At 44.5% G+C, this 144179-nt stretch overlaps 2 protein-coding genes across 11 annotated transcripts; one reads left to right on the forward strand and one right to left on the reverse strand.

Annotated features, from left to right (window-relative positions):
* Positions 1-44892: 44892 nt before the first annotated feature.
* Positions 44893-111619, reverse strand: amph (amphiphysin). 10 transcript variants are annotated; one of them, XM_061733063.1, is made up of 21 exons: positions 111510-111619; positions 103999-104079; positions 103795-103849; positions 103559-103653; positions 99713-99808; positions 99536-99643; positions 99368-99453; positions 96262-96337; positions 96050-96132; positions 80117-80255; positions 70087-70197; positions 69709-69792; positions 69100-69126; positions 68521-68544; positions 54659-56320; positions 51862-51903; positions 50841-51134; positions 48735-48779; positions 46051-46239; positions 45857-45958; positions 44893-45771 (listed from the first exon to the last, which is right to left on the reverse strand). In XM_061733063.1, exons 1-21 carry the CDS (start codon positions 111576-111578, stop codon positions 45667-45669), a joined length of 3573 nt encoding a protein of 1190 aa, XP_061589047.1. In that variant the 5' UTR covers positions 111579-111619; the 3' UTR covers positions 44893-45666. The 10 variants fall into 10 exon arrangements, with proteins under 10 accessions (XP_061589047.1, XP_061589045.1, XP_061589049.1 ...); XM_061733061.1 differs by having other exon boundaries at positions 54659-56317; positions 70087-70206; XM_061733065.1 differs by having other exon boundaries at positions 56075-56320; positions 70087-70206.
* Positions 111620-129462: 17843 nt separating this feature from the next.
* inhbab (inhibin subunit beta Ab) lies at positions 129463-139458 on the forward strand. The gene is made up of 2 exons (XM_061731366.1): positions 129463-130364; positions 138313-139458. Exons 1-2 carry the CDS (start codon positions 129941-129943, stop codon positions 139101-139103), a joined length of 1215 nt encoding a protein of 404 aa, XP_061587350.1. The 5' UTR covers positions 129463-129940; the 3' UTR covers positions 139104-139458.
* Positions 139459-144179: the final 4721 nt, after the last annotated feature.

Here is a 144179-nt window from a genome sequence, read left to right on the forward strand (position 1 = left end):
TCATCTGATTGGTCCATATTTGATAGTTCCCCAAAAGTCACCGAATTTTGCATGCAAGGCAGGCCTGGCGATAAATTTGATGTTTCATGGTGTGCATTAATGGGCGTGGCCTAACGGCTCAACAGCGCCCCCTAGAATACTTTTCTCTGCCATAACTTTTGAAAGGTTTGACATAAAGAGTCGTGGGTGGTGTCATGGGACTCTGTATAGAGTCCTTGACCATAATTGGTGAAAATTAACCCCGCCCCTTCTTCTGATTGGTTGTCCCGATTTTCTGCTATAACTTTGGAATGGTTTGACATAGAGAGTCGTGGGTGGTGTCATCAGACTCTGTATGGAGTCATTGACCTTCATTGGCCTGATTTAGCCCCGCCCCTTCTTCTGATTGGTTGTTCCTTTTTTCTGCTATAACTTTTGAATGGTTTGACATAGGAAGTCGTGGGTGGTGTCATTTCTGATATGCTTATGGGGGCGGTGGCCGTGAGTGCGAGGGCCCGTTCATCGCTGCTTGCAGCTTTAATTTTATTATTATTATTATTTTTCTGACGAAAGGAGGGCCTTTTTGCCCCCCTAAACGTGCCCAAAAAGTCACCAAACTTTGCACCCAAGCCAGGCCTGGCGAAAAATTTGATATTTAATGGTTTGCATTAATGGGCGTGGCAAAATGGCTCAACAGCGCCCCCTTGAAAACTTTGTGCCTCAAGCCCCACGATACGGTTTGACGTACATGCACGAAAATCGGTACACACCTGTATCATGACGTAACTTAAAGAAAAGTCTCTGGGCGTCATGTCGAGAAACCGAACAGGAAGTCGGCGATTTTGAATTAATCGTGTCATTTTGGCGAAATTTATGCCTTCCTTCGGCAGTTAATACGGCCCGAACCGTAACGTGCCCCCAAGTGTGTTATACATCAAAATGTGCGTCGCCATCCTCCGACACCACGCATTACTTTTCTCTTTCAAAAGCGTTACCCTGGCGACGCTAGATGCCAAAAAGCGTGCCCACCCTTCATCTGATTGGTTCAGACAGAAAAAACTTTGCGCCTCAAGCCCCATAATACGGTTTGACGTACATGAACGAAAATCGGTACACACCTGTATCATGTCGCAACTTAAGGAAAAGTCTCTTGGCGCTGTGGCCGAAACCGAACAGGAAGTCGGCCATTTTGAACATTCTGAATTAATCGCGTAATTTTGGAGCAATATATGCCATTCCTTCGAGAATTAATACGGCCCGAACCGTATCGTGAACCCAGATGTGTTATACATCAAGATGTGCGTCTCCATCCTGCGACTACACGCATTACTTTTCTCTTTCAAAAGTGTTACCATGGCGACGCTAGACGCCAACAAGCGCACCCCCCCTTCATCTGATTGGTCCATATTTGATAGTTCCCCAAAAAGCACCAAATCTGGCATGCAAGCCAGGCCTGGCGATAAATTTAATATGTCATGGTTTGCATTAATGGGAGTGGCAAAATGGCTCAACAGCGCCCCCCGGAAAACTTTGTGCCTCAAGCCCCAAAATACGGTTTGATGTACATGCACGAAAATCGCTACACACCTGTATCATGGCACAACTTAAAGAAAAGTCTCTTGGAGCCATGGCCGAAACCCAACAGGAAGTCGGCCATTTTGAAATCTGATTGGTCCATATTTGATAGTTCTCCAAAAGTCACCAAATTTTACATGCAAGACAGACTTGGCGATAGATTTGATATTTCATGGTTTGCATTAATGGGCGTGGCCTAACGGCTCAACAGCGCCCCCTAGAATACTTTTCTCTGCCATAACTTTTGAATGGTTTGACATAGGAAGTTGTGGGTGGTGTCATGGGACTCTGTATGGAGTCCTTGAGCTTTGTTGGCCTTAATTTGCCCCGCCCCTTCTTCTGATTGGTTGTCCCGATTTTCTGCTATAACTTTTGAATGGTTTGACATAGAGAGTCGTGGGTGGTGTCATCAGATTCGTTATGGAGTCCTTGAGCTTCGTTGGCCTTAATTAGCCCCGCCCCTTCTTCTGATTGGTTGTTCTTTTTTTCTGCTATAACTTTTGAATGGTTTGACATAGGAAGTCGTGGGTGGTGTCATTTCTGATATGCTTATGGGGGGCGGTGGCCGTGAGTGCGAGGGCCCGTTCATCGCTGCTTGCAGCTTTAATTATTATTATTATTATTATTTTCCTGACAAAGTGAAGGCCTTTTTGCCCCCCTTAACATGCCCAAAAAGTCACCAAATTTTGCACCCTAGTCAGGCCTGGCGAAAAATTTGATATTTAAAGGTTTGCATTAATGGGCGTGGCAAAATGGCTCAACAGCGCCCCCTTGAAAACTTTGTGCCTCAAGCCCCACGATACGGTTTGACGTACATGCACGAAAATCGGTACACACCTGTATCATGGGACAACTTAAACAAAAGTCTCTTGGGGTCATGCCCGAAACCGAACAGGATGTCGGCCATTTTGAATTAGTCGTGTCATTTTGGTGAAATTTATGCCATTCCTTCGAAAGTTAATTCAGCCCGAACCGTAACGTGCCCCCAAGTGTGTTATACATCAAAATGTGCGTCTCCATCCTGCGACAACACGCATTACTTTTCTCTTTCAAAAGCGTTACCGTGGCAGCGCTAGACGCCAAAAAGCGCGCCCACCCTTCATCTGATTGGTTCGACAGAAAAAACTTTGTGCCTCAAGCCCCATAATACGGTTTGACGTACATGAACGAAAATCGGTACACACCTGTATCATGTCGCAACTAAAAGAAAAGTCTCTTGGCGCCATGGCCGAAACCGAACAGGAAGTCGGCCATTTTGAACATTCTGAATTAATTGCGTAATTTTGGAGCAATATATGCCATTCCTTCAAGAGTTAATTCAGCCCGAACCGTATCGTGAACCCAGATGTGTTATACATCAAAATGTGCGTCTCCATCCTGCGACTACACGCATTACTTTTCTCTTTCGAAAGTGTTACCGTGGCGACGCTAGACGCCAACAAGCGCACCCCCCCTTCATCTGATTGGTCCATATTTGATAGTTCCCCAAAAGGCACCAAATTTGGCATGCAAGCCATGCCTGGCGATAAATTTGATATTTCATGGTTTGCATTAATGAGCGTGGCAAAATGGCTCAACAGCGCCCCCCGGAAAATTTTGTGCCTCAAGCCCCACAATACGGTTTGACGTACATGCACGAAAATCGGTACACACCTGTATCATGGCACAACTTAAAGAAAAGTCTCTTGGAGCCATGGCCGAAACCGAACAGGATGTCGGCTATTTTGAATAAATTGTGTCATTTTGGCGAAATTTATGCCATTCCTTCGAGAATTAATTCAGCCCGAACCGTAACGTGAACACAGATGTGTTATACATCAAAATATGTGTCTCCATCCTGCGACTACACGCATTACTTTTCTCTTTCGAAAGTGTTACCGTGGCGACGCTAGACGCCAACAAGCGCACCCCCCTTCATCTGATTGGTCCATATTTGATAGTTCCCCAAAAGTCACCAAATTTTGCATGCAACACAGACTTGGCGATAAATTTGATATTTCATGGTTTGCATTAATGGGCGTGGCCTAACGGCTCAACAGCGCCCCCTAGAATACTTTTCTCTGCCATAACTTTTGAATGGTTTGACATAGGAAGTCGTGGGTGGTGTCATGGGACTCTGTAATGAGTCCTTAAGCTTCGTTGGCCTTAATTAGCCCCGCCCCTTCTTCTGATTGGTTGTCCCGATTTTCTGCCATAACATTTGAATGGTTTGACATACAGAGTCGTGGGTGGTGTCATCAGACTCTGTAATGAGTCCTTGACCTTCATTGGCCTGAATTAGCCCCGCCCCTTCTTCTGATTGGTTGTTCCTTTTTTCTGCTATAACTTTTGAATGGTTTGACATAGAGAGTCGTGGGTGGTGTCATTTCTGATATGCTTATGGGGGGCGGTGGCCGTGAGTGCGAGGGCCCGTTCATCGCTGCTTGCAGCTTTAATATTATTATTATTATTTTCCTGACAAAGTGAAGGCCTTTTTGCCCCCCTTAACATGCCCAAAAAGTCACCAAATTTTGCACCCTAGTCAGGCCTGGCGAAAAATTTGATATTTAAAGGTTTGCATTAATGGGCGTGGCAAAATGGCTCAACAGCGCCCCCTTGAAAACTTTGTGCCTCAAGCCCCACGATACTGTTAGACGTACATGGACGAAAATCGGTACACACCTGTATCATGGGACAACTTAAACAAAAGTCTCTTGGGGTCATGCCCGAAACCGAACAGGATGTCGGCCATTTTGAATTAGTCGTGTCATTTTGGCGAAATTTATGCCATTCCTTCGAAAGTTAATTCAGCCCGAACCGTAACGTTCCCCCAAGTGTGTTATACATCAAAATGTGCGTCTCCATCATCCGATCCCACGCATTACTTTTCTCTTTCGAAAGCGTTACCGTGGCGACGCTAGACGCCAAAAAGCGTGCCCACCCTTCATCTGATTGGTTCAGACAGAAAAAACTTTGCGCCTCAAGCCCCATAATACGCTTTGACGTACATGAACGAAAATCGGTACACACCTGTATCATGTCGCAACTAAAAGAAAAGTCTCTTGGCGCCATGGCCGAAACCGAACAGGAAGTCGGCCATTTTGAACATTCTGCATTAATCGCGTAATTTTGGAGCAATATATGCCATTCCTTCGAGAGTTAATTCAGCCCGAACCGTATCGTGAACCCAGATGTGTTATACATCAAAATGTGCGTCTCCATCCTGCGACTACACGCATTACTTTTCTCCTTCCAAAGTGTTACCGTGGCGAGGCTAGACGCCAACAAGCGCACCCCCCCCTTCATGTGATTGGTCCATATTTGATAGTTCCCCAAAAGGCACCAAATTTTGCATGCAAGCCAGGCCTGGCGAAAAATTTGGTATTTAATGGTTTGCATTAATTGGCGTGGCAAAATGGCTCAACAGCGCCCCCTTGAAAAATATGTGCCTCAAGCCCCGCAATACTGTTAGACGTACATGCACGGAAATCGGTACACACCTGTATCATGGCGCAACTTAAACAAAAGTCTCTTGGGGTCATGGCCGAAACCGAACAGGAAGTCGGCCATTTTGAACATTCTGCATTAATCGCGTAATTTTGGAGCAATATATGCCATTCCTTCGAGAGTTAATTCAGCCCGAACCGTATCGTGAACCCAGATGTGTTATACATCAAAATGTGCGTCTCCATCCTGCGACTACACGCATTACTTTTCTCCTTCCAAAGTGTTACCGTGGCGACGCTAGACGCCAACAAGCGCACCCCCCCTTCATGTGATTGGTCCATATTTGATAGTTCCCCAAAAGGCACCAAATTTTGCATGCAAGCCAGGCCTGGCGAAAAATTTGGTATTTAATGGTTTGCATTAATTGGCGTGGCAAAATGGCTCAACAGCGCCCCCTTGAAAACTATGTGCCTCAAGCCCCGCAATACTGTTAGACGTACATGCACGGAAATCGGTACACACCTGTATCATGGCGCAACTTAAACAAAAGTCTCTTGGGGTCATGCCCGAAACCGAACAGGATGTCGGCCATTTTGAATTAATCGTGTGATTTTGGCGAAATTTATGCCATTCATTCGGCAGTTAATTCAGCCCGAACTGTAACGTGTCCCCAAGTGTGTTATACATCAAAATGTGCATCTCCATCCTGCGACTACGCGCATTACTTTTCTCTTTCAAAAGTGTTACCGTGGCGACGCTAGACGCCAAAAGGCGCGCCCCCCCTTCATCTGATTGGTCCATATTTGATAGTTCTCCAAAAGTCACCAAATTTTGCATGCAAGCCAGGCCTGGTGATAAATTTGATATTTCATGCCTTGCATTAATGGGCGTGGCCTAACGGCTCAACAGCGCCCCCTAGAATACTTTTCTCTGCCATAACTTTTGAATGGTTTGACATAGAGAGTCGTGGGTGGTGTCATCAGATTCTTTATGGAGCCCTTGACCTTCATTGGCCTGAATTAGCCCCGCCCCTTCTTCTGATTGGTTGTCCCTTATTTCTGCTATAACTTTTGAATTGTTTGACATAGGAAGTCGTGGGTAGTGTCATGGGACTCTGTAATGAGTCCTTAAGCTTCGTTAGCCTTAATTAGCCCCGCCCCTTCTTCTGATTGGTTGTCCCGATTTTCTGCTATAACTTTGGAATGTTTTGACATAGAGAGTCGTGGGTGGTGTCATCAGATTCTGTATGGAGTCCTTGACTTTCATTGGCCTGAATTAGCCCCGCCCCTTCTTCTGATTGATTGTCCCTTTTTTCTGCTATAGATTTTCAATGGTTTGACATAGGAAGTCGTGGGTGGTGTCATTTCTGATATGCTTATGGGGGGGCGGTGGCCGTGAGTGCGAGGGCCCGTTCATTGCTGCTTGCAGCTTTAATTATTATTATTATTCTTATTATTTTTCTGACGAAAGGAGGCCCTATTGTATCTGTAGGAATTATTTGTATTTTTTTTATTAGGGCCCGAGCACTTGCAGTGCGAAGGCCCTATTGTATTTGCAGGAATTTTTATTATTATTAGGGCCCGAGCACTTGCAGTGCGAAGGCCCTATTGTATTTGCAGGATTTTTTATTAGGGCCCGAGCACTTGCAGTGCGAAGGCCCTATTGTATTTGCAGGAATTTTTATTATTAGGGCCCGAGCACCTTCAGTGCGAAGGCCTTATTGTATTTGCAGGAATTTTTATTATTAGGGCCCGAGCACCTTCAGTGCGAAGGCCCTATTGTATCTGTAGGAATTTTTATTATTATTATTATTTTCCTGACAAAGTGAAGGCCTTTTTGCCCCCCTTAACATGCCCAAAAAGTCACCAAATTTTGCACCCTAGTCAGGCCTGGCGAAAAATTTGATATTTAAAGGTTTGCATTAATGGGCGTGGCAAAATGGCTCAACAGCGCCCCCTTGAAAACTTTGTGCCTCAAGCCCCACGATACGGTTTGACGTACATGCACGAAAATCGGTACACACCTGTATCATGGGACAACTTAAAGAAAAGTCTCTTGGGGTCATGCCCGAAACCGAACAGGATGTCGGCCATTTTGAATTAGTCGTGTCATTTTGGCGAAATTTATGCCATTCCTTCGAAAGTTAATTCAGCCCGAACCGTAACGTGCCCCCAAGTGTGTTATACATCAAAATGTGCGTCTCCATCCTGCGACAACACGCATTACTTTTCTCTTTCAAAAGCGTTACCGTGGCGACGCTAGACGCCAAAAAGCGCGCCCAACCTTCATCTGATTGGTTCGACAGAAAAAACTTTGTGCCTCAAGCCCCATAATACGGTTTGACGTACATGAACGAAAATCGGTACACACCTGTATCATGTTACAACTAAAAGAAAAGTCTCTTGGCGCCATAGCCGAAACCGAACAGGAAGTCGGCCATTTTGAACATTCTGAATTAATTGCGTAATTTTGGAGCAATATATGCCATTCATTCGAGAGTTAATTCAGCCCGAACCGTATCGTGCCCCCAGGTGTGTTATACATCAAAATGTGCGTCTACATCCTGCGACTACACGCATTACTTTTCTCTTTCAAAAGTGTTACCGTGGCGACGCTAGACGCCAACAAGCGCACCCCCCCTTCATCTGATTGGTCCATATTTGATAGCTCCCCAAAAGGCACCAAATTTGGCATGCAAGCCAGACCTGGCGATAAATTTGATACTTCATGGTTTGCATTAATGGGCGTGGCAAAATGGCTCAACAGCGCCCCCTAGAAAACTTTGTGCCTCAAGCCCCACAATACGGTTTGACGTACATGCACGAAAATCGCTACACACCTGTATCATGGCACAACTTAAAGAAAAGTCTCTTGGAGCCATGGCTGAAACCGAACAGGATGTCGGCCATTTTGAATACATTGTGTCATTTTGGCGAAATTTATGCCATTCCTTCGGCAGTTAATTCAGCCCGAACCGTAACGTGCCCCCAGGTGTGTTATACATCAAAATGTGCGTCTACATCCTGCGACACCACGCATTACTTTTCTCTTTCAAAAGTGTTACCGTGGCGACGCTAGACGCCAAAAGGCGCGCCCCCCCTTCATGTGATTGGTCCATATTTGATAGTTCTACAAAAGTCACCAAATTTTGCATGCAAGCCAGACTTGGCGATACATTTGATATTTCATGGTTTGCATTAATGGGCGTGGCCTAACGGCTCAACAGCGCCCCCTGCCATAACTTTTGAATGGTTTGACATAGAGAGTCCTGGGTGGTGTCATAAGATTCTGTATGGAGTCCTTGACCTTCATTGGCATGAATTAGCCCCGCCCCTTCTTGTCATTGGTTGTCCCTTTTTTCTGCTATAACATTTTAATTGTTTGACATAGGAAGTCGTGGGTGGTGTCATCAGATTCTTTATGGAGCCCTTGACCTTCATTGGCTTAAATTAGCCCCGCCCCTTCTTCTGATTGGCTGTCCCTTTTTTCTGCTATAACTTTTGAATGGTTTGACATAGGAAGTCGTGGGTGGTGTCATGGGACTCTGTAATTAGTCCTTAAGCTTCGTTGGCCTTAATTAGCCCCGCCCCTTCTTCTGATTGGTTGTCCCGATTTTCTGCTATAACTTTGGAATGGTTTGACATAGAGAGTCGTGGGTGGTGTCATCAGATTCTGTATGGAATCCTTGACCTTCATTGGCTTGAATTAGCCCCGCCCCTTCTTCTGATTGGTTGTCCCTTTTTTCTGCTATAACTTTTCAATGGTTTGACATAGGAAGTCGTGGGTGGTGTCATTTCTGATACTTATGGGGGGCGGTGGCCGTGAGTGCGAGGGCCCGTTCATCGCTGCTTGCAGCTTTAATTAGGGCCCGAGCACTTGCAGTGCGAAGGCCCTATTGTATTTGCAGGAATTTTTATTATTATTTTTTTTTTTCTTCTGACAAAGTGATGGCCTTTTTGCCCCCCTAAACATGCCCAAAAAGTCACCAAATTTTGCACCCAAGTCAGGCCTGGCGAAAAATTTTATATTTAATGGTTTGCATTAATGGGCGTGGCAAAATGGCTCAACAGCGCCCCCTTGAAAACTTTGTGCCTCAAGCCCCACGATACGGTTTGACGTACATGCACGAAAATCGGTACACACCTGTATCATGGGACAACTTAAAGAAAAGTCTCTTGGCGTCATGCCCGAAACCGAACAGGAAGTCGGCCATTTTGAATTAATCGTGTCACTTTGGCGCAATTTATGCCATTCCTTCGGCAGTTAATTCAGCCCGAACCGTAACGTGCACCCAGGTCTATTATACATCAAAATGTGCGTCTCCCTCCTGCGACCACACGCATTACTTTTCTCTTTCAAAAGCGTTACCGTGGCGACGCTAGACGCCAAAAAGCGCGCCCACCCTTCATCTGGTTGGTTCAGACAGAAAAAACTTTGCGCCTCAAGCCCCATAATACTGTTTGACGTACATGAACGAAAATCGGTACCCTCCTGTATCATGTCGCAACTAAAAGAAAAGTCTCTTGGCGCCATGGCCGAAACCGAACAGGAAGTCGGCCATTTTGAACATTCTGAATTAATTGCGTAATTTTGGAGCAATATATGCCATTCCTTCGAGAGTTAATTCAGCCCGAACCGTATTGTGAACCCAGATGTGTTATACAACAAAATGTGCGTCTCCATCCTGCGACTACACGCATTACTTTTCTCTTTCAAAAGTGTTACCGTGGCGACGCTAGACGCCAACAAGCGCACCCCCCCTTCATCTGATTGGTCCATATTTGATAGTTCCCCAAAAGGCACCAAATTTGGCATGCAAGCCAGGCCTGGCGATAAATTTGATATTTCATGGTTTGCATTAATGGGCGTGGCAAAATGGCTCAACAGCGCCCCCTAGAATACTTTTATCTGCCATAACTTTTGAATGGTTTGACATAGGAAGTTGTGGGTGGTGTCATGGGACTCTGTAATGAGTCCTTAAGCTTCGTTGGCCTTAATTAGCCCCGCCCCTTCTTCTGATTGGTTGTCCCGATTTTCTGCTATAACATTGGAATGGTTTGACATAGAGAGTCCTGGGTGGTGTCATCAGATTCTTTATGGAGTCCTTGACCTTCATTGGCCAGAATTAGCCCCGCCTCTTCTTCTGATTGGTTGTCCCTTTTTTCTGCTATAACTTTTGAATGGTTTGACATAGGAAGTCGTGGGTGGTGTCATCAGATTCTTTATGGAGTCCTTGACCTTCGTTGGCATTAATTAGCCCCGCCCCTTCTTCTGATTGGTTGTCCCGATTTTCTGCTATAACTTTGGAATGGTTTGACATAGAGAGTCGTGGGTGGTGTCATCAGATTCTTTATGGAGTCCTTGACCTTCGTTGGCCTGAATTAGCCCCGCCCCTTCTTCTGATTGGTTGTCCCTTTTATCTGCTATAACTTTCGAATGGTTTGACATAGAGAGTCGTGGGTGGTGTCATCAGATTCTTTATGGAGTCCTTGACCTTTGTTGGCCTGAATTAGCCCCGCCCCTTCTTCTGATTGGTTTCCCTTTTTTCTGCTATAACTTCGGAATGGTTTGACATAGGAAGTCGTGGGTGGTGTGGGTGGCATTTCTGATATGCTTATGGGGGGCGGTGGCTGTGAGTGCGAGGGCCCGTTCATCGCTGCTTGCAGCTTTAATTATTATTATTATTATTTTCCTGACAAAGTGAAGGCCTTTTTGCCCCCCTTAACATGCCCAAAAAGTCACCAAATTTTGCACCCTAGTCAGGCCTGGCGAAAAATTTGATATTTAAAGGTTTGCATTAATGGGCGTGGCAAAATGGCTCAACAGCGCCCCCTTGAAAACTTTGTGCCTCAAGCCCCACGATACGGTTTGACGTACATTCACGAAAATCGGTACACACCTGTATCATGGGACAACTTAAACAAAAGTCTCTTGGGATCATGCCCGAAACCGAACAGGATGTCGCCTATTTTGAATTAGTCGTGTCATTTTGGCGAAATTTATGCCATTCCTTCGAAAGTTAATTCAGCCCGAACCGTAACGTGCCCCCAAGTGTGTTATACATCAAAATGTGCGTCTCCATCCTGCGACAACACGCATTACTTTTCTCTTTGAAAAGCGTTACCGTGGCGGCGCTAGACGCCAAAAAGCGCGCCCACCCTTCATCTGGTTGGTTCGACAGAAAAAACTTTGTGCCTCAAGCCCCATAATACGGTTTGACGTACATGAACGAAAATCGGTACACACCTGTATCATGTCGCAACTAAAAGAAAAGTCTCTTGGCGCCATGGCCGAAACCGAACAGGAAGTCGGCCATTTTGAACATTCTGAATTAATTGCGTAATTTTGGAGCAATATATGCCATTCCTTCGAGAGTTAATTCAGCCCGAACCGTATCGTGAACCCAGGTGTGTTATACATCAAAATGTGCGTCTCCATCCTGCGACTACACGCATTACTTTTCTCTTTCGAAAGTGTTACCGTGGCGACGCTAGACGCCAACAAGCGCACCCCCCCTTCATCTGATTGGTCCATATTTGATAGTTCCCCAAAAGGCACCAAATTTGGCATGCAAGCCATGCCTGGCGATAAATTTGATATTTCATGGTTTGCATTAATGGGCGTGGCAAAATGGCTCAACAGCGCCCCCCGGAAAATTTTGTGCCTCAAGCCCCACAATACGGTTTGACGTACATGCACGAAAATCGGTACACACCTGTATCATGGCACAACTTAAAGAAAAGTCTCTTGGAGCCATGGCCGAAACCGAACAGGATGCCGGCCATTTTGAATAAATTGTGTCATTTTGGCGAAATTTATGCCTTTCCTTCGGCAGTTAATTCAGCCCGAACCGTAACGTGCACCCAGGTGTGTTATACATCAAAATGTGCGTCTACATCCTGCAACACCACGCATTACTTTTCTCTTTCAAAAGTGTTACCGTGGCGACGCTAGACGCCAAAAGGCGCGCCCCCCCTTCATGTGATTGGTCCATATTTGATAGCTCTCCAAAAGTCACCAAATTTTGCATGCAAGCCAGACTTGGCGATAAATTTGATATTTCATGGGTTGCATTAATGGGCGTGGCCTAACGGCTCAACAGCGCCCCCTAGAATACTTTTATCTGCCATAACTTTTGAATGGTTTGACATAGGAAGTTGTGGGTGGTGTCATGGGACTCTGTAATGAATCCTTAAGCTTCGTTGGCCTTAATTAGCCCCGCCCCTTCTTCTGATTGGTTGTCCCTTTTTTCTGCTATAACTTTTTAATGGTTTGACTCCCGCTTCCTGATTCAAACGTCTGCCGGCCCCGCCCCCCGACCAATCAGGGGCGAGTAGGGTGATGACGGCCCCGCCCCCCGACCAATCAGTGGCGAGTAGGGTGATGACGGCCCCGCCCCCCGACCGATCAGCTGTTGTAATGTGGTGACGTCAGAAATAGTCCCGTGCTCAGCCCGGTTAGAACCTCGGTGGAATGGTTACAGAAAGAGTAATAAATGAAATTGTAGTGTTTTACTAATATTTATACCTTACAAATATTTAAAAATTAGGAAAAAAAGTTCCACACATTTTATTGTTATGTTTGTCTCTCCTAAGCCAGTAAGTCAAAGCGAAAGGAATGGCTGAGACATAGCTCACCCAGAGCATATCGGTCTTTGGTGCCAGAGGTCGTGAGTTCGAGCCTGGCTAGATGCCGAAAATTTGGTCAGCAATTTTTTATTTTTTTTTACATCAAAATGTGCGTCTCTGTCCTGCGACGACGCATATTACTTTTCTCTTTCAAAAGTGTTACCGTGGCGACGCTAGACGCGAAAAAGCGCGCATTCCCTTCATCTGATCGGTCCATATTTGATAGTTCTCCAAAAGTCACCAAATTTTGCATGCAGGCCAGGCCTGGTGATAAATTTGATATTTCATGGTTTGCATTAATGGGCGTTGCCTAACGGCTCAACAGCGCCCCCTAGAATACTTTTCTCTGCCATAACTTTTGAAAGGTTTGACATAAAGAGTCGTGGGTGGTGTCATGGGACTCAGTATTGAGTCCTTGACCATAATTGGTGAAAATTAGCCCCGCCCCTTCTTCTGATTGGTCGTCCCGATTTTCTGCTATAACTTTTGAATGGTTTGACATAGAGAGTCGTGGGTGGTGTCATCAGATTCTGTATGGAGTCCTTGACCTTCATTGGCCTGAATTAGCCCCGCCCCTTCTTCTGATTGGTTGTCCCTTTTTTCTGCTATATCTTTTGAATGGTTTGACATAGGAAGTCGTGGTTGGTGTCATTTCTGATATGCTTATGGGGGCGGTGGCAGTGAGTGCGAGGGCCCGTTCATCGCTGCTTGCAGCTTTAATTATTATTATTATTATTATTTTCCTGACAAAGTGAAGGCCTTTTTGCCCCCCTTAACATACCCAAAAAGTCACCAAATTTTGCACCCTAGTCAGGCCTGGCGAAAAATTTGATATTTAAAGGTTTGCATTAATGGGCGTGGCAAAATGGCTCAACAGCGCCCCCTTGAAAACTTTGTGCCTCAAGCCCCACGATACGGTTTGACATACATGCACGAAAATCGGTACACACCTGTATCATGGGACAACTTAAACAAAAGTCTCTTGGGGTCATGCCCGAAACCGAACAGGATGTCGGCCATTTTGAATTAGTCGTGTCATTTTGGCGAAATGTATGCCATTCCTTCGAAAGTTAATTCAGCCCGAACCGTAACGTTCCCCCAAGTGTGTTATACATCAAAATGTGCGTCTCCATCCTCCGACCCCACGCATTACTTTTCTCTTTCGAAAGCGTTACCGTGGCGACGCTAGACGCCAAAAAGCGTGCCCACCCTTCATCTGATTGGTTCAGACAGAAAAAACTTTGCGCCTCAAGCCCCATAATACGCTTTGACGTACATGAACGAAAATCGGTACACACCTGTATCATGTCGCAACTAAAAGAAAAGTCTCTTGGCGCCATGGCCGAAACCGAACAGGAAGTCGGCCATTTTGAACATTCTGCATTAATCGCGTAATTTTGGAGCAATATATGCCATTCCTTCGAGAGTTAATTCAGCCCGAACCGTATCGTGAATCCAGATGTGTTATACATCAAAATGTGCGTCTCCATCCTGCGACTACACGCATTACTTTTCTCTTTCCAAAGTGTTACCGTTGCGACGCTAGACGCCAACAAGCGCACCCCCCCTTCATGTGATTGGTCCATATTTGATAGTTCCCCAAAAGGCACCAAATTTTGCACCCAAGCCAGGCCTGGCGAAAAATTTGGTATTTAATGGTTTGCATTAATGGGCGTTGCCTAACGGCTCAACAGCGCCCCCTAGAATACTTTTCTCTGCCATAACTTTTGAATGGTTTGACATAAAGAGTCGTGGGTGGTGTCATGGGACTCGGTATTGAGTCCTTGACCTTCATTGGCCTTAATTAGCCCCGCCCCTTCTTCTGATTGGTTGTCCCGATTTTCTGCCATAACTTTTGAATGGTTTGACATAGAGAGTCGTGGGTGGTGTCATTTCTGATATGCTTATGGGGGGCGGTGGACGTGAGTGCGAGGGCCCGTTCATCGCTGCTTGCAGCTTTAATTATTATTTTTTTTCTTCTGACAAAGTGATGGCCTTTTTGCCCCCCTTAACATGCCCAAAAAGTCACCAAATTTTGCACCCAAGTCAGGCCTGGCGAAAAATTTGATATTTAATGGTTTGCATTAATGGGCGTGGCAGAATGGCTCAACAGCGACCCCTTGAAAACTTTGTGCCTCAAGCCCCACGATACGGTTTGACGTACATGCACGAAAATCGGTACACACCTGTATCATGGGACAACTTAAAGAAAAGTCTCTTGGCGTCATGCCCGAAACCGAACAGGAAGTCGGCCATTTTGAATTAATCGTGTCACTTTGGCGCAATTTATGCCATTCCTTCGGCAGTTAATTCAGCCCGAACCGTAACGTGCACCGAGGTGTGTTATACATCAAAATGTTCGTCTCCATCCTCCGACACCACGCATTACTTTTCTCTTTCAAAAGCCTTACCGTGGCGACGCTAGACGCCAAAAAGCGCGCCCACCCTTCATGTGATTGGTCCATATTTGATAGTTCTCCAAAAGTCACCAAATTTTGCATGCAAGCCAGACTTGGCGATAAATTTGATATTTCATGGTTTGCATTAATGGGCGTGGCCTAACGGCTCAACAGCGCCCCCTAGAATACTTTTATCTGCCATAACTTTTGAATGGTTTGACATAGGAAGTTGTGGGTGGTGTCATGGGATTCTGTAATGAGTCCTTAAGCTTCGTTGGCCTTAATTAGCCCCGCCCCTTCTTCTGATTGGTTGTCCCGATTTTCTGCTATAACTTTGGAATGGTTTAACATAGAGAGTCGTGGGTGGTGTCATCAGATTCTGTATGGAGTCCTTGACCTTCATTGGCCTGAATTAGCCCCGCCCCTTCTTGTCATTGGTTGTCCCTTTTTTCTGCTATAACATTTTAATTGTTTGACATAGGAAGTCATGGGTGGTGTCATGGGATTCTGTAATGAGTTCTTAAGCTTCGTTGGCCTTAATTAGCCCCGCCCCTTCTTCTGATTGGTTGTCCCGATTTTCTGCTATAACTTTGGAATGGTTTGACATAGAGAGTCGTGGGTGGTGTCATCAGATTCTGTATGGAGTCCTTGACCTTCATTGGCCTGAATTAGCCCCGCCCCTTCTTCTGATTGGTTGTCCCTTTTTTCTGCTATAACTTTTGAATGGTTTGACATAGGAAGTCGTGGCTGGTGTCTTTTCTGATATGCTTATGGGGGGCGGTGGCCTGAGTGCGAGGGCCCGTTCATCGCTGCTTGCAGCTTTAATTATTATTATTTTCCTGACCAAAGGAAGGCCTTTTTGCCCCCTTAAACGTGCCCAAAAAGTCACTAAATTTTGCATGCAAGTCAGGCCTGGCGAAAAATTTGATATTTCATGGTTTGCATTAATGGGCGTGGCAAAATGGCTCAACAGCGCCCCCCGGAAAACTTTGTGCCTCAAGCCCCACAATACGGTTTGACGTACATGCACGAAAATCGCTACACACCTGTATCATGGCGCAACTTAAAGAAAAGTCTCTTGGAGCCATGGCCGAAACCGAACAGGATGTTGGCCATTTTGAATAAATTGTGTCATTTTGGCGAAATTTATGCCATTCATTCGGCAGTTAATTCAGCCCGAACCGTAACGTGCACCCAGGTGTGTTATACATCAAAATGTGCGTCTCCATCCTGCAACTACACGCATTACTTTTCTCTTTCAAAAGTGTTACCGTGGCGACGCTAGACGCCAAAAGGCGCGCCCCCCCTTCATGTGATTGGTCCATATTTGATAGTTCTCCAAAAGTCACCAAATTTTGCATGCAAGACAGACTTGGCGATAAATTTGATATTTCATGGTTTGCATTAATGGGCGTGGCCTAACGGCTCAACAGCGCCCCCTAGAATACTTTTATCTGCCATAACTTTTGAATGGTTTGACATAGGAAGATGTGGGTGGTGTCATGGGACTCTGTAATGAGTCCTTAAGCTTCGTTGGCCTTAATTAGCCCCGCCCCTTCTTCTGATTGGTTGTCCCGATTTTCTGCTATAACATTGGAATGGTTTGACATAGAGAGTCGTGGGTGGTGTCATCAGATTCTTTATGGAGTCCTTGACCTTCATTGGCCAGAATTAGCCCCGCCTCTTCTTCTGATTGGTTGTCCCTTTTTTCGGCTATCACTTTTGAATGGTTTGACATAGGAAGTCGTGGGTGGTGTCATGGGACTTTGTACTGAGTTCTTAAGCTTCGTTAGCCTTAATTAGCCCCGCCCCTTCTTCTGATTGGTTGTCCCGATTTTCTGCTATAACTTTGGAATGGTTTGATATAGGGAGTCGTGGGTGGGGTCATCAGATTCTTTATGGAGTCCTTGACCTTCATTGGCCTGAATTAGCCCCGCCCCTTCTTCTGATTGGTTGTCCCTTTTTTCGGCTATCACTTTTGAATGGTTTGACATAGGAAGTCGTGGGTGGTGTCATGGGACTCTGTAATGAGTTCTTAAGCTTCGTTAGCCTTAATTAGCCCCGCCCCTTCTTCTGATTGGTTGTCCCGATTTTCTGCTATAACTTTGGAATGGTTTGACATAGAGAGTCGTGGGTGGTGTCATCTGTTTCTGTATGGAGTCCTTGACCTTCCTTGGCCTGAATTAGCCCCGCCCCTTCTTCTGATTGGTTGTCCCTTTTTTCTGCTATAACTTTTGAATGGTTTGACATAGGAAGTCGTGGGTGGTGTCTTTTCTGATATGCTTATGGGGGGCGGTGGCTGTGAGTGCGAGGGCCCGTTCATCGCTGCTTGCAGCTTTAATTATTTTTTTTTTTTTCTTCTGACAAAGTGATGGCCTTTTTGCCCCCCTTAACATGCCCAAAAAGTCACCAAATTTTGCACCCTAGTCAGGCCTGGCGAAAAATTTGATATTTAATGGTTTGCATTAATGGGCGTGGTAAAATGGCTCAACAGCGCCCCCCAGAAAACTTTGTGCCTCAAGCCCCACAATACGGTTTGACGTACATGCACGAAAATCGCTACACACCTGTATCATGGCACAACTTAAAGAAAAGTCTCTTGGAGTCATGGCCGAAACCGAACAGGATGTCGGCCATTTTGAATAAATTGTTTCATTTTGGCGAAATTTATGCCATTCCTTCGGCAGTTAATTCAGCCCGAACCGTAATGTGCACCCAGGTGTGTTATACATCAAAATGTGCGTCTCCGTCCTGCGACTACACGCATTACTTTTCTCTTTCAAAAGTGTTACTGTGGCGACGCTAGACGCCAACAAGCGCACCCCCCCTTCATCTGATTGGTCCATATTTGATAGTTCCCCAAAAGGCACCAAATTTGGCATGCAAGCCAGGCCTGGCGAAAAATTTGATATTTCATGGTTTGCATTAATGGGCGTGGCAAAATGGCTCAACAGCGCCCCCCTGAAAACTTTGTGCCTCAAGCCCCACAATACGGTTTGACATACATGCATGAAAATCGCTACACACCGGTATCATGGCACAACTTAAAGAAAAGTCTCTTGGAGCCATGGCCGAAACCGAACAGGATGTCGGCCATTTTGAATAAATTGTGTCATTTTGGCGAAATTTATGCCATTCCTTCGGCAGTTAATTCAGCCCGAACCGTAATGTGCACCCAGGTGTGTTATACATCAAAATGTGCGTCTCCGTCCTGTGACAACACGCATTACTTTTCTCTTTCAAATGTGTTACCGTTGCGACGCTAGAAGCCAAAAGGCGGGCCCCCCCTTCATGTGATTGGTCCATATTTGATAGTTCTCCAAAAGTCACCAAATTTTGCATGCAAGCCAGACTTGGCGATAAATTTGATATTTCATGGTTTGCATTAATGGGCGTGGCCTAACGGTCAACAGCGCCCCCTAGAATACTTTTCTCTGCCATAACTTTTGAATGGTTTGACATAGAGAGTTGTGGGTGGTGTCATGGGACTCTGTAATGAGTCCTTAAGCTTCGTTGGCCTTAATTAGCCCCGCCCCTTCTTCGGATTGGTTGTCCCTTTTTTCTGCTATAACTTTTGAATGGTTTGACATAGGAAGTCATGGGTGGTATCATGGGACTCTGTAATGAGTTCTTAAGCTTCGTTGGCCTTAATTAGCCCCGCCCCTTCTTCTGATTGGTTGTCCCGATTTTCTGCTATAACTTTGGAATGGTTTGACATAGAGAGTCCTGGGTGGTGTCATAAGATTCTGTATGGAGTCCTTGACCTTCATTGGCCTGAATTAGCCCCGCCCCTTCTTGTCATTGGTTGTCCCTTTTTTCTGCTATAACATTTTAATTGTTTGACATAGGAAGTCGTGGGTGGTGTCATGGGACTCTGTAATGAGTCCTCAAGCTTCGTTGGCCTTAATTAGCCCCGCCCCTTCTTCTGATTGGTTGTCCATTTTTTCTGCTATAACTTTTGAATGGTTTGACATAGGAAGTCGTGGGTGGTGTCATGGGACTCTGTAATGAGTCCTTAAGCTTCGTTAGCCTTAATTAGCCCCGCCCCTTCTTCTGATTGGTTGTCCCGATTTTCTGCTATAACTTTGGAATGGTTTGACATAGAGAGTCGTGGGTGGTGTCATCAGATTCTGTATGGAGTCCTTGACCTTCATTGGCCTGAATTAGCCCCGCCCCTTCTTCTGATTGGTTGTCCCTTTTTTCTGCTATAACTTTTCAATGGTTTGACATAGGACGTCGTGGGTGGTGTCATTTCTGATACTTATGGGGGGCGGTGGCCGTGAGTGCGAGGGCCCGTTCATTGCTGCTTGCAGCTTTAATTAGGGCCCGAGCACCTTCAGTGCGAAGGCCCTATTGTATCTGTAGGAATTTTTCTTTCTTTCTTTCTTTCTTTCTTTCTTTCTTTCTTTCTTTCTTTCTTTCTTTCTTTCTTTCTTTCTTTCTTTCTTTCTTTCTTTCTTTCTTTCTTTCTTTCTTTCTTTCTTTCTTTCTTTCTTTCTTTCTTTCTTCTGACGAAAGGAGGGCCTTTTTGCCCCCCTAAACGTGCCCAAAAAGTCACCAAATTTTGCATGCAAGTCAGGCCTGGCGAAAAATTTGATATTTAATGGTTTACATTAAAGGGCGTGGCGAAATGGCTCAATAGCGCCCCCCGGAAAACTTTGTGCCTCAAGCCCCACAATACGGTTTGAGGTACATGCACGAAAATCAGTACACACCTGTATCAGTACACAACCTAAAGAAAAGTCTCTTGGAGCCATGGCCGAAACCAAACAGGATGTCGGCCATTTTGAATTAATCGTGTCACTTTGGCGCAATTTATGCCATTCCTTCGGCAGTTAATACGGCCCGAACTGTAACATGCCCCCAAGTGTGTTATACATCAAAATGTGCGTCTCCATCCTGCGACTACACGCATTACTTTTCTCTTTCAAAAGCGTTACCGTGGCGACCCTAGACGCCAAAAAGCGCGCCCACCCTTCATCTGATTGGTTCAGACAGAAAAAACTTTGCGCCTCAAGCCCCATAATACGGTTTGACGTACTTGAACGAAAATCGGTACACACCTGTATCATGTCGCAACTAAAAGAAAAGTCTCTTGGCGCCATGGCCGAAACCGAACAGGAAGTCGGCCATTTTGAACATTCTGAATTAATCGCGTAATTTTGGAGCAATATGAGCCATTCCTTCGAGAATTAATACGGCCCGAACCGTAACGTGCACCCAGGTGTGTTATACATCAAAATGTGCGTCTCTATCCTGCGACTACACGCATTACTTTTCTCTTTCAAAAGTGTTACCGTGGCGGCGCTAGACGCCAACAAGCGCACCCCCCCCTTCATCTGATTGGTCCATATTTGATAGTTCCCCAAAAGGCACCAAATTTGGCATGCAAGCCAGGCCTGGCGATAAATTTGATATTTCATGGTTTGCATTAATGGGCGTGGCAAAATGGCTCAACAGCGCCCCCCGGAAAACTTTGTGCCTCAAGCCCCACAATACGGTTTGACGTACATGCACGAAAATCGGTACACACCCGTATCATGGCACAACTTAAAGAAAAGTCTCTTGGCGCCATGGCCGAAACTGAACAGGAAGTCGGCCATTTTGAATTAATTGTGTAATTTTGGCGCAATTTATGCCATTCCTTCGGCAGTTAATACGGCCTGAACCGTAATGTGCACCCAGGTGTGTTATACATCAAAAAGTGCGTCTTCATCTTGCGACTACGCGCATTACTTTTCTCTTTCAAAAGTGTTACCGTGGCGACGCTAGACGCCAAAAGGCGCGCCCCCCCTTCATCTGATTGGTCCATATTTGATAGTCACCAAATTTTGCATGCAAGCCAGGCCTGGCGATACATTTGATATTTCATGGTTTGCATGAATGGGCGTGGCCTAACGGCTCAACAGCGCCCCCTAGAATACTATTCTCTGCTATAACTTTTGAATGGTTTGACATAAAGAGTCGTGGGTGGTGTCATGGGACTCGGTATTGAGTCCTTTACCATAATTGGTGAAAATTAGCCCCGCCCCTTCTTCTGATTGGTTGTCCCTATTTCCCGCTATAACTTTTGAATGTTTTGACATAGAGAGTAGTGGGTGGTGTCATCTGACTCTGTATTGAGTCCTTGAGCTTCATTGGCCTGAATTAGCCCCGCCCCTTCTTTTGATAGGTTGTCCGATTTTCTGCTATAACTTTTGAATGGTTTGACATAGAGAGTCGTGGGTGGTGTCATCAGACTCTGTATGGACTCCTTGACCTTCATTGGCCTGAATTAGCCCCGCCCCTTCTTCTGATTGGTTGTCCCTTTTTTCTGCTATAACTTTTGAATGGTTTGACAAAGGAAGTCGTGGGTGGTGTCATTTCTGATATGCTTATGGGGGACGGTGGACGTGAGTGCGAGGGCCCGTTCATCGCTGCTTGCAGCTTTAATTATTATTATTATTATTTTTCTGACGAAAGGAGGGCCTTTTTGCCCCCCTAAACGTGCCCAAAAAGTCACCAAATTTTGCATGCAAGTCAGGCCTGGCGAAAAATTTTATATTTAATGGTTTGCATTAATGGGCGTGGCAAAATGGCTCAACAGCGCCCCCTTGAAAACTTTGTGCCTCAAGCCCCACGATACGGTTTGACGTACATGCACGAAAATCGGTACACACCTGTATCATGGCCCAACTTAAAGAAAAGTCTCTGGGCGTCATGTCGAGAAACCGAACAGGAAGTCGGCCATTTTGAATTAATCGTGTCATTTTGGCGAAATTTATGCCTTCCTTCGGCAGTTAATACGGCCCGAACCGTAACGTGCACCCAGGTGTGTTATACATCAAAATGTGCGTCTCCATCCTGCGACAACACGCATTACTTTTCTCTTTCAAAAGCGCTACCGTGGCGACGCTAGACGCCAAAAAGCGCGCCCCCCCTTCATCTGATTGGTCCATATTTGATAGTCACCAAATTTTGCATGCAAGCCAGGCCTGGCGATACATTTGATATTTCATGGTTTGCATGAATGGGCGTGGCCTAACGGCTCAACAGCGCCCCCTAGAATACTATTCTCTGCTATAACTTTTGAATGGTTTGACATAAAGAGTCGTGGGTGGTGTCATGGGACTCGGTATTGAGTCCTTTACCATAATTGGTGAAAATTAGCCCCGCCCCTTCTTCTGATTGGTTGTCCCTATTTCCCGCTATAACTTTTGAATGTTTTGACATAGAGAGTAGTGGGTGGTGTCATCTGACTCTGTATTGAGTCCTTGAGCTTCATTGGCCTGAATTAGCCCCGCCCCTTCTTTTGATAGGTTGTCCGATTTTCTGCTATAACTTTTGAATGGTTTGACATAGAGAGTCGTGGGTGGTGTCATCAGACTCTGTATGGACTCCTTGACCTTCATTGGCCTGAATTAGCCCCGCCCCTTCTTCTGATTGGTTGTCCCTTTTTTCTGCTATAACTTTTGAATGGTTTGACAAAGGAAGTCGTGGGTGGTGTCATTTCTGATATGCTTATGGGGGACGGTGGACGTGAGTGCGAGGGCCCGTTCATCGCTGCTTGCAGCTTTAATTATTATTATTATTATTTTTCTGACGAAAGGAGGGCCTTTTTGCCCCCCTAAACGTGCCCAAAAAGTCACCAAATTTTGCATGCAAGTCAGGCCTGGCGAAAAATTTTATATTTAATGGTTTGCATTAATGGGCGTGGCAAAATGGCTCAACAGCGCCCCCTTGAAAACTTTGTGCCTCAAGCCCCACGATACGGTTTGACGTACATGCACGAAAATCGGTACACACCTGTATCATGGCCCAACTTAAAGAAAAGTCTCTGGGCGTCATGTCGAGAAACCGAACAGGAAGTCGGCCATTTTGAATTAATCGTGTCATTTTGGCGAAATTTATGCCTTCCTTCGGCAGTTAATACGGCCCGAACCGTAACGTGCACCCAGGTGTGTTATACATCAAAATGTGCGTCTCCATCCTGCGACAACACGCATTACTTTTCTCTTTCAAAAGCGCTACCGTGGCGACGCTAGACGCCAAAAAGCGCGCCCCCCCTTCATCTGGTTGGTTCAGACAGAAAAAACTTTGTTCCTCAAGCCCCAGAATACGGTGTGACGTACATGAACGAAAATTGGTACACATCTGTATCATGTCGCTACTTAAAGAAAAGTCTCTTGGCGCCATGGCCGAAACCCAACAGGAAGTCGGCCATTTTGAACATTCTGAATTAATCGCCTAATTTTGGAGCAATATATGCCATTCATTTGAGAATTAATACGGCCCGAACCGTATCGTGAACCCAGATGTGTTATACATCAAAATGTGCGTCTCCATCCTGCGACTACACGCATTACTTTTCTCTTTCAAAAGTGTTACTGTGGCGACGCTAGACGCCAACAAGCGCACCCACCCTTCATCTGATTGGTCCATATTTGATAGTTCCCCAAAAGGCACCAAATTTGGCATGCAAGCCAGGCCTGGTGATAAATTTGATATTTCATGATTTGCATTAATGGGCGTGGCCTAACGGCTCAACAGCGCCCCCTAGAATACTTTTATCTGCCATAACTTTGGAATGGTTTGACATAGGGAGTCGTGGGTGGGGTCATCAGATTCTGTATGGAGTCCTTGACCTTCATTGGCCTGAATTAGCCCCGCCCCTTCTTCTGATTGGTTGTCCCTTTTTTCTGCTATAAACTTTGAATGGTTTGACATAGGAAGTCGTAGGTGGTGTCAAGGGACTCTGCAATGAGTCCTTGAGCTTCTTTGGCCTGAATTAGCCCCGCCCCTTCTTCTGATTGGTTGTCCCTTTTTTATAATAAAATCGCCACGAGCCGCCAGTCGCTCTCGCGCTGACTCCCGCTTCCTAATTCAAACGTCTGCCGGCCCCGCACCCCGACCAATCGGTGGCGAGTAGGGTGATGACGGCCCCGCCTCCCGACCAATCAGTGGCGCGGAGGGTGATGACGGCCCCGCCCCCCGACCAATCAGTGGCGAGTAGGGTGATGACGGCCCCGCCCCCCGACCAATCAGCTCCCTGTAATGTGGTGACGTCAGAAATATTCCCAGCTCAGCCCGGTTACAACCTTGGCAGAATGGTTACAGAAAAAGTAATAATTAAAATAGTAGGGTTTTACTAATATTTATAGCTTACAAATACTTAAAAAAATTAGAAAAAACAGTTCCAGACTTACATTACTAAATATCGATATGTTGGTCTCTCCTAAGTCAGTAGGTCAAATAGAAATGACAAGCTGAGTCTTAGCTCAGCTGGAGCGTTCCCGTCTTTGGAGTCAGAGATCAGAGTTCGATTCCCGCAGTATCCAGACTTTTTTGTCAGCAATTTTTTTTTTTCTACATCAATATGTGCGTCCCTGTCCTGCAACGACGCACATTACTTTTCTCATTTAAAAGCGTTACCGTGGCAATGCTAGACACCAAAAAGTGCGCCCACCCTTCATCTGATTGGTTCAGACGGAAAAAACTTTGAGCCTCAAGCCCCATAATACGGTTTGACGTACATGAACGAAAATCGGTACACACCTGTATCATGTCGCAACTTAAAGAAAAGTCTCTTGGCGCCATGGCCGAAATTGAACAGGAAGTCGGCCATTTTGAATTAATTGTGTAATTTTGGCGCAATTAATGCCATTCCTTCGGCAATTAATACGGCCCGAACCGTAACGTGCACCCAGGTGACATACCTCAAAATGTGCGTCTCCATCTTGCGACTACGCGCATTACTTTTCTCTTTCAAAAGTGTTACCGTGGCGATGCTAGACGCCAAATAGCGTACCCCCTTAATCTGATTGGTCCATATTTGATAGTTCTCCTGGCGATAAATTTGATATTTCATGGTTTGCATTAATGGGCGTGGCAAAATGGCTCAACAGCGCCCCCCGGAAAAATTTTCTCTGCCATAACTTTTGAATGGTTTGACATAAAGAGTCATGGGGGGTGTCATGGGACTCGGTATTGAGTCCTTGACCATAATTGGTGAAAATTAGCCCCGCCCCTTCTTTTGATTGGTTGTCCCTATTTCCTGCTATAACTTTGGAATGGTTTGACATAGAGAGTCCTGGGTGGTGTCATAAGATTCTGTATGGAGTCCTTGACCTTCATTGGCCTGAATTAGCCCCGCCCCTTCTTGTCATTGGTTGTCCCTTTTTTCTGCTATAACATTTTAATTGTTTGACATAGGAAGTCGTGGGTGGTGTCATGGGACTCTGTAATGAGTCCTCAAGCTTCGTTGGCCTTAATTAGCCCCGCCCCTTCTTCTGATTGGTTGTCCATTTTTTCTGCTATAACTTTTGAATGGTTTGACATAGGAAGTCGTGGGTGGTGTCATGGGACTCTGTAATGAGTCCTTAAGCTTCGTTAGCCTTAATTAGCCCCGCCCCTTCTTCTGATTGGTTGTCCCGATTTTCTGCTATAACTTTGGAATGGTTTGACATAGAGAGTCGTGGGTGGTGTCATCAGATTCTGTATGGAGTCCTTGACCTTCATTGGCCTGAATTAGCCCCGCCCCTTCTTCTGATTGGTTGTCCCTTTTTTCTGCTATAACTTTTGAATGGTTTGACATAGGAAGTCGTGGGTGGTGTCATTTCTGATATGCTTATGGGGGGCGGCGGCCGTGAGTGCGAGGGCCCGTTCATCGCTGCTTGCAGCTTTAATTAGGGCCCGAGCACCTTCAGTGCGAAGGCCCTATTGTATCTGTAGGAATTTTTCTTTCTTTCTTTCTTTCTTTCTTTCTTTCTTTCTTCTGACGAAAGGAGGGCCTTTTTGCCCCCCTAAACGTGCCCAAAAAGTCACCAAATTTTGCATGCAAGTCAGGCCTGGCGAAAAATTTGATATTTAATGGTTTACATTAAAGGGCGTGGCGAAATGGCTCAATAGCGCCCCCCGGAAAACTTTGTGCCTCAAGCCCCACAATACGGTTTGAGGTACATGCACGAAAATCAGTACACACCTGTATCAGTACACAACCTAAAGAAAAGTCTCTTGGAGCCATGGCCGAAACCAAACAGGATGTCGGCCATTTTGAATTAATCGTGTCACTTTGGCGCAATTTATGCCATTCCTTCGGCAGTTAATACGGCCCGAACTGTAACATGCCCCCAAGTGTGTTATACATCAAAATGTGCGTCTCCATCCTGCGACTACACGCATTACTTTTCTCTTTCAAAAGCGTTACCGTGGCGACGCTAGACGCCAAAAAGCGCGCCCACCCTTCATCTGATTGGTTCAGACAGAAAAAACTTTGCGCCTCAAGCCCCATAATACGGTTTGACGTACTTGAACGAAAATCGGTACACACCTGTATCATGTCGCAACTAAAAGAAAAGTCTCTTGGCGCCATGGCCGAAACCGAACAGGAAGTCGGCCATTTGTAACATTCTGAATTAATCGCGTAATTTTGGAGCAATATGAGCCATTCCTTCGAGAATTAATACGGCCCGAACCGTAACGTGCACCCAGGTGTGTTATACATCAAAATGTGCGTCTCTATCCTGCGACTACACGCATTACTTTTCTCTTTCAAAAGTGTTACCGTGGCGGCGCTAGACGCCAACAAGCGCACCCCCCCCTTCATCTGATTGGTCCATATTTGATAGTTCCCCAAAAGGCACCAAATTTGGCATGCAAGCCAGGCCTGGCGATAAATTTGATATTTCATGGTTTGCATTAATGGGCGTGGCAAAATGGCTCAACAGCGCCCCCCGGAAAACTTTGTGCCTCAAGCCCCACAATACGGTTTGATGTACATGCACGAAAATCGGTACACACCCGAATCATGGCACAACTTAAAGAAAAGTCTCTTGGCGCCATGGCCGAAACCGAACAGGAAGTCGGCCATTTTGAATTAATTGTGTAATTTTGGCGCAATTTATGCCATTCCTTCGGCAGTTAATACGGCCTGAACCGTAATGTGCACCCAGGTGTGTTATACATCAAAAAGTGCGTCTTCATCTTGCGACTACGCGCATTACTTTTCTCTTTCAAAAGTGTTACCGTGGCGACGCTAGACGCCAAAAGGCGCGCCCCCCCTTCATCTGATTGGTCCATATTTGATAGTCACCAAATTTTGCATGCAAGCCAGGCCTGGCGATACATTTGATATTTCATGGTTTGCATGAATGGGCGTGGCCTAACGGCTCAACAGCGCCCCCTAGAATACTATTCTCTGCTATAACTTTTGAATGGTTTGACATAAAGAGTCGTGGGTGGTGTCATGGGACTCGGTATTGAGTCCTTTACCATAATTGGTGAAAATTAGCCCCGCCCCTTCTTCTGATTGGTTGTCCCTATTTCCCGCTATAACTTTTGAATGTTTTGAGATAGAGAGTAGTGGGTGGTGTCATCTGACTCTGTATTGAGTCCTTGAGCTTCATTGGCCTGAATTAGCCCCGCCCCTTCTTCTGATAGGTTGTCCGATTTTCTGCTATAACTTTTGAATGGTTTGACATAGGAAGTTGTGGGTGGTGTCATGGGACTCAGTAATGAGTCCTTAAGCTTCGTTGGCCTTAATTAGCCCCGCCCCTTCTTCTGATTGGTTGTCCCTTTTTTCTGCTATAACTTTTTAATGGTTTGACTCCCGCTTCCTGATTCAAACGTCTGCCGGCCCCGCCCCCCGACCAATCAGTGGCGAGTAGGGTGATGACGGCCCCGCCCCCCGACCAATCAGTGGCGAGTAGGGTGATGACGGCCCCGCCCCCCGACCAATCAGCTGTTGTAATGTGGTGACGTTAGAAATAGTCCCGTGCTCAGCCAGGTTAGAACCTCGGTAGAATGGTTACAGAAAAAGTAATAATAAAACAGTAGTGTTTTACTAATATTTATACCTTACAAATGTTTAAAAAATTAGGAAAAAAAAGTTCCAGACATTATATGCTATCTTGGTCTGTCCTAAGCCAGTAAGTCAAAGTGAGGTATCAGCTGAGATATAGCTCAACCAGATCATTGCGGTCTTTGGTGCCGGTGGTTGGGAGTTCGAGACTGGCAGAATGCTGAAATCTTTGTAAGCAATTTTTTTTTTTTTTACATCAAGATGTGCGTCTCTTTCCTGCGACGACGCACATTACTTTTCTCTTTCAAAAGTGTTACCGTGGCGACGCTAGACGTGATACATCAAAATGTGCGTCTCCATCCTCCGACACCACGCATTACTTTTCTCTTTCAAAAGCGTTACCGTGGCGGCGCTAGACGCCAAAAAGCGCGCCCACCCTTCATCTGATTGGTTCAGACCGAAAAAACTTTGCGCCTCAAGCCCCATAATACGCTTTGACGTACATGATCGAAAATCGGTACACACCTGTATCATGTCGCAACTTAAAGAAAAGTCTCTTGGCGCCATGGCCGAAACCGAACAGGAAGTCGGCCATTTTGAACATTCTGAATTAATTGCGTAATTTTGGAGCAATATATGCCATTCCTTCGAGAGTTAATTCAGCCCGAACCGTATCGTGAACCCAGATATGTTATACATCAAAATGTGTGTCTCCATCCTGCAACTACACGCATTACTTTTCTCTTTCGAAAGTGTTACCGTGGCGACGCTAGACGCCCACAAGCGCACCCCCCCTTCATCTGATTGGTCCATATTTGATAGTTCCCCAAAAGGCACCAAATTTGGCATGCAAGCCAGGCCTGGCGGTAAATTTGATATTTTATGGTTTACATTAATGGGCGTGGCAAAATGGCTCAACAGCGCCCCCCGGAAAATTTTGTGCCTCAAGCCCCACAATACGGTTTCACGTACATGCACGAAAATCGGTACACACCTGTATCATGGCACAACTTAAAGAAAAGTCTCTTGGAGCCATGGCCGAAACCGAACAGGATGTCGGCTATTTTGAATAAATTGTGTCATTTTGGCGAAATTTATGCCATTCCTTCGAGAATTAATTCAGCCCGAACCGTAACGTGAACACAGATGTGTTATACATCAAAATATGTGTCTCCATCCTGCGACTACACGCATTACTTTTCTCTTTCGAAAGTGTTACCGTGGCGACGCTAGACGCCAACAAGCGCACCCCCCTTCATCTGATTGGTCCATATTTGATAGTTCCCCAAAAGTCACCAAATTTTGCATGCAACACAGACTTGGCGATAAATTTGATATTTCATGGTTTGCATTAATGGGCGTGGCCTAACGGCTCAACAGCGCCCCCTAGAATACTTTTGTCTGCCATAACTTTTGAATGGTTTGACATAGGAAGTCGTGGGTGGTGTCATGGGACTCTGTAATGAGTCCTTAAGCTTCGTTGGCCTTAATTAGCCCCGCCCCTTCTTCTGATTGGTTGTCCCGATTTTCTGCTATAACTTTGGAATGGTTTGACATAGAGAGTCGTGGGTGGTGTCATCAGATTATTTATGGACTCCTTGACCTTCATTGGCCTGAATTAGCCCCGCCCCTTCTTCTGATTGGTTGTCCCTTTATTCTGTTATAACTTTTTAATGGTTTGACATAGGAAGTCGCGGGTGGTGTCATGGGACTCTGTAATGAGTCCTTAAGCTTCGTTGGCCTTAATTAGCCCCGCCCCTTCTTCTGATTGGTTGTCCCGATTTTCTGCTATAACTTTGGAATGGTTTGACATAGAGAGTCCCTCTTCCTGATTCAAACGTCTGCTGGCCCCGCCCCCCGACCAATCAGTGGCGAGTAGGGTGATGACGGCCCCGCCCCCGACAAATCAGTGGCGAGTAGGGTGATGACGGCCCCGCCCCCGACCAATCAGTGGCGAGTAGGGTGATGACGGCCCTGCCCCCCAACCAATCAGTGGCGAGTAGGGTGATGACGGCCCCGCTCCCCGACCAATCAGTGGCGAGTAGGGTGATGACGACCCGCTCCCCGACCAATCAGCTCCCTGTAATATGGTGACATCAGAAATAGACCCGTGCTCAGCCCGGTTAGAACCTCGGTAGAATGGTTACAGAAAAAGTAATAAAAATAGTAGTGTTTTACTAATATTTATACCTTACAAATATTTAAAAAATTAGGAAAAAAAATTTCCAGACATTTTATCGCTATGTTGGTCTCTCTTAAGGCAGTAAGTCGAAGTGAAAGGGATAGCTGAGACATAGCTCAGCCACAGCATTGTGGTCTTTGGTGCCAGAAGTTGAGAGTTCGAGCCTGGCTGTACCTATGATGACATTTTTTGTCAGCAATTTTTGTGTTTTTTTTACATCAAAATGTGCGTCTCTGTCCTGCGACGACGCACATTACTTTTCTCTTTCAAAAGTGTTACCGTGGCGACGCTAGACGCGAAAAAGCGCGCGTCCCCTTCATCTGATTGGTACATATTTGATAGTTCTCCAAAAGTCACCAAATTTTGCATGCAAGCCAGGCCTGGTGATAAATTTGATATTTCATGGTTTGCATTAACGGCTCAACAGCGCCCCCTAGAATACTTTTCTCTGCCATAACTTTTGAATGGTTTGACATAAAGAGTCGTGGGTGGTGTCATGGGACTCGGTATTGAGTCCTTGACCGTAATTGGCCTGAATTAGCCCCGCCCCTTCTTCTGATTGGTTGTCCCGATTTTCTGCCATAACTTTTGAATGGTTTGACATAGAGAGTCGTGGGTGGTGTCATCAGACTCTGTATGGAGTCCTTGACCTTCATTGGCCTGAATTAGCCCCGCCCCTTCTTCTGATTGGTTGTTCCTTTTTTCTGCTATAACTTTTGAATGGTTTGACATAGAGAGTCGTGGGTGGTGTAATTTCTGATATGCTTATGGGGTCGGTGGACGTGAGTGCGAGGGCCCGTTCATCGCTGCTTGCAGCTTTAATTATTATTATTATTATTCTCGCCGTAAATAAATTGCCTTTTTGGAGGCCTTAAAATGCTCGAAAACTCACCAAATTTTGCACACGCTTCCAGAGTCGCGTAAAATTACGTATTTTATGGGCGACAGGCATGGGTCCACAAGAATGGGCTCTATAGCGCCACCTATTTTATGTTTTTTGACGAGCCCCACAATATGGTTTGACTTACAGCAATGACCTTTATGTGTCTATTATATTAGACAAAGCCCTACAAAAAAGTCTCTTGGACCCATGCTCTAAGTTACACAGGAAGTCCGGCATTTTGAACAGAAAATGTAATTTTTCATGAATTTTGGTCATTTCCAGGCCTCGTACTTTAACGAACTCCTCCTAGAGATTTTAACGGATTGGCTCACAACTTGGTTTGTACAATCTAGACACATGGCCGACGCTAAATTGCGAAGCTTTTAAGTTTTAAGCAGAGGGCGTGACCGTAGTCATCCGGCAAAGTTTGAGGTCATTTTTAAGCCTCGCCATCAAACATCAATTGGCTGTAATTCAGCAATACATGATTTGATGTGGTTGAAAACGTATGTGCATGATTGTAGGCTGAGCCTGAAGACATCTGTGGTGGAATATTCAGGATCGGTTGTAGCGCCACCTGTTGGCACCAGGAATTGTCATGTCTTGTAGTATGCATCTGTGCTCCAAGCGAGATGAGTGTATTGATCTCAAAGCTGGTCACTTTAATAGGTAAGACATTGACGATGACTGACAGAGAAAACTGTACGTTTTTATCAAAGGGCGTCGCCGTTAGAGGTAGTCATTTTTCGGTGTCTCGCCATGAACATAAAAGTTGTTTTAACTTTCAAATATTTGGTCCAAATTGACCCAAAATCCGTACATTTAATCAGGCTTCTATTCTGAACAAGTGGATATGACAATCTTGCATGAACTCACTCACTTTTTTCAAAATATGAACTAATCTCCAAATAAATTATAATTTTGTCATGCAATGTCCAATCAACTTCCAACTTTGCAAATATGTTATTTATTGTGATATAAAAACAATGTCGATTTGAGCAGTTTAGATCAAACAGGCGATTTTTAATGATTTTTTCTGGTTTGAATTGAAAGCTGAGTTTTCATCCGTCTGAGAGTGCAGCTCTCACACTGGAGAGGGAGGCGGGGCTGAGTTTTCCCTGCAGCGCCGGCTCTGACTTTTTTTCTAAGTTAGAGAGTCGGGCCAGGCCAATCAGAGGCCACTTAGGCCAGCAGCTTGTGAGTAGGGCAAGATGATTGGTTTGTTCCGATTAACACCCGCCCCAACAGCCCGTATCAACCAAACAGACAGCGTGGAGGAAGGTGTGTGCGTGCGTCTGTGTGTGTGTGTGTGTTTAGCATGTGTTTAGCAGAGAGGAGACGCGCTACACATGAAGCCGAGCTCGTTCCAAAGATAAAGTAAGTTAACTTGAAATTAAAATAAGGATTTAGATTTTAAAATGACTGATTTACAAGACACTTCATTATAATTATTATTTACTGATTTTGAATTTTGGTTTTGGGGGGGGTGCGGGGGGGCATCCCCCCTGAAATAAAAACGGTCCAAATCATCCCCCCTGTAAAACTGCCATCCCCTCTTTCCATCCCTTATGTCATTTCATCAATGAATGTGGTTTTACTGCTATTTCAACAGTCCGGTCCGGGTCCAGACCCCATCCTCAGCGGACCCAGGCACTTCTATTTTAACCAGCGCAGCGTTACTTTATGGCATTTGTTTAGCAGACCTTACAGACCAATTGCATACGAGTTAAGCCATCCCACGTGATTCTGCTCAGCCAATCAGATCTGTGTAAACAGCGTGACTGGGTCAATGACGTGACGCCTATATTTTCTGAAAAAAACTTTTTTTTTTCGATTCAAAAAAGGTTTAAATGGATATAAAAATATCATATATATGACCTTCCTGTCCCACATATGGACTCACTTGAATTTTACAAAATATACTAGTTACTTGGGATTTTGTTGTTGTTTTAAGCGTCAAAATGTCATGTGGTGCGACCGTCCGACCATGACTCTTGTTTTGAAAACTTTTTTTGAGATCACTAATGTATTTAAATCAATCTTCTGCTCAATCTGGCATGGCATCTGGCGCGACCATTAAAAAAACAACCATTTTTGTAAAATACTGAAAACTTGTACAAAAAAAAGATGTCAAGATGTTAAGGAAATTAATTTATTTTAATATGAATCATGGTTGTACCACATTACCCTTTTTAAGGCTAGTGCCAATTCATCTTGACAAAAAACTCAATTAGAAATTTTTATATTAATTTATGTGTACACAATATTCTTAATGTTTGAACTGCTGCAATAGATTTTTTTTTATTTATTATGATGTATTATGATGTTCTGGACCTCCGCTTAAGTACATTTTCTCTGACTGGACCTAAAGTTTTAGTTGAATACCCCTGATTTAGAGTCATCACCAGAAAAATAACACCAGAAAAATAACGTATTTGACAATTTTCACCTGTTTCAAGTAAATTTTAACTTGAAATAAGTAAAAAAAAATCTGCCAGTGGGACAAGATTTATCTTCTCATTATTAGCAAAAAAACTTTTGTGGGATAATACCAGATTCAAGTGACAAAGAAAAAATACACGTTAAAGGAACAATAATTGATCAACTTTTTTGATCAGATAGGCTGTAATATCATCATGGCCAGCAGAAGAAGTTTTAAGGTTCTTAATATCAAGTACCTCCAAAGGCTTTATTGGTTCAAAATGATTTAAAGAGGGATAACCTTGATTTATAGAGCTTGTTTTTCCTTATAGCGAATTTCCTAAGTTCTATATGGTTTGTTAAGGTTTTCAGAGCTTCTTTTATCTTTATAAATAAGATAAAGGTTGTGTTTAGAATTGCACTGTGTGGCACGAAGCTTTCATCCATCCAGTGTGCTGTTAAACTTAAAAGTAAAAACGTTTTACTACCTCCTCGAAACACTGACTTTGCAAGTATTGCAAGTTGCAGTCGCATGTGCTGGCTGAGGTAATGTGACAAAATTCCATATCGCAGATCCTTTAGCTCGCTCCATTTTGAAAAGTGTAGACTTCCGCACGGCGTGCTGACATTACGTGACTAGCGTGTGACAACACTCACAGAGCACACATAGAATTAGAATTGAACAGATCTGCTCCTATGGATCGGCCCATTGTTACCGATACCCGATCTAGAGTTGTTTTCAATATCGATCCCGAAACAAAAATACAAATATCGGATCGGTGCATCCCTAATAGTGATGTTTATTTTTCCATATGAAATTAAAATGTATTCTATTCATTTATTTTATAATCTTTGGTGGGATTACAAGAGAGTATGCTGGATAGATTAACCTGGATAATGATTCAATTTTGGTTAACAATTTTGTACCAAACAACGTTAAGCCCCTTTGCAGCCAGTTATTTAATTATTTTTTTTTTACATTTATCGTCTTTTGAATATTTTCTGTTTGGGGGGACCTGGAGGGAGGGTGGTGGCTAGGAGTGCGAGGGCCCGATCAACGCTGCTTGCAGCTTTAATCTTTTATTGCTCTTGTGTGAATTTTTCCCGTCTCCCTCTCACACTCCTTTTGATGTTCTTTCCTTCTTGTGCTGAAGCTTCTTCCCGTTTCTCCAATGTATGTTTTATTACATGATTGACAGGGGATTTCGTATATTACGTTGCACTTTTTGTTCTAATCAATTTTGTCCTTTGGGTGCACTAACAGTTGTCTGAGTTGTGTGTGTGGTTTGACCGGTGTATTGATGTTGTATTTTCACTTGGTTCTCTGTATTTTTTCCGTGACTCCTCTGATGAACGGCAGAGTCACTGTCCCTCTGTTCTCAGTCTTGTTGGTGGGTTTGTTCTTTTTTTTTGGTTCTGTTTCTTTCCTCCTCACTTGTTCTGCTCCTTTGTTTATGGCCCATTGTGGGTATTGACATGCTTTTAGTGCTTGTTTGATGTGTTTTTCCTCCATTGCTCTGTCCTCCGGGGGTCCGTTTCACAAAGCAGGTTCAACAAACTCTGAGTCTAATCCTGAACTCTTTGTTGATCTACTCTGAGATTGGAAACTCTGAGTTTTCAGTTCCAGAACAGCGGATTTTAGGTAATTTACTCAACTCTAAGTAGTTTCACCTGGAGTTACGCGCGTGCGCCACAACTATCAAAAGCCAGTATCTATAGAGCCCTGATACAAAGATTCACCATGGCAACCGGCGACAACAACGGCAAAAGATCCACATACTTCACACCATGTCCTTTTTCACCCGAATGGAATTAGAGATTTTAATGCGCGCATACGGTGAATTTGAACAAGTTTTTCGAAAAAAGAGTAACACCGCAGCACAGAATATAATATAAAATTAATTTAACAGATCTCTACATCATTCACCTGCAATCCTGTGGAACCCCTTGATGGCTTGGACAGGTTAATGTAGGCTTGCCACCCGTCCCTTGAAATACGTAATTGTTCCGTAATTGGGAATTAAAAGTTGCGTTCCGTATTGAACCAATACAGACACATATTATGCCAGGGTTCTCCAACCCTGGTCCTGGAGAGCACCTATCCAGCATGTTTCAGAGCTTTCCCTGCTTCAGCACACCATGATACAAGGAGCTATGTCAGCAACAGAACTGTCCGGACCTTGATGACAAGTTAATGGCGACCGCGTGGCCCGGCACTCCCCGCCTCACGGTTTTAACAGCAAACTAGACACTGCACATTCAACACTTTATAAATGCACTTGACAAGGACACGTAGTTCGGGAGGGGGGGGGGGGGGGGGGGGGGGGGGGGGGGTCGGTGTCAATCGATACTTGGCCCTCCCTCCTCCCTGTTTTTATGGCATTAATCACATGCACTCAACACAAGGGGCGGGAGGGGGTCCCACATCACCCGCGTTCCCTCACCGGCCTGGGCCTCGGACAGGTGGGTCGGGTTACCCGGGCCTGGCGGGGCCCGCCGTGCAGCCTGGGGTGCCTTCTGGCGGTGCTGGACCCCCCCGGGGAGGGGGAAACGGTGCGTGATTGTATGTCTGTGTCGGTGAGAATGCGGTATGGAAGGGTCCTGCCATGGAGGATTTGAGCCTCCATTGGCAGGACATCAAAAACTTAATAATTTATCAATATTATATTATACAAAGATGGTTATTATTATTATTATTATTAGTATTAGTATTATTAGTATTATTATGTATAGTATATTATATTATTATTAGTATAGGTATCGGATAGGTGAATGGATGAATGAATGGGATGCCTGGGTCTGGGGCCCTCCGTTGTCGGGCCTGCGCGGGTGTCGCCTTGTTGGGGGGTTCCCTCTCTCCGGGCCCGTCTCCGGTCCCCCCCGCTGCCTCTACGGCGGGGCGCCCCTCTGGTCTTGGAGGGCCACTTTCGTGGGGGACGGGTGCGCCTGCCCGCGTCGGCGGCCGGGGCGGCTCTGTCTCTCCGGGCAGGCTGGCCCCCTGCCGGGTGGGGGTCGTTGGCCTGAAGGGTGAGGGCCTCCCGGCCCGGACCGGGTGGCCGGGGATTGCCTGGGTCGCGGTCCGCCGCCGCGGGATCCCTGGCTGCTTCTTTCCGCGCCGTGGGGGCCCCGCCCGCGGGCCCCCTCGGTCGCCGCCGGGTGGGGGGGGGGCCTCGCAGGCGGTGGGTTGCCTCCCTCCTACTTCTCCCCTCTGTGGGGTTGCCGGTGGCCTGGGTTCCGGGCTCTTCCTTGTCGGCCTCTGGTCTCGCGGGTGGCGGGGTTGCTCCCCCCCCTCCCCCACTATAGATACACTTCAGGTGGAGCTTTGTTTGGTTTATTACACACACACATACACACACACACACACACACACACACACACACACACACACACATACACACATATAGTCATTTAGTCACATGCACACACACACACACACACACACACACACGCATGATCATATACATACACACACACACACACATAGACATACACACTGGCTTGTTCACCTGCATGCTGGCTCTCTAGTTTTTGGGTTTAGGTAGCGGTAGCGATAGCTTAGCTCAGACTGCGATCAGATCTCAAGATTTAGGTCGATTGCTGTTCATGTTTTGGTTGGCTCCGTGCCGGTTTCGTGCTTTGTTTGTGGTTTTTTGTTGCAGATTTCCAGTGCTTGACGTGTGTCTCCGTGTGTTCCTGCTTCCTGGATTGGCAGTGGATGTCGTCACCCCCCCCCCCCCCCAAAAAAAAAACAAAAAAAAAAACACTGGGTTTGTATGTTTATGTATGTGTACGCATATGTGTGCGTATATATATGTATATATTACATATAGTAATAATGCACATATATACACTTTTGGTTTCTACCGTCATGGTATCAATCAATAATATGTGTGCAGACAAGGTAAAAAAAAAAAAAAAAAAAAAAAAAAAAAAAGTTAATGGCGACCATTGATTAGAATCAGGTGTGTTCATGCAGGGAGACACCTAAAACATGCTGGATAGGTGCTCTCCAGGACCGGAGTTAGAGACCCCTGTATTATGCTCTTATTTATTCATATAATAATATACAGGTGGAGGTCGGAAAATTTGAATATATTGCAAAACGTAGTAGTAAATTCAACTTAAGGTGAAACAAATATTATTTCCCACTACAAGCAAAGTGAGATATTTCAAGCCTTTATTTGTTAAAATTTTGATGATTAGCCTATGGTTCACAGTTTATGAAAACCCCAAATAAAAAATCTCAAAAAATTAGAATATTGTAGTGACCCTCTCTGCCTGTCACCGGAATGCACGGGATGTCATGAATGGTGCGTGCCGGTGGTGGGCAGAGGGGGTGGGGGGGTTCAGAAACCCGGGTTTTCTTCTTCTGTTGTTCTTTTTAAGGTGTTGTTTTAAGTTCTACCGGAGACGTTAGACGTTAGAGAGTCAGTCTGCCGTTGGGTTTGTCAGAGAACCTAGTTGGTTTTTCCTGCTCGGTAATAAACTGGCAAGAAACTACGAGCCGTCTCCGCCTGGTCTGTCACTCATTACAATATATTATGAAATCATTAAACAATTCAATCATCAAAATTATAACAAATAAAGGATTAACATATATTGCTTTGCCTGTAATGAGACTATGTAGGCTACTGTAATATACATGTATTACGCGGTCTGATAACCATCTCCCGATGAATATTTAATTCTCTGCGCATTAATTCTGCACCTTCATCGATTGTGTCTTCATCAAAAAGACATGCCATGTTCGTGACAATGGACTTCTAATATATATATACGGACTCTGTTTTTAATGACAGACGGCAGAACTTCGCCAAAACTCACCTGCTGACTGAATGAATGAGGAAATCAAATGTGCGTGTGTCTCTGAAAGAGGGCGGAGACGCAGAGAAACTCCAGGTTCATTCATATAAACCTGGTCCCGACCAGGTTAGATTCAGAGAGTCTGTTACTACGGTAACTGACCGAGAGCTTAAGTTACCTCTCTTTGTGAAACAGGCTAGAGTTACTCTTCTTTCTCTGGTTTGAGTTACCTCCCTTTGTGAAACGGAAAACTCAGAATTTCCCTCATTTCAGGGTTAACAGACTCAGAGTTTTCACTAAACCTGCTTTGTGAAACGGACCCCGGGTCCGTGATTATTGACTTTACACGCGTTCGTGTAAAGTTCTGATGACTGACATCTTGTGAGCTGTGGGGTGTTCTGATGTCCATAACAAATATTGATCGGTGTGGGTGGGTTTCCTGTAGATTTTTATTTTGATATCTCCGCTGTCTGTGTGTTGTATTTTTTTGTCCAGGAATGCGATGGTGTTGTCTGTCTCTTCTTCATGGGTGAATTGTATGCCAAAATAAAACAACCAAAATAATCTTGTAAAAATTAAAACCAATGCACATTTGGTACCAATAAGAGACCGAAAAATTAGATGCGGACTACTAAATATACGATCGTTAAGCTCCAAGTCTCTGTTAGTAAATGATATAATTACAGAGAGTAGGAATGATGTTTTCTGCTTAACAGAAACATGGTTACAGGAGGAAGAGTATGTTAGTTTGAATGAATCAACTCCGCCCGGCTACTTTAATCATCACATTCCTAGAAACACGGGCCGAGGCGGAGGAGTCGCAGCAATTTATAACTCCAGTTTCCAAATAAAAATTGAATCTAAGTCCAATTATAAAACATTTGAAAGCCTCACGCTTAGTCTGAAATTTCCGAGCTGGAAATCAGAGAAGCCAGTTGTGTTAGTGGTAGTGTATAGGCCCCCTGCTGGCGCTTATCTAGAGTTTTTGTCTGAATTTTCAGATTTCCTTTCTGGATTATTGATCAGTACAGATAAATTCATCATAGTGGGTGATTTTAATATTGATATGGATGTTGAAAGCGATAATCTTAAATTAGCTTTCAATTCTCTTCTAGAATCAATGGGTATCTCACAAAAAGTGGACGGGCCGACGCATTGTTTTGATCATACTCTCGATCTCGTTCTCACCTCCGGTGTTGAAACTGATGATCTGTTGGTGTCACCTGTAAACTCCCTTTTATCCGACCATTATTTAATAACGTTTGAATTTAATGTTGTTGATGTTGAAGTGCAGGGCAGGAGGTATTATTTTAGCAGATGTTTGTCTGATGAAGCTATTGCTAAATTTAAGGAGGCCATTGCTCATCTTGCGACAGTGGAAAATAGTGAAGCCTCGACTGAAGCAATAGAGGCCAGTGACTTGGGTTCTACCTCTGATGTTGATTTTCTTGTTAGTAACACTGCTGATCTTTTGCACTCAGCTTTAGATGAAGTTGCTCCTTTGAAAAGGAGGGTTTCTAGCCACAGGAGCTTAACTCCCTGGTACAATTCAGATATTCGCATGTTGAAACAAAACGTGCGTAAAATGGAAAGGAAGTGGCACTCTTGTAAGTCTGTAGACTTCTATCGTGAATGGAAAGATATTCTAATAGTATATAAAAAAGCCATTTGCAAAGCAAGAACAGCTTATTATTCAACGTTGATAGAGGATAACAAAAGTAACCCACGTTTTCTGTTCAGCACTGTAGCCAGGCTGACAAAGAGTCACAACCAGTGGCGTGCACAGACATTTTGGGGGGCAGGTGCTCAGTGCAAAATAAGGGCACACACGCGGCGTGTGGAACTGCTGGCTGCCTTATAGCAGTTATATATTTGGAAGAAAAAAAAACATAGCATATGGCATGGTATATTTATTTCAATATCTTAATAACATTGTGATAAAACAAATAACTTTGGACGCTGACATTTCTGCCTCTCTGTATGTCCCTCATCTTCCATGCTGGTAGATGGCCTATTGCAGGACAGCAGAGAGAATAGAATATGTTTATTTGAGTAAGACTGATGGTGACAAGAGTCAATGCATTACAACGCTAAGACTCACCACACCAGGCTGTAACTGCCATGGCCTAACTTCAATTTCCTACTACAGATCTGTGCTTTTTAAAGGTTTTTTATATATATATATATATATATATATATATATATATATATATATATATATATATATATATATATATATATATATAGTCTTCTCGTGAGGATTTAATGGACCCATCCCCTCCTTGCTGCTCGTCTCCTCCTCCTCCTCCTCCTCCTCCTTCTCCTCCTCCTCCTCAGAAAAAGAACTAAAGCCAGGGCTTTTCTTTGAAGCAGGGACAGATGTATTTTGCAAACCGAGATGCAAAATGTACGTCCAAAAGAGTGGGAAAACGGCGCCAGACCGGAAAAACTTTTTTTCGGTCGCCAAGCAACTTGCAACAAATATGTACGCGATGCACGCAGGCGCGCGCTGCTCTGCTCCCTGCTCTGCGCAACCGCGTTCTAGGTGAAAGCCTCTTTGCGCTGTCTTTCACCCTTTGCCGCCGCACAAACTCGGCGGCCTGCGCCCTGTTGCACGCCGCCGAGCCCGGCGGCAGAGCCTAAGCCCTTGCGCGGCAGCAGGTATGAATGGAAAAGCCCGCGGCGGCTGCCGCTGTGCGCCCTTTATGTGAAAACCGCTTTACGTTGAGGAGGGCACCTGCTTGGTCCAGAGGGCAACGGGCAAGTGCTCTAGCACCACCTGGTGTCTATCTGTGCACGCCACTGGTCACAACTCTGTTGAGCCGTGCATTCCTGCAGCTCTCAGTAGTGAAGACTTTATGAGCTTCTTCAACAGTAAAATCATGAGAACTAGAGAAGAAATCAACCAGCCGGTTGTGGGACACCTTACCAGACACCTTAGCTAATTATAGGCCAATTTCCAACCTTCCATTCGTATCTAAAATTCTGGAAAAGGCAGTTTCAAGCCAGTTATGTGACTATTTGTATAGAAATGATCTGTTTGAAGTCTTTCAGTCAGGGTTCAGAATGCATCATAGCACAGAGACAGCACTGGTTCGAGTTACGAATGACCTCCTTATGGCCTCAGATAAGGGATTAGTATCCATATTGGTTCTACTGGACCTCAGTGCTGCTTTTGACACTGTAGATCATGGCATTTTACTGCACAGGTTAGAGCATGTTTTTGGGATTAAAGGGACAGCTCTACGTTGGTTTAAATCATATCTATCTGACAGGTTCCAGTTTCTTCATGTACATGAAGTTTCTTTAGAACAGTCAAGGGTCTGTTATGGTGTTCCGCAGGGTTCAGTGCTAGGGCCAATCTTGTTCAGTTTATTTTCATGTCTTAGGGACATCAAGGACTGGATGTCCAGAAATGTCTTGCTTCTAAATTCAGATAAAACAGAGGTTATCATTCTTGGTCCAGAGCATCTTAGGAAGGGACTAGATGGTGCTGCAATGGCTTCCAGTGCAACTGTGAGAAACCTTGGTGTTGTTTTCGATTAGGATTTGTCGTTTATACCATATGTTAATCAGGTTTGTAAAATAGCGTTTTTCCATCTCCGTAATATTGCAAAAATTAGGAAAATCCTCTCGCAGAGTGATGCAGAAAAACTAGTTCATGCGTTTGTATCTTCTAGACTGGATTACTGTAATGTGTTGTTAGCAGGATGTCCAAGTAATTTGCTGAATAGGCTCCAGCTGATCCACAATGCAGCAGCACGAGTGCTGACAGGAATCAGCAGGAGAGACCATGTCTCTCCAGTGTTAGCGTCGCTCCATTGGCTACCTGTAAAATTCAGAATTCAATTTAAAATTGTATTACTTGCATATAAAGCCCAAAACGGCTTAGCTCCGCAGTATTTATAAGACCTGATAGTGTCTTATGTTCCTGGCAGAGCTCTCCGCTCCCAGGGTGCAGGTTTACTCGTAGTTCCTAGAGTATCTAAATGTAGATTTGGAGGGCGGGCGTTCTGCTATCAGGCACCATTACTTTGGAACCAACTTCCAATCTGGGTTAAGGAGGCTGACACCACCTCCACCTTTAAAACTAAACTTAAAACCTTTCTGTTTAGTAAAGCCTAAAGTTAGTGTTTAGTAAACCTCTAGCTGGTGTTGGTAAATCTCTAGGGGCCTGATTTACTAAAGGTTTGCGTGTGTAAAAACGTGTGCAAACTTTACAGCACCCGCAAACCAAAGTGCCAGCTGATCTACTAACAACGTGCAAAGAGGACTGCGTCTCTCAAATGCGCAAAATAGCACACGCAATTCATTTAGTACTTTTGCCCTGATGAATAATCAATATGGGGCGTACCCGCCAGAAATCGCTAAATACTGGGAGGGGAAGATGCAAATTGCTCCATTTACCACGCGCAATGAGATTTACCAAGCCTGAAAGTAATTGCGCGTATTGTGATTGCGTCTGTATTTAATACGTTCGAAAGGAAGGTGCTAATCTGCTGCTGCTGTTATTGTGGCAAGGAGGCGACATCCAAAATCAAAGAATACGCAGAGAGAGAGTCTTTATTCTGCTGCATGCTATTTTAAAAATGGTTGCACAAGTTTTATTAAAGGCCACTTTTTCTTTAGTTCTTCGCCTTATATCTTGCCACCTTCTTTTAATGTGCCCCCCTCCACTCGCCCACAAGCAGGCCAAGCCTTTGTGCAAAACTTTGTATTTTATTGATTACTTATCTTATTGAACGTGAAATCATCCTTCGTAAATTACATTTAATTAAAACCTGTGCTTATTAATCACAAAACACAGGTTAAACATCATGACCAAATCCGCTCCGACCCGGTGTGTCTGTGATCAGCGCAGACAGACTTCAGCTTCGCCTGAATTATGGTTCTGCGTTAAATCGACGGCGTAGCCGACGGCGTAATTGAAACTGGTTTGCTGTGATCGTTGATGGCAAACTCATATTAAGCATTTACATCGCTGGTTATTATGTGCCCCCCAATTAGATCTGTTCTGCCGCCGACTCTGTTTTTACCTTATCTGCCGTTCTTTTTGTCTTATAACTGCATTTATTCTATCGCAGATTTTCTCCGATATTGCGTTTCTTTTGGTAATGTTTAAATGTCTTTGCTGTAGTTCATGAATGTGTTTATTTGCCTCTTCCACTAATATTTGTAACTCCACCGCGTCAAATTTCATTTTGCGCTTGCGCAATCCTGCTTTCCATCCAGACTCCATGGCGCAAAGTTTGCGCTCGCAAACCGTAAGACGCGCAACACCTCATTTAAAGACTGCAGTTTGCACCTGTTATCAATTGCGCACGCAATCTTAGTTGATCACCCGCAAAACACACGACAACAGCACGCGCAAACCTTTTCAGTGCACACGCAATTTAGTACTCTTTATTTAGGATCTTAGTAAATCGGGCCCTGGGTAGTGTAAACTCTAGTGTGTTAGAGTCAGTAGTCATAGAACAAGCTATAGAACAAGACTATAATAGTTAGTCTCAAATATAGCTTGGTGGTAGATATGCTGCTATAGGCTTATGCTGCAGGGTGGCACCGACATGATCCGCTGGGCGGTGCCTCTCACCCTTCTTCTCCTCTCCTTTTCCCTGCCTCTCTTCACCATTACCATTTTTATTTATTATAAATATCTCATAGCTATCATTTTTGTCCATCGTTCCTGTAGTTTCTTGTGCCGGCCCCCCTTTTTTCTCTTTTGTGCATGTTTGCAGGCCTCGGAGAGCTGCGTTCTGGCCTGTGTTCCCGTTTATTTTTCTTTTCTTCTGTTGGGTCTTTGTTGAGGATTTCGTAGGTGTTGGTGTCGTTCAGCATGTCTTGCATCTGCTTTTCATATTTTTCCATGTCCATGATGACTGTGGTTCTTCCTTTATCCACCGGCAAAATGGTGATGGTATTGGTTCAATACGGAACGCAACTTTTAATTCCCAATTACAGAACAATTCCGTATTTCAAGGGACGGGTGGCAAGCCTACATAAACCTGTCCAAGCCATCAAGGGGTTCCACAGGATTGCAGGTGAATGATGTAGAGAGCTGTTCAATTAATTTTATATTATATTGTGTGCTGTGGTGTTACTCTTTTTTCGAAAAACATGTTCAAATTCGCCATATGCGCGCATTAAAATCTCTAATTCCATTCGGGTGAAAAAGGACACGGCGTGAAGTACGTGGATCTTCAGATTTAAACTAATGTTTCCTCAAAGGGATTTTGTAAATTGAAATGTTAAATAAAGTTTTTAAAAAAAAAGGAAAAGGATGTGGATCTTTTGTTGTCGCCGGTTGCCATGGTGAATCGTTGTATCAGGGCTCCATTGATACTGGCTTTTTATAGTTGTGGTTCACGCGCTTAACTCCAGGTGAAACTACTTAGAGTTGAGTAAATTAACTCAAATCCGCTGTTCTGGAACCGAAAACTCAGAGTAGATCAACTAAGAGTTCAGGATTAGACTCAGAGTTTGTTGAACCTGCTTTGTGAAATGGACCCCTGGTGTCATTTTAGGACATCCTACTAACGAGTAACTGCAGTAGTCCAAGATGGATGGAACAGATTGACTAGTTTTCCTGTATCACTCCAAAGGTTAGGTCTACTCTTTTATTTTTGCTTTTTGTCTTTTTCTTCTCTTTTTTTGATTCAACATTTGTGAGCTGTATCTGTGATGTAAAATATGTATTTATGCTATTTTAAACAGCATTCTAACTTTTTTGGATTGGTGTTCTATTTTGCAGCCTAAGAAATGCTGTCTGCAGTGAAAAAAAAATCAAATCACACATTTTTATCAAAATAGAACTACAAACTGACAGTTTCTCAGCTTTCATTTATTAAACTCCACATAAGAGGATATGTTTTTTACATACCAAGACAGTAGTTTGCTACCAAAGTGACAAAATACTGAATAATCTACATTACAGTCTGGGTTGAAATCTGGAAACATAACAACACTGATTGCATATTGGATTTGAAATTAATTTCATCCATTCACTTACAACAGAAACCTGAAAATACTTTTATGTCTCGAACTGGCTCACACACTTCACTGTGGGTATATTCACTTCTCTCCTTGACCTCACGTTTGTTTACCTGTGCTCAGATAATCCAAGTGAATATTCTCTTTAAAATAATCACAGAGTGATTAATCATACAAGGATCAAATATAGGTCACAAAACTTTCATATAGATTAATGAGTCACAAGAATGATGAGTGTGAGGACCAATAAAGTCACAATAAACAGACCACAGCACTACATATTCAGGTAAATTCATAGTCTTCACAACAAACATGCGGCAAAGTAGAGACGGCTTCTTTTTTTTTAAACATTTCATTATTGTGTGAGATTTTAATTACATACTGTTTGTTTGGAACAAGTAAACATTTCATTTCTACAGATTCATGCTATCATTAGCAGGTTACCATGACAGCAAAGTTTCATTGATCAGCGGAACTGTCATGTTGTTCATCACACATTTGAGCATTTAAGTTTCCTCAGCACATTTGTTGGCTACATGCTGACTTCATTTGCTTACACATTATTTAGACTTGTTTCACTTCCACACAGATAAAGGGGCATCTTACTCTAACCGCTGGGTGAAGTTTTCTGGGAAGAGTCCTCTGTGAGCACTAACTCCCAGTGTCAGCCACTCACTTTCTTTTATCCCTGTTAGCCAGCCAGCTTCCTGCAGGCAAAAACATAATTGTCAGACTCTTACCTTCTTAATCAGATTTAACTGCTTCACTTTTTGTGTCGCTGGTGTTCTTCACCTGATCCTCCAATGAAGCAGTGGGAACCACCAAGACCACATCGCCTCTCTTCAACTCAAGCTCATCTGAATTTGCAGCCTCAAAGTCATGCATGGTCTCCACCTGCAGGGATGGAGAAAACTGATTCACATGCACACACACAACCAAGCGTGGAATCATTTGGATCTTTTAGTTTTAATAGCTGAAAGCCCCACCTTGCAAACAAAATCAGTGGGAAGTCCTGATTCTCCACCTGATGGACTAATATGCTTCATAGTCTGGCTTTCTGGTGTCACACCGTTGTCACTGATGGTTGTAGGAGAGATGATATCGCCATCATGATCATCATCTCCTTCATTGCTCGATGCAGGTTCAATTACAACGGAAGGGATGGCCATCTTTTCCTGTAGAGCAATTTAGTTCAGTTCAATTTACTTTTATTTATATAGCGTGTGTTACAACACAAGATTTCTTCAGGATCTTTCCAGGGACCCACAACATGACCCCCGAGCAATTATTACATAAACAATGGCAGGTAAAAACTCCCCTAATGGGAGTTTAACCTTAAGCCAAACAGTGGTAAGAAAAACTCCCCTTTAGGAGGGAAGAAACCTGGATCAGGACCTGGACCATAAGGAGGGACCCTCCTGCTGAAGACCAGAACCAGAATAAGAAATACTTTATTGAGCACAGAGGCAAACTTGCCTTTAATTTCAAAAGCTTTAAAAACAAGGAAAGTATAAAATATATCAATACATTTAAACATACGTACTAATACAAAGTAAAATATATCTAAACACTCAAATATAAATGTACATTTTGCTACATTTCTAGTCTTGTTCTATAACTGCAGCTATGACTACTGGCCCTAACACACTACAGATAACACTAACTATAGGTTTACTAAACACTAACTAGAAGTTTACTAACACTAACTATAGGTTTACTAACACTAACTAGAGGTTTACTAACACTAACTAGAGGTTTACTAACACTAACTAGAGGTTTACTAAACACTAACTAGAGGTTTACTAAACACTAACTAGAGGTTTACTAACACTAACTAGAGGTTTACTAAACACTAACTAGAGGCTTACTAAACACTAACTAGAGGTTTACTAACACTAACTATAGGTTTACTAACACTAGCTCGATGTTTACTAAACACTAACTAGAGGTTTACTGACACTAACTAGAGGTTTACTAAACACTAACTAGAGGTTTACTAAACACTAACTATAGGTTTACTAAACACTAACTAAAGGTTTACTAAACACTAACTAGAGGTTTACTAAACACTAACTAGAGGTTTACTAAACACTAACTAGAGGTTTACTAACACCAACTATAGGTTTACTAACACTAACTAGAGAGGTTTACTAAACACTAACTAGAGGTTTACTAAACACCAACTAGAGGTTTACTAACACCAACTATAGGTTTACTAACACTAACTAGAGGTTTACTAACACTAACTAGAGGTTTAATAAACACTAACTAGATGTTTACTAAACACTAAGTATAGGTTTACTAACACTAACTAGAGGTTTACTAAACACTAACTAGAGGTTTACTAACACTAACTAGAGATTTACTAAACACTAACTAGAGGTTTGCTAACACTAACTAGAGGTTTACTAAACACTAACTAGAGGTTTACTAACACTAACTAGAGGTTTACTAAACACTAATTAGAGATTTACATAACACTAATTAGAGGTTTACTAAACACCAACTAGAGGTTTACTAACACTAACTAGAGGTTTACTAAACACTAACTAGAGGTTTACTAACACTAACTAGAGGTTTACTAAACACTAATTAGAGATTTACTAAACACTAATTAGAGGTTTACTAAACACCAACTAGAGGTTTACTAACACTAACTAGAGGTTTACTAAACACTAACTAGAGGTTTACTAAACACTAACTAGAGGTTTACTAAACACTAACTAGAGGTTTACTAACACTAACTAGATGTTTACTAAACACTAACTAGAGGTTTACTAACACTAACTAGAGGTTTACTAACACTAACTATAGGTTTACTAAACACTAACTAGAGGTTTATTGAACACTAACTAGAGGTTTACTAAACACTAACTAGAGGTTTACTAAACACTAACTAACTAGAGGTTTACTAACACTAATTAGAGGTTTACTAACACTAACTAGAGGTTTACTAACACTAACTAGATGTTTACTAAACACTAACTAGAGGCTTTACTAAACAGTAACTAGAGGTTTACTAACGCTAACTATAGGTTTACTAAACACTAACTAGAGGTTTACTAACACTAACTAGAGGCTTACTAACACTAATTAGAGGTTTACTAAACACTAACTAGAGGTTTACTAAACACTAACTAGAGGTTTACTAAACACTAACTAACTAGAGGTTTACTAACACTAACTAGAGGTTTACTAAACACTAACTAGAGGTTTACTAACACTAATTAGAGGTTTACTAACACTAACTAGAGGTTTACTAACGCTAACTATAGGTTTACTAAACACTAACTAGAGGTTTACTAACACTAACTAGAGGCTTACTAACACTAACTATAGGTTTACTGACACTAACTAGAGGTTTACTAAACACTAACTAGAGGTTTACTAACACTAACTAGAGGTTTACTAAACAGAAAGGTTTGAAGTTTGGTTTTAAAGGTGGAGGTGTCACAGCCCCCAACGTATGCAGTAAAATGCTGTGATCTACAGCGTCAACAGTCAGTCATTGCTCAACAACATTAACATAAACAGACTCAGTCATGGTGTCAGGACCTTGTCACTACCAGACATACATTGCTTGAGCCTAAACTGTCTCCCATGTATGTATTTTTTTAAAGTATATTATAAAAAGAAAAATACTTCGGATAAATTGATCAAAGTGTCGTACCTCACCAAGCTCCAACTTCTCAGAGTATGGACTTCCAACTATGGCCTATGGAGAAACACATTTAAACACAATATTACTTAAATTATCTTCTTTAAAGAAACATTCAAAATATGAAGTAGCCGATGAATAACATATTCAACTTTTATTATGCACATGTGATGATGATGATGATGATGATGATGATGATGATGATGATGATGATGATGATGATGAGGGTGATGAAGATGACAGTGATGAGGGTGGTGTTTGTGTAAACACAATTTAACAATTTCTGCAGAACCTGGAGTAAGTTAAAAAGCTAATATGTAGCCACATCATTTACCATATGACAATGATGAAACCAGCGATGTAGAAGATTTAGAGTCTAGTGCCCCTTGTTTTCCAAGGAAAACTGGTCCCAGGAGATGGGTTAGATTCAACAAGGAACACGTGGTTTTAAAAAACCAAAGAACCCCATCTCCTTCACCCATGTACAGGTTAGCCACCTTGGAGCCAGGATTGGAGGAGAGGCTCACTGGTTAGTGGCCTGAGCTTTACTTACAGGACCCAGCTGGGCACAGACCAAATGAGCAGTGGGTTTGCTCACCACTCGCAGGAAGGGCCATGTGTCGATGACGTTGGCGTTTTAGGTTGTGGTTGAGGCTTGGTCCTTGGCGTTCCGACCCACAGCTGTCAAAACTGGCTCTTGGGCATCTTTTTGTGGCACTGGTGTTCTTCACCGGATCCTCCACTGAAGAAGTGGGAAGCACCAAGAACATCCCTTCAGTTTGAGCTTGTCTGAACTTTGCTGGAGGAAAAGCAGCCTCGGCTTGTGCATGAGGGGTACCGGCTAGACATAGTGAGGGTCACCTCCACAAATCTATATGCATTTTTAGACTGGATCCCGCTATTATCACTGGATGATAAGCGCGTGTTTAACGCACGTTGGGTAATATAACTGCAATGTGTGTTATTTGTCACCTCGGGCCTGAAGGTGAGTCAGGAGGCGTTATCCGTGTAAGCTAACCTGTGTGGGCGTGTAGGATGACACATTCCCTATATCTGCAAGATTTATACGTTTATTTCAAAAACTTGCAATGCCCCTGTTTGCCACTTGTTCAAACCAAGGACCATCCTTATGGTTCCGGACATAAGCTGGTTTATGGTGTCCTCGGTTCCGAGGCTGAGTAGCTCATGGATCTCCTCGTCTCCCCAGTAACTCATCTTGCAAATATAGATCCAACCTGTGACGTCCTGCTGCTGTCGTTACTCTCATCAGCTAATCAACAAATTCCTCCCATGACCCACCACCCCACGTTAGTTCTGTTTACAATGGACCTGACCCACAGTTAAAACTACCCTAGGAGGAGAATTATTCGCGGGGCAGCTGGACACGCCGCCCTGTCAATGTAAAAAGGACAGATTACATGCTAGAGCCCCCTATTAAACAGGGTATCCACAAATGTAAAATGGGCTTATAAGTGTCTTTTAAATACACTAAAGATGAGTGTATCATTGGATCTGTGGCTGTATGCTTTTGATACTTGAATGAAGAGAGGAGCTGAGCTGTTAAGTGATCACCTGAGTTGGCTCAAATGGGGAGGAAGCATGCCCAACAGACCCAGTAGCCCCAAACTTATGTGATCATTTTTTTCTGGGAATGTCTGGCAGAGGACCCCATATTTAAGATCGTCAACTCTCACCTCAAACAGAACATTGTGTCCAACGGGGCCATGCTCCATGCTGACATGAGCCGTGGCAACAAAATCGTTAATGTGCAGTACAGTAGCAGTATTGGAACCAAGTGTTGAACAGGTTTGGTGAGGGAAACCATGGATCTGAAGGAGCCCTATCAGATTGGGTTTACTTGTTGGACCCTCAGATGCAGCTGAGGGAGATCTGGACCTCTATTGAGACCGCTGCTCCCAAAACCTAAACCTGGATAAGAGGAAAATGATGGACGGGTGGATGGATATTAATGATGTTGGTGATGAGTATAAGCTTATGATAATATTTAATCTATGCTGAAACAGATGATGTTGATGAGATTGATGATGACACCACACCACAATTATCCTGGTGGTGTTGTTGATTACTGAGATGAAACAACAGCTCATTTCCACTCACAGTTGGATCATCCTCCTTTAGACTTTCTAAATCTTTTTGAGGTTCATCTTCATCAGCCCGGGAAGCTTCACAATCCTCCACCTCAGCTGCAGGAGCTGGTGTTTCTTCCTCGATCCCTCCCACAGATGACAGACTGACAGACTGGTCAACAGCAGAAGCAGGTGAACTTTCATGCTCCTCTGCCCCAGTGAGGGGTTCTGAGCGCTTGTCTTGATCCTCAGCAGCCTCTGTTGGACAATCAGTTTGTGTCTCTGATCCTCCAGGAGCCTCTGCTGAATCCCTTTTAACTTCATTCTTTTGCAAAGAAATACCTGATAAGTTCTCATGTAATTCAAATATACCACTTTACCTACCATCTTCTCAACAAATTCATTACGTTCAACAGAAAACAACATTTAAAAGGCATCTAGGTCATACTGGTGTTCAATAATTTTCAAAGGCTTGACTCAAGTGGACTGAGGACTTTTCCCCTTCCATCAAAAAAACCCTCCCCACTCCAAATAAACTGGTGGGGAGTTTTGAACTCATAAACTGTCGAAGCCATCGGTAAATCAATGACCTTCCATCCACTTGTGGGTTGTTAGTCTTTGGGCCACTGTGAGTTGTTTACTGAAGTTGTTCTTGGTTTCAGTCTCAGGTAGGAGATGCAGGGGTGTGTCGTGGGTGTTTGATAGGTCAACTTTCAACCCTCCTCCATAGAGTTGGGTTCCAAAAAATGGAAGTCCAGTTGCCTTGTTTCAAGCCTTTTAAAGTTACCATGTCCTGGATGACTGAAAGTCTAGACCAGGGTACTTGAAATCAGCTCGTTTACTTTGCATCATAGTTCATGTTAGTTAATATTCGTCTGATCTTAGGATGTGCTTTCTGTGGCACCAGGTGACGAAAAAAAATAATGTAGAAAAGAAGCACCAGCAGAATGGAGTAGTTCTGGTCAATGCTAATCTTAAATAGTTTAAACTAAAAAATGTACTATCCAAATACATTATAATATGAAAATACTGACTTAACTATTTACACTCACCATTTTATCAAACTCTGCAAAAAATGAAGGCGCAGCGCCATCCTTTGGTTTGCATGCATTAAAATCAGAAAAACCAAGTCAAAACTAACAATCAGGAACAGGAAGTAAGAATTTGGTGAATATTCATTGTAAACAATGTGATGAAAAAGAATCAGAATGGAGACAGAACAGACATGTCAGGCAGGGTGTTAGGGGGTGGACGAATGGGACATAGGTTTGCAGACAACAAAAATCCAGGTGTGGAGATGACTGGAACTCAGCTGCAAGGGCAAATAGGGTCCAGTTAAACGGAACACTAGGATCCAGGTTTGGGAATGAATGGGATCAGGTTGAGGGAGTAAAAAGCATGCAGGTGTGGGGACAACTGGGATCCAGTTGGGGACAACTGGGATCCAATTGGGTTTGTGGACAACTTGGATTAAGGTGTGGGGAGAGCTAGGATCCAAACGCAGGGACAACTAAGATCCAGGCGGGGGAATCACTGGGACACAGTTGTGGAAACAAATCTGATATAGAAGTGGAGAACAATCGGTATCCAACTGTTGGGACAGCTAGGATCCAGGTGTGGGGACAGCTAGGATCCAGGTGTGGGGACAGCTAGATCCAAGTGTGAGGACGAATGGGATCCAAATGGGGGAGCAACAAGGATACAGGAGTGGACACAAATGGAATCCAAGTATGAAGCAAGTGGGATCTCCATGTGAAAGGACGGCCAGAATTCAGGTGTGAGGAAGACAAGGATTCAGTTGTGGGAGCAGCAAGGACCAGGTGTGGGGACAACTGGGATCTAGCTGTGGTGGGTGGAAAGGATCCAGGTTTGGGAACAAATGAGAGCCAGGTGTTGGGATGACTGGTAGTTCATTGGTAGTTTAATGGAGGGACAAACTAAGTGTGGTGACAATTGGGATCCAGTTGTTAAATGGGATCTACATGTGAAAACACGCTGAATCCATGTGTGGGGAAAATTAGGATCCAGTAGCGAGAATGACTGGGATCCAGGTGTTGGAACAATTGGCATCCAGTTGTGGCAGCACCAAGGATACAGGTGTGGGATTCAGGTAACAACTGGGATCAGGGTGTGGGGAAGACTAGGAACCAGGTATTGGAACGAATAGGATCCCATTGTCAAGGCGAGAATGATCCAGATGTGGGGACAACTGAGTGATGACTGGGATCCAGCTGTGGGGAAGACTAGCATCCAAGTTTGGAGACATATAGGCTCCATGTGTGGGGATGACTGAAGAAAAGGGGATGAATGATCCAGGTGTGGGGACGTCTACGAACCAGGTGTGGGGATGACTGGGATTCAGGTGTGGGAACAGCTAGATCCAAGTATGAAGGCAAATGGGATCCAGATGTGAGAGCAATAAAGATCCAGGTGTGGGAACAAATGGGATGCAAAGGGTTTGTTTCCACTAGCGACAGTTCCGAGTAGATTTCTCAGGCCTGGCCATTTGCGCATGTATCCTGTACCAAGAACAGCCCTGTAATTTGGCCTTCAGGAACTTTTACGGGGGTAAAAACAGCCATGTAGTAGAAGAAGGATTTTTTTTGGCCTAGAGGGGCTACCTGGTGGGGGATCTCTGCTGATTATGTATTCTAAAACCAGGAAATTACGTTCAGCCCTCTCATGTGAACTTAAATAATTTAAGCATTTGGACCAGAGACATTTTGCTACGAGTACATTTGATGCACAGTACATGAAAAAAAAGATGGATGGACCGTCAAGTTTCCTGTCTGGCAGATTTTCCATGAATTCCTGCCGGTGGAAACGCTCGAGTATCAACATGAAAGGGATCTATTTGAAGGGACGGATGGTTTCAGGTGTGGGATCCTATTATGGGAACTAATTGGATCTAGATGTGGAGACAAATGGGATCCATGTGTGGGGAGAATTAGGATCCAGTAGTGGGGACAACTGGGGTCCATCTGCAGGAATGAATGTGACAGTCAGGATCTGCAGCAGCAATGGGATATAGATGTGGAGATGAATTGGATCCATGTTTGGAGATGAATGAGATCCAGGTGTGGGAACAATTGGTATCCAGCTGGGCGACAGCTTGGATTTAGGTGTAGAGGCAACTGGGATTGAGGTGTGGGGTCAGCTAGGATCCATCTGTGGGAATGACTGGGATCCAGGTTTGGGGACAACTTGGACCCAGGTGTGGTGAAGACTATGACCCAGGAGTGGGGACAGCTAGGATCCAGGTGTGAAGATGAATGGGATCCAATTTTTGTGTCAAGTGGAATCCAGATGTGGGGACAACTGGGATTCAGCTGTGGCGTGAAAATAATCTGACCCAGAAATAGGGACTATTAAACTCCATGTGTAGTAAGGAATGGGATCCAGGTGTGGGAGCAAATGGGATCAAGACGTGGGACCACTGAGACCCACATAGGAGTGGGAATGAGTGGGAAATCCCCTGGTCTGGGGATGACTAAGACCAAGGTGCGGCTAGGATCCACACCTGGATTCTAGGACGCAGGTGTGGAGACAAATGGGATCCAGGTTTGAAAGCAACAACGATACAGGTGAGAGACAACTGGGATCCAGGTGTGGGGACGAATAAAATCACGCTATAGGGACAACCACATCCATACGTTGGTACAACTAGGATCCAGGTGTGGGGACAGCTGTTATCAAGGTTTAAGGGTAACTGGGATCCAGGTGTTAGAGCAACAAAACTTTGGTTCTCAGTCTGTTAAAGGTTGAAAGACAGGAACGGGATTTCTGCTTTGGTCACCAGTCTATTCTATACTAATCATACTGAAGGAGGGAGGTAAATACGGTAAATACCTCTTCCTTTTCTGTATCTAGCTCTTGGTACAACTTTCCAAATCTCCGGTTTGCAGCCTCGTCTTCGGACATGTCTGAATTTTCTGGCTCTTTGGGAGTTAAGGGAATGTGGAATTCATTTTTCACTTCTGCTGTTCCGCAGATGAAGTGGTGTTGAGTGACAGAAGAGTCGAAGCCACTCTGACTAACATGCTCCCAGGAGGAGGTGGTGGATGCAGGAACTTCCGTCCCTGTGGATGCTGGTGGGTAGCTGTTGGGAAAAGGGTCTGTATCCCACCCACTCTTTGCCTCAGTACTGACTCTACTCTGACCTGAAGTATCAGCAAAAGGATCAACCTCAAAACCCCAACTTTTGTTTTCCAAATTAGTATCCGCAAAAGCATCAGAATCAAATGCAATTCCCGCCTGTGTTTCTCTATTAGGATCCAAATCCAGCACACTTCCCCCTGGAGATTCTGCAAAAGGATCTTTATCAAGGGCACATATCCCCTGGGATTCTGCTACATGACCAGTATCAAAAACACCTTGGCCCTGGGATTCTGCAAAAGGATCTGTATCAAATGCACCTCCCCCTGGGGATTCTGCAAAAGGATCTTTATCAAATGCACCTCCCCCCTGGGATTCTGCAAAAGGATCTGTATCAAATGCACCTCCCCCTGGGGATTCTGCAAAAGGATCTGTATCAAATGCACCTTCTCCTGGGGATTCTGCAAAAGGATCTTTATCAAATGCACCTCCCCCTGGGGATTCTGCAAAAGGATCTTTATCAAATTCACCTCCCCCCTGGGATTCTGCAAAAGGATCTGTATCAAATGCACCTCCCCCTGGGGATTCTGCAAACAGATCTTTATCCAACACATCTCCCTCCTGGGTTTCTATAATAGGATCTGAATCAAACCCCAAAATATCTGCAGCCTCTGTTGTTGAAGATAAATCTCTTTTGACTTCTTGCCCTCCAGTTTCAAGATGATCTTTGCAAACAGATGTCGGATCAGTTTCTTTTCCTGAATTATTTATGTGTGCTGTGTCACACTCTAATGAAATAGTTTGACAATCAGATGCTGCTCCAACTCCCTGCTCCTCTGAAGTGCTCACTGGGTGACAATCTTCATACGAAGGCTCATCATCAGCACTCGCCCATCCTCCCCCTGCACCACCATCACCCCACTCTTCAGCAGTTTCATACTCAGAACCTGATCCATCCAGAGACCTTGACCACTTGTCTATTCTGTCTCCTGTGCTATCCTCAATCTCTTCACCATACTCATTGGTAAAAATAAGTCCTGGCGTTGATTTCCTGCGGTCTTTCTGCTCAGTTCTATCGTCGCCTACATCCCCCTGCCCAGGGTCTTCTTGCTCTGTGCCAATTACATATGGATGAAGGATGGAGTTAGGTGGAGATTCCCAGCTGCTAACCTCATCTCCAGCTGCCGTGGGCTCACTGTCCTGAGTACATGTAGATGTGCCTCCACCTGGCTGCAAACCCTGGTCCCGGGGCCAGCCCTGACCCCCACCTTGGTTCCCTTCCTGCTCCCCTTGTGGCACTACAGGAGAAGGCTCAGGGGCAGCAGGGGCTTGAGCTGTTAAATCTGCATCTCCATCTGCTGATACTGCACCAAAGTCAGCGGACCAGTCAACGTCGAAACCAGGGTCTGCAACCTGCTTGGGAGAGGAATGAAATGGATGATTAAAGTTTTATCCCCCCCCTGTCCAACACAAAAGTCCATTCAAGACCTGGTATTAACATGATAATGCACCAGCCTGGTGTATTATTTGTTGTAAATCTAATTGTGTATTTTTCTTGGGTTCAAATATTTCTGTTCCAGAAGACTGAGGGTTGATCGGCAGTGATGTTGTTCAGATCATAGAGTTGTAGTACCTATTAGATGCCCTCCCGAATCCCACAGACCAAAAAGGCCTGCCAGGACCCTTTTCAGCTTGACGGCATCCCTCAATACTGGTATCCACCAGCATGTTTAGAGATTACGTCTTACAGCCACAGCTCTGGTCAGTTGGCTCGACAATGGAGCTAGAGATGGTCCACTCAGACTCCCCCCAGCTCCCTGTTGTCCCTGTATGTGGCTGAAGCTCCACCAGAGATGGGAGTTGAAGCCCTCTGTGACATAGGGCTCTGGCTGGATATTCTGAAATGCTGTTAGTGCATAAGCACGAATGACAGTCAGGACATGTGCCCCCACCCAAAGGTGAGAGAGGCTCCCCATTCATTCACTGGTGTGAACCCTAATGTAAAAGCACCGTGCTGGGGTGTAAAAAGTATGTCCACCCCTCCAAGAAACCTCTCCCCACGCCAGTCGGAAGTCACTAAAGTTAATATTGTGTCAGCGGGTAACTACGCCAAAAGCATGTCAGACTGTAGGTTTCTCTGGTCCCCTCCCATATCTGACCAGCGATGACATGTTTAGCCGCATGCTCTTGCTCCGCCGCTGGTTGTTTCGGTGGTGTTCAGAAAACGACGGAGCCTTTATTGACAATTGGGAGACGTTCTGAGGATAGCCCGGTCTGATTAGAAGTGCACCATCCCAGTGATGGTGCAGCTCTTATTTCTAGAAATCTGGCCAATGTTATTAGACACTCCCCCTGACAATCCATTGTCCAGGTCAGGATGCAGAGCTGCAGTCTTACACACTTCTCTGCTGCTTCCCGAGGACCAACGCCTGCCAATAAAACTGTAGAATTGCATTGTGTAATTGGCGACTCTAACCAGGTGCCTAGCAAAATAGAATTGGTTGCAGTTCCCTGCTCTCCAAAAGTTCACCAGGTGCGGCGTTATAGAGGTGTTAATCAAAATAACCTTGTAAAAATTAAAACAAATGCGCATTTGGTACCAATTAGAGACCAAAACATTTGATGCGGACTACTAAATACACGATCGTTAAGCTCCAAGTCTCTGTTAGTAAATGATCTAATTACAGAGACCAGGGGCCTCATGTACAAAGAGTGCGACGCACAAAAAACGTGCGTACGCCACTTTCTACGCTCACGGTCGGATGTACAAAGAATTACTTGAACGTAGAAAGTTGCGGTCCTTCACTCACACACCAAGGCTGGAGTATGCACTTTTCTGAGGTTTTGTCAGTTGGCGACACTCACTGGTGATGCAGTGAAGTGCAGAATATGAGGAAACGTGACGTCAACAATAAATTCACGACCACTGATGTGATGTGTGTCAGTGTGTCAGTGTGTCAGTGTGATCTGATGCTGAGGCATCAGATCACACCGATCTGCTGGTCCAGGACTAAGACTGGACCATCAGCTGGTTTAGTCTGGATCTGCTGGTCCAGGACTAAGACTGGACCATCAGCTGGTTTAGTCTGGATCTGCTGGTCCAGGACTAAGACTGGACCATCAGCTGGTTTAGTCTGGACCTGCTGGTCCAGGACTAAGACTGGACCATCAGCTGGTTTAGTCTGGATCTGCTGGTCCAGGACTAAGACTGGACCATCAGCTGGTCTAGTCTGGATCTGCTGGTCCAGGACTAAGACTGGACCATCAGCTGGTTTAGTCTGGACCTGCTGGTCCAGGACTAAGACTGGACCATCAGCTGGTTTAGTCTGGATCTGCTGGTCCAGGACTAAGACTGGACCATCAGCTGGTTTAGTCTGGATCTGCTGGTCCAGGACTAAGACTGGACCATCAGCTGGTTTAGTCTGGATCTGCTGGTCCAGGACTAAGACTGGACAATGAGCTGGTTTAGGTACCAAGAGGATCTTCTGGATCTCTGCCCTGAACTGGACCAGCTGCTCCGGTTCAGACCAACATGATCTTTCAGCTGGAGCTGCTACAGGTCGGACATCTCTGTCACCATGACGACCGTATGGTACGACTACTGGAGATTAAAGCCAGATCCTAAAACATCCCATAACTGTGTCTGTACAGAAAAACATTAAAATACATTTTGCAGCGAAAAACCGGTTCTGTAAAGTTGTCTTTTAAAATAAAACTAAGATGTCATGGAAAGGTTGGTTGGTACGAACTGATGTGAATCAGAAATTGATTTTTATTGAATGTTTAGGCAACTTTCAGAGTCTGATATTAGTCAGCTGCAGGTGCTGCAGGTCCAGAAAGTGTTTCTCCGGTGATGGACCGGGATCTAGACCGGTCTCTCCTCCTGCGGATGAAACACTCAGAGTTTCAGCAACTTTGCTCTTTATTTCTCACGTTTGCACCTCGATAATCCCGTTGGCACAAGTTGTCTTTATTTCTGCAGCAGAGGAATCAGATTGTGATGCTTTCGTGATGTTTTAAATATAAATGTATATTGTTCACATTGTTATACTTATGAGAGTGGTGATCGCGGACATCCACAATGTGTAAGACCCAATAATACGTGTGACAATAAAGCGGAACAAGGAGCCGTTTTTCATCCACCAATTTAAGTTCTGGTGTCGGTTCTTAAAATACAAACAAGAAAAGCAGAGTGTAATGATGCACTAACGCTGCCATAAACATTCACAAACCCTTACGATCATAATAAAACCACAACTCTTCACGGAACGCAACGCAAAGCAAAGAACAGCATTACCCATAATGCATGCAGCTGAAATCGGAAGAAATGCCCCCAAATAAATAATTTATTCCAGTTCACAGCCGATGTTTTTTTTAATTTGTTTTACCTGTTTTTGCAAATTTTTTGTTAGGATGAGCGGTTTTTAATAGATAATTATCTTCATTATCATATTCAAATATATGTATTTGAGGGAGGAGACAGGGCAGAGTGTTGTGCTCCCGCATGTGCGCTCAAATCCACGCTGATTGTGATGTACAGAGCAACCTGCGTGGATTTGGGCGTACGCACAGTTTTGTACATCTGAATTTTTGCGTACGTGTAAATTCCACGCATGGTTTCACGTTGAAATTCACGCACTCGTAGTACATGAGGCCCCAGGAGTGATATTTTCTGTTTAACAGAAACATGGCTACAGGAGGAAGAGTATGTTAGTTTGAATGAATCAACAACCGGCTACTTTAATCATCACATTCCTAGAAACACGGGCCGAGGCGGAGGAGTCGCAGCAATTTATAACTCCAGTCTTCAAACAAAAATTTAACCTAAGTGCATTCGAAATCCTCACGCTTAGTCTGAAATTTCCGAGCTGGAAATCAGAGAAGCCACTTGTGTTAGTGGTAGTGTACCGGCCCCCTGCTGGTGCTTATCTAGAGTTTCTGTCTGAATTTTCAGATTTCCTATCTGGATTATTGATCAGTACAGATAAATTCATCATAGTGGGTGACTTTAATATTCATATGGATGTTGAAAGTGATAATCTTAAATTATCTTTCAATTCTCTTCAAGAATCAATGGGTATCTCACAGAAAGTGGACAAACCGACGCAGTTTTAATGATACTCTCGATCTCGTTCTGTTGAAACTGATGATCTGTTGGTGTCACCGGTAAACTCCCTTTTATCCGACCATTATTTAATAACGTTTGAATTTAATATTGTCGATGTTGAAGTGCAAAATAGGAGGTATTACCAAAGATACTCTATACAGAAGATCACGCATTACCGTTACTGCCAATGGTATGAAATGGTATCCACTTCCTGTCTCCTAAGTGGGCTCCAAAGTGTCTCCAAAATTGCCATTTTGGTGTCAGAATGTTCAGAAGTTATGTGGCTTTTGTAAAAATGGGTCCCATATTTACCGTACTTAGGTTACTATGGGGCGATGGAATTGGTAATAATCTGTGCTCACGTTCACTTTTCCCATAGGACTCAATAAACTCAGGACCTGCTGTTAGTCTCCTAAAGCAGGGGTTCTTAACCTTTCTGACCTTGGGGCCCAATTTTTTCAGTACAGAGTGGCCCAGGGCCCGTTAAATATTAACACTGTATAGCAGGGGTATTCAACTTTAAGAGGTCCATTTAGAGAAAATTTACTCAAGCGAAGGTCCAGAACATCATAATATATATATATATATATATATATATATATATATATATATATATATATATATATATATATATATATATATATATATATATATATATATATATATATATATATATATTAAAAAAGTACATATTTGCCCATTAACATGTGTAACTTCAATTACAATTCAAATGCTATCTTATTTTATTTCTTTACCAGCAGTTTGAATTTCCCCTTTTCTTTGTTAATGTCTCAACACATTTTTATAATAAATGAATATAAACACATCTTAACAATTGAACAGTTTTGCAGTTTCTCTTCCCTTAATCTTATGCCCCCACTTTCTGTTGTTCAGTGAGAGAACTGAGCTCTAACTTCTCCTGCCAGGACTTTAAATCTGGGCTGGATGGTGTCAGGTTCTCATATGCATGTGGAGGTGCTCATTGATGAGCCTGAAACGATATTTAGTTTTAATTATGTTCACTGTGGAGAAAGCTGCTTCACAGCTGTATCTGGACCCAAACATGTTTAAGATGGTCAGTTTATTTTCTGTGACTTCAGTTCAGACTTGAGTGGATATGTTTGATGAAAAACTTTCACTTTCGCACTTTGAACGCCACGGCCTCTGAACGTATGAGACACTGGTTTTGTCCCAGTGGGAAGACTGAACCAGGATGAATCTGTCCATTCTGGGTTGAACTTCCCTTTCCACCTGTTACACTTCTCATCTCTGTAAGAGTCAAGCTAATTACTTACTAAGTAACTTACTAAGTTTTATTTACATTAATAAGTTGTCAGGACTGCGCGTGTCGGATTTCATCCGAGCCTGATCAGCTGAGACGCAGAGCCCGCAGCTCTCTGGCCGCTGCAGCCGTGTCACTTTCCGATGCTTTTGCGAGCCCGAACAGTCCAGCCCACACATCTACATCTACCATCTTTCAGCAGTAACGACGGAGCCCACCGCCCGAGCGGCAGCCTCAGCCGACCTCCCCGGCCGCGGGGACGCGCCGGGATAAATTATCACACCGCGCTCGCTCTCTCCCCGTTGGTGGGCGCAGACCCAAGTAATCGATCCCTGATCCTGGCGGATCTAAACATACTCTGTGCAAAATGAAGGATTTTCTCTATAAATACACACCATTTCTCTTACTATTACATGTACAGCTAGCTGAGGGTCTTCTTCTCCTCATTTGGTCGGGAGTTGCTATGCAGTCCCGCGGCCCTCGCGGCCCACACGTACAAAACTGATTTTTTTCTGCGGCCCACTAGATGGCGCTCGCGGCCCAAGTGTGGGCCGCGGCCCTATGGTTAAGAATCACTGACCTAAAGGCAGTGGGGAAACCCACGTGACACAGATACAGGAAACCGAACCGTAGTGGGCTGTCTCGTTTATAGAACGTCTCTGGTATTACTTTAGCAGATGTTTGTCTGATGAAGCTATTGCTAAATTTAGGCAGGCCATTGCTCATCTTACGACAGTGGAAAATAGGGAAGTAGTCGAGGCCAGTGACCTGGGTTCTACCTCTGCAGATGTTACTTGCGAGTAAGATTTGTTGTACTAAGCTTTAGATGAAGTTGCTCCTTTGAAAAGGAGGGTTTCTAGCCACAGGAGCTTAACTCCCTAGTATAATTCAGATATCCGCATGTTGAAACAAAACGTGCGTAAAATGGAAAGGAAGTGCTACTCTTGTAAGTCTGTAGACTCCTATTGTGAATGGAAAGATATTCTAATAGTATATAAAAAAGCCATTCGCAAAGCCAGAACAGGTTATTATTCAACGTTGATAGAGGATAACAAAAGTAACCCACGTTTTCTGTTCAGCACTGTAGCCAGGCTGACAAAGAGTCACAACTCTGTTGAGCCGTGCATTCCTGCAGCTCTCAGTAGTGAAGACTTTATGAGCTTCTTCAACAGTAAAATCACGAGAATTAGAGAAGAAATCAACCAGCCGACTGTAGGTGTTTCTTCAGCTTTAGCGACTTCCCTGGGCTCTGACTTGACTCTAGACTGTTTTGATCCTATAGACCTCCCTGAACTGACCTCACTCGTCAATAGAGCTACTGTAAGTCTACCACATGTATGTCAGACCCCATCCCGACTCGACTATTCAAAAATGTTTTTTCTCTTATTGGTGCGACAATACTGGACCAAATTACCTATCCCTAAACTTAGGATATGTACCACAGGTTTTCAAAGTTGCAGTAATTAAACCTTTACTTAAAAAACCTTCTCTTGACCCAGACATCTTAGCTAATTATAGACCAATTTCCAATCTTCCATTTATATCTAAAATTCTGGAAAAAGTAGTTGCAAGTCAGTTATGTGGCTATTTGTATAGAAATGATCTGTTTGAAGTTTTTCAGTCAGGGTTCAGAATGCATCATAGCATAGAGACAGCACTGGTTCGAGTCACGAATGACCTTATGGCCTCAGATAAAGGACTAGTGTCCATACTGGTTCTACTGGACCTCAGTGCTGCTTTTGACACTGTAGATCAGCATTTTACTGCACAGGTTAGAGCAGTGATTCTTAACCATAGGGCCGCGGCCCACACTTGGGCCGCGAGCGCCACCTAGTGGGCCGCAAAAAGAATTCAGTTTTGTACGTGTGGGCCGTTGGGGCCGCAGGACTGCATAGCAACTCCCGATCAAATGAGGAGAAGAAGACAGTCAGCTAGCTGTACGTGTAATAGTAAGAGAAATGGTGTGTATTTACAGAGTAAATCCTTCATTTTGCACAGAGTACGTTTAGATCCACCAGGATCAGGGATCGATTACTTGGGTCCGTGCCAAGAGCGAGCGAACGCGGCGTGATCATTTATCCCGGCGCGTCCCCGCGCCGGGGAGGTCGGCTGAGGCTGCCGCTCGGGCGGCTCCGTCGTTACTGGTGAAAGATGGTAGATGCGTGGGCTGTCGTGTCTGCTGGGCTGGACTGTTGTTCGGGCTTTCTCAAAAGCATCGGAAAGTGATTCGGCTGCTGCATCGCGACCAGAAAGCTGCGGTGCTGATTCTGCCCGTCGCAGCTGATCAGGCTCGGATGAAACCCGACACACTGAGTCCTGACAACTTATTAATGTAAATAACTTAAAGCAAAATCAAACTGGCAGGAGAAATTAGAGCTCAGTTCTCTCACTGAACGACAGGAAGTGGGGGCATAAGATTATAAGAGGGGAAGAAAGAAAAACTGCAAAACTGTTCAGTTGTTAAGATGTGTTTATATTCATTTATTATAAAAATGTGTTGAGACAATTAACAAAGAAAAGGGGAAATTCAAACTGCTGGTAGAGAAATAAAATAAGATAGCATTTGGAAAATAAAATAAAATCTATTTTATTTTTTGGAGAAAAAAATATGTTTAATTCAAGTTACACATGTTTAGTGGCAAATATGTACTTTTTTAATATAACAGTCAGATGCAAATGTTGATACAACTATGAGGCTACTTGAATATATATATATATATATATATATATATATATATATATATATATATATATATATATATATATATATATATATATATATATATATATATAATGATGTTCTGGACCTTCGCTTGAGTACATTTTCTGGAGTTTAAGTGGACCTCTTAAAGTTTTAGTTGAATACCCCTGCTATACCGTGTTAATACTTAATGGGCCTCGGGCCACTCTGTACTGAAAAAATTGGGCCCCACGGTCAGAAAGGTTAAGAACCCCTGGGTTAGAGCATGTTGTTGGGATTAAAGGGACAGCTATACGTTGGTTTAAATCAGTGATTCTTAACCATAGGGCCGCGGCCCACACTTGGGCCGCGAGCGCCCCCTAGTGGGCCGCGAAAAAAATTCAGTTTTGTAGGTTTGGGCCGCGGGGGCCGCGGGACTGCATCCCGACCATGTGGTGGCGCTAATGCGTTAGTCAGTTGTTACTGACTGCCAGCCGGTGGAGGAGGGAACCAAGAGGAAGAAGCGGGGGAGGAGAATAATGCCGCGGCCATGGATGTATTATAGAATGGCCGCGGCACGTTCCATTTACCTCGGACACTCATCTAGCTGCACGTGTACTATTAAGGCCTGTATTTACGGAGAAAATCCTTTGTTTTGCACAAAATAGGTTTAAATCCGCCAGGATAAGGGATCGTTTACTTGGTCTGCGCTCAGAGTCGGCTTGGATCTGCCAGTATCAGGGATTGATTACTTGGTCTGCGCCCAGCAACGGGGAGAGCGAGCGCGGCGTGATCCTTTATTTTTATATTCTCCATCGTGGCCACAACTAAGCCCAAAGCCCGAAACAGACTCAGAGCAACGCTGCATGCTACTCTGAGAGTGAGCCTTTCCCCCATTCCACCCAGACTGGACCTGATTGTGTCTCAGAGGCCCAAGTGTCTCAATAGCCCCTTTCACACAGAGATTCCGCAATATTGGTGTAAAGAAGTCCTGCCAATACGCCGCCTTTGTTGGTTCACACAGAACCATACAACGCCGGCATAACGCCGCTCCCGTCTGTAAATTCACACAGCATGCCGGCGTTCCGCAATCAGAGGCGTGACGACAGCGTCAGCGTCTAGTGGCATGCCGGCATGCCGGCTGTGTCATTCACACAGACCCCGTTTCGGCTCTGTGACTACCTCCGCTGCCGGCTTATTGGTGGGGCCACTTGGCCCCCCCATTCCGCCTCCGTGACTTTCACACAGAACAGCGAGGCGGCTTAAAGGCGCAGCGTTCCCGCCTCGAACTGGCTGTGTGAAAGGGGCTAATAAGAGCTGCAGATAAAAAGGAAATTGTATTTTTTTTTATATATATATGAAAGAAAATAAAGATTCTTCTGGTTCTGCTATGCACAAATATAGTTTCATTTGCACTGTATTTCAATTTTATTTACAGTTTATTTAATTTAAAAACATTATTTTGAATGTATTTATTTGACTTTTTATTAATAATAATGGCTTGGTTTTATATAGCGCCCTTCAAGACACCCAGAGCGCTTTTTACAGAGACCATTATTCATTCCTACACATTCTCACCGGTGTAGCCACAGCTGCCCTGCAGACTGACAGAAGCGTCAGTCGGCCCCTCCGACCACCACCAAACATTCAAACACATTCACACGGGGCAAGGTGGGTAAGGTGTCTTGCCCAAGGACACTACGACAGCAACTGGGACGTAGCGGGATTCGAACTGCCGACCTTCCGATCATTGGACGACCCGCTCTACTGCCATCCATTGATTGATTTATATGTATATATTTTTTTTATTCTGAGTCCTTCCTTTTTTATTTAAGTAAAATCTAATTATTGATCTTTTTTTATTAATAAGCCTGAACTGATTGATTTGTCCTAGTATAAATCAAGCTTGACATGTGCATGTTAACATTGACATGTTTCATAAAAGTCCGTGATGATCATTTTATTTGACAAGGTTTTTACTTGGGCCCTGGGCTGCTCTGTACTGAAAAAATTGGGCCTCAAGGTCAGAAAGGTTAAGAACCCCTGGTTTAAATCATATCTATCTGACAGGTTCCAGTTTGTTCATGTACATGAGGTTTCTTCAGAACAGTCAAGGGTCTGTTATGGTGTTCCGCAGGGTTCAGTGCTAGGGCCAATCTTGTTCAGTTTATACATGCAGCCATTGGGAAGTATAATCCAGAATCACGGCATATACTTTCATTGTTATGCTTGTACGCAGCTCTATTTGTCTATGAAGCCGGATTAAACAGAACCATTAGTTAAACTTCAGGCATGTTGTAGAGGTATTGGTGTTTTCATATATATAATCATTTGGTTGGAATCTAAAATTGGAAACTTTTCACTTCAGAATGATCTGTATAGAACTTTAAGCTGAGGGAGGAAAAAAAGAGTGTGTGTGTGTGTGTGTGTGTGTGTGTGTGTGTGTGTGTGTGTGTGTGTGTGTGTGTGTGTGTGTGTGTGTGTGTGTGTGTGTGTGTGTGTGTGTGTGTGTGTGTGTGTGTCTCTCTGGCACTTGGCTGAGGGAGAGAGGGGACAGAGGGTGTGTGTGTGTTCTTCTCACGAGGCAGATGGCCCGGGGAGGAGCACACGCGCTCACACACACACGCAGAGGTCCCAAACCGCTGTATCGCTGATAAAGATGAACGCAGATTGGTGACTGTGGGCCGCAGTATGAGGAGAAGAAAATGTAACTGCTCTGGACTATGCGACTATACTATTGAGATGTGGAGCCGGAGGAAGGGAATATGAAAAAACACTATCTGATCAAGACGTGTGAAACAGGGAAAGGTTGGAGCGTAATGGGCGTCAGATAATAAAAGAGAGGTGGATTTGGTTGCAGTGGTGTAAAGTAACGAAGTACAAGTACTTTGTTACTGTACTTAAGTAAGATTTTTGAGAATTTGTACTTTTATTGATACTTTTATTTTTCTGTACTTTTACTTTTACTTTGTTACATTTTCAAGGAAAAAATCGTACTTTGAATCCGCTATATTTAAAATTGGACACGTCGTTACTCGCTACAAATTAAAGCAGAGGCGGGCCGGAAGGCCGGAGGAGCCGAGCGTTCAGCGGGCTCCTTCGTTTACTGTTGAAGGATTGTAGATGCGTGTGCTGACGTGTCTGCTGGGCTGGACTGTTGTTCGGGCTTTTGCAAAAACCGGCATCATTTCCGAGGGGCCACACGTCACGGAAAATGACTCGGCTGCTCAGCAGCCAGAGAGCTGCGGGCTTTCGCCAGCATGACAATGTTGGGACTTCATTTCTTTGCAATCCTTTTGAAAAGAATTTTGTACTTTGAATTTTGTACTTTGTACTTTTTTACTTTTGTACTTAAGTACATTTTACTACATGTACTTTTGGTACTTTATTATATTTAATTTGAGGTACTTTTATACTTTTACTTAAATAATGTTCTTAATGGGTACTTTTTACTTTTACTTAAGTAATTTTCAAGCAGAAAATCTGTACTTTTACTTAAGTACAATATTTTTGTACTTTTTCCACCTCTGTTTGGTTGCAGAAGACATAGATGCGGGGCCAAATGTCGACAGATGGGAACAGAAAAAGTCATATGTATGCGCTAAATTGTACACATACTGTATACCAGTGATGTCATGGATATGGGGCCTGTTTGGGTTGAATTGAAGGCAGAACCTGTCTGTGGCTTGTGTTCCATATCAAGTTAAAAAATGTGAGTGAAAGAAGCTTCAAGCGGCAACGCTTTTTTTGTTTGTTTGTTTGTCTCAGCGCTGCTGAAAAGTCAGCTGGAGCCGTGAGCAGCTATGAAGAAACAGAGTTCCCGGTGGATCTGATCGTTCCTTATCGCCCGTCTAGATCCCTTTTTAATTCTCTCCTCAGCACCAGGTTTATGAACATCTGCACCTCAGAGTTGGATCACGAGACAGACGTTTGCGCTGCCATTGCTGGTCGAATAAAATTAAGAAGCTTCGAGTCGCTCTTTCACTGATTTCCACCTCCTGACTCAGACGTCTGACGGCCCCGCCCCCCGACCAATCGGTGGCCTGTAGTGTGATGATGTCAGATGCAGCCGACTCAGCCACTTAGAACCTCGGCAGAATAGTTACAGAAAAAGTATCTACTGGGCACATCTCCACCCGCCTCCACCCGTAGTTAGTGGAGAAGCGCAAAACCGGGGCGAGTTGAGTCGCGCTGAGTAGGTAGTAGTGGAAAGAGCCATTAGTCTGCTTGTGTAATGGTCCCCGTGGATTGGAGAAACCAGTCATTCCATTGGGCCACTTCATGACCACCGTTCACCCACGTAGCCTGCTTCTGACCCAGATAGAAGCCACATGGACCTGCTGGCTGGGTGTCTGCTGAGGTCCATGCAAGTTAATAACTTTATTGTCAAATAAAGTCATTTGAATTAGTGTGTTCAACATGACAGGGTGGATTCACAACGCTCCAGTGAAGGTTAGAGGATCAAGATGAGCACAAGCTGCACGTTAAAATGACTGGAAACACACTCACGCACAACAGAAAGAACATGTGTTAATGCCTATACTTACAGGTTGGGCAGCTTGGGTACTTGCCTTGGAAGATAAAAAAAAAACAGGAGTCATGTACAGAAGACCTCTGCTCTGTTATATTATTGATCTGGAAGGCTGCACTTATGTTGCAGGTCTTCATGGCCAATTCCAGTTTACTGGCAATATTCGACTGTTTGGACTGCTATGTTGTTGTTTTTTGCAGCGAAGATGAATTTAGTTTCGGCTTGTAAAAGTGATGTAGTATTGGAGCACAGATGAGAATATTTCCACATCCTGATACTTTTTTTTATTGGTAGAATCAATTAGTGTGTCTGATGCTGGTAAAAGTAAATGAACTTAGCTCAATCACAACTTGTTTCAACATATAACTGAGGCTTGAAACAGCTCTGAGAAGATTTGAAACCTTTGAAACTTTTTTACGGCTACAAAAGTCCACTGATCATATCCGGTCTGTGGGAGGAAAAAGATCAGGTGGGTTTGTTGGAGCCTACAGCGTAAATGCAGCCTGAGAAATTACAGCACTCGCAGATGATGCCACTTCTTATAACATCAACAGGTTTACATTACGTAATTAAAGTGACAAAAAGTCTTACTCACCGACCATATATCCCAAGGCACAGCGGTCTGAGAGGACCAGAGCACACAGACAGAAGATAAATCACCATGTGATCAATGAAAACCTCACCTGACTGCTGGGCACCATGAGCTTCATCACATGATGGTAGGTGAATGTTGCAAAAAGCCGTATGAAAACTTTGGGATGTCTTTTATTCAATTTCTAAAAGTATGAACCGAATATATTCTGTGCTTCGTCTTAGCCCCGTGATTACACCCGTTCACCCTTTCTTGCACTTCAGACCCGCTCTGCCTTTCTAAATGAGCTGGGACAAGTCGAATAGAAACAATTTACAAGGAAAAGATAGGTGGTTTCAGTAGTTGAACCATAACTGTAAGATTACTTTGTTTCTGATTTATTTATGGTTTGTTTTCCAGTGAAGTTATTTGGCAGCATCTGTTGAGTTCAGGTCAAAAAATCCTGATCTGTACACCTCCAATGCAACAAAATTAATTGTGTTAACAAATTACAACACCCGACAAGAAAATAAAATCATCAAGTATGAGGGGTTGTTACTACTTGTCATACATATACGGTGTCTTGTTATGTCAAACACATCCAGGTTGTGATCACTGAGCTCTCAGTCATACCTGCGGTATCGGTGAAACACTTTCATCTGGCTGGAACGCGTCAAAGTCCAGATCAAGCAGAGATTCTCCTGGCCTCTCATTGAGCTATGGATGACAAGAGCACGGCAACAGCTTAGTCCAGGGGTCACCAACCCTGGTCCTCAAGATCACCTATCCAGCATGTTTCAGATGTTTCCCTGCTTCAGCACACCGTGATACAAAGAGCTGTGACACCAACAGAACTGTCCAGACCTGGATGACAAGCTGGTGACGACCATTAATTAGAATCACGTGTTGATGCAAGGAAACATCTAATACATGCTGGATAGCTGCTCTCGAGGACCAGGTTGGTGTCCAGTATGATGCATGGAGGCTGATCCCACTTGTGTTGACTCCTACCTGTGATGGTGAAGGTGCTGGTAGAAATTCTCCACCAAACAGGTCTATGATTTGCTCCTCTGCCACCTCTTTGGTGGGAGTGGCCTTTGGGGGTGGAGGCACTGGTGGCCCCTTTTTAAACTGCCCAGACACACACAAAGAACTATTGACAAATCAGTTCACAACAAACCTGAAAGTGCTTTAAGGGGTAGGATTTGAAAGAGAGCTGCACTATTAGTACAGAAGAGCTCACATGTAGAATGAAATGGCAGTGAGAACTCCCAATGTTGGCCAGGAACCATATCTGTTCCTGCACCCCTATTCTTTCTAGTTTCAGGATTTAAAAGAGAGAAGAGCGTTTATGCTCATGTAATGCTGAGATCCAGATCATTTGGATTTTAAGTGTTTAAAAAAAAACTAATTTCATTATTCACTGTTAAAGGAGCTTGAGGCCGGATTGTGGCAAGATTTATGAAAAAAATCTGTATACATTTTAAGTTTTCTAGTAATAATGTCAGATGAAGCGTTCCAAACCCAAAATAATGAGCCCTCTAGTGTATCTCTCCTTTGCCTTGAACAGGCTGTGTGCTGCAAAATGTGCTGCAATTCGGTCCCGAATTTCCCGCGCTGGGCTGCGGATGTGACGTCACATGACGCTGCATGTGCGTTCTCCCCGTTCTCCCATGCCGGCTTCACTGTTGGCTGCAGTACCCCCAACGGCCGTCGTGGTGAAGGGTGGCGCTAGAGAGTCTCATTTCTTAAAAGGAGCCTCAAGCTCCTTTAAGTGTTGCTCCCATTAAAGCACTCAGTCTCAAACATTCAGAATTATATTTTCCTTCACCAGAGCTGTGTTAAGAAGCTGTTAGATATTTTTCCTAATAATGACTACATGAATGTAAATAAGATAAAAAGCATGTTAACATGACTTAATATGTTTGTGCAGAAACCCCTGACATCACTTGCTTGAGTAGGTCCACTGGGACAGTTTTCATTTTGTTTCATCACACCCAGATTTGGTATGTAAAGCAAAGATGGTTAGTTTCTGTCTGCTGATCAAGTTAGCTTCTGGTTCTTCTCAAACCTGGATTGAATCATCTTTAAAACACAGTTGTTGATGTTTGCATTCTATTCATGAAAGACAAACCGGGGAAAAGGAAACATGCATTAACTTCTTCAGAACTGGAAGCAAGGGCTGATCTCAGAGTTGTGCAGTAATGAGGAGTGGCCTGCTGCAGGAACAGGACCCTCCATTAGTGGCAGGGCCAACTGTTCCAAGGACAGAAGATTTCTGGCTGAAATACATACTGCTGTCAGCGAACCTCATCTAGAACCAGCACTCCATCAGCTCTGTCAGGGTTTAGGGTTTGGTTTACTCGCAGACCAGGGTGGCGTGCCTTCTCCGGGTGGGTGGAGAAGTCCTGCCTCATGTGGAGGAGTTCAAGTATCTCGGGGTCTTGTTCACGAGTGAAGGAACGATGGAGCGGGAGATTGACAGACGGATCGGTGCAGCGTCCGTAGTTATGCGGTCGATGTACCGGACCGTCGTGGTGAAGAAGGAGCTGAGTCGAAAGGTGAAGCTCTCGATTTACCGGTCAATCTACGCACCTACCCTCACCTATGGTCATGAACTTTGGGTAGTGACCGAAAGGACGAGATCGCAGATACAAGTTCGGAGTCAAGCCGCTGCTCCTTCACATTGAGAGGAGTCAGCTGAGGTGGCTTGGACATCTGTACCCGATCCTCCTGGACGCCTCCCTAGGGAGGTGTTCCAGGCATGTCCCTCCTCCCTAGGGAGGAGTTCCAGGCATGTCCCTCCTTCCTAGGGAGGTGTTCCAGGCATGTCCCTCCTCCTTAGGGAGGTGTTCCAGGCATGTCCCTCCTCCCTAGGGAGGTGTTCCAGGCATGTCCATCCTCCCTAGGGAGGAGTGCCAGGCATGTCCCTCCTCCCTAGGGAGGTGTTCCAAGCATGTCCCTCCTCCCTAGGGAGGAGTTCCAAGCATGTCCCTCCTCCCTAGGGAGGAGTTCCAGACATGTCCCTCCTCCCTAGGGAGGTGTTCCAGGCATGCCCCTCCTCCCTAGGGAGGTGTTCCAGGCATGCCCCTCCTCCCTAGGGAGGTGTTCCAGGCATGTCCCCCCGGGAGGAGACCCCGGGGAAGACCCAGGACATGCTGGGCTGGCCTGGGACTGCTCGGACTTCCCCCGAGAGAGCTGGAGGAAGAGCTGGAGGAAGAGCTGGAGGAAGAAGAGCTGGAGGAAGGAAGAGCTGGAGGAAGAGATGGAGGAAGGGGTGAAGGAAATGTCTGGGGTGAGGGAAGTCTGGGCATCTCTGCTGAGGCTGCTGCCCCCGCGGCCCGGGAAGAGATAAGCGGAAGAAGATGGATGGATGGATGGATGGATGGATGGATGCATGGAACTCTGGAGCTGATGATAAAAAGGTATTCCCAAAAAATGCTGACATATCTCTTTCAATAATTTTAGTATTTACATGTGTATATATTTTTGTATTTATGTAAAATCATGCCACAGGTTGTTTTTACTGCATTTTATGCCAGTAGACAGCACACCGTTCTTCAGACTGCTGGTCAAAAATGATATGATCAAAATAAACGATCTAATACATAAACGTCTAATAAACACGGTTTCTTGAAACAGCGTGGAAAGAGAGGAGTGCACATGAACAAGCGCTCCTGAGACATAAACACACTCCTGTGTGTGTGTGTGTGTGTGTGTGTGTGTGTGTGTGTGTGTGTGTGTGTGTGTGTGTGTGTGTGTGTGTGTGTGTGTGTGTGTGTGTGTGTGTGTGTGTGTGTGTGTGTGTGTGTGTGTGTGTGTGTGTGGCGGTGCACCGGTGCAAACTGTGTCCATCTCAGCTGCCACAGGCAACATATGCTGTGTAAAAACAACTAAAGGGACTCCATGGAACATATCCCACAGGTTTCTGTAGAGGGTTTTTTCTGGTCGGAAATAGGAAGACATATAGCCCACCTCATGTCAATCACATTTAGCTAAAATACAATGCTAATTAATATTACTTTACATTCACTGTGGTCTGGGGGCAGGACGAGCAGAGCTGAAACCAGGACCACTAGATCTAGTCTATTAGAGTTAAAAGCCAGCCCTCGCAGAACCGAGTACCAAGATTACTACATCTGAGAACCAGGACTAGGAGATCTGGGAACTATGAGTCAGGAGTGGTAGAATTTTAACCAGAACTAGCAGAAGTCCATTGGGACCCGCCCCATTGCCCTGCCTGATGCTGACAGATAAATGCCTAAGCAAACCTTCCAGGCTAAGTACATCCATCCAGAAGCTGAGTGACTGCAGGTCCCAGCAGACCTCCACTCGGACACGGCTCCACACGGCTCCTCCAGCTAAACCATGCTGTGGAGCTGTGGAGTTGCTGTTGGATTAGGGTTCGGGTTGAGGATGTCATTTCAGTGATGACAGCAGACATCTGCCCGTCTTTAACCGGCACACAGTCAGCATGAGCTGCTCTTAGCTTCATGCTGTCTGGAAAATTAAAAGCTCAACTAAAAATATTTTTCTTTAAACCTTGAATGACTAAGGGCTGTAAATACATGTTAGGTCTTTTTTCAAAACTCAGACGTCACTACAGCACTAAGTATCTGAAGTGATCACGATTAAACCTTAGCTGTTCCAGCAGGCAAGATTCTACGCCCCCGAATTATACACAAATATATTACTTTATGTAACATTACCTGATATGTTACAGTTGCCACAGCTTTGAATTCTAACTATGGAGACCAAAACTGTGTTTTGAATCAGACTGTAAAGATGTTTATTTCTTCTGTAAAGTTGGACCTTTTTAACTTGGGGGTCAATGGATCCAGGCCCTAGTGGTCAATAGGGGAACTGCAGGTTTGGATCCAGGCCCTAGTGGTCAATAGGGGAACTGCAGGTTTGGATGCAGGCCCTAGTGGTCAATAGGGGAACTGCAGGTTTGTATCCAGGCCCTAGTGGTCGGTAGGGAAAGTGCAAGTCTGGATCTGGACCGTAGTTACTATACACAACGTTATGGATTTACTGACCCTGAAAGTCTCTAAAGGTGAAACATGATGGATTAAATGGAACTGTGGCCTTGAGCAGCTTCATTGTTGGTTTATGACAGGATCTGGTCCAGCTGACCTCACTGACCCAACATTTCAGAAGCTCGCTACAGGACCACACAAACTGCACATACACAGACACATGGACATACACAGACACATGAACATACACAGACGTTTGCGCATGGGCTCTAAACTTTAACACTGTCTATGGTCCACACAGGTGATTTCTACCTACTGAACACAGATGGATATGTAGACAAAGAACTCACCCATGGACAGACAAAAGTAAGCAGAAAAGAAAAAAACAGTCAAAGAAAGTTACAGTGAAGTTCAAACAGTCCAATAATAAATTTAACTTGTAATGCAGTTTACATTCAATGAATCTCAAAGTGCTACATTTAGACCATTATTCATTCATACACATATTCACCAGTGGTGGTAGCTACGTTTGTAGCAGACTGCAGACTGACAGAAGTGTGGCTGCCATATCGCACCAAACGGCCCCTCCGACCACCACCAAACATTCAAACACATTTGCACGGGGCAAGGTGGGTGTCTTGCCCAAGGACACTACGACAGCAACTGGGACAGAGCAGGATTTGAACCGCCAACCTTCCGATTATTGGATGACCCGTTCTACCACCTGAGCTACTGCCACCCCAACAAACACACTGATTTGCACACAAGCATTTGTGTGTTTGTGTCCAACAAACACACAAATGCTGGCTCTGCCAATCACGCTATCATTAGCATCAGTTAACATCCTAAAGTAGTGTCACTCTGGAGGTGCAGAAATGATGATGTGTATAATGTGGTCTTTTATTTGAATACAGCAGCATTTCCATGTATATATTCATGTTTAAACCAACCATTTTAATGGTTTTCACAACCAACCATAACCAACTCTGACTAAGCTCAACTAGAGAGATGCACTGGTTGCAAGTTTCTTGCAGATTCTGATTTCCCATATTCATAAAGGTCTGACCAGGCAATTCTGATAAATTTTTTCTTGGAACAGTAATCAACTGCATCAATCCATCATCTTTGGATGATTAATTCTTTTTCATGGTCACGTGATCTGGAGCCTAACCTGGTGACGATGGCTTTCTTAATGATGAAACACTTGTGTTTTGATATCAAGGTTAAAACTGATAAATCCCAACTCTTAAGGCACATACAGACACTGAAGGTGATGGACAGAACTTCCCCGTCCTAGCAGACACAGAGGTGTTAACAGCAGATCTGACCCATCCCAGATATGACTTTACGCTCTGGCAGGAAGTCAGACATGACAATTTGATACATCATCAGGTGAATTTTCAGAATAAACCCATAGTCACTAGTACATGGACATCACGTTACGCTGTGGAGGCTGTGAGTAAACAATTCAGAGGGTTTTAGAAGAGGTTTAAACTACACTCGCGAAAGGGTTCAGTTTACGAATTAGTCACTCATCATTTTATATGAATCGTTTCTGAAAGGAAACAATTAGCAATTAGCTATTAAATTAGCCTTTCTAACCTCGGACCGGGACCTTCAGCATGTGCTGGGGCGGTTTGAGGCCGAGTGCGACGCGGCAGGGATGAGAATCAGCACCTCCAAAACCGAGGCCATGCTTCTCCACCGGGAAAGGGTGGCGTGCCTTCTCTGGGTGGGTGGAGAAGTCCTGCCTCAGGTGGAGGAGTTTAAGTATCTCGGGGTCTTGTTCACGAGTGAGGGAACGATGGAGCGTGAGATTGACAGACGGATTGGTGCAGCGTCCGCAGTTATGCGGTCGATGTACCGGACCGTCGTGGTGAAGAACGAGCTGAGTCGAAAGACGAAGCTCTCGATTTACCGGTAAATCTACGCACCTACCCTCACCTATGGTCATGAACTTTGGGTAGTGACCGAAAGGACAAGATCGCGGATACAAGCGGCCGAGATGAGTTTCCTCTGCAGGGTGGCTGGACGCTCCCTTAGAGATGAGTTTCCTCCCTTAGAGATGAGTTTCCTCAGCAGGGTGGCTGGATGCTCCCTTAGAGATAGGGTGAGGAGTTCGGTCACCCGGGAGGAGCTCGGAGTCGAGCCGCTGCTCCTTCACATTGAGAGGAGTCAGCTGAGGTGGCTTGGACATCTGTGCCAGATCCTCCTGGACGCCTCCCTAGGGAGGTGTTCCAGGCATGTCCCTCTGGGAGGAGACCCCGGGGAAGACCCAGGCCAGCCGAGAGACTATGTCTCTCGGCTGGCCTGGGAACGACTCGGACTCCCCCCCGGAAGAGCTGGAGGAAGAGTCTGGGGTGAAGGAAGTCTGGGCATCCCTGCTGAGGCTGCTGCCCCCGCGACCCGGGAATGGATAAGCGGAAGAAGATGAGATGAGATGAGATTAGCCTCTCTAAACCAGCAGGCTATGGCATCGTTCACACGTTGTGTCAAAACGTTCAGGTAAACTTGTGGTCTCAGAAACTGCACAGCAGGAAGCCTGTTTTGCTCTGGTTTTGAGACACTCCATGGCCACGGTTATATGTTTTTTAATTTGGAATTAATGGTTCCGAATTAAATAATTCAGAATTAAACTATTTTCCGTCGAGTTTACATGGAAATAGTAATTCCGAATTGAGGTTTACATGGAAAACACGATTGGATAGGGGGGCGGACCGGAAGTTACGTCTACCGGAAGAAAAACAAACAATTTTTATGTTTCCTGCCATCTGTTCTTTTAATTATTTCCAGGTCCTCCAAGCTATGTATTAAATAAATGGTCTCTGCTGTTGACCAGCGTTTACTGCGTGCTGCCATCTTGAAACTTTGTTTGGAAAACCAGCCCAGCGCGGAACATAAGCGTCATGGAGACAGACGGGCGAGGGAACGAGCAGCGCAGAAAGACCGGAATTGATTTAAAGAGGAATGAGTGTATACATGATCGCAGAATTATTCTATTCGGATTTAAAATCGGAATAAACCAGCCACTTACTTCGGAATGAAGTTTAATTCAGAATGGCCATTTTCATTCGAAATTAGGTGTTTACATGGTAATTTTACTCTTTTTAAAATCGGATTTAATTTTAATTCTGAATTAAAGAGGAATTAAACTTCCCATGTAAACGCAGTCAATGAGACAGAGAAGGTGGAATAAACCGTGCACAGAAAAAATGCAAGCCCTGAACAAAAACGATGTCAGCGACAGGCAGCCGATGTCAGTGGCTGATACTGACCAAATCAGACAAATCAGATCCTATCACACAGTAATGGTTAAATGGTGCATCTATGAACATAACTATCCCTAACAGAAGTGGAGGAGCTATGCGTGGTCCTCATAGGAGTTTCTGAACGGCCTAAGGTGTAACGGCTATGTTGACCCATCCTAAACCAGGGTCACACAGCGACGCTCTTTTTTTTTTTTTTGTCTGCACACATGTGGTTAATACCATGCTGGGAAGAACCTCATTTTTTATATAAAATACATATGATATATTTTTTTAATATGTCACACATGTCACAAACCCAGTGAGGGGTGACTGGAAATCTGCAAAGAAAGAAAAAAAAGCAGAGAAAAAAAACTACAGAGCGAGCATGCAGGTGAACGGGCCGATGGCTACGCCACAGCTTCACTAAAGATGCAAGAAAACCGCTGCATTCTTTGATGCATTGTTTGCATGCATTGTCTTACTAAAATGTTTGACTCGATCAATCAATCAATTTGTAAAAATTGCTGTCAGGCTATGCGTGGACATATTGCGTGCGCCGAGCAGGCATGTTGAACTTTGTTGGGAGAACTCTGAATTGACTGTTTGGGCAACTCATCAAACTGAAAGTGGATGGGGGACATCAGTTCCCTTCCATAAGTGAAGTCTTCAACTCCTGTCATAAAGATTTTTTCCCAACATGAACTGTTACAAGTTGCTCTGTGGAGAAATCCATCAGCAGAGCTACAAAGCTTACAGAGAGGCTGAATACGATTGCCTTGTCTTAACCTTTAAACTGAGAGCTGCGCACAGGTAACCAGGAATTGGGTTGTCTTTTACTCTACTGGTTGCTTTGCAATACAAAACCATCAGGTCCAGCTGATGGTTTTGGATCACGTATGATCATGTACCAACATGATCATACGTGATGAAGGATAAGCCCAACAGTTGTGATCAGACGGTTAAATAGCATTGTTGAACTTGTGTAATGTGGATACCTACGTTGTGGTTCTATAAGATTTTTATATTTTACTACGTTCATCTCATTGGGTACACAATGTTTATGTGTGGTTATGTTTTTGTGACGTTTTTTGAGAACAAAATATAAAGTCTTTGTTACCGATTAATTTGAGAGCACGTCATATGTGTGAACATGTTTAGACCTGCTGTGAACTACTGTTGACTTTTTATGTTAGAACTGGTACTAACAGATTTGTTAACTCAGTGTTACAGGTAGATAAGATACAGTAAGTATAATCATAGAGACACGCCCAAATGATGGGACTGTTGAACTCAAGTTATTATGTGCAGCCTGTGTCTGCTGCCAGTTCAAGAGCTTGTTATGTGTTATATATTTATTACTGATTATTTCTGATGAAAATGCTCCGTTTGTTGAAAATAAATTTGGCAGATCCAGTGTCTTTTCTGGCTACGCCTCTGGACCGAAGTCCCAAGTGAAGCATTTAAAGGCTGAATTATACTTCTGCGTCAAAACGACGCCGTGTCTACGGCGTGTGGTTTTTGGACACGCAGAGGACACGCCGTCACATGCGCCGTCAGTGACGTGCACCTCCCGAAAATTGTAACTACGCGTCGAGGAGACGCCGTCCACACGCAGACCGAGAGGGCTGTGATTGGTTCGTTTGAAAGCGAAGCATTTCCGGTTTCCGGTTTGAATCAGTAGTGAACTTCCAGGGCTTTTTTCTTCGTTTATATGTGATTTTTTTTGTTTTTGTTTTTTGCACAATAGTTGTCCTTATTTCTTTGATTTACTGTGACCGGAAAAAGTCGGATAAACCATTCAGAAAAAGATCGCTAACTAGTGGCCGCGGGGGGTACTGCACCGCAACCAAATGGAGAGACGGAGAAGTCCGAAGGATTCGTGACGACGTCACGGGTGCGCCGTGTGCTCTGCGTGTGTGTGACGCAGAAGTATACCCGCACCTTAAGACGCTGGGCACCTCCTTGGCAGAATTTGTGAGATTACAAGTGAAGACTTTGAGATAACATGATAAATCATACAGTCTGCTTGTTTAGTCAGATATAAATAAAATGGATGAGTGGTGTCAAATGAAATGTATTTTTTGACATTTGAACTCATCCTCATGCATTGGTCATATCTCATCTGAACCCTCTGACATTGTTCAGAGCTTCCGCAGGCTTGTCCGTGTACAAGCAAGATCCTTTTTGTGGTATTTTTATTTTGAAACCGTCCTCATGCCTGACTTTCTGCCAGCTCAATCTGCTGCGGGAAATTGAAGTGGTCATGCAACAGTCGAGTGGCAACGTAGACTTCATGTGTATTGTAGCAGAGCCCAGCAGACGGTTGCTTGTGGGACGCTTCTGCTCCACATCTCCTGCTACTGTAGCACATGGTTAGGGGCAGTGCTGCCGCGCCTTGTCCTGCACGACTCACACTTTCTGAACATATTCTTGTTGTGCAGAGACATTTTTGCTACAGCTTAATTCATTGCTACAATCTCAAAAGTCAGAAGTGGATTCAGAATATATATATTAACATTTTTAACCCTTTATTATCAAACTGGAAGCCTTCAGCTGTGGCGCAGTCTCGGTATCAAACGTTCTTTCTCCTTACCGGGTCTGTCCACTTCTATCAGGATCTGTTCAGCGGTATATATATATATATATATATATATATATATATATATATATATATATATATATATATATATATATATATATATATATATATATATGTTATATAGAAATGAGGTATTTAATTGTAGTCAGAAACATGTGGCCCGGTTCAGTCAGACTTGCCTTTGCAGATCCCGAATGAGGAACTTTTACATCTACCTGCATCGGGGACTTGGGCCGTGGTGGCCCGGGTGAGACTGGACGGAGCATTTGATTGGAGCTGGCTTCTGGACTCTCAGGTGGACTCTCATCTTCTGGAGGCGATGGCGTCCTCGCGAGACGTAGCGGCCCTGAATCACTGGAACGAGACAGACCTCTGATTGGACACTGAAACCTGGAATACAGCTGCTTTCTATGTTACACTTTTTCTTACATGTCACTCTTCTAATATTGCTGAATAAAGGTCCAGAAAAATGTTCCTAAACAGTGCTTGATGTGAAATTTTTCAGTGATCACTACAGACTGTTTTATGTTTTAACTGGAGAAGTCTCAGAAATGACCACATCCTTCATTTCAGTTATCAGTGGCTCGTAAAGTCTTTAAATATTTTAATAAGGGGCGTGGCCTCTTCCTGTGGAAGACTTTTTTTGAAATTCCTGCTAAAAGATTGAGTTAACTTATTCCTGCAAATTCTCCATGGTGAAATGGGTCAAATGCACAGATGTGCAGGCCTATTTGTCGTAACGAATCCTAACAAAGTGAGAAACAGCTGAACCGTGATGGCAGAACTGCTAATAACACCAGAACAACCACTGGCCACCAGCCCTCCTGCCTTTCTGCCCCACTGCACACACTTTTACATTTGTTTGTTGATGCTACTTTTGTTGTATCCTTGCCTACATTATGAGTCCTTTCTCTGCGCTAAAATCGTTGGGACCATCTAGCTCTTCAACCATCAGTTACGTGTTTCACATGAGCATATTACGTACTCTGTTTACTAGGGATCACAGAATAGGTAAATGATAGGCAGGTTTTGCAAGTAAAAATATGTTTTAATTAGACCAATGGTTCTTTTGTTCAAGTTGCAATGTACCAGTGATTATTTATATAATGATATAACAGCATGGAAAGCAGTTTACAAATTATACCCAAGAACTAAAGTTTATATAAAGAAAATAACTCCAACGTAAACCAAAGAAATAAGCATAAAGAACTGGACCCTAACCTTAAAATAATAAATCCACTAACTAAACCTAACCTTTAACCAAAACAAGATTACAATAATATTAACTATACTAAACTAACTACTCTAAACTAATCCTCACAAATTAGGCTTTTACATATAACTCAGGCGTTGGAGCCATCTAATGTTTACTTTACTGCTTCCATTACTTTCCCAAGTTATTCAACCAGTAACAAGATTTAGCAGGGCCACAAACTGCTTGGGCAGATAGGCTGAGGGAAACCAAACTTTTGGCCCCAAAGCTCTCACAACAAGGCAGAGAGAACGGACAGCACGTCTTCACACATGGGTGGTGTGAGACGACTGACAAAGAGCACTGCTCCAGCAGCAGTTTTGTTGGGGAGAGGTTTCCTCTGGTTGGCTCCGATGGAGGTGGGCCTCGCTCTCCATCAGACTTGCAGCAGCTCCAGCTCCTCCCACACCAGTGGACCTGAGCTGACAGGTGAATTAGTAGTGGCCACCTCCAACAGGGAATATACTCGTTCAATTAAACCTCTGTACCCCCGTACCAGATATTCATAAATAGTAGATAGTAAATTTACAGGGATGTAACAGAGCAGTTCAGGTAAAAACATTTAGTTCATGTAAAAACGGCAGTCAAATTGGCAAAAATGTCAGTTTGCTGAATTAAATATATTAATTCCTGATAAAATAAGTTAGTACACAGCTCTGCTCATGGGTGCATGTGAATGAGTGTATGTTTGTGTGTACATGAAAGTACAATCTGCATCAGGCTTTGGGAATCCCGGTCTGTGATTGGACGCTGCCTCGGCGTCGCCGCTGCTAAAGTTGAGATTTTTCAACTTCAAATTGACGCTCTGGACGCCTCCAACGCGCTGCTCCCGACGACTCCAACGCCCCGCAGCGCGCTTTCATGGAAAATGAATGGCAGCCTACGCCTATGACGCCTGTGGCGCTTTGGGTGTGAATCCAGGGTAAGTCCAATCAGAAGAACCAGACTGGTTATTTGGTATTAAAGAGGATAATTGAAATGGCTGAGCAGGCTACAGAAATGATAAAGGGAGTTCATCGTAGGACAGAGCAGGTGTGCATGAATAAATCTGGAATGAAAATAAAGGAAAGGTTTAATTGTTTTCCCCTTCTCTGTTAAATAAATGATAAATGATATAGCGACTATCCTGGCGACCAGTTAGCCACTAGTGAGACACTTGTTTTAACGCGCTCAGCTGGATGGGTGAGTGAATAAATGACTGTCCACAGCTATGTTCACTGTCGGGTGAGGTTACCAGTTATCAATTCCACATCTCCAATATGTTTTACATCGTTGAAAAGAAATCAATGTGATGTAGAGGTATTGGTGTTTTTATATATATAATCATTTTGTTGGAATCTAACATTGGAAACTTTTCACTCCAGAATGATCTGCATAGAACTTTAAGCTGAGGGAGGAAAAAAGACAGAGTGTGTGTGTGTGTGTGTGTGTGTGTGTGTGTGTGTGTGTGTGTGTGTGTGTGTGTGTGTGTGTGTGTGTGTGTGTGTGTGTGTGTGTGTGTCTCTCTGGCACTTGGCTGAGGGAGAGAGGGGACGGAGGGTGTGTGTGTGTGTGTTCTTCTCACGAGGCAGATGGCCCGGGGAGGAGCACACGCGCTCACACACACACGCAGAGGTCCCAAACCGCTGTAACCGCTGGTTGCAGAAGACATATAAATGCGGGGCCAAATGTCGACAGATAGGAACAGAAAGTCATATGTATGCGCTAAATTGTACACATATACCAGAGATGTCATGGATGTGGGGCCTGTTTGAGGCCCCACTGTTTGAGGCAGAACCTGTCTGATGGGAGCATAAATGAGACAGATTGCGCATAACGGAGAAAGACTGGTGAAGTTGGGGGGCGGCCCCTGCTTTTTAAACAGTATAAAAGAGGAGTAAAAATCTACAAGTTTTCAGAGTCGGTCACCGGAAGCCGGCTCTCCTGTGTTTGGTACTGATTGTAATTCTTACAATAAAGACCTTCGCAGTATTTGAACGGAACACCAGCCGAAACCTGACTCCAGAGTTTTTCTTCAGTCCATGGATGAAGGTGTTACTTATAGGAAAAACTTAGTTTATGTGGGGGTCCCGAAAAGGATTCTCTAAAGTGAGTTATGTGATTTGGCTGGTCAAAGGCTGGTGTCTCATACAGCGGTAAAAAAAACGTCACGCCGTCACCATCAACGGGCCACCCAGTACACCTGAGCCTTAAAATACTACTAAGCGTGCCAAATACCCACCCTAATCTGCACCGCACACCAGTGACAACTAGAAAGGAACAAACTAAATTAAAGCTGCAAGCAGCGATGAATGGGCCCTCGCACTCACGGCCACCGCCCCCATAAGCATATCAGAAATGACACCACCCACGACTTCCTATGTCAAACCATTCAAAAGATATAGCAGAAAAAAGGGACAACCAATCAGAAGAAGGGGCGGGGCTAATTCAGGCCAATGAAGGTCAAGGACTCCATACAGAATCTGATGACACCACCCACGACTCTCTATGTCAAAACATTCAAAAGTTATAGCAGAAAATCGGGACAACCAATCAGAAGAAGGGGCGGGGCTAATTTTCACCAATTATGGTCAAGGACTCAATACCGAGTCCCATGACACCACCCACGACTCTTTATGTCAAACCTTAGTTAGTTATGGCAGAGAAAAGTATTCTAGGGGGCGCTGTTGAGCCGTTAGGCCACGCCCATTAATGTAAACCATGAAATATCAAATTTATTGCCAGGCCTGCCTTGCATGCAAAATTTGGTGACTTTTGGGGAACTATCAAATATGGACCAATCAGATGAAGGGGGGCGCGCTTTTTGACGTCTAGCGTCGCCACGGTAACACTTTTGAAAGAGAAAAGTAATGCGCGTAGTCGCAGGATGGAGACGCACATTTTGATGTATAACACACCTGGGTGCACGTTACGGTTCGGGCCGTATTAATTCTCGAAGGAATGGCATATATTGCTCCAACATTACGTGATTAATTCAGAATGTTCAAAATGGCCGACTTCCTGTTCGGTTTCGGCCATGGCGCCAAGAGACTTTTCTTTTAGTTGCGACATGATACAGGTGTGTACCGATTTTCGTTCATGTACGTCAAACCGTATTATGGGGCTTGAGGCGCAAAGTTTTTTCTGTCTGAACCAACCAGATGAAGGGTGGGCGCGCTTTTTGGCGTCTAGCGTCGCCACGGTAACGCTTTTGAAAGAGAAAAGTAATGCGTGTTGTCGCAGGATGGAGACGCACATTTTGATGTATAACACACTTGGGGGCACGTTACGGTTCGGGCCGTATTAACTGCCGAAGGAATGGCATAAATTCCGCCAAAGTGACACAATTATTTCAAAATGGCCGACATCCTGTTCGGTTTCGGCCATGTCGCCAAGAGACTTTTCTTTAAGTTGTGTACTGATACAGGTGTGTAGCGATTTTCGTGCATATACGTCAAACCGTATTGTGGGGCTTGAGGCACAAAGTTTTCCGGGGGGCGCTGTTGAGCCATTTTGCCACGCCCATTAATGTAAACCATTAAATATCAAATTTTTCGCCAGGCCTGACTTGTATGCAAAATTTGCTGACTTTTTGGGCACGTTTAGAGGGGCAAAAAGGCCCTCCTTTCGTCAGAAGAAAGAAAGAAAAAAGAAAAAAGAAAAAAAAAAGAAAGAAAAAAAATTCCTACAGATACAATAGGGCCTTCGGACTGAAGGTGCTCGGGGCCTAATAACCAAACAAATAATGGCTCCTAAATTATTTTTTTATTTGAATCTGAAACACCTGTGAGATTAGAGTAAAATTAAGGAAATATTATCAGAGTAGAGTAAATGGTAATAAATATAGCAGAAGTCTGACATAATCTTCACTTTTTAGGGCTCAGATCTTTCATAAAAACCCTAACACTCTTTGGCTCAGTTCCCATATTGTGACTCGTATCTGATTTTTTAATGACGTTCTGAACGGCACATATCACATTTTTTCAAATCTGACTATCACTTTAGTATGTGGTCCTATATCAGATACATATCCGTGTGTTGATGCGACTGCAGCCACAGCGGTCATGTAAGCGTTTTATCCGTCGCACAAAATGAGTGTTTTGTCTTGAACGTCTAGGAGAGGGGCTGGCAGGTAGATTTTAAAAGTCTGCGTCACGGTACTGGTTAATGTTCCCTGTCAGTCTTTCACATGGACCCATCAAAGTTCGTTGTTCTGTGTTCATGATCACACCTGCAGTTCATTTTCTTGCCATGTCTATATAAACTTCCAGTGTCCTTTTATCTTTCTGTTTCCATTAAACAAACGTACACTGGTGCACAGTGGCACGTTTGGTTACTTTGTAACCTTGGTTCTCTGAGTGAAGAGACTATCTTTCCACTTTGTTACATATTTCATATGTACGGGAAATGATCCCCCCTGCTGTCAAGGTAAGTGGATATTTCTTTAAGACACACCGGCTTGCCCGGTCACGCCCTCAGGTTTACCTATAAAGCACCTGTGCTGGCGTGTAATCAGTGATAGTTTGATCGAAACATGTCTCTGAGCGGCCTGAAAGCTGGAGAGATAGTCTCTTCACTCAGAGAACCAAGGTTACAAAGTAACCAAACGTACTCTATCATATCGAGACTATCTCTCCACTCCGTTACATATTTCATATGTACGGGGAACTCTTTTAGACACCCCGTGAGGAGACGGTGCAGCCCACAAGCCCAGTACACCGAAAAGTGATATCTCCTATTCTTCTACACTATTTACATACCAATCAGGACAATGCCCCGCAAGACGCAAAGGCCAAGCCTGAGAGGCAGACGGGCCGCTCAGACAGTCCGCAAGCCGCAAGACTGACCAAAACAAACCAAACAAAAAGTCAAAAACGGAGCGGCCGCTCAAATCAGCCCGCAAGACGCCAAGCTGACCGAAGGAGACAAAAAAGGAACCAGCGATGTAGCCGCCTACCGTTGAGTCACACACAGCACCCGCTCACCAAAGGAGGGGCTGGCTGCAGCATTCAGACGGTAAAACCGTGAAAACGTGGACTGAGATGACCATGTGGCTGCTGCACAGATGGCAGCGGGAGAGGCCCCTCGCCACAAGGCCCATGAGACGGCCACGCCACGTGTCGAGTGCGCCCGAACGCCGGACGGGACAGGCACACCTGAGTGCACATAAGCCTTTTGAATTGTTTCCACAATCCAGTCGGACAGTCGAGACTTAGATAAGGGTCTGCCCTTTGCTGGGTTGAAGCAAACAAAAAGCTGATCGGTCTTCCTGATGGCCTGCGTGCGCCATATGTACTCCGTCAAGGCCCTGACAGGGCACAGCATGGGCAGGAGCTGCTCTGTCCTACCTCAGAAGGGGACAGTGACCGCAGCTTGACCGTCTGGGACAGGTGGAACTCAGACAGAACTTAGGCAGGAATACTGGGTTGGGGCAGAGGACAACCCCCGAGCCATACGGCAGGACCCTGCAGCAGTCACTGTGAATGGACAGTGGATGGAGCTCGCTCACCCTCCTGGCAGAAGTCACAGCCAGCAGAAATGTGGTTTTCAGGGAAAGCCATTGCCAATCAGCAACTCTAAGGGGCTCAAAGGGGGAATGCTGAAGTGCACCAAGGACGATATCCAAGTCCCAAGGAGGGACCAAAGGTCCAGTCCTACAAACCACAAGCCTCTGGGCACCCTTAAGGAACCGGGAAATCAAGGAGCATACATCGGGAGACAATGCATGCTCACCGACACGAACTGCCTTGACAGCTGCCACCATACCTCGCAGGGTGGCGGCAGACTTCCCAGCCTCCAATTGAAACTGCAAGAATGACAGGATGCCCCGGGCGGTGGCTGAATAGGGATCCATCTGGTGAGCCCCACACCAAGTGGTAAATACCCCCCAACGGTATGAGTAGGCAGCCCTAGTGGAAGGTGCCTGGGCACTAAAGCCAGGAGCCCGTCCCTCTCAGGGGCAAGGCCACCAGTCTGAGCCCTGCTGGGAAGGGGTGGAACAGGGCTCCGCTCGCCTGGGACAGAAGGTCTCGCCGAAGCGGGAGAACCCATGATGTGCCGTCCAGGAGAGGTGGAATTGCCGAAAACCACAGAATGTGGGGCCAAAGAGGAACCACCAGAATCAGCCTCACCCCTTCCACTTGAATCCTGTGAAGGAGAGGCTGAAGAAGAGTGAATGGGGGGAAGGCATATAGAAGGCCCCGAGGCCATGGGTGCGCCAGCGCATCCCCCCCCAGGGGAGGATTGTCATTTTTCAGGGAAAAGAAGAGGCGACAATGTGTCGACTCCCTGGAAGCAAGCAGGTCGACGTCCGCCCTGCCGAAGCGACGCCAGATCTCCTCGACCACCTGAGGATGGAGTCTCCACTTCCCCGGTGTCGGCCCTCCTCTCGACATGAGATCTGCTGCTGTGTTCAACGGTCCTGGCACGTGCACAGCCCTGAGCGAACAGAAGAGGGGGTGAGCCCACTGCCACAGTGTGGTTGCCAGCTTGCATAGGACGGGGGAGCCCAGACCCCCCTGTCTGTTGATATAGGGCACTGCTACAGTGCTGTCGGTCCTGACGATGACATGGTGACCTCTTATTCTTGGCAGGAACTGTCGGAGTGCCAAAAGGACAGCTGTCAGCTCCAAGACGTTTACGTGCTGGGACATCCAGCGACCACTCCAGCGGCTGTTGACCCCACAGCCTTCGTGGACAGCACCCCAGCCTATTTGGGATGCGTCTGTGAACCAGTTTGCACCAGCGATACACCACCGGTCCCAGAGCACTCCCGTTCGCCACATTGGCCAGATCCTTCCACCAGGAGAGGGCCTTGTGGAGCCTCCGAGAAACCACAACTGTGATCTGGCGGGACATCTGTGGACACCGTTGGACAGGTCGCATATACAGGAGGACAAGAGGGACAACCTGCACCATGGCTGCCATCAGGCCCATGAGACGAAGGCAGAGCCTCCAGCTGACCCGAGAGTGCAGCTGAAAGTGGCTGAGGCAGACCGTGAAGGCCTGCTGCCTCTCCAGAGTCAGCGGGATAACCGCCCTCCTGGAGTCCAGAACCGTGCCCAGGATGGTTGTCACCTGGGAAGGCTGGAGCTTGCTATTCTTGTAATTCAAGAATAGCCATGGTAATGGCTTGCTGCACCCTGGGAATCGTCAACATCCTGCACCTCAGGGGACGAAGATATTTGTTGAGCCCCCTGAGGTCCAGAACCGGACGAAGTCCCCCGTCCCGCTTGGGGACCAAGAATTAGCAGGAGAAAAAAACCCAGCCTGATGATCCCCGCACTCCACCTCCCTTATGGCGTCTTTTTCCAAAAGGGAGGACAACTCCTCCCGCAGAACCTCTGCATGTTGAGGGTTGGTCACAGTAGTGTAAATGGCCAACCTCGCCACAGGAGGTCTGTGTGAAAACTGTAAGCGGTAGCCATGGGTCATGGTGGAAACCACCCATGGGTCCGCCCCCAAAGCCGACCACGCGTCCCTGTAACGGCTCGCTGACAGGGGCCGCTGGCAGGGCGAGGTCTGGGAATAGTCAGGAGGGGGGTGGGTGCTTGGAGGACCCCTGAGCCGGTCCCCCTCTCTTCCCCCGATGGCGAGAGTTACGCCGACGAAAAACCTTCCAGCTGAGGCCTAAGGTCCCCTGATCCCCATGTTGGGGTCTCTAGTGTTGGATGAAGGACGGCTGTTCTTGCCCGCCTGAAGCCTTCCCTGGAGCGCCTGGAGAGGCCCGAAACCTCTTGTGCGCAGCGGCGATTTTCCCGTGCGTGCTGCAATAACTGAGCTGCATTTGAACCAAACATGGCTGAAGGTTCCACAGGTAACTTAACCAAACAGTCCCGATCACTTTGCTGGAGCTGAGACGCCTGCCAACAAAACTGTAGGATTGCATTATGTAATTGGCGACTCTAAAACTATAGGATTACATGATGTAATTGGCAACTCTAACCAGGTGCCTAGCAAAATAGAAGTGGTTGCAGTTCCCCGCCCTCCAAAAGTTCACCAGGTGCGGCGTTATAGAGGCGTTAACCAAAATAATCTTGTAAAGATTAAAACCAATGCACATTTGGTACCGATAAGAGACCGAAAAATTAAATGCGGACTACTAAATATACGATCGTTAAGCTCTGTTAGTAAATTATATAATTACAGAGAGTAGGAGTGATGTTTTCTGCTTAACAGAAACATAGTTACAGGAGGAAGAGTATGTTAGTTTGAACGAATCGACTCCACCCGGCTATTTTAATCATCACATTCCTAGAAACACGGGCCGAGGCGGAGGAGTCGCAGCAATTTATAACTCCAGTCTCCAAACAAAAATTTAACCTAAGTCCAATTATAATACATTTGAAAGCCTCACGCTTAGTCTGAAATTTCCGAGCTGGAAATCAGAGAAGCCCCCTTCTGGTGCTTATCTAGAGTTTCTGTCTGAATTTTCAGATTTCCTTTCTGGATTATTGATCAGTACAGATAAATTCATCATAGTGGGTGATTTTAATATTCATATGGATGTTGAAAGCGATAATCTTAAATTCCCATCCATCCATTGTCCACCGCATTATCCGAGTCCGTCGCGGGGGCAGCAGTCGGAGCAGGGATCCCCAGACTTCCCTCTCCCCGGACACTTCCTCCAGCTCTTCCGGGGGGACTCCAAGGCGTTCCCAGGCCAGCCAAGTCACTCCAGCGTGTCCTGGGTCTTCCTCGGGGCCTCCTCCCGGTGGGACATGCCCGGAACACCTCACGAGGGAGGCGTCCAGGGGGCATCCTATACAGGTGCCCGAGCCACCTCAGCTGGCTCCTCTCGATGTGGAGGAGCAGCGGCTCTACTCCGAGCTCCTCCCGGGTGACAGAGCTCCTCACCCTATCTCTAAGGGAGCGCCCCGCCACCCTGCGGAGGAAACTCATTGCGGCCGCTTGTATCCGGGATCCCGTTCTTTCGGTCATGACCCAGAGTTCATGACCATAGGTGAGGGTGGGAACGTAGATCGACCGGTAAACCGAGCGCTCCGTTCTCCCCTCACTCGTGAACAAGACCCCAAGATACTTAAACTCCTCCACCTGAGGCAGGAACTCTCCCCCGACCTGGAGGGTGCAAGCCACCTTTTTCCGGTCGAGAACCATGGCCTCAGACTTAGAGGTGCTGATTCTCATCCCAGCTGCTTCACACTCGGCTGCAAACCGCCCCAGTGCATGCTGAAAGTCCTGGCTCGAGGGAGCCAACAAGACCACATCATCTGCAAAAAGCAGAGATGAAATCAAGTGCCTAGAAATTCTGTCCATAAAAATAATGAACAGAACCGGTGACAAAGGGCAGCCCTGCCGGAGTCCAACACGCACCGGGAACAGGTCTGACTTACTGCCGGCAATGCGAACCAAGCTCCTGCTCCGGTCATACAGGGACCGTACAGCCCTCAGCAGAGGGCCTCCGACCCCATACTCTCGGAGCACCCCCCACAGGATGCCACGTGGGACACGGTCGAAAGCCTTCTCCAAGTCCACAAAACACATGTGGACTGGTTGGGCAAACTCCCATGCGCCCTCGAGCACCCTGCGGAGGGTATAGAGCTGGTCCAGCGTTCCACGGCCAGGGCGAAAACTGCATTGTTCCTCTTGAATCCGAGGTTCGACTATCGGCCCCGCAACATCCAGAGACTTGAGGTACTCAGGGCGGATCTCATCCACCCCCGGTGCCTTGCCACTGAGGAGCTTCCGAACTACCTCAGTGACTTCAGCTTGGGTAATGAATGAATCAACCTCTGAATCCTCAGCCTCTGCTTCCTCGACGGAAGGCGTGTCAGCGGGATTGAGGAGATCCTCGAAGTATTCCTTCCACCGCCCGACGATGTCCCCAGTCGAGGTCAACAGCTCCCCTCCTCCACTGTAAACAGTGTTGGCGGAGCACTGCTTCCCCCTCCTGAGGCGCCGGATGGTTTGCCAGAATTTCCTCGAGGCCGACCGGTAGTCCTCCTCCATGGCCTCCCCGAACTTTTCCCAGACCCGAGTTTTTGCTTCCGCGACCGCCCGGGCCGCAGTCCGCTTGGCCTGCCGGTACCCGTCAGCTGCCTCGGGAGTCCGCCGAGCTAGCCAGGCTCGGTAGGACTCCTTCTTCAGCTTGACGGCATCCCTTACTTCCGGTGTCCACCACCGGGTTCGGGGATTGCCGCCGCGACAGGCGCTGGAGACCTTACGGCCGCAGCTCCGGACGGCCGCGTCAACAATGGAAGTGGAGAACATGGTCCATTCGGACTCAATGTCTCCGGCCTCCCTCGGAATCCGGTCAAAGCTCTCCCGGAGGTGGGAGTTGAAGACCCCCCTGACAGGGGAATCTGCCAGACGTTCCCAGCAGACCCTCACGATACGCTTGGGTCTTCCAGGTCTGACCAGCTTCCTCCCCTGCCAGCGGATCCAACTCACCACCAGGTGGTGATCAGTTGACAGCTCAGCCCCTCTCTTCACCCGAGTGTCCAAGACATACGGCCGGAGGTCAGATGAAACGACAACAAAGTCGATCATTGACCTCCGGCCTAGGGTGTCCTGGTGCCACGTGCACTGATGGACACCCTTATGCTCGAGCATGGTGTTCGTTATGGACAAACTGTGACTCGCACAGAAGTCCAATAACAGAACACCGCTCGGGTTCAGATCGGGGAGGCCGTTCCTCCCAATCACACCTCTCCAGGTAACACTGTCGCTGCCCACGTGAGCGTTGAAGTCCCCCAACAGAACGATGGAGTCCCCAGTTGGGGCACTTTCCAGCACCCCTCCCAGGGCCTCCAGGAAGGCCGGGTACTCTGCACTGCCGCTCGGCCCGTAGGCCGAAACGACAGTGAGAGACCTATCCCCGACCCGAAGGCGCAGGGAAGCGACCCTCTCGTTAAGTGGGGAGAACTCCAACACATGGCGGCTGAGCTGGGGAGCTATGAGCAAGCCCACACCAGCTCGCCGCCTCTCACCATGGGCAACTCCAGAGTGGAAGAGAGTCCAACCTCTCTCAAGGAGTTGGGTTCCAGAGCCCAGGCTGTGCGTGGAGGTGAGCCCGACTATCTCTAGTCGATACCTCTCAGCCTCCCGCACAAGCTCAGGCTCCTTCCCCCCCAGCAAGGTGACATTCCATGTCCCTAAAGCCAGAGTCGTCGTCCGGGGATTGGGTCGCCGGGGCCCCCGCCCACGGCTGCCACCCAAATCACACGGCACCTTCCCCTTATGAACCCTCCCGCGGGTGGTGGGCCTACGGGAGGGCGGGCCCACGTCGCTCGTTCCCCCGGCCGGGTCCCGTGGGCCAAGACCCGGCCACCAGACGCTCGCCTGCGAGCCCCGACCCCAGGCCTGGCTCCAGGGTGGGGCCCCGGTAACGCCAGTCCGGGCGACGCAAACTTCCTTGCTCTTTTCTTCTTCATAAGGGGCTTTGAACCGCTCTTTGTCTGACCCGTCACCTAGGACCTGTCTGCCTTGGGAGACCCTACCAGGGGCATTAAGCCCTGGACAACATAGCTCCTAGGATCATTCGGGTGCTCAAACCCCTCCACCACGGTAAGGTGGCGGTTCAAGGATAATCTTAAATTAGCTTTCAATTCTCTTCTAGAATCAATGGGTATCTCACAAAAAGTGGACGGGCCGACGCATTGCTTTGATCATACTCTCGATCTCGTTCTCACCTACGGTGTTGAAACTGATGATCTGTTGGTGTCACCTGTAAACTCCCTTTTATCCGACCATTCATTAATAACGTTTGAATTTAATTTTGTCGATGTTGAAGTGCAGGGCAGGAGGTATTATTTTAGCAGATGTTTGTCTGACGAAGGTATTGCTAAATTTAAGGAGGCCATTGCTCATCTTGCGACAGTGGAAAATAGTGAACCCTCTACTGAAGCAATAGAGGCCAGTGACCTGGGTTCTACCTCTGATGTTGATGTTGATTTTCTTGTTAGTAACAGTGCTGATCTGTTGTACTAAGCTTTAGATGAAGTTGCTCCTTTGAAAAGGAGGGTTTCTAGCCACAGGAGCTTAACTCCCTGGTATAATTCAGATATCCGCATGTTGAAACAAAACGTGCGTAAAATGGAAAGGAAGTGGCACTCTTGTAAGTCTGTAGACTCCTATCGTGAATGGAAAGATATCCTAATAGTATATAAAAAAGCCATTTGCAAAGCCAGAACAGCTTATTATTCAACGTTGATAGAGGATAACAAAAGTAGCCCACGTTTTCTGTTCAGCACTGTAGCCAGGCTGACAAAGAGTCACAACTCTGTTGAGCCGTGCATTCCTGCAGCTTTCAGTAGTGGAGACTTTATGAGCTTCTTTAACAGTAAAATCATGAGAATTAGAGAAGAAATCAACCAGCCGGTTGTGGGCGTTTCTTCAGCTTTAGCGACTTCCCTAGGCTCTGACTTGACTCTAGACTGTTTTGATCCTATAGACCAGTGTTTCTCAACCCTGGTCCTCGAGGCACCCCTATCCTGCATGTTTTAGATGTTTCCCTGCACCAGCACACCTGATTCTAATTAATGGTCCTAATTAGCTTGTCACCAAGGTCTGCAAAACTCTGTTGATGACACAGGTACTTTTATCACGGTGTGCTGCTGAAGCAGGGTAGCATCTAAAACATGCAGGACAGGGGTGCCTCGAGGACCAGGGTTGAGAAACACTGCTATAGACCTCCCTGAGCTGACCTCACTAGTCAATAGAGCTAAGTCTACCACATGTATGTTAGACCCCAGCCCGACTCGACTATTCAAAAATGTTTTTTCTCTTATTGGTGCGACAATACTGGACCAGATCAACCTATCCCTAAACTTAGGATATGTACCACAGGTTTTCAAAGTGGCAGTAATTAAACCTTTACTTAAAAAACCTTCTCTTGACCCAGACGTCTTAGCTAACTATAGGCCAATTTCCAACCTTCCATTTGTGTCTAAAATTTTGGAAAAGGCAGTTTCAAGCCAGTTATGTGACTACTTGTATAGAAATGATCTGTTTGAAGTCTTTCAGACAGGGTTTAGAATGCATCATAGCACAGAGACAGCACTGGTTCGAGTCACAAATGACCTTCTTATGGCCTCAGATAAGGGATTAGTGTCCATACTGGTTCTACTGGACCTCAGATAAGGGATTAGTGTCCATACTGGTTCTACTGGACCTCAGATAAGGGATTAGTGTCCATACTGGTTCTACTGGACCTCAGATAAGGGATTAGTGTCCATATTGGTTCTACTGGACCTCAGATAAGAGATTAGTGTCCATACTGGTTCTACTGGACCTCAGTGCTGCTTTTGACACTGTAGATCATGGCATTTTACTGCACAGGTTAGAGGATGTTGTTGGGATTAAAGGGACAGCTACATTGGTTTAAATCCTATCTATCTGACAGGTTCCAGTTTGGAACCTGTAGGGTTCAGTGCTAGGGCCAATCTTGTTCAGTTTATACATGCAGCCATTGGGAAGTATAATCCAGAATCCCCCAGTCTGGCCTTCGGCAGGAGGGTCCCCCCTTATGAGCCTGGTCCTGCTCAAGGTTTCTTCCCTCCTAAAGGGGAGTTTTTCCTTGCCACTGTTTGGCTCGAGGCTTTTCTCCCACTATGGGAGTTTTTACCTGCCATTGTTTATGTAATAATTGCTGGGGGTTTATGTTTATGTTTATGTTTATTTTTATGTTCATGTTCTGGATCTCTGGAAAGTGTCTAGAGACAACATCTGTTGTATTAGACGCTATATAAATAAAATTGAATTGAATTAAATTGAATTGAGACTTGGACAGCCATAAGTGGCGTCTAGCTACGAGGATGCTAAGGCTCTGCCTGTAGCATCCCTGTACCGCCTGCTCCTTCATAATTGAATAGAGGACTGAGGAAGCTGTCCAGAGCTCACCCGCACTGTTGGAACCCCCTGTACGTCCTTGGACAGGTCACGAAGGTAGAGGGACATAATGGCCCCCGTATTCGCTAGACGGGTCTAAGTAGCCATAGCTCTGTGCAGCTTAGCAAGCAGGCCATCCATCCATCCATTATCTATACCCACATATAAACACACAAACCATGCTCACAACCACACTCACAATTTAGAATCACCAATTAACCTAATATGCATGTTTTTGGACTGTGGGAGGAAGCCGGAGTACCCGGAGAGAACCCACACAAGCACGGGGAGAACATGCAAACTCCACACAGAAAGACCCCCGCCCGGCCTGGGAGTCGAACCGGGGACCTTCTTGCTGTGAGGCAACAGTGCTAACCACTAAGCCACCGTGCAGGCCATCCATGACTCTACAATTCTTGCTGAGACAGGTGGCTTTGCCAAGAATGGAGTCGGAAGGAGAAATGAGAGGAGCGAGAGCTGGATCCACCTGAGGGAGCGGCCCGCAGGCAACACGCTCCCTGTCATTCATGTTCGAAAACCTGCGACATGACGCAGACCACTTGTGCGTGGTCATAACAGCGATAATTATGATATGATGTAATAATAATATGATTTACAAATAAAGTCTTGAAGCAGCTCTTTTTACGCTGACCACAACCCTGATGTGGTCCAGAGTGTAGTGTGGCATTTCTGGTTTAGACAGACTTTTCACATCAGCCCTTAAAGTCCATTGTGTGATAATAATGGTGGTGATAATGGTTTCCGCTGGAATCTGACTTCTGATGATGTGACAGCAGAGGTTCATCTGCACTCAGAGTTGGGCTGTGGAGAATGAAGCAGTTGCTTTGTAGCTCAGGGAGGTTTTTATGGTCTTTACATTGCTGGTCAGTGAAGGTTTTCTGGAGCATGCTACAAGTGTTCTCCTCTCCTGTTTGTTGTTGGGATTATGCTTTGTTTAGTGTAGTTGTATAATCCTTCAGAGGACGAACGGTCAGCATGTTATCACATTTCTATGCTCTGTGTGATTAAAAATGACTTGAACGGTCAGGGAAGCCCAGTTTGTAATTACCTAGGTGCTCCCTGGATGGTGAACACCTTGTCAGAGTGCTGCTCCGCCAGTTTGGTCATCACTTCGTACAGGTGCCTGCATACCTGGAAGATAACAGGAACAAGTTACTCCTTGGTTTCATATTCTGACAAGAGACGGGTGATATGTGTGAGGGTCCAGACTGAACGACTCATGCAGGTACAGAGGTGAGGAAAAAGCATGCCTATACTCACCAGTGAGATCTCACGGTGAAACTTAGTCTCCAGATTCGTCACACTCTTAAAGGTGCTGATGTAGAACTCAACTCGGCTACAGAGACGAAAACAAACTTTTTTGTAATAAGCTGAAACTGACATGTAGGTCAAGGGGTAAAGAAGCGGTCTGGAAAGCATAAAATCACGCAATTAAATGACCTTTCTCTTTAATCATCTATCATCACTGTAATTTAAGGGAACACACCTAAAAAACGACTATTTTGCATTGTGTGCATTAAGAATGAGGGGAAGACCTGATGAATGTCTTGGAGAAAGTATCGATACTCATCCATCATTCCATTCATCCATCCATCCAATTTCTTTAGCCGCTTAATCTCAAATTAGGGGTCACAGGGAGCCAATCCCAGCTGTCTCGGGCGAGGGCAGGGGACACACTGTACTTGTCGCCAGCTCATCTCAGGGCCAACACATACACAACCAACCATTCACCCACACCTAGGGGCAATTTAGAGAGCAGTTCACATAACCTGCATGTATTTGGACTGTGAGAAAACCTGCACAGACATGGGGAGAACATGTTATTCAGACTCCTGACCAGTAAATGGCGATAATACCCTGTAATGCCAGTTTCCTAGGTAACACCATAGGAAAAGACCTGCAAAGTTTGTTTACATATGTTGAGCATGGCGAAACACAGATACAACGAAGGATATATGTCAGGAGTAAAAAACATGACCAGTTCTCCCATTAATTCCTCCAAACCCAGGAGTGTTACATCTCAGGTAGAAATAAGTGCTGCTTAATTTTCTTCAAAGCACAATGTTTTTCAGTATTTACCTATTGATAAGCTAATCAGTAGAAAATTCATTTTGTGTACTTGAATCATTTTGAATTGCAATTTTGTTTAATTTATTTTGAGTTCATGGATAAAAACAGCTGAGGAAACAGATTTTCTTCTCATAGTGCAGTGTTCATTGTATAGGTTCAGTGTGTTAAATGTGTTAAAAATTATTGTTACTGAAATGTTTGGATTGTTATGCCAGCCTTATGATTAATACTTGAATAAGTGAATAGATAATTTTAATAGGAAATTGTTAGTGATTCAGTGAGTGGTTATTCAGCTAAAACTATATATTTTTTAGTTCTTTTTGTGACTACAGCTCAGTGGTTGCACTTTTTTATTTCATGTTTGTGCATGTTGAGTCTGTTAAACAGAAGAATAAGAACCAGAACCAAGCAAGGTGAGGCAGCGTTCAGTTATTCTGCTCCTCACCGGTGGAACAAACTTCCTGTAGACCTGAGGTCTGCTCCAACTGTCAGCTCCTTTAAATCAGCCCTAAAAACATTACCATTTACTGAAGCGTACTCTTAAATTAAATACTTACCTGCTGTACTCTACTGCCCTTATTTTTAAACAACTTGTGCTTTTTATTATTTTAAATCTTTTCTTATCATTTTATTTCATTTTATTTGTAATGTTGATGCAAAGCACTTTGAATTACCTTGTGTTGAATTGTGCTATACAAATAAACTTGCCTTAAAACTTAAAACTTGCCCTGCCTTGCCTTAAAAAAGGCTGAAGTTACTGAAGTGAAGTGTTTTGGATTTAATTAAAATGCAGCTAATTGCTAACTGCTGGATCTCCAAGGGAATATTTCCCTCTCTATTGAAGTCATTTTGGTTATGCCATTTTGGTTTTTGCTATTTTGGTTCACCAATAACCTTATTTTTTTGCCCACAAAGCCCACTGGTTACCAAGACCCAGTGAACGCATCCTTCGTCCACCCGCGTTACAACGCAGTGACCCGCAAACATTTCGACGCTTCAACGAAACCATGTGACCAGGCTACTACAACCAGGAAAAGGGGAACAGCCCGGTTGCCAGCGATGCTGCATATGTTGATGCCCCGATACCAGTACATTAATTTGTGTACTTGCCGATACCGAGTATCGATACGATACTTCTACCACAAAAATAACTAGACTAAAAATGCAATGAAAAATGCAATGAATTGGAAGACGGGTTTTATTTGCAACAGATAAATTCAATAAAAATAAAAAAAACGAGTAGAATAACTATTTTAAACAAAAAATAATCTTTCCGTGTAAATAAAAAGTCTCCACACTGGCACTGTCTTCACATTTAAGAAAATATCAAACATTTAACACATCAATGAAACATCCTATCGCGGCTCGAGTGCGTGGAGAAGACGGTGAAATCCTTGGTCTTCTCCAGCTGACAGTGGCTGCTCACCCAGGTCTACATAACGGGTTAGAGCCTCCGGTATTTTAACTTGTCTCGTGCCTGATTGTCTGTCGCCTTTGCAGAACCTGAGCTAATGTCGCTGTTGAGGTCTTGCAGTAGCATCAGCAAACTCCGTATACTCAGCTTTATGATGCATCTCCAGATGTTTTATCAAGTTGCTGGTATTAAACGACATATTCTCCTTCCCTCCTCTTGATACCTTAGCAGCACATAGCTTAGCAGCACGTGGCTTCAGTCTGCCTTGCTTCTGTCGTCGTCGAAATATGTCCAACTGCTGACGTCCCGCTTGCATTAATTGTAGCTATCTTGCCTGAAACGGCGCTGCCAGTCTCACTCATGTATCACTCTCTTCTCATGTATCACTCTCTTGTCATGTATCACTCTCTTCTCATGTATCACTCTCTTCTCATCACCGCTGACTGCAGCTCAACATCTCCCCCTAGAGTCACTAACCAGTAACTACAACAACAATGAAGTGGTATCGGTGCGCGGTATCAGAGAATTTTTGCGAATATGAGAGCAGTATCGGCCCCGATACCGATTCCAGTATCACAATACACAGTGCACAATATATATACAATCAAAACGGTGCCTCGTTTTGATTGATTCATTTTGATAATTCAATTTGATAAGTCATCTTCTTTATTAATTATTAAAATCTAAAGACATTTATTAATAACTCTCTAATAACTGAACCAGCACTCCCTTTGTGGCACAACACTAGCCACTAAAACAGTTAAATGTACTTGTGAGAATAGTTAATCATACTGTACTCGCCAGCTTTGACGAAAATGTTGTACAGAATCTGACTTCACCTGGTCTACACAGATTTGATGAAATGTGCAATCACTGACTCACCAATCCCAGAGATACGGCAGCTCATCCTGGAGTCCCACATTCAGCTCATCAAACACATTCTGAGCCTTCTTCAACTCATCTTCTGCCTGCAAACAAACACTGTTAACTACATGAAATTTACTTCAACTTTCCCTTCCACCATGAATGATCCCAGATCAGTGCTCTCACTTTCATCATCTTGCGGTCATTTTTCATTCCAGATGCCTGGAGAGTTTCTAAATGATGACGGGCGCTGTCATAGTCGATAAGTTTCCGACTTCTTTTGGCCACACGTGTCTGAAACAACATTTGGTTACCGATTGCTCTCCATTTCTTTTTTCTCTAATTAAAAGGTAGAGTATTTACCTTTAGGTCTGGAAACTGTTGCAGGTATTCATCTAGGTTCAGAAGCGTTGAGTCCACCAGTTTGTTGTGAAAGTCTTCCCACAATGCATCACAGTCCTGAAGGAAGCAGACAACCATGTTAACTTACAAGAGCATTTAAAAAGCTGACTCAGTTCAAGGAGCTACATCAACTTTGCTAGTCTGATGCAATCCAGGAGGCGATGTTTAAACTTCATGTCTTAGGGACATCAAGGACTGGATGTCCAGAAATTTCTTGCTTCTAAATTCAGATAAAACAGAGGTTATCATTCTTGGTCCAGAGCATCTTAGGAAGGGACTAGATGGTGCTGCGATGGCTTCCAGTGCAACTGTGAGAAACCTTGGTGTTGTTTTCGATCAGGATTTGTCCATATGTTAATCAGGTTTGTAAAATAGCGTTTTTCCATCTCCGTAATATTGCAAAAATGAGGAAAATCCTCTCGCAGAGTGATGCAGAAAAACTAGTTCATGTGTTTGTATCTTCTAGACTGGATTACTGTAATGTGTTGTTAGCAGGATGTCCAAGTAATTTGCTGAATAGGCTCCAGCTGATCCAGAATGCAGCAGCACGAGTACTGACAGGAATCAGCAGGAGAGACCACGTATCTCCAGTGTTAGCGTCGCTCCATTGGCTACCCGTATAATTCAGAATCCAATTTAAAATTGCGTATAAAGCCTAAAACGGCTTAGCTCCACAATATTTGCAAGACCTGATAGTATCTTACAACAGAGCTCTCCGTTCTCGGAGTGCAGGTTTACTCGTAGTTCCTAGAGTATCTACATGTAGATTTGGAGGGCGGGCGTTCTGCTATCAGGCACCATTACTATGGAACCAACTTCCAATCTGGGTTAAGGAGGCTGACACCACCTCCACCTTTAAAACTAAACTTAAAACCTTTCTGTTTAGTAAAGCCTATAGTTAGTGTTTAGTAAACCTCTAGCTGGTGTTGGTAAATCTCTAGTTAGTGTAAACTCTAGTGTGTTAGAGTCAGTAGTCATAGTTGCAGCTATAGAACAAGACTATAATAGTTAGTCTCAAAAATAGCTTGGTGGTAGATATGCTGCTATAGGCCTATGCTACAGGGGGGACCGACATGATCCGCTCTCACCCTTCTTCTCCTCTCCTCTCACCCTTCTTCTCTTCTCCTCTTTCCTTCTTCTCTCTTCTCTTTTTTTTCAGCTAAGGCTCCTGGCCAAAGTAAAGCCCTACCTATCTCCTAAAGACTTGAAGAGGGTTATTCACGCTTTTATTACATCACGGCTAGATTACTGCAACTCCTTGTACGTGGGCTTAGACCAGCGTTCTGTGCGACGCCTGCAGTTGGTGCAGAATGCTGCTGCACGACTTCTGACTGGAACTAGAAAGCGTGACCACATTACCCCGGTTCTGGCCTCCCTGCACTGGCTTCCTGTTCACTACAGAATTGATTTTAAGATTCTGCTGCTTGTTTTTAAATCACTGAATGGCTTGGCTCCCCAATACCTTACTGAACTTCTCCACTCTCACACACCAGCCAGAGCCCTGAGGTCGTCAAGTCAGTTGATTTTAGACGTCCCGAAATCTAGGCTCAAAACTAGAGGTGACCGAGCTTTTGCGGTGGCCGGCCCTAAGGTGTGGAATAGTTTGCCACTAAATGTTAGATCTGCCCAGACCCTAGTGCTATTTAAGTCTTCTTTGGAAACTTATTTATTTTCTTTGGCTTTTAGTGTGTGACAAATTAGTTCCCCACATCTGTGTGAAGTGATTGTGCACTTTATGTGTCTGTTCTTTGTCGTCTATTCTCTATTATCTATTTTTTATTACTATTTTATTGATCATTTTAGTATGTTAGTGATTTTATTGTTTCTACACTGTGTACTCCATTTTTTTATTCATTATAAGTATCTCATAATTTTTGTCCATCGTACTTGTAGTTTTCTCAACCTTTCCCCGACCCTGCACCCCAACCTGGGACTTGATGATTGGGCCGGAGCTTCGGGAGCTGCGTGCTGGCCTGCGGTCCCCACCCCTGGTCATCCCGTTGCTGGCCCCCCCTTCTCCTCCCTTTTCTCTCTTTTGTCCTGCAGGTGGCCGTGGGTGGCTTGTAGCTTGCATTACGGAGCACAAGTCTTTTCCTGACCCTGCACCCCAACCTGGGACTTGCTGATTGGGCCGGAGCTTCGGGAGCTGTGTGCTGGCCTGCGGTCCCCACCCCCGGTCATCCCGTTGCTGCTTCCACCTGCCTGATGTGCTGTTGCCGTCCCTGACCCACCAGTCTGGCCCTCGGCAGGAGGGTCCCCCCTGATGAGCCTGGTCCTGCTCAAGGTTTCTTCCCTCCTAAAGGGGAGTTTTTCCTTGCCACTGTTTGGCTTAAGGTTTTTCTCCCACTAGGGGAGTTTTTACCTGCCATTGTTTATGTAATAAATGCTCGGGGGTCATGTTCTGGGTATGGGTCTCTGTAAAGCGTCTAGAGACAACTCTGTTGTATTAGACGCTATATAAATAAAATTGAATTGAATTGAATTGTAGTTTCTTGTGCTGGCCCCCTTTTTTCTCTTTTGTGTATGTTTGCAGGCCGGAGCTTCGGGAGCTGTGTGCTGGCCTGCGATCCCCACCCCCGACCACCCCAGTCTGGCCCTCGGCAGGAGGGTCCCCCTTATGAGCTGGTCCTGCTCAAGGTTTCTTCCCTCCTAAAGGGGAGTTTTTCCTTGTCACTGTTTGGCTTTAGTTTTTTCTCCCACTATGGGAGTTTTTACATTTCATTGTTTATGTAATAATTGCTCGAGGGTCATGTTCTGGGTCTCTGGAAAGATCCTAGAGACAACTTTTGTTGTATTAGACACTATATAAATAAAATTCAATTGAATTGAATTGAAAATAAGATGGAAAAGCTTACATGCTGCAAACCCAACATCAGTCTGAAATATTGAATCACTAGTCCTTAAAATATGATCACTGTATAATTGAATTTGCTCAATTTGTTTGCTGAGTTAAGTTGTTTGAGTTTTTTTTTAAGAGATTAAAATTTGCATAAAATCTTGTTTGTGTAAATGCTAAAATGATGTAAAATGTAGCAAACTTGTATGTAATAAAATTCAGAATTAAAATTTAACTTATGTATGGAACTCATGTTAAATCATACAAAATAAAAGACAAAAAGTTGATTAATTTCTGCATTATTATTGAGGAACAAAAGTTTTTCAAGTGTCTTTGCTCCAAGGTGACATCCTAGACTTCATAGACACCAGTTCCCCTGCCTTAGATGGACATGGTAAGCATAAACATGTAAGTACCAGTTCATAAAGGGTGGAATTGTTTTCTGGTTGTTGTAACAGGTCTTGTAACAATCCATGAAGTCAGTGGAACAAGGTAAGGACAAGAAACATTTTTTTAACTAACTCGGGGAGACAGGAGACGACTTTCAGTCCGACTGCTTTTCTGCTAACAGTCGGCCATCGGGTTGGTGTGTCCTGGCCTTAAGAGTCTTCACTCACCTTCACTGGGATCTTCCAGCGCCTCTGGAGCTATGTTGAGCTTCCTGTTTATGTTCCATAGTCGAGGCTTGAACCTGGGTCTTCTAGACCAAGCCCACCTCTGTAGCCGCTAGACTATCACTCCTCAGTTTCCCATTTCGTTCATACTGTTTGTGTGCTGCATTCAGGTTCCTGTTCCATTTGAATTATTTGTGTGCTGCGTTCGGGTTCCTGTTACAGGTGTTCTATGTGTGTGCTGCATTTGCTGTTTCATTCGTATTATCTCCATGCTGCATTTATGTTCTCATTTATATCCTACCATCTACGTATGTGATGCGTTCAGAATCCTGGCTTTTGTTTTGTTTTGGGACTGACCTTTCCGATGGACAAGACATCGTCTTTTCCATGCCAGTCTGGCTCGTAAACTTCGTGCAGCGACTGCGTCAGGTTAATGGAGGCCTGCTGCATCCCTGCAAAAAATGAAAACAAAAACTGATATCATTATTTGAAGAAGGAGAATAAGGTGCAGCATCACAGTGATATTTGATGTGTTGCAGGTGTTATTTTGAGCAGATGGATGGGTTGACACTGAAGCTCAGACATCTAGTCACCTTTGATGGCAGACATGTAGTTCTTCATCTCCCTCTGCAGCCTTGAGCCTTCACACTGAGAACAACAGTGAAAACACACAGCATCATTCACCGAAAAGAAGAACACAAACACCGCTGAGAGAAGCTTTGAGTGAGGAACCTTCACTGATGCCCCCCAGCTGGCATGATGAAAGCAGGATTTTCCCGGGGAGGAATATTTCTTACCTCCTGTCTCCTAAAGTTGGAAACTGCTTGTTCAAACTGCTCATCTTTGGTTTCATCTGCTTTTCCTAGTTTCTGCAGAACCTGAGAAACAAAACAGAGGTACTCAGAGATGAGGACATTAAATCTGTTTCATATGAAAGATTTATGACATTATTTACAACACAATAAATGTTCTGGACAAAAGAGGAACCAAACTCTGGAATGTGTCCAGAATGTGATTTTTCCTTGTCTTCTCCATTAAGTCATGAATGCACCTGGAACAAGTGTGAACCTGAAGGGAGTAGATGTTGCTGTTAAATCTCAGAGTACTCTTCTATATTAATGTGTGGGAGCTGAAGTCATGGGGGAACTTAACATGCATTTCAGCACCCACAGCATCCTCAGCAGGAATTGAACCCAGAACCTTCTTGCTGTGAGACGGCTGCACTACCAGCTGCACCACCATGCCCCTCAATTTCTTTTGAGAATCCCTTCCATTGCCAAAGCAAAATTGGTATTGTAACTAGAATATCGATATCGAATTGTATCGAATCATATCGGAAATCGTATCGACTTGGGACCTAGTGTATCGGAATCGTAGATCGGGAGGTAAGTGATGATACCCAGCTCTATTTAGGGCAGCAACTAACGACTATTCTGATAGTCGGTTAGTCATCCACTACTGAAACAGTTAGTCAACTAATTGGATTATGACTCTCAAAATTATTAAATGGCTCTTATTTAGCTCTCAGGAGGTTGTTTAACTGATGCGCTAATTATAAATTAAAAAACATTAAAGATAGACACTTTATTCAAAAATACATCTCTTAATTAACTTTACTGCCAGTCACCGTGGTGTTGCACCATGTTGTTTACCTGGCGCTGTACTCTATTGCACAAGTGCAACTCTCAGCAGAGATCGAAAGGGAAGGAATTGCCTCACTCTATTGAAAAACCTGCATGACGACAATAGCAACTTAACGCTATTGTATACTGTATGCAATTCTCAGAAGAGATAGGAAAAAAGGCGATGCCTTACACTGTTCATACTTTTTTCCGACAATAGTCAACAATTAAATTGGCCTGCAACTATTTTATCATCGATTTTTGTCGACAACGTCGACCAATGTTTGCACCCCTAATGCCATTGAAAGCAAAAACCTTTTGAGACAGTTATGACTGTGTCAAGAAGACCAAGACCTGACAGGGGTTCTGACCCCTATCAGGATTCCCATATGAATCCCTTACAGGACCAAGGACATATGAGATACAAGGCCACTGACTGTTCTGCTTAAACACCATAGTGTGAAATAAAAAGATATTGAAAAAAAAAAAAAAAAAAAACACCATAGATTGCCCTGAAGCACTTCAGCACCATGGACAGTTCAACATACATACATACATACATACATACATACACACACACACACACACACACACACACACACACACACACACACACACACACACACACACACACACACACATACATATATACGCTTTTTGTTTTTCATCATTACATTTTCTTCCGGTGAACTTTAATCCCAGTAGTCGGACACACAGTTTGTCATGACATGACTGAAAAATCCCAGGTGCTTCATGGCGATATGTGTGCGTGGTGAGAGAATAAATTAGACAAGCTAAAATGATTTGTTTACTGCATGAACTGTTGCAATTTCTTTCTTTTTTTTTGCACTTTAAATGGATATTGAAAGGCCTGTTTGAGTTATTTATTTCTTAGTTACTTATTTCACAATAATTATTGTGAAATTATTATTTTACTAGTTATTTTACAGTCATATAATTCAGGCAACAGCTCAAAAAACATTTTAAATAACACTAAGCAAAATCAATATCGAATTGGATCGAATCGAATCAAATCGTGATGATCGATTCTGAATCTTAAGAATCCGAATCAAATCGATTCTTGACATTTGAATCGATACCCAGCCCTACTTGGAGCTGCGGTCATATTAAGTTAATTTCACAGTTATTGCAATGATGGATAGGTGGTGGTAGGATGGTAGGAACCTGAATTGTAATCTGGGTTAAAGAGGCTGACACCACCTCCACCTTTAAAACTAAACTTAAAACATTTCTGTTTAGTAAAGCCTATAGTTAGTGTTTAGTAAACCTCTAGCTGGTGTTGGTAAATCTCTAGGTAGTGTAAACTCTAGTGTGCCAGAGTCGCTCCTGTAGTTTCTTGTGCTGGCCCCCCCTTCTCCGCCCTTTTCTCTTTTTTGTCCATGTTGCAGCATCCTTTGCCGGACACCGGAACCTGCAGCGTGGGAGTGAGAGGGGCCGGGTAACGGCCCGGGCAGGCGGGGGAGAGGTTTGTCCGTCAAGACTCCTCTCCCTGGCCCTGCCCCTTCTCAACCTTTCCCCGACCCTGCACCCCAACCTGGGACTTGATGATTCGGCCGGAGCTTCGGGAGCTGCATGCTGGCCTGCGGTCCCCACCCCTGGTCATCCCGTTGCTGCTTCCACCTGCCTGCTGAGCTGTTGCCGTCCCTGACCCACCAGTCTGGCCCTCAGCAGGAAGGTCCCCCCTTATGAGCCTGGTCCTGCTCAAGGTTTCTTCCCTCCTAAAGGGGAGTTTTTCCTTGCCACTGTTTGGCTTAAGGTTTTTCTCCCACTAGGGGAGTTTTTACCTGCTATTGTTTATGTAATAACTGCTCGGGGGTCATGTTCTGGGTATGGGTCTCTGGAAAGCGTCTGGAGACAACTTTTGTTGTATTAGACGTAGGGGTGGGCGGTACACCGGTGTCATCATAGTCATCACCGGTGTGACACTGCGCCACGACATGGATTTTGCAATACCGTCAATACCGTAATAAATCAATTATAAAATAATAAGCCTAAATAAGGCATTAAAAACTTCGGTGATATGCAAGGTTTGCCGCCGTGTTGTGACAGCAAGAGGTGGAAACACAAGCAACCTGTTTCATCCCTTAAAAAACACGCACGCCCGTGAATATGAAGAGGCAACCCGGGCCAAAACGAGCGCAATGGGACCAGCAGCTGCTGCTGGGACCGCTGCTCCGCTGGTGCTGCTGAGCGCGTCCCAAGACTACACAGCTTTCACTGCAGGCATCGTTTACTGCTGCTACACCTTACGACAAGAGTAGTAAGAAATGCAGGGCTTAAAGTATTCCGGCACTGTGCCGGATCTCCGGCGTGCAGAGTTTTTTTTCTCGGCGTGCGAGTTTGACTGCTTAAAAAAAAAAAAAAAACTGTGAGAAAAAAAAAAAGTCAACCGAGTTCGTCTACCAATGGAATGAGAGGAAAGCAGCTCTGGTTCAACCAAACTAACAATAGCCAATCAGAAGCAGAGCTGGGCGGGTCTTTGAGGGCAGCGGAGCGCAGAGCGCTGTTTCAACCTGCCGGAATACGAATCACCGATTTATAGATGGAGAAAAAATGAATGAATGTCTGTTTATCTTTTTGCCCAGAAGAAAAAAAGGGGTGACAAAAAAATACCCATAACCATGTTCTTCTTTCGAAAAAACACAGCTGCACCGCGGGCTTTAGAAGAAAAAGACGCTACAGCGCGAGTAGGGATGCAGCGGCTCAGAACAGCAGCGTGCGAGGCGGTGCTGATCTCCGCAATTTGAAGCTTTGTATAATAATTATTTAAAAAAAAAGGGTTGCTACTATGTGAATATCACTTATCACGGGTTCTTTTTGGAACGTAACCCTCTCGAAAAACAAGGGATTACTGTATATGAATACTCATGGCATACCTGTCAAGTTTTGGATTTAAAATTAAGGGAAATTTTCCACCACCCGCTGTCCAACCAGCCCAACCGAGGTCCAGTATTAGATTTTAAGACAGGTTTACAAAATATTTAAAATATCTACCTGTCAATCACTTACAAACTACAATTATGTGCTCTTTATGTACCTTTGTTGACACTGAAATGCTGTGGACATCAGGTCAGGTCAGGTTACTTTATTGATACCCAAGGGTAAACTGGTTTTGCAGTCGAGAGTTAAAACAAGCAACAGAAAACATACAATCAGTTCAGGAACAAGACATTTAAGAAGAACACATACACATAAAACAAGAGACAGCTTCGGCTCGACAAAAAGTGCTGCAGTTCATGAAATAAATATAAGAGATAAAAGACATGAGGCTAAAAAAGAATTAAAACACCAAGAGCAAAATTTCCTCCAAGTTAGGAATGGATAAGAGCAATATAAAAACATTGTAAAATACATCGTGCTCCGAAAAGTGACTTGTGCACTTTTGTGGACATTCCTATGTATGTAGTTCCTATAATAGAGTCTAAATGAAAACAAAGGGGAAATAAAGCACATTTATTTATACTAAATATTTTCAGTCATATACAAATTGATTGTCTTAAAGTGAAACATTTTCTTTTAATTTGTCATCGTCACTCATGTGGGTCTCTGGCTCCCATTTTTAGATATATTTACAAGATTTTCTGGCAGAAATGTATTCTCTGTCGTTACATCCATCCATCTGATTTGTTGTTTTTTTTCCCGTTGTTGCCACTAACCTTGTGAGAACTCCCCTCCAGGCTACAGCAAGGGGCATTTCTCGCGAGGTTAGTGACAATTCAGTTTGTAGAGGCACAATAACCCTTTAATATATCATAAAAAGGAGACTTGACAGGTATGGGCATAGCACCAGTATAAAAAAAAAATTATTGATTACCAACCATTTAATTCAGTAAAGGACTATATATATATATATATATATATAAAGTAAGATCTTTATGTTTTTTGCCAAATAAATATGTTGAGAATGCATAATACTCTCCCATGTCTCTTTTTGATAAGGATACCTACCATTTACTTATTATATTATAAAAATATTAACCTTATTCACATAAAGGGACAGGACAGGCTACTCCTCCCAAAACGTACCAAAAAATACCGTGATATTATACCGTCACCGTTCAAAAGATGAAAAATACCGTGATATTAATTTTAGGTCATATTGCCCACCCCTAATTAGACGCTATATAAATAAAATTGAATTTAATTGAATTTAATTTAATTTAATTGCCTTGTTAGTATAACTGAAATAAAGAAATAAAGACTTTGCAGACTTTATGACAGAAGTAACTCTACAATCAGTTCCTGATAGCGGGCGATTTTAATAATTATGCCTGCTGTGAATCCAGACCATTGATCAAATACTTTTTTTTAATCTTTTGGACTCTTCAAGGTTCAAGGTTCAAGGTTCGCTTTATTAGTCTCCCGCGGGAGAAATTGGTCTCGGAGTAAGCAGCCACAATGCTGCAGTACAGATAGACACAGACAGCACATTAAAAATATCATCAACAACACCAACAACATTATTGAAGGCATGTGCAAACACTTGCAATAGCGCTGTACAAATTAGTGCAAATTGTTAGAAATGATGCTAGTATCATCAGTATTCTTTTAATCTTAGACTAGTCTGTAGCTGGATCAACTCATGAGGGGGGCCATAAATTGGAAGTAGTATTTTCCTTTGGTTTAATTGCATTAAACCAAAAACGTTTAATTTAGGTGTCACAAATCTCAGCAAGATTTGTGACACCTGTATTTGGACCATTTTGCTGTTTTCTTCTCTGTTACGTTGCTAAAACTAAACCATGGACCCCCGCAGCACTTTTTGGCCGCGGTTAACTCCTTGCAGGATCTTGTTTTTCTGTGGCTTTTATTGACTCTGTGCTTAATACAAATGGTTTTTGTAGTAATAATTGGTCTGTTGCTGCTTTAGGTGTAAACGCTGTAACCCAGCAACAGAAGGAGTCTGTTAGTTTTTTGTCCTCCTGACCATGAACATGCATGCCATCAGGCCAGTCAGCCAACTTTTGATATAGACAGTGCAGACTGTTTCAGGACCATGGACAGTTCAGACACCTCTGGCAGCTCAGTTTCAGGACCATGGACAGTTCAGATACCTCTGGCAGCTCAGTTTCAGGACCATGGACAGTTCAGACACCTCTGATAGCTCAGTTTCAGGACCATGGACAGTTCAGATACCTCTGATAGCTCAGTTTCAGGACCATGGACAGTTCAGACACCTCTGATAGCTCAGTTTCAGGACCATGGACAGTTCAGACACCTCTGATAGCTCCGTTTCAGGACCATGGACAGTTCAGACACCTCTGGTAGCTCAGTTTCAGGATCATGGACAGTTCAGACACCTCTGATAGCTCAGTTTCAGGATCATGGACAGTTCAGACACCTCTGGTAGCTCAGTTTCAGGATCATGGACAGTTCAGACACCTCTGATAGCTCAGTTTAGGATCATGGACAGTTCAGACACCTCTGATAGCTCAGTTTCAGGATCATGGACAGTTCAGACACCTCTGGTAGCTCAGTTTCAGGACCATGGACAGTTCAGACACCTCTGGTAGCTCAGTTTCAGGATCATGGACAGTTCAGACACCTCTGGCAGCTCAGTTTCAGGACCACAGACAGTGGTCAGTGTTTCAGAACAGAACTGTTCTAATCAAGGATCACTGCCTGTTCTGCTACTCTTACAGACAAGCTCACACTGGCTTTAAGTTTATCGCCACAATGTTCATGTAGAAAACAATGCAATACAGTCTTTGTTCCACAATCACAAACAGCTGCTGTGTTTATACACTGTCCCACACACCTCAGACAGATACAGCCATCAGATATGCAATGATCCATGTCTAAAACTTAGCCCTTCTTCTGGCCCTTCTTTACTGTTTTCCATGTCAACTAGTATTTGAATTTCAGCCCAAATCTGGCTCATACAGCAGTTGCCAAAGTTTGGCCCAGATCATGAACTTTCGGACACAATTGGTCCACACAGCTGTTGCTAGTACCGTAACTGAGCCACACGTGCCAAAAGTAGCCCAGATTAGGCTCCGAAGTGTTAACTATTTGGGACACAAGGTCCACTTTTCAACTATTGATCTTGATATGTAAAGACTCATCTGTAAAGACACGCTGCTTTGATATTTTTAGTTCATTCAGCATCCACATCCAACAGCCTCTTCCAGCATGAAGATGACTCATCACAATCCACCTCCTCATCCAGAACCAGCTCGGTCAGATCAGTGGGCAACGCTAATGCTGGACTTCTCCACTCTCCAGCTGAAACGAGAACATGCCCTGTAACAACACACACACACACATACACACACATACATACACACACACACACACACACACACACACACACACACACACACACACACACACACACACACACACACACACACACACACACACACACACCCGCCGCCATCTTCAAGCACGTAACGTCACTGAAGCCGTAATCCCTTTTTTCAGTATCTGACAGCAGGGGTTTTGACACAAACGGTCACGTCACCGTTCCGCGGGTCTTGGTATGTGTGTGGGGGTAGACTCTTTATAGACCATTTATAAATCACGGAACCCTCTATGAATGCTCATCGTGCAGTGAGTGGGGGCGCTGGTACATCCATGGCCCGCAGTCTGTGAAACCACATCCCCGGTCCGTGTCCCCCCGGCCGCTGCCCCGGCCCCCCAGCCCCATCACCCCGGGCTCCTACCTTCTCCTGGGCGCGGTTCAGTCGCTTCTGCACATTCTTAGCGAACACCCCCGTCCTGATTTCCGCCATGATGACCGCAGAGAGATTACGGAAGGAGGGGGCGGGTTTAAGTGGAGGGAGGGGCGGGGCCTAACACCCCTGCCGGCAGCTGATTGGATAATTCTAACTCCCCCCTCCCCACTACCAAACACACACACACACACACACACACACACACACACACACACACACACACACACACACACACACACACACACACACACACACACACACACACACACACACACACACACACACACACACGTCACCAATACTTTATCCAAGCAGCCATCGGTGCGTCTGAAATGCCATACTAAACAGTATATACTCAAAAAGTATACCTCAGTTCGGCGCACGTTTGAGTAAATATCAGTCGTATGCATTAATTGGGACGTACTACTCAGAGCCAGATCCTGGCCGAAACAAGATTACATTATATAATATTATTATATACGAATATTATAATATTATTACTATATAATAATATTATTATACTTAATATTATACTTATGACATATACGTATCTGTGCAGCACTTAGCAACCAAACACCGCTGCATTGCATTGTGGGAAGTTTCTGCTCAGCTAGTGTCCATCAATCCGCACTAATACATTTCTCCGGAATGAGTATGGATAGTACATACTATTGAGTACGTACTAATGTTTCGGATGCTGAAAAAAATCTCACATACTGTTTTTGCTACTCATTAGGGTGGAAGAATGGGATTTCGGACGCAGCCCCTGATTTTCAGCAGGTAAGAGGTCGGAGTTCAGGGATTGGTGGAAGGAGCCCGGTGAAAAATGGGCGCGGCCAATATTTGCAAATGAAAGATTCAAAATTTTAACTTTGTTCTTCTTTTTTGTTGTCTTTTGCAAGATGCTTCCTACAGGTCCCACATCTCTGACCTTTTCAAGTTGCCAGGTTTGTTGGGCTCAGTACTGTTTTTTGTTTTTTTTTGTTTATGTTGCTCTTGTTTCATGTTTTTTTTTCACTTTCATTTCATTAAATTAGATTAGATTGGATTAGATTGTCCTTTATTCCTCCCTCAATGGGTAAATTATCTTTGTGCAGCAGCAGTACACTCAACACACACATGCAGGGAAAGGGTGAAAAAAGTAAATAATAGTAGCTATATAATTATATAAAGGATATAATTACAAATATAAACAGTATATACATTGGAATTAAACAAAAGTAGTGCAAAAACGCAGGTAGGATGTGTATGACGTAGACAGATATTGCACATGTTGTTATTGTCCGTTGCTATGGTGATCAGCCTGGTTGTAAAGTCTGATGGCAGCAGGGAGGAAGGACCTGCGATGCCTCTCAGTGACGCATCACGGGTGACGAAGCCGGTCGCTGATGGAGCTCTCCGGGGTTCTGACAGTCTCATAAGGGGGGTGGGACATTTTCCATGATGGAGGACAGCTTAGCCACCATCCTCCTCTCCCCCACCACCTCCACCGGGTCGAGACTGCAGCCCAGGAAAGAGCCGGCTTTCCTCACCACTTTGTCCAGTCTCTTCCTCTCTGCTGCAGTGATGCTGCTGCTCCAGCAGACCACACCATAAAAGATGACCGACTTCGCCACAGAGTCATAGAAGGACCTCAGGAGGCCGTCCCTCACTCCAAAGGTCCTCAGGAGGCCGTCCCTCACTCCAAAGGTCCTCAGGAGGCCGTCCCTCACTCCAAAGGACCTCAGGAGGCCGTCCCTCACTCCAAAGGACCTCAGTCTGGTCAGGTGGGGTCTGCTTTGGCGTTTCTTGTAAAGTGCTTGAGTGTTTACAGTCCAGTCCGGTTTTTTGTTCAGGTGAACACCCAGGTACTTGTAAGAGTCCACTATCTCTATGTCTATGTCCGTTCCCTGGATGTTCACCGGCGAGGGGGGGACTTTGCGCCGGCAGAAGTCCGCTACCAGCTCCTTCGTTTTCCCAGCATTAATCTAGAGTTCCGCTGGCACCAGTCCACAAATCTGTGGTTCAGTTCTCGGTTCTCCCTCTCGTCTCCGTAGTTGATGAGACCGACGAGGGCAAAGTCATCTGAGAACTTCTGTAGGTGGCAGTTTGTTGTGTGGTGGGTGAAGTCGGCCATGTACACGGTGAAGAGGAGGGGGGCCAGGACGGTCCCCTGTGGTGCTCCTGCTGAAGAGGAGGGGGGCCAGGACAGTCCCCTGTGGCGCTCCTGTGCTGCAGACCACCGTGTCAGACACACAGCCTCTTGGTCTGTTGGTCAGGAAGTCCAGGACCCATGATGTCAGCTGCTGGCAGACTCCAGCACGGTCCAGTTTTATCTTCTCTTTATGAATGGTTAGGCAAGCACTTTGTGGCTTTTAACCTGTGACAAGTATATCTATTATAAACACATTTTAGTTATTTATTTACTCTGTCTAAACAGTTTATTTGATGAATAGACCTTTGGACAAGATATAGACGATGGGTTTCAAAGACTGTGGACTAGCGGATGAGATAGTGACTATAGGGAGTTTCAGATTGACCACGGACCAGTGGTTACATAAATAATGGTGGGTAAAAACTCCCCTTTAGGAGGGAAGAAACCTGGATCATAAGGGAAGACCATCCCACTGAAGACCAGCTGGTCCCAAAAAAGAGGGACTGGAAAGAAAGGAGAAAAAACTGATAGAGGAGACACAGATATGTTGTCAAAAGATCAGATATACTAGTATTAATTATCCGTGAGCAGGAGAACTAAGAGTTCTATGTACAGATGACATGCTACATGGTTGGTTGGTGGACTACAGAGATTACTATAGAAACAGGTGTAGACAGCAGACACTGAGGTGGTCAATTCAATTCAATTTTTTTTCAATTCAGTTTTATTTATATAGCGTCTATTACAACAGAAGCTGTCTCTAGGTGCTTTCCAGAGACCCAGAACATGACCCACAAGCAAATATTACATAAACATAACATAAACAATGGCAGGTGAAAATTCCCCTAGTGTTTGCCAACAGGCAAGCAGCAGTATTTTGTTCAAGTTTGACTAATTAAAAAAATGTCCGTTGTCCAGTAATCAAGCTGTGAACTGATAAATAGATGGCTTTCTGAAGGTCATTACATCGCACTGACTTTAAGTTTAGCAAGGAGTCGAAGTTTAAAAAAGCTTGCCCTGACAACGGATTCATTCTCTTTATCAAATTTAAAACTGTTATCAAGGGTTACATTTTTGACAATGTTGTGAAGGTGAGGGGCCAGAGCATCAGGACTTTGAACTTCTGTAGATACGACACTGCTGGTTTGCTTCGATGGGATAAACACTATAAACTCAGTTCTGCTGTTGTTCAAACATAAAATGATGTCACTGCCTGAATTTGATGCCAACCAAACAACTGTGGACCAAATTGAATGCTCTTGATGAGCTGGGCATAATAGGTAGACCGATTTGCATACAGATGAAAGGAGACATTATATTGTGAAATAACTGATCCTAAGGGCAGCATGAATGAGGAAAATAGGACAGGGCCCAAAATGGATCCCTTTGGCATACCAGAGGTCAGAGGGGCTGATGAGGAAGAAAGTTGGTGGTGGCCACCAGTGCTGCAGGTGGTCAACAACCTGATTCAAATGTTTCAAAAAGACTGAGTCATCTACGGTACCAAATGTTGTAGTGAGGTAGTCACCATCATTAGAAGGTCAAGTTTCTGTCACGTCTCATCTGCCTTGCCTTTGGATGAACTGTTGTTATATGGATTAATACCAAGTATCTGCAATACAGCTGTAAATACACTTTCCTTCCACCTGCCAGCATCCAGCTAATTTCTGGGCCCAACCTGTATCTCTCCTCAAACCTTAACAGACATTTAGCACCTTCGACAGCATTTTGATAGTCAGAGAGACTATCCCTCAGTTCAACCAATGATGCATGCAATTAGTCTTTCTTGACCTGTATGCAGCACCGCCTAAGAGTGCAAGTGGTGTCACTGAGCAAGGTGTACGGTTTGGTTTTGGTGACTCTATGCTTCAAAGGTGCAATGCAGTACAAAATCCCTAAGCAGGTGGAATGGAAGGAGGATATGAAGTCCTCAGGCCAGTGTTGGGGGTAACGCGTTACAAAAGTAACGCAATTACAGTAATGTATTACTATTTGCTGTAACGCAGTAATATAACGCATTACTAATACATTTTCGGTAATATTTTACTCGTTACAATCTAAGTAACGCGCGTTACAACGCATTTTAACCCGTTTAGCTGTTGTTTTTTAAAGAATTCACCAACACCGCGTCCGCGAGACATCCCGACAACAGAAAAAAGCGTTGGGAACGCGGCGCGGCGGAACGTAGCGCCGCTGGACACTGTTTGTGTGGGGACTGTTCAGTGAGCAGAGCCGGCAGGGAAAAGTCAACAGTGCGGCGTGTCCGCGTGTAACTTAAATCTACCATGGTCTCAGCGTTAGGGCTCGGCCAAGTGAGGCTTTATTAATATATGGGCTTTATACATTTATTAAATATATATGAGCGCGGAGTCGGCGAGGAGCTGCGCGCGGCGAGGAGCCCGAGCCGGGCTCACAGTCAGTCGCGCTGTGAGAGCGGATTTATGGTTCCGCGTTAAATCGACGCAGAGCTTTCGCCGTAGGGTACGCAGTAGTTCGCGTAACCCACGGCGTATGGCCTGCGAAGGTGTAACGCGGAACCATAAACCAGCCTTAAACCACACCTGCAGCCCATCAGGAGGAGAGGTTAAAACAGCTGCGAGTTGTTGATTGCTGGTTCGTTTTGTTAACTCTGAGAGCTTTATTGGTTTGTTTGTTAGCTTGCTGGTGTTTTTTTTCTCTCTGGGAGTTATTTATGAAGAAGTTCTGAGTTCCGTGTGAGCAGTATTCGAGTTGAGGGGGGATGAGGGGTGATGTGATGGCACCCCCCCTGAAATTAAAACGGTCCAAATCACCCCCCCCCCTGAAATAAAAACGGTCCAAATCATCCCCCCTGAAATAAAAACAGTCCAAATCATCCCCCCTGAAATAAAAACGGTCCAAATCATCCCCCCTGAAATAAAAACAGGCCAAATCATCCCCCCTGAAATAAAAACGGTCCAAATCATCCCCCCTGAAATAAAAACAGTCCAAATCATCCCCCCCTGAAATAAAAACGGTCCAAATCTTCCCCCCCGGAAATAAAAACGGTCCAAATCATCCCTGAAATAAAAACGGTCCAAATCATCCCCCCTGAAATAAAAACGGTCCAAATCATCCCCCCTGTAAAACTGCCATCCCTCCTTTCCATCCCTTATGTCATTTCATCAATGAATGTGGTTTTACTGCTATTTCAACATTTAGAGTCATCACCAGAAAAATAACACCAGCAAAATAACTTATTTGACAATTTTCACCTGTTTCAAGTAAATTTTCACTTGAAATAAGTAGAAAAATCTGGCAGTGGGACAAGATTTATCTTTTTTTGCTATTTTGTTGAAAGTAACTCAAAAGTAATACACAAGTAGTGTAACGCATTACAATTCAGATATAGTAATATTGTAATGTAACTAATTACTTTCAAATGACAGTAACTAGTAATATATAATGTATTATATTTTGGATGTAACTTGCCCAACACTGCCTCAGGCCACAGAGGTGAAGCCAGTTGATCCTGAGTGAAAAGACAAATGTTTATGAAAGCTTGTTATGTTATTGTTATGGTGGAAATGCCGGTGGGACCCTCGGTGGATATATCTCCGATGGGACCCTTGGTGGATATATCTCCGGTGGGACCCTCGGTGGATATATCTCTGGTGGGACTCTTGGTGGATATATCTCCAGTGGGACCCTCGGTGGATATATCTCCGGTGGGACCCTCGGTGGATATATCTCCGGTGGGACTCTTGGTGGATATATCTCCGGTGGGACCCTCGGTGGATATATCTCCGGCGGGGCTGAAAGGCGAAAGGCTGAAAGGGTGAAGGTGGAGCAGGTCCAGGCAGGTGATACCGCAGCCGGAGCAGGTCAGTGGCCGGGTATTGCAGCAGACCCGTCACTGGCAGGTGAACAGGCAGTAGAAAGAGCCAGGCACAGACAAGCAGGATGTATGTCCAACTGGCCCACATTGTGGATGCAGACTTGGAGACGTCAATGGCCAGAAAAAAAAAAAACGCCATGTGAGCGGCGAGCAGCGGCACCAGGTTGCGCCAGCGTTCACAGCATTCTTTCATTCTTTTAGCTGTTTTTAATGCTGTAAAGCACTTAGAATTTAGCACTTAAAATTCTGGAAAAGGCAGTTTCAAGCCAGTTATGTGACTATTTGTATAGAAATGATCTGTTTGAAGTCTTTCAGTCAGGGTTCAGAATGCATCATAGCACAGAGACAGCACTGGTTCGAGTTACGAATGACCTTCTTTTTTTTTTTTTGAACTTTTTTTTTTTTATTGAACACAAACAGATTAATACACATTTACACTCTTTATCAATATTAACAGATCCTAACAGAACAGGTGCAATCGTGTACAATGAAATAAAAGACATGGAAAGAAATAAAAATTAATAAACCAAAAAAAAATAAATAAATAAATAAATGTCGAGAGAGAAAAATAAAAACAAAAGGTTAATAGGAAGTGTTCATAGCTTTTTCAATGCTTCTGTTATTAGCGCCCAGCGGTCACTGAACTGGTTGGTTTTTAGCCTCAATCTTGCTGTAATTTTCTCCATCACATACACATGTCTTATCCTCTCTCTCCAGTGTGTCATGCTTGGGGAATCTGGTTTCAGCCAGTTGACTGTTATCATTTTTTAGCAACTAAAAGCAGAATTCTCAGTAGAGAAGCCAGATCTCTCTCCATCATATCCTCCGGAAGTATACCTAGTATGGCTAAGGCCGGCCCCATCGTAAAATCCACATGCAGAATCTGTTTAATCTCCAACTCAACCTTCTTCCAGAAATCAGCGAGCTTTGGGCAGTCCCAAAATATATGAGTGAAGTCCCCAACCAGACCACATCCTCTCCAACACAGCTCAGACATTTTGCCATATTTTGATGTGATGACAGGGACGTCAAAGTACCGCATCTTCACCTTCCAGTCAAATTCCCTCCATAATGGGCTATTAGTCAGTTTATGTCCCGCCTTAAATGTTTCCTCCCATTGGTCATCGGTAATTATAATGTTCGCTTCCAATTCCCATTTTTCTTTGACCCCCATATTATCACCATCTGATTCCTGGTTTATGGCTTTATAAATCCTTGATATAATCCCTTTTTTAGTATTTTCTTTTGCAAAAAATATGAATAGCTCCTCTAATTTAGATGGATCTCCACTAATAACCATCCATTCCTCATGCTTCTGAAGATAGTGCCTCAGCTGCAAGAACCTGTAAAAGTCCTGAGTTGGAAGGTCAAACTCCTGGGTTAGTTGCTCAAATGACTTCATGGTTTGACCCTTAAACATTTGACCAATATATATCAGTCCCTTCCTAGCCCATTTGTTATACCCCGAGTCCATACTAGAAGGTAAAAAGTCTGGGTTCATAGCAATCTTAGTGGCCCTACCAATAGAATGTGACAATTTAAGTTTCTTTCTCACCATTGACCAGACTTTCAATGTCCCCCTGATCCATTCATTACTGATCTTGAGTTTCCTCAGTTCATTATCATTAAGAAATGGAAGCGACTCCAAAGGAACCTTCTGACATGAGCTCTGTTCCATTCCCACCCACAGTGTGTCAGTGTCTCTGGTTATCCACATAACCATAGCTCTGAGCTGAGCTGCCCAATAGTATTTTTTAAAGTTAGGTACATTTAACCCTCCTCCCTCTTTTACACAAAGAAGTGTCTTAAACTTGATTCTAGCTTTTTTCTTCTGCCAAATGAATTTGGAGATGATCGTGTCTAAAGATTTAAAAGTAGAACTTGGAACCATTATAGGTAAGGACTGGAACAAAAACAACAGCCTTGGCAATACATTCATTCTCACAGTCTCTATTCTCCCCATCAAGCTCAAGGGCAAAATTTCCCATCTATCCAGGTCTTTCCTTATTTCAGTCATTAGTTTCCCATAGTTTTCTACATATAGCTGTGATGTGGTAGGAGTGATAATAATGCCCAGGTATCTAAACCCTTTCTTGGTCCACTTAAATTGCACCTTTCTTTCCAGCTCTGCTGGACAAGTACCTGAAACCATCATAGCTATGGATTTGGATTCATTAGTTAGATATCCTGAAAGTTCCCCATATTCATCTAAAGTTTTCAAAAGAGCTGGTACAGAGGAGGACGGTTCGCCTATAAACACTAATAAATCATCTGCAAATAATGAAACCTTGTGTTCAACCCCCCCTTCATCCTTAATTCCCTTTATATCTTTATTTTGTCTTATCGATTTGGCCAACGGTTCAATACTTGTGGCAAATAAAAGTGGACTCAAGCAGTCGCCTTGTCTGACCCCCCTTTTGAGGCCGAAGAATTCTGAGCAACATCCGTTCACCCTGATCCGTGACCTGGGGTTCTTGTATATCATTTTTACCCAGTCTATAAAGGTAGAATGAAACCCGCTGCTAATGTATGGTATAGGAAGTCAAATCTCACCCTGTCAAATGCCTTTTGGGCATCCAAGCTAAGTAACATGGTAGGCTGAGGGTTATTTCTATTGCATGATATCAGATTTAATGTTCTCCTAACATTATTAGCTCCTTGTCTAGATGGTATAAAGCCAGTTTGATCCGGTTTAATTAGTTTTGATATACACTTCTGCATTCTCTGTGCCAGTATGTTTGTTAATAATTTTAAATCGTTACAGAGTAAACTGATGGGCCTATATCCCTCACACAATGTTGGGTCTTTGCCCTCCTTGTGCAGGACTGAGATAATGGCTTCTGACCATGTAGATGGTGGGTGACCCGACGTTAGAGCATAATTAAAGACACCAGACAACACTGGTATGATCTCCTCTGCAAAACATTTATAATATTCCCCCGGAAACCCATCTGTGCCGGGAGACTTATTATTTTTAAGAGATTTTATAGAATCGGATAATTCTTGCGATGAAATTGGCTTCACCATCTCAGCAGCTTCTTCTGTTGTTAGAGATGGTAAGTGTAATTTTTCAAGGAATGACTGTGTTTTCCTGTCTATGAAGTCAGATCCCGAGTCATCATACAAATTTTTATAGTAATCTGCAAAAGCTTCAGCTATCTCCTTAGGTTTTAGCACTGTTTGTTTAGTAACGGGGTGTTTTATTTTTGAAACTATCCTGCTGGTTTGAGCTTTTCGGAGTTGGAATGCCAACAAACGACTAGATCGGTTGCCCATTTCATAATATTTTTGATTTATAAAACGCAAAGCCCCCTCTGCTTTGAATGTTAACAATTCGTTTAATTTACATCTGTTTTTTTGCAGCTCAAGAAATGTAGAGTCATCTGATGTCCTCTTATGCTCCAACTCTAGTTCTCTAATTTTATTCTCTAGCTCTTTTTGCTGTCTCAAACGAGCTTTCTTCAGCCTCGATGATATTTTTATTATCTTTCCCCTTATGACTGCTTTCCCCCCTTCCCACAAAGTTGATGGTGAAACCTCACCATTATCATTTAGTCTAAAGTATTCTTTTAAACTTTGTTTTATTTCCTGTACCACCGTCTCGTCTGCTAGAAGTGACACATTAAGTCTCCAGTATCTAAAAAAAGAGTCATATCCTGTATCTATGGTTAATGTAATGGGAGCGTGGTCACTTATAGTTATGGCTTCCATGCCACAATTTAATACTTTGTGAATATGCTGTTGTGACACACAGAAAAAGTCTATTCTCGAGTAGCTCCCATGTGGATTTGAATAAAAAGTAAAATCCTTCCCCTTTGGATTATTGTGTCTCCATGGATCAACAAGACCTAACTCCTGAATAGTACTATTTAATATTTTGGTTCTCTTTGAACTCGGTCCCCCCTCTGGTGGTGTCCTGTCCAATTTACCATTCTGTACCGTATTAAAATCTCCTCCCATTATTAACATCCCCTTTCCATCCTTTGCAATTACATTAGCTATTTCCTTAAAGACCGTCCCGTCCTCCTCATTTGGGGCATAGACATTTATGATAGAAATAGTCATCTCTCCTATAGAGCCAACAACCATTACATATCTCCCCTTATCATCTTTTACCACATTCTTCTCAGAGAATGGCAGAGATTTGTTAACTAGTATGGCCACACCTCTTCTTTTACCATGTGAAGCGTGAAATACTTGGCCTACCCAGTCCCTTCTCAATTTTTTATACTCATCCCTGGCCAGATGTGTTTCTTGTAGTAAAGCAATTGAGCACTGTAGTTTCTTTAACTGAGTCAGTATCTTCTTCCTCTTAATAGGATGATTTAAGCCATTGACATTATATGACAGAGGATTCAAGCTATTCATATTGGTTAGAGTCGAAGCCCATGTATTTATACCTCCTAACAATTAAAACAGAGTAAAACACACCGTAAAAAAAAGAAAAAAGAAACATCTCTCTCGTAATAATAATACAGTAACAATCCAAAACAGAAAAAACTTCCAAAGGTCCCATAACCAGAGAGATGTGGCGAAATCTCTCTGGGGAAATACACTATGTGTACTGCAACTTCTTGGTTGTTGTTGAAAGTTGCTTCAAACTCAAAAAGAGCAGCGGTGTTGCTCCATACTGAAAAGTCCGATATAGTAAATTGAATTATCTAGCTGTAATAAAATATTCACTGTTATTGTTATTGGCAGGTCATTTAACTGTCCATGTAGGCATAAGATCACAGCTTTTATGTAGTCAGTTCAAGCTTTATCTCTGGCCCTTACCATACAAATCCCAGTGAAATCACTGGATGTCTGTGAGGAAACGCAGGTCCGCCTCCGTGATGCGCGGCTGCGTCCCCCCCTCCCTCCTCCTAGATGCGGTCTCCCAGGTGCCTTGCGTCATCACTCTCCGTAGTTTCTCCGCCTCCTCCTCCTCGACGTGGATCCCCAGGTTCTTCAGCGCGGGTGCAGCTTCAGCCAGCGTGTTGAAAGTCTTGGTCCCAGACTCTAGAAACACTTTCAGCTGTGCAGGGTAGGGAGACTGAGCTTTCACATTCTTCTCCTTTAGTTTCTTGACAACGTCCCGCACCTGCTTCCTCCTCCGTTGTATCTCCGCGGTGTAGTCTTGATTAAAGTAGATGGTTTGTCCCTTGTAGGTAGTCTTCTGTTTCCACGCTGTCTGTATGATGTGGTCCTTCACCCTGTAGTCCAGGAACCGCACAATGATCACCCGCGAGGGGGCCCCCTCTTTAGGTTTCGGAGCCGTGGAGCGGTGCGCTCTTTCTATGTGAATGTCCATGTCGCTTGAGATTTGCAAAGATGTACGGATAAAACCAGTCACAAATCCAATGGTATCGTTTTTCTCGGCTCCCTCCGGGATGCCGTGTATCCGTACATTATTGCGCCTTGCCCTCGACTCCAGGTCCTCACATTTTGCAGCCAGTTTCGCCTCTTCATGAAGTAGAAAGGCGACCGCTCTTTCTAAACAAGTAGTCCTGTCTTCTGTAGCACTCACTCGTTCTTCTGCTTGTGTGGATCGTTGCTCCAACCCAGCCGTTCTTTCCACTATGTCTTTAATGCTGGTCTTTACTCTGTCCATCGCTTGTTTGTTTTCATTAGCTGCAGCAGCATGTTCTTGCCTGAGCCTGCGCAGCTCCTCCAGGATCAGCGAGCCCTGCTCTGGTTCTTCACCGCTATCATCCGCGTTAGCCTTCATTGCTGGTGCTAGCTGTGTTTTAGCGCTGGCGGTAGAAGTTTTATTTAGTTCTTTCTTCTTCTTTTCCTTATCCTTTCCCCTTTCTGTGGTCGTAGCCATATCTTTCCACCTTTTTCTGCCACGTCTGTAGTCTTGAAAAGCTAGTTAACTTGTTTTCTATCGGAGCACTTTTTCCGCACGTTTACAGCATGGCGCCACCGGAAGTCTCGTCACGAATGACCTTCTTATGGCCTCAGATAAGGGATTAGTGTCCATATTGGTTTTACTGGACCTCAGTGCTGCTTTTGACACTGTTGATCATGGCATTTTACTGCACAGGTTAGAGCATGTTGTTGGGATTAAAGGGACAGCTCTACGTTGGTTTAAATCATATCTATCTGACAGGTTCCAGTTTGTTCATGTACATGAGGTTTCTTCAGAACAGTCAAGGGTCTGTTATGGTGTTCCGCAGGGTTCAGTGCTAGGGCCAATCTTGTTTAGTTTATACATGCAGCCGTTGGGAAGTATAATCCAGAATCACGGCATACACTTTCATTGTTATGCTGATGATACGCAGCTCTACTTGTCTATGAAGCCGGATGAAACAGAACCGTTAGTTAAACTTCAGGCATGTCTTAGGGACATCAAGGACTGGATGTCCAGAAATTTCTTGCTTCTAAATTCAGATAAAACAGAGGTTATCATTCTTGGTCCAGAGCATTTTAGGAAGGGACTAGATGGTGTTGCGATGGCTTCCAGTGCAACTGTGAGAAACCTTGGTGTTGTTTTCGATCAGGATTTGTCGTTTAAACCATATGTTAATCAGGTTTGTAAAATAGCGTTTTTCCATCTCCGTAATATTGCAAAAATTAGGAAAATCCTCTCGCAGAGGGATGCAGAAAAACTAGTTCATGCGTTTGTATCTTCTAGACTGGATTACTGTAATGTGTTGTTAGCAGGATGTCCAAGTAATTTGCTGAATAGGCTCCAGCTGATCCAGAATGCAGCAGCATGAGTGCTGACAGGAATCAGCAGGAGAGACCACGTCTCTCCAGTGTTAGCGTCGCTCCATTGGCTACCTGTAAAATTCAGAATTCAATTTAAAATTTTATTACTTGCATATAAAGCCCAAAACGGCTTAGCTCCGCAGTATTTACAAGATTTGATAGTGCCTTATGTTCCTGGCCGAGCTCTCCGCTCCCAGGGTGCAGGTTTACTCGTAGTTCCTAGAGTATCTAAATGTAGATTTGGAGGGCGGGCGTTCTGCTATCAGGCACCATTACTTTGGAACCAACTTCCAATCTGGGTTAAGGAGGCTGACACCACCTCCACCTTTAAAACTAAACTTAAAACCTTTCTGTTTAGTAAAGCCTATAGTTAGTGTTTAGTAAACCTCTAGCTGGTGTTGGTAAATCTCTAGGTAGTGTAAACTCTAGTGTGTTAGAGTCAGTAGTCATAGTTGCAGCTATAGAACAAGACTATAATAGTTAGTCTCAAATATAGCTTCGCGGTAGATATGCTGCTATAGGCTTATGCTGCAGGGGGGCACCGACATGATCCGCTGGGCGGTGCCTCTCACCCTTATTCTCCTCTCCTTTTCCCTGCCTCTCTTCTCCATTACCATTTTTATTTATTATAAATATCTCATAGCTATCATTTTTGTCCATCGTTCCTGTAGTTTCTTGTGCCGGCCCCCCTTTTTTCTCTTTTGTGTATGTTTGCAGGCCGGAGCCTCGGGAGCTGCGTTCTGGCCTGTGTTCCCGGCCCTCCCCCCCCTCTGGTCATCCCATTGCTTCTTCCACCTGCCTACGTGGATGTCCGCTGTTGCTGCTTCCGCCTGCCTGCACCCCCCCCCCTCTGGTCATCCCGCTGCTGCTTCCACATGACTGTTGTGTGCTGCTGACGCCCCCTCCCCACCTCTGGTCATCCCGCTGCTGCTTCCACCTGCCTGCTGTGTGCTGTCGACGTCCCTGACTCCCCCAGTCTGGCCTTCGGCAGGAGGGTCCCCCCTTATGAGCCTGGTCCTGCTCAAGGTTTCTTCCCTCCTAAAGGGAAGTTTTTCCTTGCCACTGTTTGGCTTAAGGCTTTTCTCCCACTATGGGAGTTTTTACCAGCCATTGTTTATATAATAATTGCTCGGGGGTTTATGTTTATGTTTATGTTTATGTTTATGTTCATGTTCTGGATCTCTGGAAAGCGTCTAGAGACAACATCTGTTGTATTAGACGCTATATAAATAAAATTGAATTGAACTTAGGTCAACTTAGATTGTTGTAAATATGTTATATAAAAAAAGCTTACAAACCTGATTGACATGCTGTTTGAAAGACAAGTAAGAAAAATTAACTCCAAGCTTTCTCACAAATGTACTGGACACCAGTGCAAAAATGGCTAATTTGTTCATGATGTGTTTGCGACCAAAAATAATAACCTGTTTTATCCAAATTTAAAAGCAAAAGGTTTATGGACATCCAGGCCTTAATGTCCTTAAGACATGCCTTAAGTTTGTCTCACTGTTCTGACACCTGGATTTATAGGCAAACACAGCTCTGTGCTCAGAATAGCAATGACAATTGATGCCGTGATTCTGGATAATACTTCACAGGAGCTGCATGTATAAACTGAATAAGATTGGCCCGAGCACTGAAGTCGGTGGGACACCATAGCAGACCATAGTGTGTGCAGAAGAAACCTCATTAACTTGAATATCTGAAATTTGTCCATCCATCCATCCATGTGTGTGTCTGTGTGTGTGTGTGTGTGTGTGTGTGTGTGTGTGTGTGTGTGCGTGTGTGTGTGTGTGTGTACAGTATGTATGTATGTATGTATGTATGTATGTATGTATGTATGTATGTATGTATGTATGTATGTATGTATGTATGTATGTATGTATGTATGTATGTATGTATGTATGTATGTGAGTAGGGGTGTAGCGCAGATGGGGGGGTATCTGGTGGGCCAGCCTGGATGTTGGGGCTTTAATGGCTTTGTAGTGCTTCCCAGATGGCAACAAAGTGTAGAAAAAATCCCTGTCTTTTTTAGTTTTTACATGGGGGTGGGGGTGTCAAATGGCGCTAATCCTCTAGTACAGGGGTTGCCGACCCTGGTCCTCGAAAGCCACACTCCTGCATGATTTAGATGTAACCCTGCTTCAGCACAACTGATTCTAATTAATGGTCCTAATTAGCTTGTCATCAAGGTCTGCACAATTCTGTTGATGACACAGGTACTTGTATCATGGTGTGTTGAAGCAGGAAACATCTAAAACATGCAGGAGTGTGGCTCTCGAGGACCAGGGTTGGCCACCCTGCTCTAGTACCTACTCAGCACGCCTCGTCCCGCCTCTACCCGCCTCCTCCTCGTTTGTTTTTAGACACCCAGGTGAGAAGTAGGAGGTTGGGGTGAAGCTGCTATGACATATTTGATTGTGTATCTAAACGGAGAAGACAACAACACTAAAGATGTAGAACCTGGAGGAGATGATAGATGTGCTGCTGGGTCTGTGGCTTGTGTTCCATATCAAGTTGAGAGTGAAAGAAGCTTCAAGCGGTGATGCTTTTTCTTTTTTTATTTTGTTCATCATCTGGAGCCGCGAGCGGCTGGGAAGTGACCGAACGACTGGTAGATCTGGTCGTTCGTTATCGCCCATCTACAGGCGCGTCATCTCCGCCGGGGACGGTCCCCACCACTTTGTCTGAGGAGCAGATTTGTCCCCACCAATGAGAGGGCCCCGTTTTGTGTGATACGTTCATATATAATCGTAAAATTTGTAGGTTATAATAACGATAAAATGTGCATTGTGCGGCCAGTGTAGGTTAATTCTTACTTTACAACTGTCCTGAACGCATCAGGGCTGTGAGCCAACCTGATTGGCTGGAACTTAACTTGTTTCGTTTTTTTACATTTGAACTAACTCGTCTTGTTGTAGGCTATGTGCGACTGCGGCATTTTGGAGGGAACTTTGAAAGAGGAATAATAAAAAAATAAAAAGCACCAGTCTGGATCGTTAAAAAGAAAGGTAAAAGAGAGAAAGGAGAGGCTAGTTGCTTCCTGTCCGCCGCTCACCTCATATTTTGCAACGGCGCCGGTGGCTGATGAGGAGGCTAGTGTTAGCTGTAGTGCAGAAACAAAGAAGTTTCAGCCGCCTGAAGCTCATAAAAACCTGTTTACGTTGGTGCATGGATGAGGCCAGGCTGTAGAACCTCACTTTGCTGAGTGTTGAGCGGGACATTAACATCGATAAGGAGAAAGTGGTTGGCAAGTTCATGAAGGAGAGGAGGGTAAAACTTTAAGAAGACCACACAGCATGTACATAGTTCTGAACCGTTACATTGTTTTCCACGTTACTTGGAATATTGTTGGAGCCGAGGATGATGTTCTGGAGTTCGGAGTCTCTGAATTGGTGCAGCGGCAACAAGCGCAGAGACAGCGATCGGTGAGCACATAAATAATGATCAGAATGTTGTTATTGCCTTGACCACCTTAATGTTCCTTGTGTTGTTGTCAACTTTAATAGACCGCGAGTCTATTTTCTATTTGAATGCATATTGTGTGCAGTTGATACATTTTTAATAGGCTATGCGTTTTGTTGTGTTTAGACCGCCGTGTCTATTTTCTATATAGATCTCATTAATGGCTTATGTGTCTATATTCTATCTGAATAGATTGTGTAATTGTAGTTTACATTTTATGTTTTAAGTCATATTAAATGGTTCGGCTCAGACCCTGTGAGTCACTGTCACCCCAGCACCAAGGACAGCGATGCTCTCAGATTGACGGCTGTCAGGCTGCGTGGCGTGTGTATGTGAACTGGTTTGTGGCTTTCTGAGGCACCTAGGCTTGCTTGGCTCAGTAAACGTGAGCATTTGTGTTGTTTGCTGGGTATGATGAGGTGTCCGTTATCTTTAAGTTGTTGAAAAGTAAAATAATTATCATAAGGGCCCATTGAGAATGCTCCGCCCCCTCTGTGCTGAAACCCACGCTCCGCCACTGAAGACCGCGCAGATGGCTTTTAATATGGGGACAATATCGCGTCAATACGCATCATCTAATGCAATGCCTATTATTTATCATGAAACCTCAATTCGGAAGTAATGGGCCTAGCTCGTACCCAGCACTTTTCAAACCTTACTCAGGTTTATGGTAAATGTCCCCAGCACTTCTGAAATCAAACTGACGCCCATGCCCATCTACATCCCTTTTTAATTCTCTCCTCAGCCACCAGGTTTATGAACGTCTGCACCTCAGAGTTGGATCACCAAAAAGACATTTGCGCTGCCATTGCCTGTTGAATAAAATCGCAGCTAGTCGTTCTCGCGCTGACTCCTGCTGACTCCCGCTTCCTGATTCAAACGTCTGACGGCCCCGCCCCCCGATCAATCGGTGACGTGTATTGTGATGACGTCAGATCCAGGGCCGACTCAGCACGCTTAGAACCTTGGGAGAATAGGTACAGAAAAAGTACCTACTCGAACGCCTCCACTCGCCTCGGCCCGTAGTGGAAAAGCGCAAGACGGGGGCGTGGGGAGTAGAGGGCAGGCGCACTGAGTAGTTACTAATGGAAAAGCGCCAAAAAAGATTATGGACCGGTGGACTACAGTAGATAGAGAGGCCATGGACAGGTGGACTAGACATGTTTGGGGGTTACTGTGTAACTTTGTACCCTCCGTGACAGAGACTCTGTGAGCTCTACCAGTGTTCAAGAGATAGAAGCTGTAATTTTCAAAAAAGATTATTTTTCAACTACATCTTACATATATTTAACATTTGAGCAGTTTTCAGTTAGTTCTTCAAGTTTCTGCTGTTATTTTGGTCTTGAAATCGTCAGTTCTATAGAAATAGAAAGCAGGAAAGGGTGAATCACAGAAGACATGAAGTGAGGAGGATGGTGTAATTCTCGCCTGTAACCAGCAGGGGGCGGGCTGATGTCACTGAGTGAGTGATAGTCTGGTGCGACGCGGTGTTTCTCCACCTATATTAAAGAGGACTCTACTTTTAACTTCAGTCTATAAATTCATATTCACACCAACAAGCTTTTCTCCTCCACGTGAAGTTGGTGATGATGAAGCAGCTCTGATTCATCAGTGTGTGCGTGTGTGGTATGAATGAATCAGGGACACTCTTCCACTCTTCCTCCTCTTCCTTGTTTCCTCCTCCTCTTCTGTCGTGACGTTTGTTCAGAAGGAAACACCACAAACCTGTCACATATTCTGACATTTTACTCACTGTGAGGGTGCGTGTAAGTGTATGAGACTCACAGGGAAATACCTCGGTGAACGGAGGGAGGGATTAAACAGAGTCAGAGGTATAATTACAGTTAGACAGCAGGCACAGAGAGCAGACTGACCCTGAACACTGATCACTCAGCTAGGGGACTAGAACTCCAGAGCTACCGAGGACCAGAACTGGTAGACCTGAGCCCAACAGCACCAGAGACAATCAGGACAGACAGAACCAGAGCTTCAGTGCCAGTGACGAGCAGAAGCAAAAAAAAAAGAACCAGCAGTGCCGGACCTTCAGTGCGATTGAGGATTAGAGCCAACATAACCAGAACCGGCAGAGTGGACCTCTGAATCAGCATTTTGTACCCTCAGCCACAGCTGATCAGGAACAGCTCATCAGTTACGTCTGTGTGCTGCTGTTTTAGAGGAAAGTTTTCAGATGAATGGGAATCTCTCCTGTTGATTCTCCTGTGGGACTCAGAACTGTTTCTATGCTGATCTGGACATTCAGAGACCATTATGTGTCCTCAGTTTGCTGTGTTCTTCTCTGTGTCTGTTATTCTTATTCTTAGTAATGCTTCTCCAACTGGTTCTGCACGGATGGTGGTAGCGCAGAAGCTCCAGGAACAAGCACCATCGTCCTCGGACTGTCTTCAGTCTTCTGATTGCTCCCTACCTCATCTGAGGAGGAACTCCTCTGTTTACGGAAGTCAAAGTGACATGTTAGAGGCAGTGAAGCGCCACATTCTCAACATGCTGCATTTGAGTGCCCGGCCAAATTTGACGCAGCCGGTTCCTCGAGCTTCACTGCTCAACGCCATCAAAAAGCTACACTTTGGTCACGTGGCCAAAGATGGCAGCGTGGAGATCCTGGAGGAGAGGGGCCCTGATTACTCAACATTACCTGAGCCACCTTCTGAAATGATCACCTTTGGAGAGGCAGGTAAGTTAGTTTGTCTGGACTGATCTCTATTTCAACTTTTCAGGTGTTTGTTTTATCACCTGGGAAATTGACTGTTCCTGAGTCTTTGATAACCCATTTCAAAGCTCAGCATCAATGTTATCTCAACGGCTAAAAACGTTACAACTAGAAGATAGGATTTAACCATAACACATAATATTTAAAACAACATGGAAGTTGGCAGCACGGTGGCTTAGTGGTTAGCACTGTTGCCTCACAGTAAGAAGGTCCCCGGTTCGACTCCCAAGCCCAGGAGGGGCCTTTCTGTGTGGAGTTTGCATGTTCTCCCCGTGCTTGCGTGGGTTCTCTCCGGGTACTCCGGCTTCCTCCCACAGTCCAAAAACATGCATATTAGGTTAATTGGTGATTCTAAATTGCCCGTAGGTGTGAGCGTGAGTGTGGTTGTGAGCATGGTTTGTGTGTTTATATGTGGCCCTGTGATGGACTGGTGACCTGTCCAGGGTGTAACCCCTGCCTCTCACCTGAAATGAGCTGGGATATGTTCCAGCAGACCCCCGTGACCCCGCAAGGGATAAAGCGGGTATAGATAATGGATGGAAGTTGTGGTTACTGCCAGGACATCTGAGTTTGAACAACTTTTAAGTGCAAACCGGAGTATTCTTTTTGTTTCTTCACCTTAGGTGCTTTTGTGAAGTAAGGTTGTCTCTTTTTTTATAAGCTCATTCAGAAAAATCTCCCAAATTAAGTTTCTTTACAGAGTTGGATTTCTTTTTTAACCTAATTTATTTTAGAATTGCGTGATGAAATCTAGAGTGATAGAAAAAACTGCTAGAGTGGTCCAGCACATGTATAAGGGCAGCATGACAGCAGTGAGGTGAACAGTATCAGCAGGTGGGCGTGAGATGTCATTAACTATTGGCTTTTGAGCCCCTTTTTTTGACATGGTGATGGACTGTGATGCTTTGATGATGACACTGTGGTCTCTGCAGAGCAATAGGGAATGTGGAAATGAGGCAAACGAGAGCATGCAGTCAGGATGGAGTGAGGGAAGTCATCTGTGATCATCGTAGCCAGCATGAGATGTCTTGATGACAAATGCTCCTTCCATTTTACAGTTTTCGACTCAGTCATTTTCCATTACAGTTAAGTACCACATGTTGTGCCCCAAAAGGGGTGCTGGTTCAGTTAATAAAGAGTTATTAATAATTGTCTTTTGGTAATTATTAATAATAAATAAAGAAGATGACTTTTCAAAATGAATTATCAAATGACCAACTCAAATCAGGGCACCACCTGACTTCATGAGGTGTTAATCTCTCGTCGTTACCCCACGTATACAGCACGAGGCAAGACCAACGATTGGGTCCAAATCTAAAAAATATTCGCACGACTGGAAAATTGGTTCAAAACGAGCCGACAATCGCACAGTGTATGCCCGGCCCTAGTCTGTGCAGTTCCTAAGTGCAGTAAACCACGGCTCCCACAGGACTATCGACAGATCTCTTCTGAGCTGAGTTGGCAAAGTGTTCGAGGGAATCCTGAAGGACCAACTTCTGCAGGAAACTGAAAACGCTATACTTAAAGGGGACCTATTATGAAAAACACGTGCTCTGACATTTTATAAAGTGGTCTCCCCTCAGCCTGCCAACTCAGAGAAGGAGAAAAGCAACCAAATTCTGCAGTGTCTGTACAGCCGCCCGGATGAGCCGTCCAGTGTGATGTGGATCTACGAGCCAATAAGATTCTGCTCCCGTCGTTACGTAATGATGGGAGCGTTTTACATAGGTCGGCCTCCGATGCGTGAAACCACGCCCACAACTAACTCTGCCGGCCGGAGCATCCACCATTTTTTCGTAGCGGTGTATCGCATCATTCAGGCAGCCAACCAGCACAGAGCCTCATTATCATAGCCCGCCCACTCAGAATCCTGCATAGATAATGAGGTTAGAGAATGGGAAGATAAAGACATGGCTCAGAGGCTGAATTTCTAATTTATTTAGCAAAAACAATCAAAAGCTTGTTTTTAAGACAAGCTTTTGTTGCTCTCCTGTTTGTTCTCTGCATTAACTTTCTTGATCATTTGCTACCAACTAGTGTCGAACCAATAAAATATGCAGATGATTTCAATTCAATTCAATTCAATTCACGTCAGCAGCACACAGCAGTCATGTGGAAGCAGCAACGGGATGACCAGATGATTTGACTCTCAGTGAACACCTCATGGGCTCCCTGCCAGGACAGATGCAGTCACAGCCTGGGTCAAACCTACTGTCTTGCAGCCAATGCTGTGAAGACTAAGGACATGGTTATTAGCCTCATGGAGCCTCTTTACCGTCCGGTACCCCCTCCTATCGTTTTGAACAACCAGGCTGTAGAGAGGGTGGACAAATTCAAGCTCCATGGAATACAGCTCTCCTCCTACCTGAAATGGGATGCACAAGTCCAGTTCATGTTGAAGAAGGCTCAGCCTAGTGTGGCCAAACGAGCACAGCTCCCCCCAGATGTGTTGACCCAGATATATACGACCTTCATCAGACCAGTGCTTGAATATGCCTCACCTGTCTGGGCCGGCCTCCCAAAACACTTGATCCAGGAACTGGAATGTCTGCAGAGAAGGTGCTGCCGTATCATAGGGAAACCAACTAACTCCTTCCCCACTCTGGAGGTGAGGAGAGAGGAGGTGAGGAGAGAGGAGGTGAGGAGAGAGGAGGCACCTTAAGGGAATTCCATCACTACTGAGAGAAGGGACCAGCCCAATGATCCCGAGCCTGCCTGCAAGTACAAGTCGCTACACATTACGCAATGGAAGGACACTCACACAAAAAGGTTTTGTTCCTCCTGAGAGCGTACAAGCTTTACCAGAAGTAAAACAAACTTTTTTTTAGCATTATTTTACATTTGATATTTATTTTTTGTTGTTGTTGGTATTTTTCAATAGAGCGGTCCTCTTGTCTCAAAGTGTAAAATCCATCATAATTCATATTGTTATGCAATGATGTTTTTCAAATAAACTTGAAACTTGAACTTGAACTCCCGCTAGGATTCAGCTGCGAGCGGCTCCCCTTTTTTCCCCCTCTCTCTCTCTCTCTCTCTCTCTCTCTCTCTCTCTCTCTCTCTCTCTCCCTCTCTGTGTCTCTCGAAGACAGAGAACACAGCTTTGCTGGCAGCCGGGCTGTCCCCTTTCCCTGGTCGTCTTAGCCTGGGAACGTTGTCTCGTTGCGCACGGGTCACGTTCCGTTCGTCGAAACTCTGTTGTGATGTGGGTGGATGAAGGATGCGTTCACTGGTTCTTTGTAACCTCACGCTGATTGGAGATGATGTGTAGTCCTTACAAAATGTAAGAGGCGTGGACATTTTCTCTTGTGGTGAAGAAAGTTGGAGAGAGTGACTTGGGTATCAGACCAGCCTTTCTTGGTGAACAGCTGCTGATGGTTACACTCCGCAGGGGATCCTGGTGAGGATCAGCTCTTTTGACCAATGCACTGTCCGCGTGTCATACACATTACTACCCCTTTTATTGCCCCTGAAGGGCAATACATTCCAAAGCCCAGCAGGCTTTGCAGTCATCCTTTAATTTCCTTTGTTTAAGACCATGCAGTCAACGTTGAGACAATGTGGTCTTAAAATCGAGGCTGGTCTCAGAGGAAGGCTTCAAAGTTGAAACTGCATGTTCACACAGGACTGTGGCCTAACACACTTCAATGTGGGCAAGCCCTTTATTCAAGGAGGCCCGAAAAAGCATTGCCCCATTAAGCCCCTTCTACATGAGGTTGTCGGCCACAGGGCACAGACCTCCTCGTTGCACCTTTGAGTAGGTTTGCTTGCCATTTTTCACAGTACCAAAGTTTAAGCCTGATTTGTGGTTCTGCATTAAACCAACGCAGAGCCTACGCCGTTGCCGTGACGCCGTCTTGAACCCTTTAGACTTCTCCGTCACTCCATTTTGCCGCGGTGCAGTACCCCCCAGAGCGCTAGTTTTTTGGTAATAAACTTTGTTTAGCTTCCGGCTTTTCCGGTCACAGTGAATCAAAGAGTTAAGGACAACTATTGTGCAAAAAACCAAAACAACCCAAAAAAAAAAAATCACACACACACGAAGAAAAGAGCGCTGAAAGTTAACTACTGCTTCACGAACCGGAACTGGAAATGCGTTGCTACCAAACAAACCAATCACAGCCCTCTCGGGCATTGGGTCTGCGTTGGGTCTGCGTCGCCTCGACGCCTAGTTCCATTTTTTGGGAGGTGCAGGTCAGGCTACGGCGTAGGCTACGGAGAGACTCCCACGTAGCCGCGTGCCCTACGGCGTAGGTTTATCGCAGAACCATAATTCAGCCTTTAGTTGTAAAGCAGATATTGCGGTATCTGTTGCCAGGTTTTAAACATGGCAGGTGTGAAGGAATTGTGAGACGTTACTCTCTGGCTAATCGAGGCCTGCAGCTTGGTGACATTGTATTTTCAGCCCAATACAGCTCTGTTAGAACCCTAGCCAAGTAGGTGCAAAAAAGGGGTCTTAACCAGTACTATCACCTAGTGGAAACCCCTAAAACAGAGTAGAGTTGAGCCGAGCTGAGCCAAGCCAAGTGAGTAGTAGTGGAAAAGCCACAAAAGTTAGAGGGGCTAAACGGAGAAGGATTGGCACATGAAGGGGAGGCACTAGTGAATAGATTGGACTGGAGATGGAGCCGCAAGCCAGGAGAAAAAGACCAAAGAGGAGACTTTTGGACGATGTTTGTTGGTCTGACTCATGAGTTGAGCTACATCCTCCATGCTGGTCTGCCAAAGTCTAAGAAGTAGAGAAAATCACAGTGTTCCTACTGACGAGTGGCTGCTTGTCAATAGGGGGCGCTAGGGCGCCACCCCCATTAAAATTACAGGGGAAAAAAATAAATAGACACAGTATACATAAATTACGTAATAAAAAGTAATTATCACATCCGTGCACTCATAAAATGTGTCTGACTTAATTTTTCAAGCCTTCCATGCTGGGTTTATTCAGAGTTGTTTTTTGTGCAAACTGAAATACATAGGTTTCAATGGCGAGGGGCGCCGGCCAAATGAGTGTGTATTGTATGTTCTTAAACTTTTCTTCCATGTGACTTCATGCTGGTCTCTAATTGGTTACTCAAAGCTTCTCCTCCGGGCGCAGCATTCTTCATCCAATCTGATTGATTCATGAGCTGTCAATCAAAGTCACACCCCTGACAGTGTAGACGCGCGACTGTATCACTCGTTACAAACGGAATCACAGCCATAGACATGTATCCGTATCCGCCCCATGGAGATGCTGCGATACGTCAACGACGCCGCCATATTGGATGTGGCAAGACTGCGCTGTAAACTAATACAAGTAAATGGACTTATTTTCATAAAGCGCCTTTCTACAAAGAAATGTCGGTTTTACGTCTCATTTATTCAGTCACACATGCACAAATATACTTAGGAAACAGTTAGGCACCAAATATAATATATTTAATTTTCTGAGATGGCAAAATTAAGAACTTTATTGATCCCACATAGGAGTAATTCATGTTATATCAGCTATAGAGAACAAGGTAATGCCGAAAAACAATATATATCCCCCCTCACAAAAATAAGAAAAATAGAGAAACATATTTTCTCATCAACAAAACAAATTTTTAATTTTTCAAATAACAAAATAACATATTTGAACCATTTTTCAGACAATATCTGTCAATATCTCTATATAATAACTGAAAAAATCTGAAAAAAATGGTTCAAATATGTTATTTTGTTACTTGAAAATTTTTAAATATGTTTATGTAAAATATGCTACATGTATATGTATATGTATATGTAGTATATGTAATAAAAAATAACAAAAAAATGTATGTTCAAGTAGAGTTTATAGTTGTGTTGTAATCCCCACTCGCCAGTGCGCCCCCCAAAATTTTTTTATCACCAGCCACCACTGCTACTGACCACTAGGATCTGAATCCCGAGTCTGGATCCAGTCATGTAGTTACGATACTGGCCACTAGGGTCTTGGATCCAGACCTACAATGCCGGTATTGAACACTAATATCTGGATCCAGACCTGTAGTTCCTGTATTGACCAGTGGGGTCTGGATTCAGGCCTGAAGTTCTGGCTTTGACCACTAGGGTCGTTGCCAAAGATAGATAGATAGAAAGATAGAATCTTCGAGGTTCGGGGTTGACCTAAAAGCTTAGCAAAGCATCCTGAAGTTGTTATCTTCACCCCTGTTAAAAGATGCTAACCAGAGGACAGTCTCTACATCAATGGTTTCTAGCTCTTGTAGCAACTGGGTCCTCTGGGCCCAGTTGTTGAAAATTAATCCAATCGGATTTTGGATAATAGATTGGATTAAATTTAAAATGGTCTGTTCAAAAGCAAAAACGGATTCTGAGATTAGATTAGAACACGTAATCCAATTTTGTTTTGATCTGGATGTCCCTCAGTTTTTTGGTAGGATCGGGATAAATTTGATCCGAAAAAAAAAAGGATTATTCTGATCACAGCAGTTGGATTCAGGGAGGATTTCAAAAACAAAATGTGATTTTAAATAAAATAATCCACTTAATAGCTGTCAAAATCAAACAAAGGAGTATTCAAGTCTCTTTGTTTCTTCAAATAAATACATTTTGAGTTACCCTATGCTGGCTATTCTACTTGTTGTTTTTTGCTTGGGCCAGAGGACGTGTCAGTTACTGCACCTCTAACAGAGTAGGCCAATAGAAGCTCATGACTTGCTACTTCAACAAAAGGCCTGTTGAGCAAATGAGGTGTAAAATGGGCCACGGTACCAGCCCCGGCGCACATGGGCTAGGCTCCCGTCGGAGTGAGTAGAGCAGAGCTCCACTTGGCAGCATTTGTTTCCAGTCTAATTTTGTGGTATCTGAAATGGTGATGTGTATACAGATTCAATCGGTGGGAACTTGAGGTAACATCGGTTAGCAGCCAAATTAGCAGAAGCTAAGCGTAAACAGCTAACCTACTTTAACTAATCTAAGGTGGGTGTGTTTCAGTTGGTGCCCATTTGCAATATGGATAGAGACATGCAAAAGGGGCTTCACAAGTCCTTATTAGAAAGCTGTAGGTGTGGTCACTGGGTTTGTTTGGTTCTCCTTATTTTTTGGGGGGGTGGGTGGGGGCAGGAATTCAATTCTTCTTCAGTCTTTGGAGTGCCAGTCCCAGTTACTGAACATTTGAATAGTGTATAAAGTAAAACACAGTAACTCCCTTTCATTCCACAGATTTCACATTAGATGAGATTTTAACTGAAAACAATCCATCATATCAGATACAGTTTGCAAGATGAATCTTTCATCTTTTCACTTTTTGTCTATGAATTCTGTGCTGATCAGCGAGTGCTGGATGTTTTCCGCTTGGCCTGCTTTTGTTGAAGTGAATGAACACATGAACAGTAATATGACTTTACTTCTTTTGTCTCACTTAGTTATAAATAGTTGTCTTTTTCTGAGAAATCGGTCATTATGAGATCCCTTGTAGGCTAGCAGGCTGTAACGAGGCTCAGTGGTGCGGTGCGGTGCGGGGGGCGGGGGGATACCAAGTGGTCTCGAGCCGTAAATAATTTCTTCATTCAAACAAATCTGGGCCTCAGTAATTATCTATCAAAGAGGGAGCAGGATGCGGAACGGGGGGTAGGGGCCCCAATAAATGGAAGTTTGTTAACAACATTCCTTCAAATCAGGCCTGTTCTTTTTTTAGAGTGTGTCTGTTCTTGTCTAATATATTTAGAGGCAGAAGATCCAAGCTTTCATTGCTGAAGAAATGTACTCAGTCCGTTTATTCCAAGGGGGGATAACATCACCCAAAACATAAGAAACCATCATTACTTATGTCTTGGGTGATTTTATGACGTCCCTTGGCTAAGCAGTGATGTAAACTAGATGAATTAAAAGATGATCAGTTTTATTTAAATGAAATCTAGAAGCTACATCCTCACATGTTAAATCTTCTCTGCTGCAGGAGATTCTCCAAACATGGTGAGCTTTGACCTTCAGAATGAGGATACAAGCTCATCAAAGATGGAGAAGGCAAATGTCTGGATTTTCCTGAAGGTGTCGAAGCTCAGTCGAGGGAAAGGCAAAGCAACACTGCGCCTGCTGTGGCCTCGTCCGCACGGCGACACTCAGGACGACGAGTGTGTTTTTGAGACTGTGGTGGACACCCGTCGCAGCGGCTGGCACACACTTGCCGTGTCAAGCGTCGTACAGACTCTGCTGGACGCAGGCACTGGCTCGCTTCGTCTACGAGTTTCCTGCCCAATGTGTGCAGACTTTGGAGCCATGCCTGTCCTCAGTCCCGCCCACAGTCACGGTGCCACAGGAAGAGACCAGTCCCACCAGCCATTCCTCGTGGTGGTGCTACGAGGCCGCGAGGAAGCATCTGAGAGGCGAGTGAAACGAGGCCTAGAGTGTGATGGAAAAGTCCACACTTGCTGCAAACGACAGTTCTATGTAGACTTCAAAGACATTGGCTGGAGTGACTGGATCATCGCACCATCTGGCTACCATGCCAACTATTGTGAAGGCGACTGTCCAAACCAAATGGCAAGCGTAAGTGGTTCGTACCTCTCCTTCCATTCAACAGTCATCAATCATTACCGTATGAGGGGCTCTGGTCCGTTCGAGAACATCCGGTCATGCTGCGTACCAACGAGGCTGCGAGCCGTTTCTATGCTCTACTACAACGAGGAGCAGAAGATCATCAAGAAAGACATACAGAACATGATGGTGGAGGAGTGCGGCTGCTCATAAACAGCTTGAAAATAGTCTGGTGACCTGGTTCCCTGCAAGAAAACTAGCGTTCATGAGGACAGAGCACTTGCTGTGATTTCTTCCTGGGGAGGGGACTTCCATATCAGACATGTTTGGATCGCATGAGAAAACCCAGAGTATGCCGAAGAACTTGCAGATCAATGCCTGTTTTCAGCTGTTTGTGTGATTTGTCAACTGGCTTCTGGTCTCAAGAAAGACATTTGAATGATTAACACATTCCTTTGGAGGGTCTTCTGGTGAGGTTAAGATACTTGAAAAACAATTGATCCATTCAGCTGTTGGAGCCAAACTTTATTATTATTTTAATTATTGAATGAGCTGAATGTAAATGTAAATACACTAAATAAATAAACATTTTGATTCCGCTTCAGTGTTGGAGTTGAGATGATTTGGATGGAGCCAAAGATAATGTTTAACTATTTTTTCTAACATAATAGCCCAGTTTCACTGACATTTACATTTTGTAAATGACCTTACATTAAGTTATGTTCATGACACTCTAACCCAGGGGTCGGCAACCTTTTTGACATGGAGTGCCAGTGTGAAATTTTTGTGTCAATGAATGTGCCATAATCAACAGTAGGCTAAAACAAAGTTACATTAAGGTATGACACAAAATACAAAAACATTTCCAACACACCTGGAATTATATTCTATACAGGCCACAAGCAAGCATATTTTACAGGCATCACAACAGCTTGTCCTAAAAAAAGAGGAAAATTCTTGACGCAGACGAGTGAGGGCGCAACACGCCCAAACCCTCTAGGGGGGTCCGGGGGCATCCACCCCCGGAAAAATTTTGAAAAATAGACTCAAAATGGTGCATTCTGGTGGTCTCAAAGCTCCATAATCACATCTTTTATCAATGCAAGAATACACACAAAAAATCAGAATTTTTGCAAAGAATGATGCATTTCAATAACATAATAACACACATTCATCATCATGGGTAATTCTTCATGCATGAATAAATCTTGAAATCAAGATAATCATATCTTAAACTTCTACAATGGCCAGAATCCCCCTTTCACACCTAAATTAATTGACAAAATGACAAAAGACAAGCAGCTCCTTGTCTTTCAGAACTGTGGTGTGGAACTCCGAACAGATCTGCTCAAAGTTCAGTGATGAGGAGCTCCATTTGTTATAATTTTGTTATAATGTTATAATTCCATTTGTTATAATTTTGATTATTTAATTTTTTATTGATTTCATAAAATATTCACATTTTTTGAGATTTTTTATTTGGGGTTTTCATTAGCTGTGGGCCAGAATCATCAAAATTATAACAAATAAAGGCTTGAAATATCTCACTTTGCATGTAGTGGGAAATAATACATTTGTTTCACCTTTAGTTGAATTTACTGAAACTAATTAAGTTTAGCAATATATTCTAATTTTCCGACCTTCACCTATATATATTATGACCAATAAATAAGAGCATAATAAATGTCCCGTATCACACCATATCAAGCTCAGGGGATGATTCAGGTATGAGGAACTCTGCAACAGATGCCTGGCTCCTCTGTGACATTATATTATGTTTGTGGAGGTTCCTGCAGCATGCTGTCTGACACACCTCAGAGAGACCTCTGTTTCCTCTTTAGGACGAGGTGGGGTGTCTGGAGCCTCTGGAGACATCTTAACTTGACTTTTTTTTTTGTTTAAAGCCGCGCGTGTCGGTGCGTGTTAGCAGCAGTGAGAGGTAAAGGCTGATTTATGGTTCTGCGTCAGACCAACGCAGAACCTACGCCGTACATTGCGGGTCGCCGCGTACTCTACGGCGTAGGTTTCTGCGTCGATTTAACGCGGAACCATAAATGAGGCTTAACGAGGCAACGGAGCGCAAAGGGGTTCCGTATTGGTTCAATACGGAACGCAACTTTTAATTCCCAATTACCAAACAATTCCGTATTTCAAGGGGCGGGTGGCAAGCCCATACTCATCTCTGCACAGCCTACCTGCAACACAGCAGTGCTGCTGCTTTTTTGTCCCGCTGCAAAAATGTATTTTAAACTGAGCTGAGCTGCTGCTGCTCATTTCAAAACACTGCTTTTAGTTGTCTATTTCGGATGCATTTAATCAGAAAAAATTAGAAGAGGGCCCTTTTCTCTGCGCTCCCGATCTCCTGCGCTGTGCGTCCCCGTCACCGTCTCCATCCAGCGGTTTCCCAAATCCAACTCAGCCTGGATCATTTCTCATGTCCTCTGCTTTTTTCCCACATCCCAGTAATGATCTGACATGCTGACATGTTTGCTGCATTTAACACCACGAACACGCCGCTCACTCCACGCTGTTCGCTGTTTGATTGCGTCACCACATGCCGTTATTAATTGTTGTTTTTTTTCCCCACTTACAGGACCTTTTCTCTCCCTCCCGATGTTCCGGGACCTATATAATAATAGGATAGTATTTCTTTCTGCCACTTTATTGAGGTTTTTGTGCTGAAATGAGGAGGAATCATAGAGATAACTTCTCATTTCAACTAACTGGATCAGCCGTTCCTCATCCATGACTGTTTCCTACAGCGCTTTCAACCGGCTTTCAACGTGAGTGGCAGGAAGAAAATAGAAGAACATTTAAATATCACAATATCAAGCTTGTTTTCTGTTTAGAAAGTACAGACGTAGGAAGATTACAAGTAATCACCCATCTTTCACTTGTCTTTTTACTCTTTATTTTAGGAGTTTCTTTCATGAGCGCACGGGCGGGTAGTGCGGTGAATAAAGGCTGATTTATGGTTACGCGTAAAATCGACGGCGTAGCCTACGGCGTAGGTTACGTGTGTGTAGACGGCGCCTTTACGTTCATTGCGCTGTGTGTGTGTTTTAAATACAGAGATGACACACAAAACTGAGGGTATGCCTTTCCACACGGCGCACCGAATGGTCGCGAAAATACAGTATTTATATATGAAATGTCAGAATAGGTAGGCTAATTATTTGACGACACCCCAGGGTGCCGCAACAGCCCGGATGAGAAAGGCTGTTTTAAACGATAGGCCAACCGAGCAGGCCTTTTCCAGTGTGCCAATGATTATGCCGCCGCGTGCCAATCATGGCACGCGTGCCTGAGGTTGCCGACCCCTGCTCTAACCCAAAGTATCCTACAAGGATTCAAGCATCAGTTGGCTCAGAAACATTCATCCATGCAATGAAAGTTTAATCTGATCTCGACTATGAAACTCTCCAGGGGCCTCATGCACAAAGAGTGCGGCGCACAAAAAACGTGCATACGCCACTTTCTACGCTCACGGTCGGATGTTTAAAAAGTGATTTGAACGTAAAAAGTTGCGGTCTTTCACGCACAAATCCAGTCTGGTGGATGCACATTTCTGAGGTTTTGTCCATTGGCGACACTCACTGGTGATGCAGTGAAGTCCAGAATATGAGAAAACGTGACGTCAACAATAAGTTCATGACCACATGAAGGACACGACAGTCCTCCACATAGTGGTTAGCACTGTTGTCTCACAGCAAGAAGGTTCATGGTTCCACTCCCTGGCCCACCGGGGGTTTTTCTGTGTGGAGTTTGCATGTTCTCCCCGTGTTTGCGTGGGTTTCCTCCGGGTACTCCGGCTTCCTCCCAGAGTCCAAAAACATGCATAGTAGGTGTTAGGTTTAGGCACGTAACATTTGTAACATCAAACTCTCTGGAGACAAAGAAAGACACAAACACGTTAGAATTTACTTGCAAGGAGAGCAGTCGAGATTTGTAAGATCTCCAACATACTCTGCTTTGTCTCTGCTGCTTCCTTGCTTTTATAAACTCTGGGTGTACCCTAGATTACATAGCTAACTGCGCCCCTAAAGGGAGGGGAAGGGAGTGGTCGCAGTCAGCGGATTCAGGTATTGAGTCAGGCATTGATTCGTTCTTGTTCTCATTTGTTTAGCAACAAGAAGTTTCCTCTTCTCTGCAGATATCTGCTTTATGCTGATATCCGGAAACTTCTTGTGCAGCACTTATAATTACTTAAACACAGCATTGTTTTATCAGTGTGTCACAGGCGTAAGCCAGTCATCATATGTTCTGTTAATAGCAAGCATGACTTATTATTTATTTACAATAGTTCCAACATTTCCCTCCTGTTTATCATGCATGCTTATACAACACATCATACTTCATATCACAACCTAGTCTTCTCAAAAGATTTTCAACTAGGAGTTCATTTCTGTTGTAGTCACACATTTACACTCAGAGATCTTCAATGTTCATTTTCTCCATGAGTCCCGAGATCAGGGAACAGGTCCGGCAGATGCGGGTGGTCGTTGATGTCATCATCCTCTTCTCCTTTGTTGTCGTCCTCGTTGTCCGTTGTCGAGGAATCCGTGGCTAGCAGGTGGTATGTCTCCTGTAGTGATGCTGGCAGTTGAGGCCCAAGTGCCGTCACGATCAACCTGTTGAGGAGAGCTCAGAGACATGGAATGCAACAGCAACCACACAGTGTTAGGATAGCTGCAAACACTGCTATGGATGTGAGCGCCGAGGCTACTCCAAACACGTCCGAACACGTTCAGCCAATCCTCCCACATGGAGGTATTTACCCCTGAATGTTCCTTCATTTTAGCGTTTAAGGCTCGAAGTCCTTGAATGGTCTTAGTCAGGCTTCCGTCCGAGGCGGTATTATGCGGGATGAAAGTGCAGCATTGTTCACCAAACAGAGTGCACACTCCGCCTTTTTCCCGCCAGCAGCATGTCCAATGCTATTCGATTCTGAAATGACATCAATGAGGTTGTGGACAACTTTTCATGCACGGCCTCAAACCCATCCGCGGTATAGTTTCCTAGACGTTGTACATTGTAATGGATGTAATTAATGCGGTCCGCATTCTTATTTGGTACAATGGGAAACAAAGCGGAGATTAAAGGTAGGCTTTCAAATCCTGTGGCGACTTGGTCAACCAATTTGTACTCGTCAGATACTCCGCGGGGAACACCTATTGAGTCGATGTAGGTGGGATCGTGGCCCTTCATCCACGATGCGGATCATCTGTCCCGGTGCCAGCGTTCGGGCAGCACGTGGTCTATGGTCAGCAGTAAACCGTCCACTGTTAC

The sequence above is a fragment of the Cololabis saira genome, chromosome 10 (genome assembly GCF_033807715.1).
Source record: "Cololabis saira isolate AMF1-May2022 chromosome 10, fColSai1.1, whole genome shotgun sequence".
Classification (NCBI taxonomy): Eukaryota; Metazoa; Chordata; class Actinopteri; order Beloniformes; family Belonidae; genus Cololabis; species Cololabis saira.

Coding starts and splice junctions, on each gene's coding strand:
- amph (XM_061733060.1), bottom strand. CDS start 111,578: ATGGCGGAAATCAGGACGGGGGTGTTCGCTAAGAATGTGCAGAAGCGA. Junction 80,256..96,049: donor ACCATCCAGGGAGCACCTAG/GTAATTACAAAC, acceptor GTCTCGTTCCAG/TGATTCAGGGCCGCTACGTC. Junction 45,959..46,050: donor CCACTGATTTTGTTTGCAAG/GTGGGGCTTTCA, acceptor CCATCCCTGCAG/GTGGAGACCATGCATGACTT.
- inhbab (XM_061731366.1), top strand. CDS start 129,941: ATGTGTCCTCAGTTTGCTGTGTTCTTCTCTGTGTCTGTTATTCTTATT. Junction 130,365..138,312: donor GATCACCTTTGGAGAGGCAG/GTAAGTTAGTTT, acceptor TCTCTGCTGCAG/GAGATTCTCCAAACATGGTG.